The following is a 122458-nucleotide window of genomic DNA, read 5'->3' as shown; positions in this document are numbered from 1 at the left end:
TCTATAACAAATAAGTAGGCATCAGTTTCCCACAATTAGATCTCTTATTATAACATTAACTAATTAATCACCCATGTGATGCATGGGATGTTATCTTTAAAACTTCTTCTAATGATTAGACGGTGAAAAATATTGACATATTAAGTAGTTAGATGCTTAAAACAATAATAAGACATAATTAATATGTAAATGATTAATATTTAAGGACAGGAAAAAAAAATCATGGTAATGGCACATTAGATACATTTTAAACGCTTATCTGGTGATGGGTAATTTGTAATACACATTGTGTATGAATATAACCACTTGTTACATTAAATAAAGAGTCAACAAATTAAAAAGTACAATATCTCAATGAACATTGTAATAAAATGTCATTTAGAATGGTGATTTTTGTCTCCACGTCATTATTTTTTACAATTGTTCTATCTCCTGCAAAAATAACCACTGCGCAAAACCATTAAGCTGGCTATTCATATCAGAAGAATTTATTGGCAATTTTTAGTTAGAGTCATCAATTTACAATCCTTCCATATATAGGATAAATTAATGGATACAAAAATGATGTCATCTCACCTACCTTTAGGTATCACTCGAAATTTTTGATTAAAATCCTCACCAAAAACTATAACATTGCCACCAAATGGCATGTCAACCACAAAAGCATTTTGAAATTTTAAGATATCCTTCAGTGTTTTGTCAAGTGCTTCAAAGCAATATTTGCTTGCCATAGGTGCCTCATCCCATATTATCAATAGCTGTGAACTATCAACTCTACAAGACGACTACCGTGTTTTACATTACAAACTAAATCTTCGTTAATTGCAAGAAGTATACAAATTTGAGAGTGTGCAACCAGGTAGTAATAGTTAAGCTATTCCACTTGATACAACATTTAGAATAATTCTACAACTTAATCTTGGAGAAATTGACAGTGCTCCAAATATAGGTTTTACTAATGTCACTATAATTATACCAAAAAAAAATACCACCATTCCTAACATCAACCAAGCCCACAATAGCAGCATATATATATTATATTGTTCAAGTGTTAGTGATTCCAATGACTCAGGTAATTCATTAGCAAGCATAACCTTAGCATGGTTCAGCTAATCGCAAATCAACCTGTTACCTGACAAATCTACCCTTGAAATCTCAAGAAATGGCATTTCTTCATAATCCTCAAGGCTCCAGCCATTAGACTACAACAACTTCTCAATTTCAAAAAGGACATGATTGCGCAATTTAGCTTCCGAGAGGCTCAACCCCTTTAAAAAAAAGGATATATAAGTAATAGTAAAAAATAAATTATTAATTCAATAATTAAATGAATAGATCAATAATTAATAGATGCATAAGTATTTAAAAAACAATCATGTGCTTGTTTTAACATACCAATCAACAATTGCATATTTCAGTCAATGTGATATAAAATTATCTTGATGTTCTGTGATTCTTTTTTAAGAATATTTATCATTTATTAAGTATATTATCTTAAACTTGAAAATTGGGCAATCAATGTTGATTACTCGTTAAAAAATTCTAAAGTCCAAATTTAAATATCTCATTTTAATGTATAATGCTTGTTTTTTCCTCTTTATTAGTTAATAAATTTGTGTACACATTTATTAGGTTATCAACTTAGAATTGAGGCCAATATTTAGTCAGGATGCATACTATATTTTTAATCAATATTCTTATATAAATTTCCTAAAAGCTCAGAGAAAGAATCTGTCAACTTTAACAAAGAAATATATTATATGAAGTTAGTATTTGAAAATAATGTGTACACCAATATTATAAGGTTTCCCTTACTAATCCACAATTAACCTCACAAAATCAAGGTAATCATAGAAATAACCTAAATGGGATCCCAAGTTTTTAAAATTTAAAATGCTATAAAATTATTTTAAAAAAATAAAATCAGAGCAAAACATGTATATGAAGCATGAACATCATACAAGACAAGATAAAATCAAATTAGGATCAAAGTAGCAAAAACTAATTTTGGCACAATTACACTACAACATAAATAGTAAAAACTGTGACAGTAACAAGCTGTTATGGCAAATTTTCTAATCGAACTTCCAACGAGCACCAAATCTCTATTCAACGTCCAATTAAGGTGATCTAGGTGTTTATATAAAGCTTTTTTTAAGTTCTAGCTAATGGCACTGATTTCAAATTCAAATTATTTTTCAATCAAAAATTGAACACCAAAATGTAAACTCACTCATTTATGTTTTCAAAACACAACTAGGTGTCCAAAACTCAATCTAAGTGCTAAAAGCCCACACCAATCCTTAGACCACACTCGTAGACTTAGAACAACATATGTAACATACCACAACAACCAAATATCACATATTTTACAATTTCAACCCTCAACCTCTTGATTTAAGAAATAACAGGGAGAGATATTTTGACTTCAGAACTCAATATAACCCAATACTACCATACATATAGTCAAATTTATATTGTATTAGTATTTTAACCTTGTTCATATATCTCAATTAAAAAGATACCACACGCACTAAGTCTAAAATACACATTTTAATACTTAATATTCAATAATGTAAGTAATAACAAAATATGATCATCCTAATTGGAAATATCAATTAATTACATATATGTAACTAAAATTACGAGAGGCCTACATTAGGAAACTGAGTTTCCAAGCCTCTAGTACTTTTCCTTTAACTTGCTCAAAACTAATGCCTGTAAAATATTAAATAGAGGAATAAGTACAACCACTCAGTAACTAAATTTTACCTAATCTATACAGTTGCATATCAATTAAAAACAGATGCAATTGGCAATAAACACACATATAAAGTATGTATGATAACGTATAGCTCTGGTCACAACAATAACAACCATTTGACTGGGCTTCAAACATATAATTATATATATATATATATCAATAATGCATAACCTGGAATCACAATAATACCAACAATAGGCCCCTAATCATACTAAACCACAATACTAACAATCATGTGGTCGAGATTAGATGTATGATCATATACCAACTTTATACCCTCCTAATTACCTCCAACATAAAACTGGTGACTATTTGGTGGTTACGTCCTTCACGGACTAACCTAGCCTTCCACTTGTGAAGAACTATCGGGTCCCGGTCAACTTACTCACTTATGTAATTTAGTTTTCTCCAATATTAACAACCATATAGTGTCATATCCCTAATCTAGCCTCCTCATAACCAGTAGAGGTTAGTTAGGTTCGAGTCCCTCATTGAATAAGTAGGACAATCCCAAATTAACCACGGGATAAGAGTTAACTCCCGATTTCAATGGTTGATGCCAAGGTAAGTTCTCAATTTTAACTTTCACTGTCAATACCACATGAATTTATCAATATATTCCTCTCCCTATGTGAACTCTCGTCAATGATCATGCTATACACAGATGATGCATATTATGCAAATGTGACCAAAATCACAATCTCATGTTATGTCCATATCAATTTCTCACTCTCAGTAAACTCCATAACTAATATATATATATATATGCAATATCATAGTCAAATGGTATCATTACTTCACACATATGTATCACGCACAAAACTCTTCATTTTTCAAAAGCCATTTTATGTATAACACCACATATTGTCAGAATTGCAAAATGGCATCATTGCTTCACACATATGTATCATGCACAAAACTCTTCATTTTTCAAAAGCCATTTCATGTATAATACTAAACATTGTTAAAATTGCATCAATAACTTTCTACATATCAAACAAGTTTCAAATCATAAATTTCAACAAGTACTTAATTAATATACAACTATATAAATAAGGTTTCTTCCGGTTACTCAAACTTTTGAGAGATCAAAGGTTACTCCTCAATCATAACTTGCTTTTCAAGCTAAATTCAAGTTCATCGATGCATTATGAGGTTAGTCTACAATTACATTAGCACCCATCACTAATAATTATTAAAATCACTACTTTCAACATCTAATTTCATACTTTAGTAACTAAATTTCTCAACTACAAGATCAACCACACATCCAATGAGTTTCTTAATTCCCATTAACTTCATTTAGCACTCAACAACTTAAATAATCTTTAATATATCATCCAATAATCTAAAATCATCATCAATGTCACAATTTACTAACTTTTAATTCTCAAATTTCAACACTTTAATAACCCAAAGCTCTCAACTATTGAGTGTAATTATCCCATTAGGTTCATTAGCTCTCATTAGCTCTAACTAACACTAACACAATTATTAATTAATATCAATGGCAGCCACCTACCTCAAGCACCATTATTTATGGCATTTCAATGCATAAATTCGTCCATAATTGAGAGCCCACTCTTATGGACGCATAAAACCTCTATCTCTAAATTTAGATAACTCAAACAACTCCCATTAACTCCATTTAAGTCAATGGATTCAGACCTCAAGCTCCCAAGGTCTAAAAATTATCTTCTAACTACAAGCTTTAACTTAAAAATGGTGTAGAGAGGAAAACAAATGATAGGGGAGGTTTATCTTAGTGATTAAAAACTCTAAATCTTCTCAAAACACCAGCAAAATTATGCCCTAGCAGAGAAGATCACGAGCCCCTTTGTTGTCCTCTTTTTTTTCTATTTTTTGCACACACAAATGCTCTTTTTAAGTCAGATTTTTGACATTTATGTTGTAGCATAAATGCATTATGCTATATCATAACGTGTAGTTAGTCAAATTTTGATTCTCTCTCTTCAATTTAAGCTCAAGTTGCCCAATTCATTTTCAAACCCAATCTAATGACTAAAATCAAACCCAATAGATCTATTAGCCATCTCTAACCATCCTCAAACTCATTTATACTTAATTTTATAAATTTACCCTTCATTAGCTTAATTAATCAAGGAGATAATTTTTAAGATGTTACAAATATCATGATATATCACTACATTTTAATTAATTTTTGTGCCAATAAAATATCAAAATTGATTAAACCATCATATATTGTTTTGGTCCAATGTCAAATAATCATTACTTTTTCTAAAACATAATTCCTTGAATTAGTGCCAATTGCCACCTATTGGGATGTATTTCCTTTGTTTTTCTTGTATTTAATAGTTACATTAAATCTGGGTACCATATGTGTATATTTATTTAGATTTTGGGTGAATTTTTAGTCAAGGTGTAGAGTTTATTTTTGTACTAATATGCTTATTTAATTCTCCAAAAAGATTAGAGAAGAATCTAGTAAAATAAATAATGTTCTTGAAAATTTTTGAATGGTAACATAATAAATTGGTTTAATTTGATAGTGGTTTATATTTTGCCATTGACATTTTTCCAAAGGTGAAATTTTATCAATTACATGTGACAATTGAATTTATTTGATGTGTATCCAAATTCATGTCACATTACAAATACAAGTTGACCCCTAGTGTTAATTGACATTGATTACCCTTCAATTTATGAATATATTTTGATGACAATAATTGTGAACTATAAATTAATGACCTAATCAAATAGTGTTAAATTAATTGGTTTGGATGTGCATCTTTGTAATCTCTTGCACTAAATATCCTTGTTTCATTTATTTGTTTCTTTGTCATTTGTAATCAACGCACCAATTGCCATGACTTCATTGGGAAATTACCACGTATAAACTTAACAATTTGCAATGTCAACTTTAAATTAATGATCATATTAATTATTGTTAATTGATATGGTGTGGATCCAAATTTTTTTAATATGATCTCTTGCACTTAAAATACTGATTTTAGTGATAAATTCCTTTATCATATGTGGATATGCACTAATTAATATATCATATATTTTTTAGTTAATTGTAGATTTAAATCAATTATCTTTACGTCATTATAGCTATTTCCCCTGTCAACGTTGAATATATTAAGTCTATGTTTGGTATATTAATTTGGTAGTTTATTAAGTATATAATTGGTTGATAGATATTTTGGATACTTGTTATTTATTAAATATATTATCTTAATCTCTTGGCATTTATAGTGCCAAAATTCCAGTGTCCACCCCCAAAATTCTTATTTTAAGAAATATTTATCATTTATTAAATATATTATCTTAAACTTTGAAATTGGGCAATTAATGTTCATTACCTGTTAAAAAATTCTAGAGTTTGAATTTAAATTTCTTATTTTAAGGTATAATGCATTTTTTTTCTATTTATAAGTTAATAAATCTGCATTCACATTTATTAGGTTACCAATTTAGATTTGGGGTCAATATTTATTTACGAAGCACACTATATTTTTAATCAATATTCTTATATAAATTTCCTAAAATCTTGGAGAAGAATCTATCAAATTTAAATGATGCCCAAGAAAATTTTTAGTTGGTGACTTAATTAGAAAACTCTAATTAATAATTATATTTATTAATATTATTATTAGATATTAGACTTTGAAAACAGTATTCAATCATTTATACAATTTTCTTTAAAAAGTTACACAAATAGAATGTGATTAGGCACAAAAACCGTGTCCCCATTTAGTAGGTTGTGAGTTTAGGAAGTCCTTCTATTGATTTATCTTGACAACATAATCCCTTGCACTAATTAATATATCATACAGTTTTTGGTTAATTATAGATTTAATCAATTATCTTTATGTCATTGTAGCTATTTCCTTGGTGAACATTGAACACATTAAATTTATATTTGATATATTAATTTAGAAGTTTATTAAGCACATAATTGATTGATAGATATTTTGGATATTTATTATTCATTAAATATACTATCTTAATCTCATAAAATTTGCTATTTATAGTACTAAAAGTCTAGCATTATTTATTAAATATATCATCTTAAACTTTAAAATTGGGAAATTAATGTCGATTACTTGTTAAAAAATTCTAGAGTCCGAATTTAAATTTCTTATGTTAAGGTATAATGCATGTTTTTTTTTTCCTATTTATTAGTTAATAAATCTACATACACATTTATTAGGTTATTAATTTAGATTTGGGGTCAATATTTAGAAACGGTGCACACTATATTTTTAAGGTTAAAGTATACTTTTAATCTTTTAACTTTATATAAATTTTTAATTTGGTCATTTAATTTTGTAATGTATTTTTTTAGTCTTTTAACTATAATATTATTAATTTTAAATGATTATTTTTATGTCAATCATTATTATTTTAAAAAAAATTAAACTTAATATATTAATATTTGATAATGCTTTATTAATAGTCGAAAGTTCAATGTAAAATTTTATTAGAATAAAACTAATAATGTTAGAATTAAAGGACTAAAACTATACTTTATAAAGTTAAGGAAAGTAAAATAAAATATTATATAAAATTAAATGATTAAATGTATACTTTAACCTATTTTAAATTAATATTCTTATATAAATCTCCTAAATTTGGAGAAGAATCTTTCAAATTTAATAGAGAAACATATTATAAGAAATTAGTTTTCTGAAAATAATGTGCACACTAATATCATAATATATCACTACATTTTAATAATCTTTTATAGCAACATAATATCAAAACCAATTAAACTATCATATCTTATTTTGTTTAATTGTCAACTTAATCATTATTTTTTCTAAAACATAATTCCTAAATTAGTGCCAATTTCCACCTGTTGGGATCTGTTTACTTTGTTTTTTTTTTTTTTGTATTTAATATTAATAGTTATACTAAATCTGAGTACACATATAGGCATATTTATTTAGATTTTGGGTGAATATTTAATCAAGGTGTAGACTTTATATTTTTATTAATATTCTTATTTAATTCTCCTAAAAGATGAGAGAAGAATTTGGTAAAGTAAATAATGTCCTTGAAAATCTTTGAGTGGTAACATACTAAATGGGTATAATTTGACAATAGTATTTATCTACCATTAGCATTTCATCAACTTAATTTTAAGAATTATTGGAGGAATCATTAAACCGAATATTTGACCAAAATGTCATGAAATGATATCTAAAAACACTTGATAAAGAACTAAATCAACTGAGAGACATACGACAATAGTGAGATGATGCACTACTACCAAGACTATCTTCAAGTAAATGTTTACAACGGCAAGCACACTTGAAGTAGTCTATATTAAGGTGGTCAAAATTTCATAACACACGAATTACATTGTGGTAATTCCTAAAAACAACCATGTCTAAAAAGTAAAATAAGTAATCAATATGTGATTAATTAAATTAATTAAAGAATAATTAAATTAGTTCAAACGTTACACAGAAAATCACCTCTAATCTTGCCAAGAAGGGCAAATTGCAAAACAATAATGACATGACTCTTGTCTTCAATGGACTTGTACTTATTATATGCCCACTATGCAGTAAACTCACGAAAGATGCAATTGAATGAATTCCTACTTGCAAACAAGATCAAAACACATTTAGTAACCTTTCACAACAACAACAACAACATCATATGCAAATTTTGAACATGAAACAAAGGAAATTAAAAAGCACAACTCACCAGTCATTGATTATTGTAAATATGAACTCATCAACATAATAGCCACAATACTTGATCTATTGATGCTCACCAATTCTTGATACGAATCAAAAACATCTGGATGAAAAATTTTTAATTATTATATTAACATAAATAACAGAATTGAAATATCAAATAGAAGAATATAGATGCGATATTATTGCTCATAAGTGTAGCTTGAATCACTGGCATGACAGTAACATTCAATAGAAGTTTAAAGATTAATGATGGTGTAGGAATGTCCTTACTACACAACTAAAAGGCAATATCTTCTTGGCATTAAAGCTGATACTCGATTGATATGGAGTTGAACACTTGCTGTACAAGAAAATTTATAAAAGAATATGTAAACTCTTCACACCAGGTGTGGGAAAACCTCAAAGTGTGATAGAAAATTAAATGAATAATGAATAATCTAAAATAAAGAATATTGACCACACATGAGACACAAATAGAGAATAGAATTGGAGAAAAAAGAATCATACGTTGGCATCACACACGATGACTTAAAGCTTCCAATTATCGTAGTTGATTTTGAACCTTCTACAAAGCCTCGTACATCCTCGCAACATGCAATTTGATAGGTTGGGAGCAGTGACCTTGCTATAATCACTTGAATGGAGCTCGCGTAACGTGCATATAAGGTGAGAGGATGTTTCATATAGAGTATATTCAACTTAATTTAAAATAAATTCACCTCCTCATTTTGTGTTGACCTTACAATTTATTGCAAATTGTTTATTGTCCATCAAATATTTGAGCAATCAATTCAAATAACATATACAAATATAAATATATATAATTAATACACAAATAATTCGACACATAAAGACAAAAGGTGAATTTGATTGATTGCTTTTGACTGACCATCACCACAAATCCCCAGCAATAGTGATTATATTTCCATTGGTTGACGCATTTAAATCACCACAAATTAATCCCTACATTAAGGACTATATTTCCATCAATCTCATGATGTGCAATCAGGAATTTGTTTCGTCCCATCCCCACGCCAAATTTGTTTGAGGTTTACACTAGAGGTGACATGTGTTGGCTTGGGAGAATTTTATGGACTTGACGTGGCTGCACCATATGCTGACAAATGTGCTTTTGAATCCTGATTTTATATATTTATATATATAGATAGATTAGATTTTTTGTGTCATGAGGAACCAGAAGCTGCTTCTACTGTTAGGAATTTCATTGCCTGAAGTGAGGGAGAATTAGGAGAAAAAATGTTCTTCAATGTCACTAATTGGCGACCCATAAAGAATAGTCTCCAATTTTTTGTCATATGAGAATTTTATGTCACTTGATCTAATCAACAGCTAATATTAACTCAAATTCACAGAATTTTAGGCAACAAATTTTAGAAGATTTTGATCCTAGTTAGCGTAGTAATGAGGAATCTCTACGATCCATCTACTTAGCAGTGTGTTACACTTCAATTGGGAACATGTACAAGATCAACAAGAGATGGCAAGAAAAATTCTCGTTAAATGTTCATTTGACTAGCATTCAACCAATTTTATTACCTGCACAATGCAGTGACAAAAATAAAAATTAAAAAAATCAGTTTATAAAATATTTTTATATTTTTATGTAATATTATAATAATAATTTTATAATATATTAAATCTCAAGTGTTCAAATTTTGATCCAATAATATGGACCGGAAGAGGAGAGGAAGGGAAGCGGAACCTGTATGACCATGGAAAAGGTGGCTTCCGAAGGTGGAGATAACTCCGACCATATGATTCAGAGAAACATAACACATATGAAGATCGCTGCCCATGATTTCAATCTTTCATTCTTTAAGTAAAACATGGCATACAAAGCGACCTTATATTTTTGCACAGGATCGGGTTTCTTCACTCCAAGCATGGACTGATGGTGAGTTCGCCAGGAGATGAAGAAAATAGACCGGAAGTTGAGGAAGAAAGACATCAAATTTGCGTCACTGAATTAAGGTAGACGACAGCAACAGCAGCATGGAAAGCAGCTCCAATGGGAAGAGCGTCCTCGTCAATCCCAAAGAAAGGAGAATGGAGAGGCAGCCCTGTGTTGAGGGTGTGATTGTACGTTCCAATTTCGAAGAAAGAGGCTGCCATTTTCTGAGAGTAAAAGCTGAAGTCTTCTGCTGCCATGATCATCGGAGAGACTTTCACATTTGGCTTGCCCAGCAAAGCTTCTCCCACCATCTTTACCTGCTCGTACAGAGCATTGTCGTTTATGGTTGGAGGATAAGGCCTCATTGTCTCCTCCATGAAGTCCACCCTAGCCGAGCATCCCTTCATCACTGCTACTTGCATCTCTATCACCTGTAAGTATACGCGTCGTTCTGCCTTCTTAACTGTCCAATATCCACCCACACACACACGTGTATATGCGATTGCATAAAATGGAAAATAACATGGGATATATATACCTCCTGAATTCTTCGTTGAATGTAGGATTGTTGTTCTGAAGTGAACGTTCGACAAGTTCCTCCAAATTGGACCTCCTCAGGAATTACGTTATCTGCCACTCCACCCTTGATGAATCCAACCGATATCACCTATAACAGTATTCAAATGAGCCGACAATAAACTTTAGTCTTAATTTAACAACAGGATTCTGCTATTACGTACCATGACAACTTGCCAGTTGGTAGCAGCCTGGTTATCAAGAATCTGATCTATTACAATTATAAATATAAACATTTGGAAGGATCCAAACTATTGAGCAGTCAAATTGGAAGACGGATATTATGTATGGTACCTTGGCTTCTAACGGGTCAATTTCTCGTGAAACAATAAATTGGAGAGCAAGTATAGCCATAGAAGCTGCTAGTATAGGGTCTCCTCCTAGTTGGGCTTGAATTGTGACTAGAAATCTGGAAGAGGCAGCCATAATAGGGCCAGGTCGGGAAGCGACGGTGCCAGTTGGTATTCGTGGAGAAACATGCAAGGCAAAAATAGCTTGGACGTTATGGAGGGCACTGTCTTTTAGAACCTGATATGCCCCTCCTTTGCCCTCTTCTGCTGGCTGGAACACCAGTTTAACTGTGCCCTTCCAAAATAAAACAAAAATGCCCTCGAGGCTAGAGTATTCATACTTTTTTATGCTTCACATTGATATGCATACATACATACATATATATATATATATATATAGGTGGAGGAAAGTGCTTATATGAATACATACCTTCAATTGGTGTCGCCTGCTATGGAGTAATTTTGCAGCTCCTAGTAGCATTGTCACATGAGCATCGTGGCCACATGCATGCATTTTGCCTTTGTTTCGGCTCTTGTGATCCCATTCTACCATTTCCTTCCCAATCATAATTCATTCCAGTAAATCATTTGGTCAATTTCTTTTCTTATTCCTAATAAACTGGTAACATACGAGAGAAATTACAAGGTTCAAATTAGATTTCAATAGTTCTCAGATTATCAAATAAATGACAGGGGATAAATAGGTTTGAAATAGATTCGCCTTGTAACAATGAGATGTTTTGATGTCAGATAAACCAGCTGCAAGAACTATCAATTTCTTAGAACTCAATTTCCTAGGCTTGAGGCCTCTAATTCCCCATCCTCTAATGATCAAAAGAAAAGAAAAAAGAACAGTTGGAGGTTGGGGCATTAGAGACCCCCAAAAAGCCCAATTTCCTTCAACATTTAGCACCATTAACAGATTGAGTGCCCCTTCTAATCATACAAGACTCACGAAAATATATGATGCAATGTGAGATAAGATTCTTTTATCCCATTTCTTTTCCCCTCCCTGTTGTTGAGAAGGAAAGTTTCCGAGCGCATGGAGGTAGACAGCCATTTAAACTATGAAAAAATATTATGAAGGTTTTCAATATAAAAGTAAAAATGATAAGGAAGCGCCGTGTTAAAAAAATATGAAGTTAATTAAAACGAGAAATAGAACAGAAGGGGGACAACCTGAATAGGAAGCGCGTCCATGTCTGCCCTAAGAGCAACCCAGGGATGTGCGCCGGAACCAATGGAAGCGACGATGCCGGTGGTGGCGATCGGCCATGAATATTGGACGCCGAGTGAATCGAGCTCCGATCTAATGAGTTGGCTCGTCTGAAATTCCTGAAAGGCGAGCTCCGGATATTCATGGATTCTCCTTCGTATCCGTCGCAACCAGTTTAAGAAAGTAGGCTCCTTCGCCGACTCTAACAACTCCTCGGTAAGGTGCTGAGTTTGGCTCGTTATTGCTGAAGCTGAGCACAGCAGCACCAGCGCCAGCAACCACATTCTCAATAATCCCATGTCAGTGTGACTTTCCTTCCGTTTTCCTTTTTAAAATTAGGCCAAAATACCCATAAACTCTTGTTGTATTGCATTTAACTTTCCTCATATTTAATAGGTTAAAAATCATACCCTCAACTTGCATATTTTGACATTTAACCCCTTACCGCTAAAATGACTATTAGAATTAATGGGATGTGTTCCGCATCGTACTATTAATGATTGTTGAGGATACATAGGTCTTTATATGCATGTCGTTTTGTGTGGTGGTGTTAGTTAGTTAAGCCATTTATTGTCTATTTCAATTTGTTATATATATATACACACACACACATGTTGTATCAGGTTATTTCAATAATGAAAAAGTATTTTTCAATAAGTCAAATAGTATTGTAATGTTTACATAGGCCTTATCAAGTGATCCACCTATTATCAACATGGTATCATGAGCAAGGTTTGTGTGGCCCTTGAAAATAAAGAATTCTAATTGGTTCTTTTTTCAAGAATTGAGCCTGAGTCTTCCGTCCAAGCTTTGTTTTCTTCCAAGACCTTGTACTCAAGTCTATAAAAATTAGACCAGGTAACTAAGAAATCGAATCCACAAGCCTTAAAAATTTTGCAGATTCAAAAGGCCATTTGACATATACAAAACGAATAGAATCGAGTGGTGTATTGCTGAAGTCTCACGAAAGTTTTTTGAAATCATCTTTTTCATTATGTATTTCCTTTGATTATGCCCTAATCCTTCTCATCGTTTGTCACTGATTCATCCTTTTCTTTCCATCGATTATGGAAAACTTCTCAACCACTGTGGATCCAACTATGGCTGAAGATAAGAACAGGGGGAGCATCATTGATTTCATTCCTTGCCTTTACCTGCATCCCTCAGACACACAAGCCGCGTCTCTTGTTCCTCACATCCTTACTGGACTAAAAAACTACACGATTTAGAGCAAATCCATGAAGATTGCATTACTTGGCAAGAATAAGGTAAGCTTTATTGACGGCACTTACACAAAGGAATCAAAAGAACCATTGCTTCGTCCACAATGGGAATGATGTTATGCTGTGTTTTTGTCCTAGCTGCTGAACTCGGTGTTAAAGGATCTGGCAAATGAACTCGCATAGGCATAAAACGCCTTTTATGTGTACACATATCTGAAAGAGAGGTTTGATAAGGTCACTGGATCAAGAATCTTTGCCATACACCGTGAGATCAATTGCCTCGTTTAGGGTTCTATATCTGTCTTAGCCTACTATATGAAGTTGAAAGAATTATGGGAAGAACAATCAACATTAATCGCCATTCCAACCTGTAAATGTGATGTTTCTAAGGCCTATGCTGATTTAGTCTTGCAATATCGTCTCCTGCAATTTCTTATGGAGCTCAGTGAGTCGTATGGCCAAGCAAGAAGTCAGATTCTTCTCATGTCTCCCCTTCCCTCTGTAAACCAAGCTTATAATATGATTGTGAAAGACAAGACTCAAAGAACTATTGCTGGATCAAGCAAGATGTCTCTAATTGAAGGAAGTGTCATGGCTATAGGAAGAGGACAATGATATGAAAGGGATTACGGACGTAGTAACTCATCATTAGAGTGTTTCCATTGTCATAAATGTGGACACCTTAGGGAGAGTTGCTACAAGATAATTGGGTTTCTAGATATTTTCAAGGAAATAAGAACAAATGCTCTCAAGAGAACAGATCAAGTCAAGTGAAAAATGAAGCTGCTAATGGGGCTAATAAAACAGAACAGATTATGGTGCCTACCTTTACTCAAGAATAGTATGAGCAGATACTTCAAATGCTGAAAAAGGACTCAGAGCCTACTGTTCATGCACTTACCAACACAAATTTACAAAACTTTTATGGTTTAAAATTTAGAATACATTAGATTTTAGATTCTAATGCCACCACTCACATGGTGAGTTGTAATAACCCAAGAATTGAAGTAAAATTAAATATATAAATTTGTGTTTTAATAGTAATAATATTAGTCTTCGAAATATTTATCACTAGAAGGGCTGTTATTGTAGTGGAAGATGGCATAAATCTTAGGTAACAGGTCTTGTTTTCAAATATGATGAAGGCAAGGGAATTTCATTTTCTTGCTTTTTGTTTGTAAAATTACTAAATTGCCCCTCATCAATTTGATAAAAAATTTACACTCTCTTATTGGATTTTTCAAGAAGATCTGAGAGAAAGAAAAGAAGCTTTAACCCAGCCATTCTTCAATCCTCTGCTACGCCTTTACCTTCGTCCCCTTCGTGGCCAACCGTCATCAACATAGGTGCCGCTGCTCTGTCCACCGCTGACCAACCAGCTCGTGGCTTCTGTTTTGTTTCCTTTCCTTGTTCTAGATCGGTACGCCATTTTCCCCTGCTTCTTGTTGCTAGTCGTTCTTCTTCATTAGTTACTATTGGGCTTGTCTGTTCATCATTATTGCTGCTAGAGACACCATCGCTACTAGAGTCACCATCGTCCACCACTGTAAGGGATTCCATTAAGGTTAGGGACTCTCCTTTTGTTTTCATATTACTGTTGACCTGTGCCTCCCTGTCTCTGCATCATTACAGTGCTCATGGTTAGCCATAAAAGCTTGAATCACTCCCTCACCCCTCTTTAATTGTTAGGTGAGTGAATCTTGCCTCCTCCTTTCTTTAGTCTGATCCTGGGTATAGATGTGTTAATGAATAAGGTTCAAATTTTTTTGTTCCTCTCCTTTCTTTGCTGCCGTAGGAGTATGAAAAAAAAGTGATAAATTAAGTTTACTTCAATTTATAAGTTAGTTAATTGTTGTTGGTTGCTATTGATTAAGTTGGATAAGAGTTTGATCCTTTCCCTGAGCTTGACAGTGGCTTGTATGGAGGTATATATATATATATATATATATAATAATTAAAAAATTTGATGAATTAAAGTGTTGAATAAAAAGGAAGATTAATATTGGTTTGAGGATTAAGGCCTGTGAGGTATTTGAAAAAAAATGTTTAAGTGTGAGTTTGGACATATGATGGCAAGATATGTGCAGTACATATATTGTTGTTGATTAAACAATTATTAGAAGACAATTAATCTCTTTAGTGGATGTTGGGAAGTTTGATTAGTTCAAATTATTGTTATAGAAAAACTTTTAGAAAAGGGAATTAGAGCGAAAGAGGGATAGTATATGTTTGAACATGGATACACTTGAGGTATTTGTAAAAAGGCTTAAGAGAGACTAGATTCTAATTAGGTTATTAACTATGACTAAATACTAGAAAAAAATATTTATGTGTAGATTATGGTCTCAAGACATTCTAAAATTGTTGTACTTAACTACTAGTTGAGTTAACTTTGGAAGGGAATTTGTGTGAGATGAGTAAAGGTCATTAACTAATTTTATATATATAGTTTTATAGGGTGTTGAGATGAGGAGCAACTTTTTAGAAGTTTAAAAAAAAACTGGGGGGGGACTTTGGATTTTGGAAGCTTGACAGGTAAGTGGATAGCGTCTCAACTGATATTTCATTAAAATCTTCTTTATTCAAATATTATGTTTTTATGCAAAGTCTTTTTATGACAACAATGTGCTTATGAGATATTTTGTTGATTAAATTACTTGATTTCATGAAATTATTTTATCAGAATTGATCATTTTAGTTTATCAGTAGATACAAGTTTGAATTCTAATTGTGAGATTTCAATTTGAAAATTATTGAATTGTTATGGAAAAATGATTCATGCTAGTTCGACATTGAAAAGAAAAATTTGATTGAATGGCGATCAATTTCTCACATGTTTGAAAATAGTTTTAAAAAGGAACTTTATACAAAGCACTGGTTGCTAACGGCAGTTTCGTTAGCCCTTGGCACACCATGGTATACCTAACTAGTAGGGTGTTTATAGGAGATGCTAGCCTCGTTCGATGGCCAACGCATGTGAAATGGAGGGATGGTTATTTGTGAGCATCGTACTCACGTTTGTTTTCGTGGCTTTGAGCCATGTTTGGTTAGTATTACCCTCGTGGATTGTGTGTTCACATTTGTTTCGTGGCTTTAACTGTGTTTGGTTACTTACCCTCATGGACTGTGTGTCCACGTTTGTCTTCATGGCACAAGCCGCATTTGGATTATTTATCCTCGTAGACTATATATCCACGTTTGTTAATTGTTCTGATAACTCTTTATAATTATGAATTTGATTACTTGGTGATTTTGTATCTTGTTGGATTTAATTAGTAATTTATCTAATATTTATTTATTTTATTTATTTGCTTCTTTGAAAGCAAGTGATAGTGACATTTGATTTGAAATTAAATGGTTTAAGATTTTATTTAAAGTTATATTAAATTTCTTTTATTTCAAAATTTATTAAAATATTTTTTATTAAAAATCGTTATCTGTTTAACTTACATAATTGCTTTAAATTTCTCTTATTTTATGTTCAATTATTTATTATTGGGACGTTATTCATTGAAAAATTATTTTAGTCTCAAATAGCACAATTGACGCTATATGTCTTGCCTACTAATGATGGATGTTTGCGAAACAGAATGAAGACTTGTTCTGTAAATATGTCTTATTGATGTAAATATGGAATCTATGTATTATGTGATGAGATATATGACTAGGGGCTCCACATAATTTATAATTAGAGTCTTTAGTTTATTATACATTTTGTCTACTGGTTGGGAGGAGCCGAGCTTCTGATGGATATAATGTTCAAGAAAAATTTTTGTGATACAGAATTTTTGGGAGATTTTATTTACAGATGAGGTTCTGTCAAAATTTTTACAAAATGTTGAAATAATTATTATAATGATTTGTATTAATAGTATTAAAATGTCAGTGTAAAACTGAGTACATTTTAATTAAATGAAGTAAACCTTAAATTTGTGGCTTACGGAATGTATGATATGGTTCACATCCTGTGCCGGTTACCCCTATTTTTAGGGAGTGACATGAGTGATTTGAAATATCTAAATTTTTATGAGAAATATGCTGGTCCTGTTAAAAACATTAAGATTCTTAATGGTTAAAGAGTTCCAATCACTCATGTAGGAACTACATTATTAGGAAAAATAAAATTAAGGAATGCCTTGCATGCTCTTGAGTTGTGTTTTAATCTAATATCTATCCCGAGGCTAACAAAAGAAGAGAATTGTATGGTTGCTTTCTATCCTCATATATGTTTGGTGCAGGACCTTCAGGATGGCACAATGAAAGCGATTGGTAAATTGTTGGAAGGGTTATACATTTTGACAATTAACACACTTACTGTTAATGCTATTAAAAATAATGTAAGGAGTGAATTCAGTGATAAATGGTTGTGCCACTATAGGTTAGGCCATCTTTTTTTTTCCTGTTATAAAAGATGGTGTTTATATGAATAACAAGATTTGTGAGATATGTATTCAATCTAAGCAAACAAAGTTCCCTTTTACCTGCGAGTTAAAGAGTGCCAGGGGGCATTCTGTTGGTCATGAAAGGCCATACCAGCCTAGGTCATGCATTCATGCATTTTAAATGGCTAAATTATATACTATGTTAAATTTATTATTCGTTTATTTGATTATGGCTTACTTTGTAATAATCAATGTAGATTTCACTGTTACTGAGACTGTGGTTGTCTCACCCCTTTCTTTTCAATATTCTAGGTCCAGGCGAAGGATCCAGTGGTGGACGGGGAAAGGAGCAAAGCTAGGGGTTTGCTTGTGATTTGTAAAGAACTGCAACCCCTTTCTTTTGAGCAAATATATTGTAATGTATTTAAGATTAGGGTGCCAGTAGGATATGATTATGTATGTGTGTGTGAATATGTGTGGATTGTGTGCTTGTGTATGAATTTTTGTCTGTTTGCAGACTTGTGGCTAGGAAACTTGGTTATGGTGTGTGGTTTTGATGGATTTACTTAGTAGACCAAGTTTCTATTACAAGCAGATCTTTATTTTGATATATATGTGATTTTATAAGCAAATGCAAAGTGGTTGCATTGCAAATGTTGTGCTATGGGCAAACATACACCTTGGATAGAGAGAGTGGGTGCGTGGGCCCCACAAGGAGCTCTGAGCCAAGTGAAAATGTTTAGCATATGTATTTATATAAATACATGGTATTTGGATTGATTTGTGACCACTTTTATATGATTTGTGCATTTTGGGGGTCTAGGGTCCATTTTGGGAAATGGCACCCGGGTGGTCAAATTTTAATGTATAGAGGTTTTCCATCATTTGAATGTTCTATCAGGTGTTTTTAATCTTATTTGACGTGTCCAAAGTGTTCCCACAGGTTTGTGACCATTAGGATGAGATTTGGACAATTTTGAAAATGGTTTTTACCAAAAAGCTGCACTTTTGTATCAGGGTGTCCAAATCTTAATCCGACTGTTGGATTTCTCTAAAATTTGGGTCACAAGTAAAACCTTTTATAAGCTTCGTGTGAGCTTTGGAATCACGTCGATCAGATATTGGACGGAGAAACGACGCACTTCAGAATTTGGTCTGGAGGTGCTGTTATGACAGCATTAAATTGCTATCATGACAGCTACAGTGTTGATGTTGTAACCTGCATAAAATTCAATCCGTTCGTTAGATCTTTTCAAAATTTAATATGCTAATATTATTCTTTAAAAGTGACATGTGGGCTTTGGAATCACTCTGATCGGAGATCAGATGATGAAATGGTGCACTCCGGAAGTTGGTCCGGAAGTGTTGAGCTGTCATGACAGCAAAAATAACCAATTTTTTAACATGTCTAATTTTCAATCCAACCGTTAGATCTTTTTGAAATTTGGTATACTTACAGTACCCTTTGAATGTGACGTGTGAGCTTTAAAATCACTTCGATCGGAGTCGAATGACGAAACGGTGTCTCTCGGAAGTTGGCCCAAGAGGGCTGTCATGACAGCAATTTAATGCTGTCATGATAGCATCTTTTTATTTTACTTTCGTCTAGCTTGCTTCCGCGTGCTATAGGTAGAACCTATAAATTTTTTTTAAAGGCTTTAAATAGTTTGTTTCCTCAGTTGGTTTTATGATTAATTCCTTAACCACACTTAGTTTATTTGAATTGTGTGATTTTTGGATAACACTCGGGGCAAGTGTTACAATAGGAGACTCTTTAATCTCCTGGACAACTAAGAAGCAAGGAATTGTGTCAAAATCCTCAATAGAGGTAGAGTATAAGGCATTGAGTGTTGCTGTTTTAGAAATAATTTAGGTATTAGGATTAATGAAAGATTTAGGTATTTGCAATATTGAACCTGTTAAGGTGTTTTGTGATAATAGGACAGCCATAAACATAGCAAACAATCTTGTATTTCATGAGAGAATGAAATACATAGAAATTAATTGCCATTTTGTTATAGAATAACTACAACAGAAGCTAATCTCTCTGCATCATGTTCGTTTAAGGGATCAAGAAGCAGGTATCTTAACCAAAGCTTTAGGAAAGAAGCTCCATGATAGATTCCTCAACAAGTTGCAAACTGTTGATGTACATAGTTTGAACTTGAGGGGGAGTGTTGAGGATACATAGATCTTTATATGCATGTCATTTTGTGTGGTGGTGTTAGTTAGTTGAGCCACCTGTCATTTATTCCAATTTGTTTTGTATATATACATGTTGTATCAAGTTATTTCAATAATGCAAAAGTATTTTCTAGTAAGTCAAATAATGTTGTAATGTTTATACAGGCGGGATTAAGTGATCTACTTGTTCTCAAAATCATTTGAAATATGATGTATAATTTCTTATATTTTATTAACACATCCTCACCTAAAACTCAAAACTTAAAAAAAAAAGGTGGGACAATTTTGTGATTTTACTAATAACAATCCTTAATTCTCATAGCCTCCAATAACATTATCGTCTTGCTCTTTCTACATAAGTCTCTCGCAAGTCTTCCTTATATAGACTTTGCTTTGTTTGAGAATTCTCATCAAAATTGGTTAATCCAACTGGCAACAATGAGGAAAGCGTGAAGAGGCCAAGTTCACAAATCGACGAAGGAGGCCCAAACAAAATATTCAAATAGGAGCCAAGTGATTCTGAATTGGTCTAATAGCAATTATCCTCATCTTCTTCATTCCAAAATCCATTCTTTGTGTCCATCTCCATCATATTCTTCCTTTAAATCTGGATAGTGACGCTACTAATATTCTTAGAAATTTTACAAAATTATCTAGGAAAGCTGTTAGTTTTGAATAATGATAAATTAAACTAATTACCCAAAATTACATATCATCCGCCATGCATTATTTTTTACCAACATCTGCTAAGTAATTATAAATAATATGACATGGCATGTATTCTGTTAAATCTAATCACTTTAACAGCTTGGAGTTAAATGTCAAAATCTTTAAGTTAAGGATATGGTTTTAAAGTTTTTAAACATGAGGAAGATTGTATGCAATATGATTAAAGTTGAGGAGAGTCGTGGGTTTTTTGGCCTTAAAATTATAACAGTTAATGGAAAATCGGATGCATTCTACATCCACCTTTTTTTATAAATTAATTTTTTAATTTTTTAATTATTTATAATTCATCCTCTTGAGTATGACTCGTTGTGACTCAATTCATAAACTTTTAACTCATTTATAATTTAATCTTTCAAATTTTATTAGTTTTTCTTTTCATGCTAGCTTAAGTCCCACATTAAAGAATAAGGTGAAGGTATTTCTAAGTAAGATATGAGTATTTTTTTATTTATCTTATTTTATAAGGATAATTTTTTAAATAAAATTTAAAAAATAAGGATCAAATTATAAGTGAATCAAAAGTTTAAAAATTAAGTCGCAGTAAGTCATATATAAAAGATTGAATTATAACTGAATTAAAAATTAAATAATTAAAAAATTAATTTGTCTTTATTTTTTTAATTGGATTGGGCGGGCATTGTAACAGCCCTCTGGGTCACCCCGCCTCCCCGAGATCTTTTGCGACGCTAGACACTCTCCTCCCAGGCCCCACAACAAGGGCGACGCCACCCCTTACGGTAAGCATCAGGATACAAAGGCTTCCCCGCAGTAGTCTCAATGGTACCAGGTTCAGCTTCAACTTTGTTATGTAGGAGAGGTTAGAGGATCGAACCTGGGGAGGCTCCTCGCAAGGGAAATAATCCTGCACATTACTGCGGGGAAGCCTTTCGTCTCCTGATGCTCACCGTAAGAGGTGGGGTCGCCCTTGTTGTGGGGCCTGAGGGAAGATTGTCCAACACAGCAAAAGATCTTGAAAAGACGGGGTGAGCAGAGGGCTGTCACAGGCATGACTCACGAGACTTGTCAAGGGACAGGACTGAATTTATAAAAATAATAATCACCCATCGATAAGTTTCTCACACGGCTGAGATTTGATCTGACGATCATGTAAATTATGGAACAAATCAACTTTTATTGGACTCAGCCCACACCCTTCTGCCTACGCACATGCCAACGCCCGTAGGCACGTGGTCACAAGGCAACCGTTCTCAGCCCAAGAGAGCCCCAAAAAACATTGACTGGAGTGAGCCTCAAGCTTGCTCCAGGGCCTTTTTGAAATATTCAGAGCGTTTAGATGGCCCATCCCATTCATAAAGTCCACGAAAGGAATGTAAGTTGTTGACATTTGTTAGCTAAACTAGACTGCGCATTGGAAACTAGTAGTAATTACATTACATGTTAAATATCTATTATAGATGCATGATCTTATAGAAGCCGATTTTTTTTTATGGAAATCATAAAAATATTTTTATGACGGGAACGGAAATAGTTATAAGGAATTTTTATACTACTTGCGAAAATTGTATTTGCGTATTGGGTTAATATTATTTTTTATTTTTTATAATAAACTATTAATTCTTGTCGCTCCATCTGGATTGGAATTCCAAAGAGCATGTTCGGCTCCACACTGAATTGGTGTCAAGCTTTATGAAAATGCATAGCAAGTAAGAACCCCAGAAAATTTTGGAATAAGGGAAGTTTTAATTACATGCTCCCCCATCTCCATTATACGAACACTTTTAAGAATGATTTTTTAATTATCAATATAAAACACTTAGTGAGATATTAATTATATTTTTATAAAATTCTTTCTATTTAAATTAATTAAATGCGAGATATAATATAGTATAAATTTTAAAAAAATCATTTAAATGACTATAAAATTAAAATTTATTATATTTTCAAATAAAATTAACAATTTAATCACTTTTTTTTCATTCCAATGAAGTAACTAGAGCATTAGAGATATCTTATAACGGTGATTAGAAGGAACACGACAGAAATATATTACTTATATATAAAGTATTTTCCATAAACTTATTGCGTCTTTGAATATAAGGAATGTCATAATATTTTTTAATAATTAGGTAATTTGACTGTTATCTTAAAAATGAAGGTATTAATTGCTTGATTTATCATTGCAATTATAATATTAATTATGACATTATTAAAAATAAAATTAAAATATCATTGTAATTTTATATGATTTTAACTAAATAATAAGCTTTTATTTATATGTGAGATTTAATTAAAAATATTTTATATATAAATAGGAAGGGAATATTTCTATTCATAATTATAGGATAGAATTGTAAAGTCATGTTTGGTTTTAAATATAGAATAAATATATAATAATTATTTTTTTTATATTATCCTTCCTCAGTTGAATCAAATTGTTGGCAAACTTTTAATTGCTAGATGCAGTACACTTTTATTTGTAAATTCAAACATTTGTTCACGAGTTTAAAAATATTATTTAATATTGAAAACTATTGTTTAAGAACTGTGAAATTATCAACTTTATCCCGTAATTAAGACAAAAGAGGCTGACACTGTATATGAAATGGGCATACGCAGAACGAACACAGAAGTCGGTAAGGTGACAGATTGAACAGTGGAGTGATAGCGGATAAAGATAACAGGAACCCAAGATCTGCGCGGTGGAGTGGGTTGTGGGACAAGGCTGAAGACTTATGGCAGCATTGATATTTCCATCCGTCAGACCATAGAGCACGCTAACGTACTGCAAACCTCTATCTGCTCTGCATCAGTAAAAGAAATTGTTGAAATGCTACATCCTAAAAAAATATTTTTAAAAATACTACATCAGAAATTATTCATAAAAAAATGAGTTTAAAATTTTAAAAAACTTATTTTTGTCTAAAACAAATTTAAAATCAAAAATTATTTTTTTATTTTATTAAAAGTAAAATCGTTCAACATCGTTTTAAATGATTTCAATTTATTATTATTAATTTAACATTTTATTTTCAATCCTTCTTTCTTTATGCTGTGATCGTTTGGTCAAGTCTTCGGAACTTCTTAGGCCCAAATTTTGCTTTTTTTGTGGAAATAAAAATTCATGCACATTGACTATATAAAACGCTGAAAACGTTAAGACACAGTAGCAAAGTCAAAGTTAAATAGTGTAAATGAACACAGACTTTTTTCTATGATCAATTCTACCTTCTAAACATTATATTATACAATTAACATTCTAATAAAATTAAATTATAAAAATAAATTAAATTAACTAATTTTTTAAATATTTATAAATTAATTATCTAATTTTTATATTTAAGATTAAATGAAGTATTACTTATATATAATAATCTTTTTATGTGTATGTAATCTTTTTATATGTAATAAATCTTTTTATTAATAAATTAACTACAAACATGCATTTATATTATATAATCTATATGATATATTTGTGTGTTTGTTTGTTGTCTAACCCCTCTCCCTAAATAAAAAACATATAAGGATCTATCATGTTTGTAATATGTACATTTTTTTAGATATCAATTATTATAAAAATGTATAATTTTTTTTATATTTTTTATTTGATAAGTTTTTCCATTAATACTATAGATATATAATTTCACTTTTAAAATATTTCTATATTATTTATTTGATAAGGTTTTTCTATATTATTTATATTTGTTATAATTAATGGTATATATATATATATATAGTTTCATATATAGTTTTAAAGATATATTTGTTATGGTTAATATGATATGTAATTTATTATTTCATATTTTTATTGTAATAAAATTACATAAAAAATTAATTGGTATATATATTAAAAATAAATAAAAATATAGAAGATTGTATATTAATTTTAAAAATTTGACCCTCTTTACATTTATGCTGATTCTACCCCTAATTATTCTATGAAAATATTAACTATATTGCTACGTTTACAGTTAAGTAAAACTTAACATAATTTTACTCAAAAAATATTAACTTCAATAAAAAAGTTACAAAATATTAAAAAATGTACCTTAATCAAATAGAGAGTCAAGCTTTAGGCAAATAAAAAAGAAAGAAAATGTACTTTAAACTTTGATCACAACTCTAACACCAACAATCAGGACAAAGAAATGGAATGAAAAAAAACTTTAAAGTTTGAATAAGAAAAAAATGATAGAGCACGAGTAATGAAGTAGGCAGGAAATAAAGCAAGAATAAAATTTTAGAAATAAAATATTAAAATACTAGATAAATAAAAATAAATACTATTATATTCAATCTCACTAATGCATTAATGAAATGAAAACAATAAAAAATTACCTCACACTACCTGATTTCAACTTTATTGCTGCGTCTTTATGTTTTCAACCCTTTATATAGTCAATGTGATTTTCAGGTGAAAAGCAAAAGCTAGGGCCTGAGGGTTTTTGAAGATTTTGACAAAACGATCATAAGTTAAAAGAATATAAAGATTGAGAATAAAATGTTAAATCAATAATAATAAGATAAAATTGTTTAAGTAATGAATGATTTCACTTTTAATGTAAAAATTTTTTTTGACCCTAAAATGATTTCTTCAAAACCTCAAACTTGTTCTTATAAATAATTTCTAATATAATATTTTGAAAAATACTTCTCACATTACAGCATTTTGACAAATTCTTTTATTATGTGTAATATTCTGATAATAAAAAGCCCCACTGACCCTTGCCGCATCCACATTTGGTCATTCAATCAAATGGCACAAGGCCATCACAAAAATATTTCTTTAAATACTTCCTTTTCCTATTTGTAATTTTTAGAAGAAACTGATAGTGACACATGGCGAAATATTAATTATTTTTTAATATTAAGAGTTAATATATCATTTAAATTATAAATTATGTGTCTAAGGATAATTTGAAGTTTAAACTTTTAAAATGTATTTTCTAAATTTTAAATAATTAAAATTAAAATAATTTTAATTTTTTTAAATTGAGATATAATATATATTTTTTACCAAATTTTACTGTTTTTTGTTCCCACAACTTTAACTGTTTAAAATTTAAAATTTATCCTTTTATAAATTAATAATGTTAAAGCTTGGCAGGCGAAGAGTGCCGGGCCAAAATAAAAAATAAAAAATGGCGAGGGGTGATGGGGAAAGAAGGGAGTCCCACGCTGGAGGCGTCAGGGCTAAACAAGTGAATTTAATGCAGACACAGGCCTGGATGGATGTAACCATTTATTTCGTTACATTGATTACATTTGTCTGCATGCATGTTTTTTCACTGTTTATTTTAGCGCTGCGTAAAACTAATAAATTATACTTTGGGCTCGCTTTGCTTCCTTCTACTTTTGAGTTATCAGAACCAGGAAGCTAGAGTGTCGTTGAAATTTCATCTCATGGCCTGAATTGAACTCGATCTTGTCCCTTGAGCTTGCCGCTTAGTGCATGTTTTTTGCTTCCTTGTTTCATTCCACAAGGAATGGCCTTTTCTTTAGTCTGAGTATATAGGAAAAGTCGTCCATTGACCGAGTAGATAAACTCTACTTGATTTCTTGAATAGCTCGTGGAAAGACGTAAATGCCCTTTTTTTTTTTCAGGCGGAAATTCTACCGCGATGTGCAATCAAGTCTCACACCGCCCCACCTGTCAGGTAGGGAAAAAGCCTTCTTCAACATTCATCAATACTGTGCAATATATATATATGCATATATATATTCTTTTATTTTTGCCACCGTGCAATATATGTTTGATGTGCGCTGCAAAATAGTTTGCAAAAAATTTGACAATGTACAGAATTTAGCATACGTATAATTAATTTATTTTTACAATATATCAAACATGCGTTCCCTGTCCAAATTGCAAGACATTTTTTCAACTAATCTTGATTCAAAATACATGACATGTGATACCTTTTAAAATTATTTATTTAAAATTATCATCGTACTAATTAATATAGACATGAGAAATATCATAATCTACTTATTAAAAAAAAAGAATATCATACTCTATTAGGTCTGGAGAGCAATTATGTCCCTGAATGGGTCTTTCATGCAATTCTCCTTCTAGTCTATGCCCATGCCCTGGCAAATAGTATGACCATTATCCACGAGATGCTGTATTTTTTACATTTCTACTTTCATCTTGTTGTCAACGGGCCAGGTGGCAGTTGATGTTAGTTGCTAGGGTCTACATAAATATATACTCCACTCCTTTAGAAATATAAGATATTTTTTATAAAATTATATGTTTAAAGATATAAAATGTTTTAAAATTTTTTAATATATAATTAAATGAGTTTTTTAAAAATATTATTAATAAATAAACCGCTCGATTTCATATCTTTAAATGAGAAACCTTATGGAATAATGACAAATATGATAATATAATATTAATTTAAAAATAATTGCTTAACTTTATGGTAGCAATTTAATTTAAAATATTTTATATTTTTTAAAAGATAGAGTGGGATTCTTTTGATTACTTTGCAATTGATTGTTTACATGAGAAGCCAATTTTGGATTAGATGTGTTTTCTCCCAATGGCGCTGCATCGTCCCTGTCCTTCATTTACTTGACTGCTGATAGACGAACGTGAACAATTGCTATGGGTATATGACACGTCGTTATATCTCTTCATTTGGACACGATGGCACTCCTCCAGTCCTCCCATCCCTTTCCAGTTCATTTCTTTTTTCTTTTTAATTACAAATTGAAGCCAAAGCCCAAATAAAATCAAAAAATCATGTTTGGTCACCAAAATAAATGAAATAGGATAGATTGAAAAAATACAAACAAAAATAAATTAAATTACCATTCTCTCTATAATAAACATGATAAAACTCATTAAAATATATTACAAATATAGAAATCATCACACCCTTCAAAAATTTTATGAAACATAATTTCAAAACTAAATTATTATTTTTCTTTATAAATGTGCTCACATATCCCCTTTAATCATTTTATTTTTATTTTTATTTTTTTTATCTATTTCATTCTATTTCATTCTAATAATAAAACATGACCTGAGAGCCAGAGTCTCTGGAACAAGACAAACCTATCATATTTCAAGGCAACCGTCCCTTAGCAAGCTCATCTTGGAATTGACACACAATATCGTATAATGAACTTCATCATTATACCGCAATTAAACTAAACAATTATAATTTGACAAAGATTCATTTAAAGAAAACAAACTTTAAGTATGAGATTTCCAAAATAAAAATTTAAAAACATGATTAGATCATTTTTCAAAAAATCAAGGTATATTTCATGTGCAAAAATATAGGAAAAAAAGGACAGATGAGATGATAGAACTATCATTTTTGAAAAACTACACTAATTTGTCACAGCTAAAACTCCCACACTGCAACCAACTATATGTCGACACAATTATCATAGTAAATGTTACCTCCGCCACAGCCAATCTCACATTGACACTTGCTGTGGCTCATGGCATAAAGGCCTTCTCATCGCAATGAACTCCACAATATCAATGCAATGATGTAAGAGCATGAATATCGTTCCCTAATAATTGCAAGTGATTTAAATTCATGCATGAGCTATTCTAAAATTAATATTTTAGATTATAATAAGCAGTAAGGGTCATCAATCAGGTCAATACAATTATATGGATGATCAAGCAATTAAAAATGCCAAGGTTAAATGCTAGGTTTATGCAATTGAAATATGATCAAAACATGTACAAATCCCTAATGTTGGCAATATTATGCTTCTTTTGAATCTTTTCAAGCAAAAAATTAAATTTCTATTTTGTATTTCTACCTCTTATTGCAAAAGCCTCCAAATACCTCCCTAACTCATTCGTTTTCTAAAACCCACAAAGCTAAATCAATTCCTTCTATCTTTTCTCATTAACATTCTTTAAAAAAACATATCATAGTTTTCATTTGATTTTTTTTTTGCCCAAAATCTTCGGCAAACATATTTAGGCATTTTAAAACCACATTCAATTGCCTAGGTCCAGCTTCATAATACAATAAGAAGTCATCTGCAAAAACAAGATGATATATGGGTATTCTCACCTTGGCAGTTTTGATTTGATTCTACTCTTTCATCTTAACAACATTCATTATAATGTGTGATAATTTTTCCATCTCTAACACAAATAAATAAGGGGACCCCTTGTCTCACCCACTTTGGGGGAACAAAACAATCAAATTTCTCACCATTCCATAATATTTGAAAATATGCCATGTTAATGCAAGCATTAATAACACTGCACACCTTCCGCCAAACCAATCTCTAATAATACCGTCTTTAAAAACAATTAATTCATTTTGTCACATGCCTTCTCTAAAAAAAATTTGATTGCAACAAAACCATTGTTTCCACTCATCTCATTCATAATGTGAGCAGTCTCCTTCACCGCAATGATGTTTTCTCGGATACATCTTCTAGGTACAAAGCTAATCTGAAAAGGAGAAGTGACCTTTCTTATCAAGGGTTTTAATCTATCAACCAAAATTTTTGAGAGCACTTTGTATACAACATTACACAAAGAAATGGGCCTCAACTAATTACTAGTCTTTGGTTTCTCCACCTTTAGAATCATAACCAATAAAGTCTTATTTACTTCTATTACCATTCTCGAATCCTCCCACAAACTCTACCACATTACCTCTAACCACATTCCAATTACTATGATAAAATAAGGCAAGAAAACCATCCTTACTTGGTATCTTATAGGCCCTAATATTAAACAAAACCCTTTTTTAACTTCTTTAAACTCAAGATCCTTAGCCCCTCTAGCATTCTCTTACCAACTGCCCCTAACCATAAACCAAGCAACATCAGATCCTATCACTCATCTCTTACATGAACAATGTTTTAATAAGCCCTTAAATCACATTAATCATGTCATTCTCCTTATCAATCCACCTTCTCACTTCACTCTTTGATTTAAAATTTTAATCCGTCTTCTTCTATTTAGAGTCTTGAGATAATAATATTTAGTATTGTGACCACCATTACGCAATCACATACTTTTGGATTTTTGAAACCAACGTAGCTCTTCTTATTGCAGCAGATCAAGTAACTCCTTTTGCAAATCCCAATTTAATCCCTCTAAATACCCATTTCTATCATGACATAAACTCCTTTGAATTTTGTCTAGATAAGCCATTAATATGCTTGCTCTTTTCTTCATTTCACTGAAAACCTCCAAGTTCCATGATTGCCGTAAGGTTGCCTTTGTTAATCCAATACATAATCATGATCTCCTAAACAATCATAGGACTAACCCTAAACGGGTTACCCAATCATGGTTAACCATTTCCAAATCATTTTCCAAAAGCAAATATATTTGTTTTTCATATTGGGATCCCAAGTTTTCATAACTTCAAAATACTTAAATTTAGTTCCAATCAATTCAAGTCATAGTAGAAACAAATATGGAAGTATGAGATACTACTTGATATCAAAACCTATGAAAACTAACTGAAAACTTCAAGACTACTGAGTGGGATGCATCGCAGCTTGTGCACCCACGCTATGGCTTGCCCACCTCCGTGCCTCACATTATGGCACGCTGTGCATATTTAACAGTACTGTGTTATCAATTTGACAACACAAGGATGAATTTTTTATATGCCCCGTTTCTTTATTTGATATTTGATTGAGATAATTTAGGTATTTACAAAAATCTCTTTACATAAACTAGCTTATGACATAGATTTTACTCTCAAATAATTTTACACAAAGGAGTTGAGCACTCAACCATAATTTCAAAACTATTTCACATTTTTTCATAACATAAGGGTTCAAAATCCAATATGTAAAATCACCCTTATTACTCCACTATTAATCTCGAAATCATGGTAATTCTATGGCTAATCCAATTAAATTACCAAGTTTTACAATATTAAAAAAGATACAATCCCAATTTTTGTATTTAGAAAATGCTTAAATATTTTTAGTGAACTCCAGATAGAGTAAAATATTATTGCAGAAGTATGGGATACCAAAATGGTTTAAAACGTTGCATTTTAATTGAAAAAATAAAAGAGCCAAAATCAAAGGGTGCACCACAACATATGGTCAGCGTGCGGAAGCTCACTTTCTCATTGTGTAATGAGCCATGGCACATGACACAGGTTGACAGCAACAGCAGCAAACTTTTGACATGCCACAATTCTCATTCTGATATTCGATTGAAATGATCTAGGTATTTATAAAAAGCTATTTTTGAGATTTAACTAATAGCATGAGTTTTACTCTGAAAATATTTCACATAAGAGGGTTGGACTTTAAAACATTTTTTCACGCTTTTCTCAACCAAATGGTGTCCAAAACCCCACATATGTGGTAAAAGTTACCATTGACATCAAGACCACATTTAATAGATTCGAGACCATCCATACAACACACCACATGTATTTAATCACAACAATTTCTCATTTTCATTCTCCAACCCCTTTAACTTCAAAAATAGAAGGGGGTTTAGCTTTGCATAAATCACTTGACTCTGTATACAACATTATAATAATGTTTCTTACACTTGCAATGACATTTTGACATTATCTAAATCATTTAGTTACTTTTACAATACTGAGGGCTTAAAATATAACCATCTAATCATGCATAAAAACATAATGAAAGTGTAACAAAAGAATACAACAACAACAACAACAAGCCTTTATCCCATTAGGTGGGGTCGGCTATATGGATTGCAAGATGCCATTGTGCTCTATCGTTTATCAAGCTTTTAGGAATATTATTAATTAAGAGATCACGTTCGACAACTTCCAAGAGTGTTCTCTTAGGCCTTCCTCTACCTCTCTTAATCGGACTCAAAGTTATATGTTCCACTCTTCTTACTGGTGCCTCCCTTGGTCTTCTTTGTACATGCCCAAACCATCTCAACCGATTTTCTACCATTTTTTCCTCAATAGGTGTAACAAAAGAATGCAACCTTCAATTGACAATATCCTATCCATTACATAAAATAAATGAGTTTGGGAGACTTTACAGTAAGAATACACAAATTTTCAAGCCTTTGGAGCTTTTTTCCATTCACATCCAAATTAAAACTTGTAAAATATTAAGAGAAAATAGTAAGTATAACTACTCAATAATTAAGATATGTCTATCTTTAACAATATATTTTTTCTTTTTAATATTTAATGAAGGATAAAAAAAATATATAATAAAAATTTAATAACATGATTTATTAATAAGATCAAAGAAAAAATCTCCTTTATCTACTTTGTATATAAGACTGGAAAGAGTATCGTAGAGGCAACCTAGTCTTTTTATATTTTTTATTTGATTTTGAAGAAGATCAAATATATATTAATATTTAAAAGATAAAAGTCAATACAATTATATGCACGAAATCGTCCAACGGGGGGGAGCGTAGTTTATCGCGCACGGGTCTTCAGACTTTAGTTTGCTTGGAGGGAGGAAGAAGTTGGAAAAGCTAATATCCCTTGAGCTGAAATTTGGTTACTTGGAGGAGGCAATAAAATGGTCAGTTTATTTGGTGAAAACTTAGTAATATTTCCACGCATCTTCATACCTGTGACTTATTATGACATTCAACAGTAATCACTGCGGCACCTGTCTATGTCTATATAGACGCACACATTACATAGACACAAGAATATGGATAAATGCAAAGCTCTACTTGGCTGAAAAGATGAAATTAAGCAGGCAGTACAGAAAAAGAGGAGAGGAAAAAACTGCCACGCGGCACCCCCACACACACACTCCCTTTGCAATAAATTCTCGTGGCACCTGACCTAACAATCTAATTGTGTAATCTGGTGAACAGACTGGATACCCTCTCTGTCCTTTTCCTTTCCTTTCCCCCCGCCCGTCCTACCCCCACCCCCACCCTTAAATAATAAAATAAATTATTTAAATTTAATTAATTTTTATCAACAAATTCAATTATTTTATAAAATAATTATCATATATATTCTTTCAATTAAGTTGTTATATACAATTTTTTTCATATTTCTAATATTATTTTTAATTTTTAATTAATTAGTTAAAATAAATTTTGACACAACATTACTACACTCGTCTAATCTCTCTCCACCGTGAATATACTTAGCTTATTGTTAATAATATACTTAGAAAAATATTAATTGCTTCTTAGATTTTACGATATGGTTTATAAACAAGACTATAAAAAATTTCTAAAAGGTGGTCAGAAAAAGTATAACCTAGCCCTTCATTGATTATATGGTTGATGATGATCGTGAGGAAACCGATCTCAAACGCTCATATACCTAGCATACACCACTCAACTTCCTCTTGTCGCATTTATAGAGTAAAAAAAAAATTTTAATTTTATTTATGAGTTACATTATTAAATTTATTAAATTTTAAAATAAAGTTAATAAAATTTACTTTTTTTTATACTGATAAAACATTAAAAGTAATTTAGACTAGAAAAGTATATGATACTAATTATAAGGAAAAATTTTAAAAACCTATTTGGTCTATATCAAATATAGGACAAACATATAGTAATGAATTTATTTTTCAATATTATTGTATATACAGAGAGTTGTTGGCAAACTTTCAATTTACTGATATATTTTATTGTTGTCATTAATTTTCCTGAGTGACAAAATTAAAAAATAATACATTTTTAAAAAATAAAAAGATTAATTACCATATATTTTAATAAACGTGAAGTTGGTTAATTTTCATTTCTCCATGGATTGAGAGGGAGGGAGTATTATATACAACAGAAAGTTCAAACTTTAAAATTGGTCGCACTCTCCCTTCACCCAATAAAAATGGATCTGGTTTCAATGCTCAACAAGATGCTGACCACCAAGGTGCTTATCATTTAGGAAAGATCTGTGCCATGGATGATCCAAATTTTTTCAATTGCAATTTCAATTTCATATTTTATAAAAAAAAATTTATAAATTTTTTATAAATATATTTATCATCAATCTAAATAGGATTTATTCAACTTGAGACTCTGAGTGGTTCAATTTAATATTATAATTTTCATAAATTAGCTACCTAGATGTACTTTGGACAAGACAGGTTCAATATTAAATATTTTAATAAATATAAAATTAAAATTAAAATAAAATTATTAAATCTAGAATAAAAACTTAAAATTAAATTTTGACTGTACAGAGTACATCTAAATAATTAATTTATAAAAATTATAATATTACATTGAACTATCTAAATTAAATCAATACTGTTAAGAATGATGATTAATATATTTATCAAAAAAATTATAAAATTTTATTTTTATAAATATAAAATTAAAATTAATTGGCTGAATTTTTTTTTAGAGTTGGCTTCTCTCCTTTGAGACAATGTTGTTAAAATAAAAATTGGACCGGATGGTTCGACCGCCACCCGCTAAGTAAAACGGTTTGGTTCAACTAATTGAACCAATCTGACATTTAACCTGGGTTGACCCAGATTGAATCGACCAATTTTGAGAGAATCGGCTTTGACCTGAAAACCGAAGCCAGGTCAACCCGATTGAAAGCAAAAAAATTAAAAAAAGAGAAAATTAGGCTAAGTTGTTTAGATTTGTAACTTCTCTTTTCTAATCACTAATTCTCTCTTTTCTTCTCTTTTCTAATCTCTAATTTCCCATTCATGTCCCAAGCTCAATCTCTACTTTCTCTTACAATCTCTGCCTCCAGCTCTAGAGATCCAACCTTTGGCATTGAGACTAGAAGCTTGTGAGTTATGACATGACGGGGTGCCTCCAGCTCCAGCATTTTCCTTCAAGATCACAAGCTTATACTGACATGACTCTATCTCTAGGTCCAACGGTCCAAGCATCTAGCTTTTGGAATCAAGATCCCAAACACAATTGACAAATTAATATTTTATTTATATAGTTGCGCATATAAATATTAATTTTTATTTAATTTTTATGTTATCGGCTTGACCGCCAGTTTAACCGATTAGACCATGAAAACCGCGACTCGTTGCTCTTTCCAGTTCGATATCCAGTCCGAGTTTCAAAACATTATTTTGAGAAAAGCCCCTTCTGTCTCTCCTTTGAGGTAGAGGAAAATAAATTTAGACGGTGTAGATTTAATAATTATATTTTTATTTATATCTTTAAAATAAAAATATAAAATTTTTTAATAAATATATTTATCAATGTGGCAGTCCTAATTTAATATAATCTAAATTTAATATAAAAATTTAAATTAATTTTTTAAATATATTTTTGACAGTATAAATATATTTTGAACAGAACAGTAAATTTATTAAAAAATTTTAATATTAATTTTAGACCATTTATAGTAAATTTGAATTGTCAAATTAATAAATATATTTATTAATTTTTTTACAATTTTTATATATATTTTATTTTAAAAATATAAATAAAAAATAAAAAATATTAAATTTAGATCATACGGATTAAATTTAAATAATGTAGATTAAATTTATATCTCAAAGAAAGGTAGAGGAGACTTCTTTCGAAACGGAGAAGTGGAGTTCCTTTTTTATTTTTTATTTTTTTGGTGTTGAGCACGTGGTACCGAAACCAGATCCATATAAACCCCCTCTCGCCACTCGGCCTTCCCACGACAATTCCTCATTACCTAACTTTTTGAATGGACAAACAATCCTCCTCCATGGCTACCATTTCCAAAAGGTAACGCTTTTCGACCTTGGAACTTAATTTTAACGCTTTTCGATCTCGCCTCTTTCTAGTTCTTGCACACGATAGCCTGATCATATTCATGACCACCTGTCTCGCAGGCTCCAGGGAAAAGTGGCCATAATCACCGGAGGCGCTAGCGGCATTGGCGCCGCCACCACGAAACTATTTGTCCAAAACGGCGCCAAAGTCATTGTCGCTGACATCCAAGACGACCGCGGCCTGTCCCTCTGCAACGCGCTGGGCGCAAACGACACCGTCTCCTATGTTCACTGCGACGTCACGAGTGATTCCGACATCAAGAACGCGGTTGACACGGCAGTGACCAAGTACGGCAAGCTCGACATCATGTACAACAACGCCGGCATCCTGGGCGACTTTGATTTCACGATACAAGGTTCCAGCAACGAAACCTTCAAAAGGGTTTTCGAGGTCAACGTTTACGGAGCTTTCTTGGGGGCGAAGCACGCTGCAAGAGTCATGATGCCGGCAAAAGCAGGAGTCATTCTCTTCACGGCGAGCTTAGCTTCGGTGGTGGCCGGAGAGGCACCTCATGCCTACGCTGCGTCGAAGCACGCCATTGTGGGGCTCATGAAGAACCTGAGCGCGGAGCTAGGGCAGTACGGGATAAGAGTGAACTGCATCTCTCCCGGCGCCGTTTTGACACCGTTGGCGAGCAATACGCTGAAGATAGACAGCAGAGTGACGGAGAAAATGATGGGCATGGTGATGTCGAAGGGGATGGTTCTGATGGAGCCCGAAGAGGTAGGGAACGCGGCGCTTTATCTGAGCTGCGACGAGTCCAAGTCAGTGAACGGTCTGAACTTAGTGGTGGAAGGAGGAGCAAATAATGGAAAGGCCAATCTCTCACTTGCCTCGGGGGTGAAAGATCTGATGAAGCTTTTCTACAAGAAGTGATCATGTGTCTGGCAACCTTTTCTGCGGACATGGATTTGTTCCTCTCTATTTTAGGTTGGTTCCCTCTGGCTACGTACTTACATGTGCTAGCTCCATATATGGTACTTCAAACTGCGTCTCCTGATATATCATCCAGGAGCCCCTCATCATACTCCAAGTGTTTTGTTTTCCCCTGATAATACTCCCTCCGGCTCCGCTTTATATATAAAATATGTACGTGTCTGTGTATACAGTGGTAACTATTAATCTTTAAATCAAGTTTGGCTCCAGTTGTTTCCTTCCCCTTTATGTTATCATGAAAAACAGAAAGCAATAAAACTGTGGAACCATTTTATAGGAAGAACTACTCACTAATTTTATTCTGAAGCGAGGGAGTAAGTGGTGGCGGTTAAGTAATGTCCTTTCTATTATTAGGCTTGTAACGAATACTAGAGACTTACGGGCTTTGCGTGTGAAAATTGTTCTTTTCCCTCCCTTGATTAGGGATAACGTACGTGGATTAATCAGCTTAGGCAAAACAAAAATCAAATGAAACCCACGTTAAGGAAGCTTCCCAAATCTCAGTTAGGATGTTAAAAGCTCTTTAAAAATAAATAAAAAATGATGTTTGGGTAAAAAAATTTCTAATGGACTTGAGGACTAAACGTGACGTTGGCCGTGAAGCTACTTTTTTTGGCCTCTGACATTGTATTTGCGGTCAGTGGGGTATTGAATATTTAAAATGATAATTAATTTTTTTTGACCTTATCTCTCTCTTCCATATGTGCTTGCACAAACTAGACTCGGACACGTGCATGAGGATTAATGATTTGTTTTTTCATGATTTTTTAGGCTGTGTTTGGTAGAGGAATCACAAGTATGAAAAAGGAATTGAAGCTGAAATCATAAAACAATGATATTTGGTACATGTGAATTTAAATTTTCAAAAATCTTGATTCAAGCAAAAAAGATTGAATTGAATTCTTTGACGGGAGCTATGGAATTGGAGCAATTCTATAGAATTATATTTTTTTGAAGGCAATTTTATCCTTATATAAAAATAGAGGAGAGAACTATGCCCTTGTTCATTTGTGATTAATATCGAAAAAATTGAGCATGCAGACAGTCGTACAGTGAACAATTGAAAATGCTCAACTCGTGCTTTCATATATATATATATATATATATATGCCCAATTCAAAATGCCCAACTCAGACAATTTAAATTTTTATATATAAAAATTATCATGTGTGTGTGTGTTTATATAATTTAAATATTTATAATATTTCATTTAAAAATTATTTTACTTATTTTTAATATCCATCATCTATATAATATTTCATTTGTATATTAAATAGTATATGAGAAATTAAATCACAATATTAATATATTTTAATTTTGATTTTAATTTTTAGGGATATTTTTGTCTTTTAAGCATAATTTCATTTCCTGTCTTACATACCAAATAAAAATAATACAAGGATTTCATTTATTTTTTCTAACATACCAAACATATTTTTAAAATCCAATACTATTCTAATTCTGATTTCGATTCCAATTTTGATTCTATCAAAAACTATTTAGTCATACTAAACGGGGCCTTAGGTTCTCAACTCCCAAAATAAAAAAACAGAAGAAGAAAAATACATGAAAAACGTTTTCATTTACTGTTGGAGAAAAATACGTTGAAGAATACTGATATTAAATTATATTATTCTTAATTTAAATTTAAAATTTGCGAAAAACACGTGTAATAAAAATTCAATTGTATTATTTTTAATTTAATAATATTCAAATTTTTACTAATTTTATACTCAACGCATTTTATATTTGTATTTAAAAATTGTTAATTTTAAGTTTAATATTTATTAAAAATTATTAAATTTGTCACGAAAATATATATAAAAAGTTCATGTATTTTTTTATCATTATACATCTTAATTGATTTTTAAATTAAATTATTTAAATAAATTTCAGTTTATTCAACTAATTTTTTTTAAATATTCATGTTAAAGTCACTATTTTTTAACTTCAGTTTATTAATCTCAATTAATTTTAACTTTAATTATAAATATTTTAATGCAAACGCACACTTAATCAATGTTTAAATAGGCTTGCGTGCCCAGGCGTGGCCTAATGAAGGAGCAGGACCGTGGAAGTGGATTCTCTTCCCACTCGCTAATGATAATGCGTGCTCCATCATTAGTTACCTAGCTAAATCACGTATAGGAAGTAGCTATGAACAGTACTGGATGTACTCCCTTCCCTTATAAATTATAAAATATTTTTATATAAAATATTACATATTAATAAAGCTTATTAAATACATTTTATAATCTTATTTTTTTAAAATAAAAATATAAATTTTTAAAAATATCATTCATTTAATACTACATTGATAAAAAAATATTAAAAAAAATATATGAAAAAGATAATATTAAAAAAGTATCATTAATCAAATTTTATTTTTATCAAAGTGTCTTATATTTTAAAATGTTAAATTTTTTTTAAAACATCTTATAATTAAGAAATATTACTTTTATAATATTCAAGATTCCTGGTCCTTGCGTTGTCCTTTTTTGAGTTTTACCTTCTTCTATTGATTAGCTGGATTTGGCCAAAAAAAAAAAAAGATTAGCTGGATAACATTTAGCTAGGCCATTTAATGATATTTTTTTTTTCTTTTTAACCGTTGTGTATATTAAGTAAATGTCAATATAAATAATTAACTTGTTAGAAGTCACGTTAACATGATTAAATATCGTCTTATCAGGTTTTTTATAAAAGAATATTCAAATATAAATTATATTATAATAACTCACTTTCACATTAATTTTAATTTATAAATTGTGGTTTATGAAAATTTTAATTTTGCAAACGTTAATCCAGACAAGTTCTAAGAATTAGGACTATTCACATCGCCTGAAAAGCTAGGCCCCAGCCAAGTCATTCAGCCACAACAGGTCGACATTAGACAAGGATCCAACTGCGTTAATTCTTTCAAATGTTTTGTGAATAATAGTATTTTTTATTGAGAATTATTATAAACTATACTATTTTTATGATTTTTTTACATTTATTGTCAATGTGACTTTTTTTAATATCTTTCAAATTTTAAAATGTGTTTTTAACTTAATACCATCTAAAAATAATGACAGTTGTTGATTTTATGTAATTTTTAAGAAATTATTTTTGAACCTAATATTAATTTTATAAATTATATGTTTTAAAAATTAATGATTATATTTTTCCAAAAGAAATTTCAGGTCAAAAGGCCAACCTGTCCCAAATACTCGAGCATCAGGCTTGGGCAGCAGTGATGTTTGGGCCATGTCTGCATCAGCATTGACACGTCTCGGGCAATACCAAAGGATCGTGGGCCAATCTCTGGCCATCAATTTTCTTATTAATTGGGTTGATCGTGGATGCCAGAGTAGGTCGAAGTATTCAATATCCTGTAATGAGCCATAAAATGACATTCCAAAATTTTTCATGCCAAAAATTCGTTTTTCTTATACACTACTTCCTCCGCACCGTAATACAGGGCACTTTGTAAAGTTTTACTACTCCAAAGCATTGGGCGTCAGGTAGTTTTTGTAATGAAAAACATTTATGTGTTTAACTTTATATATTGTATACTTGCATTCAAGCAATTTAAAACAAGTAAATTTTAATATGTTAATAATATTAAAAATAAAAATTTATCATAGAGACATTTATGTAATGCATTAAAATTTTAATTATTGTTAAGGCGATTATATAGAATATTTAATGAAGATATAATTAAAAATAAATAATGTTTTAGTTGCAAGATTAAGGTTCTGCCTAACTATTTTGGAGAATTATAATTAGTTACCGATGTCGTGTATTGTGATCAAGATTTAGCATAATGTTAAGAAATTAAACAATTCCTCAATTGCTAAACGCTCCCTCCAGACCGAATTAATGGGCACAGCTGAAATTTATATTTAATCTCAAATATAGGACAAATTTGTATCAATTTTTTTCCAATATGATCTCTCTCTCTCTCTCTAAAAGATGATTCATTCATAGCACTATATATCTAATAAATCATTTCTCTCCCCTTCCTCCGCTTCTCGGACGAATGGAGGAGGATGGTTAAAAAAATGATCCTCCAAAATAAGTGTCTAAGTAAACTTAGCTAATGCATCTGTTTGACAAAAACTTTAGGCATGTAAATAATGTTTACAGACTAATTTCTTCCTAGAATCATTCAAGCCTCCTGTATAATATCCCAATAGAGGTGGTTTTGCGGGTAATCTCTTAAGATCATACTTATAGCATTGGCACAGTTTGAGATTACATTAACTCTCCTAATTTCAAGTTTCTAGTTATAATGCAATCCAATGATAATGGCTTTTACCTCTGTAATAGTTGGTGGTAATGATTCTACCTTTGAAAAAAAACCCAACATTTATCTTCCATTTTGTTGTCTAATAATTTCACCAATAGCACTTCCTCAATCCTGTAGGCAAGAGGCATCTGTTTCCAAAGTAAAAGACCTAGCATCCTGTTGGTAATGGTGGCTTCTTGGGCTACCACTCCCTCTTCACAATATCATGCTTCGCTTCAATACAATTTCTCTTTAACAGTGCCAATTAAGTTATAATTTATAGAGGCACTTTATTGCGTTAATTAAATTAAAAAAATAAAAATTTGAACTGTCATTTTTTTTATAAATTCAAAGATATTAATACTATAAAAAAGAGACAATAACATGAAATAAACCCATTGGAGAAGTTTTTGTCAACTAGGTCAAGATTCAAAAGAGAAAAGTTTCACATGGGTTGTTAGACATACAAGTCCAATCAGGAGGGTTCAACTTATACCTATCTTGATTGGCCTAATTTCGTATTGGTCATATCGGGACAAGACACGGGATTTTACAATATATTAATTATATTGATATAATTTATTTTTATATCTATCTTTTTAATAATTTTTATTTATATTATATGTCTTGCTTTATTTTAGAAAGAGTTACTAACTTTCATATTTCAACCAAAGGAAAGAAAAAGAATAATGACTTAATATTATTCTAGACTTGTCTATTATTGTTGCTTTTAGAGATCACTTGTAATTATTATCATAATGTGTTATGTCTCATATATAATAGACTTTAAATTAAGTTATACATTTGTAGTCGTGATTGATGTAATTCAACAACTGTTGTGACTTATATACAGGTGTTATTTTGGTTTTAAACTTAATAAGTTATGTGATTTAAAATTTTAATTAATGAATGTTATTATTTAGACTTTTGTCTCACATTGTCTGCTTTATTAGGACGGCGGGACGTCCTAATTTCATCTTAGTCCCGTTCCGATTCCTAATAAAATGGAGCATAGATAATTTTTTGGGATGAGATATGGGATAGGGGTGTCATGATCCTATCTCATCTCATGAACATCCTTAAGCCCAATTAAGATGTAAATGCTATACACATACAAGGATACAGTTTCATCATATATCAGATGAGCATTGCTCATCGTAAAATTGTGCCATTTCAATGCAACGATTTTTTGTTGTTGTTGTGAAAGCTCAAGTTATAATAAGATTGTTATTATTATTATTTTTATACAAATATTACCGTAATATTAAATAAATAAATTTAAATTATTAGTAATTGACTAAACAGCTTAAATATAAAAATTTACCTACATGGTTTAGAACCATATTGAAAAAATTAGGAAAAATGACCTAAGTAGTCTAGAATAAGAGTTAGATATAGCAAAATGAGCTAATTTCTCTCATAAAGTAATGAATAAAGGTTTAAATTATTGTTGAAATATGCACTTAGATTTAATATTGGATTGTTGAACAATATTCCTTTTAATAGGTGAATACTTGTGCATAACTAATACAATTTTTAAAAGTATAAAATATTTTAAATTACAGTTATGTACAGTGTAGGTCACATTTGAACTGTCAAGGTAAGCTTTTAACAGTTTAAATATAATATAATTATTTATTATTAATAATGATGACCACGGTGAGCACCGAAACTGCATCCATATATACACGGTTTGAAATTGTGATGCAGAGGGTGCCAAAAATAGAATTTCGATGCAGAGACTCATAGACAAGCCCAATAATTTGACCTCTTTATTATTCATTGCCAGCCCGCTAAGCCGGGGATTCAAAATCGAGAAAGTAAAGGGCCCATTCTAGCAATACCAAGCTAGCATGTTTTTGAGCCGAAAAGGTCTTGAAATTTAGGCGTGGGCCGATGTAGGTTTTTAATATATAGAAAAAACCCTAAGTTGTTGGTATATTTTGCACTCTGCGCCGTGGCTGGTCTTGCGCTAGTGGTTGTTCACCGTTATCGTCCGAGCGCCGCTCAAGGTCTCAGACGGAGTCACCATGGGACGCGTCCGCACCAAGACTGTCAAGAAGTCTTCGCGCCAGGTCATTGAGAAGTACTACTCTCGGATGACCTTGGATTTCCACACCAACAAGAAGATTCTTGAGGAGGTTGCTCTCATTCCCTCCAAGAGACTCCGCAACAAAATTGCCGGATTCTCGACTCATCTCATGAAGAGGATCCAGAAGGGACCCGTTCGTGGAATCTCTCTCAAGCTTCAGGAGGAGGAGCGTGAGCGTCGCATGGATTTCGTCCCCGACGTCTCCGCCATTAAGACCGATCAGATCGAGGTCGATAAGGAGACTCTAGACATGCTCGCTGCTTTTGGTATGAATGATATTCCGGGGCTCGTCCAAGTTGATCCCGTCCCTGTGCAGCAGACGACGGGATTCGGTCGTGGTTTTGGCGGAGCTAGGAGGTATTAGGTTTTGGCCTTCATCTTCGTGGTTTTGGGATTTGAGCTTGTCGTTAGTCGCTCATAATCATGTAACTGAAGTTTTACTTGTCATCCGGTGATTAAACTTGAACTTCTGTGTTAGAGATCACATATTATGGTTCTACTTTTTTTCTCCAATTTACTTAAATTAAAACTCGTCAAAATTTAGTCAATGCAATTGATTTTGTATGCTTCGTGTCGCGTACTCAAACGAATTAGTGACATGCCCCTAAATTTATATTCCTGTCCGCTAATGAGTTATCTATTTATGTTGGTTTCGAACTGGTTTTTAATTCAAAAGGAGGCCAAAGGATGCGCTTTTTCCTCACTGTGCAAGTTGTTCTAATTCCTTACCTTGGTTCAATTGAATTGTGAAGCTGTTATTTGTTGTACTTGAAATTTCAATTCTCTTCCATTATAAATTACGGTTGTGTATATTCCTCTCTGAAATTTACTACATTTGATGTGTTGAGATTTTTGATGCCATAAGCTTGGTATTGGACTGGAGCGACTAATAATATATAACGGAATCGAATGGTTAGCGGTATAATCGCGAGTCATCTGATTGCACGCCCCCAAACAAAAGATCATATTGTTCAAGAGTTTGGAAGGAACAAATTCTTAATGGAATAGACTGAGTTATATCCATACCTCATCTTTCAATTGCATCACATGATTGTGATATTTGATTGAACTGTATCACTTATTTTATTGTCTTCAATTCTCCAATTCAGGAAGAAATAGAATTGCTCTTTTGGATGGCATTGAGGGTTTTGTGGGTTTAATTACTTATCTTTTTAATTTAAATCTTTATGAAAATAAGTTCTGCTAAGGTCCTTACTCTCACTCACCTTAAATCTTGCTTCCAAAGCTATATTATATTTGATTGAGTGTTGTAGAAATTTATGGCAAAAAGGCTCTTTAGTGTTTGAAATAGCATCAACGTTGTAAACCACATACGTTTTATGGCAAAAAGGGTTTTGTGTTACTTCCCAATTTTTAATTAACATATTGCTTTTCCTTAATTTTTAAATTCGAACTCAACTTGTACTGTTGTCAGTTAATTTAGTTAGTTTTAATTTGAGCTTAACTTTCTCGTGTCTCATTTTAATCCTTCAATCACATTTGATCGTGACTCTCTTTTAATATGATTTTAATTTGAATTATATTTTTATCCTTTAATTTAATTTTCTTCTTCTTTAATTGATTGTTTAAAAGAAATGCAAATGTTTGATTTTTTTTTCCTTTAATATTAGTGAGCCATATAACACTTATATTAAATATTCTGTCACAATCCAAAATTTGAGTTGTGACCTGTTAAGCTAATTTCTTCTATTTAATCTAGCAAGCTTGAACAAACTATAGTATAAAAATAAGACACAATTATTATTTATTTGAATTTTCATTATTTATTATAAACTCAATTATCAAAGCAGAAAAACATCTCAAATTAGCAAACATGTGAATGGAGCAAACAAAACATCACACATTGATTTTAACACCCTCATAATAGTTATGACGCGATGAACAAGATAGATTGATTCTTACATTACACTCCATATGTCATTGAAGTATGGTAAAGCATCACAAATACATTTACCAAATGCCTCATTTGGGAAAGAAAAAAATAATAATAAAGGAATGACAATGAGCGCATAAATAACAAAGTGCACGAAAGGAAAAAAAAAAAAAAAGACCCACAAGAGTGTTTTGCAAATGGATTTCAATGAGATAAAAAAAAGCCAATATTCATAAAATATATTTTTCGTGTTAAGAAGGAGGAAACAAAATTCACCAATACTTAATAAGACAATCATATAACAATCATTAATACCTAATCTTTCACCGTCAAAACATTACATTACATCATCAATTATGTCAGACAAACAAAAGATTCAGTCATAATAATCATTATAGACAATCACGTTATTGAACATTCAATTACAATAGTATTTTAATCAACCCCGATCTCCAACCTTAGTGGGAAATAATCGTCCCATCTACAGCATAGTACTTGTACTTATCTTCAATGTATAACAATGGGGAATAATCGTCCAACCAATGTATTATATAATATCTACATGACATATAATTCATGATGAGGAATAATTGTCTCACCTACTAGCGAACACACACCACTTGATCAAATAAATTAAATAAGAAAAGGGAATAGAGTGAAAAAAAAAAACAATGGAAAGCATGAATAGTAGAATAGATAATTTCTTTTCTAAAGAAAATAATTAAATTTAATTTTGAAAACATAACAATTAAAATTTGTTACAAAAAGAAAGGTACAAGAAATATAATAATGTGGTAGTAGTTGCCATGTCAATACTAATAGTAGTCATTATCTTCTCCACCATACAATCATAACTCAATATCAAATCAAGGAACAATAGTTTTCAACAAACAGAATAAAATCCAAAATAATATTAAGCAACATAATTTTCGGATTTGCTTCCCAACTAGAGCATACAGATAAAAAAAAACAAATAATTGAGTAGTTCAATTTTGAAAGGATAGAAAGATGAAAACAAATGATATCACCTTGCTATTCATGCCCAAGTGTCAAAAGCTTACAACCTCTCCCAGTCTAGACTCAATATGACCTGTACAACACCCCACATCATTCACAATAGTCACCTACCATGATTTCAACACTCAACCTCTTGATTTTAAAAACATAAGGGGAAGTCAATTTCATATAGATCATCATATAATTCTTCACATTTTTTACTTGCACTAGTATTTTTACCTTTTATAGATATCACAATCATCAAATAGACAACATAAGGTCCAAAATACAACATTAAACTTAAAATGAATAGTGCAAGTAAGTACAAAAGAATGCTCTCCTAGTTGGCATTATTAATTTAGAATACGCATAATAAACACAACTCATTCAGTCACAATACTAACAATCATACAATTTAAATATCATAACATGCAAGGGTCATAATGCTAACAACTATATGCCCTTAATATGACATGTAAGGCTGTAATAATAACAACCACATGGCCATGATTTGATATGCTTTATTAATGCCATCCTTATATCTTCCTGATACTTTTGACATGAAATCGTTGACTATTTCACTCAACGGGATTCGTTCATGTATTTAGACTACCCAAGCATTTCAATTGTGAGGAGTTGCTTGGCTAAGGCTACTATACTCACTTGTGAATAACAATTTTTCCTAAATCTCACACTATGAGATGTCATACCCTCAGCTAGCTTCCTCGTTGAATAAGTGAAAATTAGTTAGGTTTGAGTCCCTATACTTGTATTAGTATTTTGATCATATTAAAATTTAGAACATGCTTATACAATAACTTTAGGACCCAAGATATAACAATCAATTATGCAATACCCTTTAATGCAAGTGTAAACAAAATGCTTTCCTAATTAGAAAATATCAATAAAATTACATATTGAACAATAAATTTGAAAGGCTATACAGTAGGAATACTCAATTTCTAAGCCTCTAGAGCCTTTCCCTTATCTTTTCTTGAGCTAGAGCCTGTAATAGTTTAAGAGAGAGGGGTAAGTACAACCACTCATTAACCAAGGTATACCTATTCTATGTAATTGCATATTAATTGACATTTAATAATATATAAAAGTTCAAGAATCTATCTACATAATCACATATATCGAATGACACATATATACAAATTATCACATTTCTCAAAGTCACATCACATCACACATTGTCACAATATAAACAACTGTGGAAAATGGTTAAACACAGTAATCACGATTTGCCACAAACTTAGCAACCAGGTGACATGTTGGATAACATGCATGATCAACTACAACCTCATATCCTCCTCATAACTTTCGATTGAAATCGTGGGCTATAAATCAAGCAGTGCCTTGTCCTTATGAATGGATTACTTAAACTCACCAATTGTGAAAAGTAACCTGACTAAAGGTTACTACACTTACTCTTAAACTATAGTTTTTCCCATTTTTAAATCCTCAGGGTGTCATAAATCCTAAGCTAATCTTTTTGACAAATAGGTAAAGATAGCTAGGTTCGAGTTCCTCGACAAACAAGAGGACAATCCCTTAATAAACAATGGCATAAAAGCCATTCTTCAATTTCAGTGATAAGCAGTTATTACTTTGTGGATTTTATCTACTATTCTCTTTAGATGAACTTTCGCCAATATGATTATATAATAATTTATGCTTACATATTTTGACATATTCACATGTATAGTAGCAAACTTATTGTTTTCATATAATAATAGGCTACCTCATGTGAGCATCACATGTTTTCCACATTCTATCATCACATATACATATACTTATCACTTCATGCTCATTCTTTAACAAATTCAACTCATTCATTCACAACATATCATCACATCTAAATGCATATAACCTCCTATTAACAAATCAAAATCATAAACTTTACATAACTATCATATCCCAAGTAGGTAACAAAAATCACATTGGCACTTTCTCAAGATTCACATGTTAAAATCATGAAATTCTATGATTCATGCCAAATATATCATTTTAAAAATTTAAATCAATTAAAAAATAACTACATATAAATATTTCCCTTAATGACCTCAAATCTTTAAGTGACTAAATGTTTACCCCTCAAATAAATGCTTCCAAATTTGCTCTCAAGCTAAAATAGTACACGAGAAAATTAATTAACTCCACAATCATCAATATCACCATTTACACAATTTAAACTCTTTATTCTAATACTTCAAATATCGTAAATTCCTTGTCTCTAGCATTTAGGCTTATCTATCAGGTTTATTAACTTCCCTTAACTCATATTGACTTCGTTAAATATTCTACACGCTGTTCATAATCCTTAACAACCTCTAAACATCACATTTAGTACCTTAACTTCGGACATAAATGCTCCTCAACCACAAAAAACATGTACAACCATAAATCCTAGATTCAAATAACTTAAACAACTCCTATTAATTCTATTTAAATCAATGAGTTTGAACTTATAACCTTTATGGACTAAAAATCTCTTTTCCAGCACAAAGCCTAACTCAAAAACTCTCAAATGAAGAAAGGAAAGGAAGAAAGGAGCTTAAGAAACTTACCTTTAGTGTTTTCTAGCTCTAAATTACTTGAAATGCTCCAAGACTTCAAGCCTTAACATTGCCGACTCAAGCTCTCAACATTCTCCCCACTCTATCTTTTATTTCTCATAAAAAATCACACTTTAATTTCACTAAAATGTGAACTATGTGCCCCAACATGTGGCATAGAGAGCTTCCCCACATGATTTTGGCCTATTGCATCACAACATATGATACATACACTGTGGTATCTGGCATAAAGTTACTCTTTCTTGTTTTTCTCCTTTTTTGAGGTTCAGGTGACCCTAACTTCACTCCAGACCTAAACATAAGGCTGAAATCACAATCCAATACATTTATTAGCCCTCTTTAATCATACATCACACTAATTTACTAAAGTATCCTTATTTAGCTTAGTTAATCAGAGTTAAATTTTTTGGATGTTACATTTAATATCTCCACTCCTTTCCGTAAGTGAACTTTTACATTATATGATCATGCATTGCAACACAATGCTTACTTATAACATATGCATGTACTCATCAAATTCTTGGCATACAATTTCTTAAACGGTGGATTCATAGCATGCATTTTTCAAGCATCAAACTTTCTCACATTAAATTCTATACATACCGTTATGCACTTTTCACAATAACAACATTTTTCTCATTTTAATTCCCATTACACCACCACCATCATGATAATTCATTTTTCTCATGCATCTTCTCATGGTCATGCTCAAACCAAACATTCATTAAATTTTTCACAAACAAAATCATTTTACCAAGGCTTAAATTGTTAATTTATGCCACAATTGCATTTTTATACATGTTTAAAGCATACTCTTGTTTTATAAAATGAGTTATCATTATCTATAACTAATTAACAAACAAATGCATAACTAAATTTTTTTCAATTACTCTAATTCTTTAAGAGGTTAAAGATTTGCCCCTCAATACAATCATTTTCAAAGCTCTTCTCAATCTTGAATGGTGTCGATAGGTGATTAATTGTAAACACTTAAAATCATTAATATCTCTATTAATGAATTTACACTCATTTGCTCAACACTTTAAAACTCCCAAAATCTCAATCTCCTACATATAATCCCACTCATAGAGTTTATTAACTTTTTTTAACTCTCATTAACTTCATTAAACTCTTAACCTATCATTAATGGCATTAAAACTTTGCCAACCACCACATTTAATGTGGACTTACCAACATTAATGTTTATCAACCACCAAAAATGCATCAACTCATTTGTCTAAAATTTAAACAACTTAAATAACTTCCATTAATTTTATTTAAGTCAATAAGTTTGAACCCATAGCTCTATACATTTGAAAATTACTTCTCCAACTCAAACCCTAACCCAAAATTTGAAAAAAAAATTGGAAGAGGGAGGAGAGTTGATGCTTAGTATATTTACCTAAGATGTTAGATAGTTCCAAAATGCCTTTAATCTTTCAAGTTTACAAGTCCTAGTAGAGCTCCTCGTGCACCTTTCATTTTCTCCTTTTTTCATATATTTTTTTAAGCTGATATGTGTTCTAACTTATTAGAATTTTTGGCCATATGTTGCTGTGTGTGGCATAGAGGGCTCTCCTTTTCAAGTAATTAGTCCACGTGCCACATCATGTGAGAACAATTCCTTTATAATTGTGACCCTTACGCTGTGGCATACAATGCCTATGCCGCAGCTGTAGTATGTGACATAGAACCACCTTTTTATGGTTGACTTGATTTCACTCCGGATCCAATCTTAGAACTACAACCATAACCCAATTCTTTCATTAGCCCTCTCTGACCATACAACATATTTATTTACTTAATTATCATTATTTAACTTAATTTATCAAAAGTTAAGTTTTAGGATATTACAAATGTCTCATCCATACCACCTTATGTAGGTATAAAACATCAATAAAGCTATCTTCAAGAAATTATTAATTTTAATATAATTTAAGTTTCATTTAAGCTCTTATACCTTCCTAAATAAATTTCTTACTCTCAAATTAACCATATGAATAGTTTTATGTGTCAAGTATTACTTAACATTAAACAGATTTACTAGTTATCAGATTAGTATCCTATAAACTTTGTATTACGTCCTGCTTTAGAGAGATTATTGAAGAGGAAAAATTTTAGAAAATAATGATGAAGAAATAAGGTGAAATAGAATTATCTAGTGAAAGATAGAGATCCCACTATGAAACTTGGTCCTGGTAGATGATATTGAGTTTAGCAAAAGATGAAGAGGCATCGACAGATAGTGGGAGAGGGTGAGGGTGTGATCTGACAATAAATTTGCAGATATATGCTTATGTAAACTCTGACTAAAATTATATACATGGCCCGAAGCTTCTCTCTAATTTTTTTTAGAATTTGTTTTTATTAAAATATTATCAAATCTTCATATACTTGCCTTATTTATTTTAAAATTACTAAATTCTATCCTAATCTCATTTAATTAATTAATTATTTTAATGATTTTATTTTTGTTTTGATTTTTTAAGGTGTGAAAAAATTTACTTGATTTGATTTTAAAATTTAAATTTCAAAATATCTTAAGAATATTTATCTAATATTTGCTTGATTAAACAGTTAAATATTTTTTTCTTAGATTCAACTATAAGGATAAATTTATTAAGGTCATAGTTTTCCCCTTTTAATTGTATCTATTATTCTTAATCTACAAATACCATACACATATATTTTTTTTTGTACTGCATGTGTTCCCTCCTTAAAAAAATTCAGTCCCCAAATTTCTAATGGCACCTTACGCGAGATTGAAATATGTAACTTAATTTTGAGTTTTTGACACATGACTTTTTTTTAAATTTTTAAAATTCCTAATTTTTTTTAATAATGATTGATTTTGTTATTTTTACTTTTAAAGATCATTACTTTTGCTTCCTAATCCTTGACTTGTTAAAAAAATTTGGTCCCTGAATTTCTAATGGCACCTTACACGAGATTGAAATATGCAAATTAATTTTGAGTTTTTGACATATAACTTTGTTAACTTCTTAAAATTCCTAATTTTTTTAAATAATGGTTGATTTTGTTATTTTCACTAAAAAAAGATCATTAATTTTGCTTCCTAATCCTTGACTTGTTTACCTATCATGACTTAATGTATCTTGTCATAAGAAGGATAGCCATCCAATTGGATAGTACCTGTTGAAACTTATGGGAAAGATAAGTGTTTTAAGGCTAATATATAGTTATTAGCAAAATAAAAAAATGCTTTTTTTAAGGGGCTAATGAATGAATTGCTTCTCTTTTTTTGATGAAATAAACAAAACAAAGGGTTCTATACCCTTAAATCAGCAAAAAGAACATCAAAAATAATCCCAAGGGGATTAGTAAAGATTATTACACCATTTCCTCGATTGAGAGCCTCCTTTGCAAGTTTATCGACTACGTTATTTGCTTCACAATTGCACCAACTTCATACAGCACTCCAATACCTAGAACGCATACTCTGAATCTCAAAGAGCAGATCCCAATCAGGATGTTGATCCAAGCAATCAACTCTCATAGCTTTAATATCCTCTAGACAATCTGTCTCCACCATAACCTTCCTCTAGGTAGAAGCCCAAGCTCTTTTAAGTGCTTAGAGAATACCCCATAGTTTAGCTTGTAGATTGCTTCTATGACCAATATGATACATGAAGCCCCTAAGGTTTATTCTCATATGGTCAAGAGCAATTCTACCACACCCTGCGATTTCCCTATTACCCCCATATGCTCCATCAACATTAAACTTGACCACCCCAATATCTGGAGCACGCTATCCTTCAAAGCCACTGCAAATATGCTTCAAGCTCAAATTTAGATGAGACCATTTTGCCATAGCTTGAACTTGTGAAATAATAGACAGGACCCTATTCTCCTTTTGTTGAAAGACTCTAACGTTTTAGGTAATCTAGAGTTGTCTACACATCAGGGCAGCCTACACATTAGAGCAAACTATATATCCCAACGCACACCTTTAACTTCAATTCTTCTAGATAAATTCTAATTGATCTAATCCACGTGGTCGTCATATGCCCTGAAAATTGCCTTCATCTCCATTTAAACAAGCCTCTCCCAACATTCCACAGTCACTGACAGTCTCTTAGCATGTGAATAATATTTTTAGTATAATGAGTACAACGATCACAAACCTCATCTGTTGGAGTCCCTTTAGACACACATAACGAGTTTGTCATTAGCCTTCCTTTCACACACAGCCAAAGAAACATTTGATTATGTCATAGTATTGGAGCCTTCCAAACACATCTTCACAAGTCCTTTTGTGCTATATCACTATTCGGGCAAAGATTCAGATAGGCTGACTTAGTAGTGAATAACCCATTATTTGACCACTTCCATCTTGGTTTATCATCCTCATCTTTTATAGAAATCCTATAAATCTTATTAAGAACATTTAATGGAAGATACTCTTCAAACTTTGCACCATTCCATCCATCAGATGTTGAAAAATATTTATCAACCATTTCTTCACATATCTCATCAGGAATAGGATGTGTAACATACTTCAACAATGGATCATGGTGGGGAAGCCAACAATCCTTCCAAAAATGAATTGTAAAACCAGGCCCCAACTGCCAAGCTACACCCTTTAGGGTATTTTCCTAGACGTCTTTGATACCATGCCATGCATTAGAGCCATTTTTATAAGATTCAACTTTAAGCACCACATCATCACCACAACTATATTTTTCCCTCATGAATTTAACCCATAAAGTGTCTCTTCAGTTTATCAATTCCCGACCGAGTTTCATCATGAAAGCCCTTTTCTTATACTAAGCTCTCCTCGTACCTAGACCACCATCCTCCTTCCTTTGGCACACATCTTCCCATGCCACTAAATGCACTTTCTTCTTTGAGTCCGCTGCACCCCATATAAACCTGCGACATTTTTTTATCAATTTCATTACAAGTATGAATAGGCAAATGAATTGCTTATCTAATCCCTTCAAATCCACACTGGTAGATATGGTAAACCTATGGAAAATACAAAATGCATAGCATGGCCCTTGCAAATCCAAGAATGAAAATACACAAATTCTGAAGTAGACTGGGGTTCGCGAAGGAGACCTTCACCTTAGGTTTGAAGGTTATCATCAGCAAAGGATATAAAAAGATGAAGGAGAAGATGCACGATGGTAGCGAAGAGTGATCTAGCAAAGATTGGTGAAGGAGAAGACACATGATAACCTTCACCTTTGGTTTGAAGGTTCTCGGTGGAATGACTTTAGATAGTTCACTTCACTATTCCATTCTTATTATTCTTCTCTTCTATTCTTTCTTGATATTATTTTTCTCTTTTGTTTAAATTAATCAATTTTTTCTGCTTTCATATTCGCTCCGCACACTTAAGACTTATAGCTCTTAAACTATATTCCATGGACATTATACTAGCGATTACTAACATATAAATTTTCCCTAAGCAGCAAATTTTATACTGTTCTTCCAATTAATAGATTATTTCATGGATGATGATTAGATGCTGATTTAGTTAACATGAAAGAAAGATACTCATTATAAAATAAAGCAACTTTCACAAGTCAATGTATCCAAGTTTTTATGGTCAAGAGATATTTCCCTGCACATGTGATGAATCTGTAGCTTCTTTTTACTGCTATTATATGATTACTTGATTTGTCTGTGTTTTTTGTCTCAAAAACAGAGTTAAAAAGAGAGACACATACTGTTTTAAAATAATTAGGGATAGACTTAGTGCCATAAACAAGAAAGTCAAGGTATTTTAAAATTCCTAATAATACTTGAGATGAACACAATTGTGTTTATATTGAAAAGATGTGAGCTGTGAATTTTGATGGCGTTTTTATACATATTACTCAGTGATTGAATCTTATCCAATGATGACAAGAAACAATAATTCAATACCTTAATATAATCTAATCATGAACCCATATGATGCTACTGACATTCATGACAAACGTGAACCACAAAGAAGCCAAACAAACGCTCAAACTAAAAAAATAAAAATAAAAGATGGTTCTATATAGTTCTGCTAGACATGCAGAGAAGCCAAAAGTTCTGTTTAATATAATAACACTACTTTATGGAACCAGTTTCAAAACCCATTCCTATTCAATTTATTTAAAATGATGTTAAGAATTTTGATCGAAGCATGCCGCACAATATGTTCATCACTGTATGAAGTGAGAAATTACTCTTCAATTTCTTTTACATACTACAACTAACACTGAAGGTTGAGACTTACTTCAGGGGAAGTGGTGTTTATTGCTGCTTGGAGCAACATCTCAGTTTGGTATGTATGCATCCTTTTTTTCATAATGACATTATTACTTGGAGTACTGCATTTACTAATTCACAATCACACTCCTCTCGCTGCATCTCCAATGATCCCGTCGCAAAACCTTCACGTTTGCAGAAATCTTCAAGCTACAAAAGCGGCTGGTCATTTTGTATTCGCCACAGGTTCTTCAATCCATGCTCGTGCTTGGGAGCGGAGTGAGAAATTTTTGTTGAGAGGTGAAAATGATAAAGTATATATAATAATTAAAAAAATTAATATAATATATATATATATATATATAACAGATATAATATAAATATTTTAATATATATATATATTTTTTAAATTTTGTTCATCGATTTTTTATGTATAAAAATCATTATTTAATATACCTATGATAAATGTTTTTAGCAATTTTTTTCTCAATATAAATTATCATTAAATTGGCGAAAATTTTATCATCCCTATAAGCATTAAATGATTTAAATACATAATTAGAATCTTAAGTTCTATTTAATGTAATAAACTTTATTACTTATTTATTGAATTTATTATTTAATTCTTTCAATTAATAATTGTAGTAAATAAATATATCAACACATTAATAATTTTCAATTATCATAAAATATTTATGTCAATGAGATCAAATTATATTAGAGTAAAACTCATTCATATAATAAATTTTAATAGTTTGATTATTTAAAAAATAATTTATTTTAGAAGAACATCTTCACCAAACCTCTTCACTTTTAGATAAGTAGTTTTATGATAGATACCAAGTACATAATATTTAATATATTTTGAAATTTTTGTTGCAATGTTTAATAACTTTTGTTAATAATAATTCTCATAATTTCTTTTATTAAATGTAAAATAAAAGTAAAATAAAATGACACTAATTTTTTAAGAGCATGTATACCATTATCTTATTGAAAATAAATAAATTCTATGGCAACCATATCTTCAAACTATTAAAATAGTTGCTCTATATATATGTAAAAGGTTATATCTAGAATTGAAATGAGAATTTCATCCAACGTTTCATAACTTTTATAATGTACTAACTTATCAGAGCTGAAAATATTTAACCTCTATATTTTATTAAAAAAAAAATTGGCTATGGCCCTTGTTGGTTTCCTCCTCACTCCACCTCTGCTCGTGCTCTGTTTTTTTTTTTTTTGCCCAATCTTTGCTCATCTTGAAATTTCAAGGATTCAATTTAAACTATTGGGACGAAGACCAAGTTCAACTAAAATTATAAGAATTAAAATTTTATTTTTTCCTTATTTTTTCAACAACCTCACTGCTTCATTTATATTTTTAAAAAATAATATATTAAAATTTCAAATATTATCATTAAGATACGTTTATATATATATATATATATATATGTGATATTTAATAAGAGTATAATTAAAAATATACAATATTAGAGTTGTGAGGTTAAGGTTTTTCCAAACTATTTTGGAGAATCATTATCAATATCTTATATTACAGTTAAGATTTAGTATAATATTAAGAAATCAAACACGTCCTCAGCCGCTAAATGCTGCTTCCAATCCTAATTATTGGGTGTAGTTTTAAAGTTATATTTGATCTCAAATATAGGACCAATTTGTATCAGATATTTTTAAAATACCATTTCTCTTTAATGGCGCCAAGTTATAATTTATATACACGCTTTATTGTGTTCATTAAATTTAATAAAATAAAATTAGAAAGTCAGATATTTTTTTGAATAAATTTAAAGAAATTAACGAACATCTACAGTAAAAAAGGGACAGCATTATTGCGTAAACCCAATGGAGAAGTTGCTGTCAACCAGATCGGGATCAAAAAGAGAGAAATTTCAAATGGCTTGCAGGTAATATAAGCCCAGCCAAGATGAAAATGCTGAACCTGTACTTAAACACAGCATGAAATTGTGAAGCAGAGGCTCATAGCTAAGCCCAATAATCAGACCTCTGTTATAATTACTTGCCAGCTAAGCCGAGGATTCAAAATGGAAGAAAGTTGTATTAAAAAAATGAGAGAATAACAAGTAAGGACTGTAGAAAAACATTAATATTAAATTAAAAATTTTAATACTGAAACATGATATAAAGAGTATTGGAACTTGAGAACATTCTAGAGAATCAATTGTAACCGTAGGATAGATTTAATCTCCACCGTCCATTGAGGAGGTGGGAACATTCTAGATCAAAGGAGAGGCCTATAAATACCTCACCCCTTCTCATTTGTAAATCATCCTTGAGTTCTCAAAGCAATAGAACTCTCACATTCTTCAAACTCTTTCTACTCTCCTTTGCCTTTGAGCTTTCCCTTTCCTCTACTTAACCAAGCATCCTCCTTTCATAAAAGTTCTAATATGACATTGATGTTTTTATAAGATTTTTCTTGTCATTTTCTTCAAAAAAAAATTGAAGAAAGTTTGACATAAAGGGCCCATTTTAGCAATATCAGGCTAGCATGTATTTGGGCCAAAAAGGCCTTGAAATTTAGGCGTCGGCTGATGTGGATCTCATGACAGGCCGGGCTCTTGTAGGTTTTTACTGCATAGAAAAAACCTAGGTTGTTGGTATATTTTGCACTCTGCGCCGTGGCTGGTCTTGCGCTAGTGGTTGTTCACCGTTATCGTCCGAGCGCCGCTCAAGGTCTCAGACGGAGTCACCATGGGACGCGTCCGCACCAAGACTGTCAAGAAGTCTTCGCGCCAGGTCATTGAGAAGTACTACTCTCGGATGACCTTGGATTTCCACACCAACAAGAAGATTCTTGAGGAGGTTGCTCTCATTCCCTCCAAGAGACTCCGCAACAAAATTGCCGGATTCTCGACTCATCTCATGAAGAGGATCCAGAAGGGACCCGTTCGTGGAATCTCTCTCAAGCTTCAGGAGGAGGAGCGTGAGCGTCGCATGGATTTCGTCCCCGACGTCTCCGCCATTAAGACCGATCAGATCGAGGTCGATAAGGAGACTCTAGACATGCTCGCTGCTTTTGGTATGAATGATATTCCGGGGCTCGTCCAAGTTGATCCCGTCCCTGTGCAGCAGACGACGGGATTCGGTCGTGGTTTTGGCGGAGCTAGGAGGTATTAGGTTTTGGCCTTCATCTTCGTGGTTTTGGGATTTGAGCTTGTCGTTAGTCGCTCATAATCATGTAACTGAAGTTTTACTTGTCATCCGGTGATTAAACTTGAACTTCTGTGTTAGAGATCACATATTATGGTTCTACTTTTTTTCTCCAATTTACTTAAATTAAAACTCGTCAAAATTTAGTCAATGCAATTGATTTTGTATGCTTCGTGTCGCGTACTCAAACGAATTAGTGACATGCCCCTAAATTTATATTCCTGTCCGCTAATGAGTTATCTATTTATGTTGGTTTCGAACTGGTTCTTAATTCTATGTTTTTGATAGTAGGTTTTAATTCAGAAATTATGATTGCGTATATTCCTCTGTGAAATTTACTGCATTTGATATGTTGAGATTTTTGATGCCATATGCTTGAGGCTGATTTTTTCTTATAATCCATATCTCATCTTTCAATTGTATGACATGATTATCGTATTTGATTGAACTGTATCACTTATTTTGTTGTCTTCAATTCTCCAATTTAGGAAGATATAAAATTGCTCTTTTGGATGGCATTGATGGTCTTGTGCGTCATTTCTTATCAATTTAATTACTTCTCTTTAATTACGAAAATAAGTTTAACTTAGCTGCCTACTCTTGGGGGTTGGTAATAGGTGAAAGCTAGACTTTGGTTAACTAAATCTGAGTTTATATTACAAACGTCGAGCCTGGTCTTTCATAGGCTCAAGCTTGAGTTTGCGGCTTGGCCTGAAGTTTTTTAAAATCCTACATCATATGTGCCTTTTAAAAATGTTTTTGAATTCAGGTTCCAAAGTTTTTAAGTAAGCTTTCGAGCTTACCAAATTCTATATTTTTATGCAAGTTTCAAAGTACATATATTTTAAGTTTCAAATAGGGTTAAAGTCTATTTAAAAACTATGTTTAATTAAAATAAATAAAACCTATAATAAATTTAAATAAAACATATTTTAAAGAGTTATCCCATGTTTGTTGCCGAAATCACAAAAATTAAATTTAAGGGTAGGAGAATTAAATGAAACTAATTATCTTTAAGATAAAAAACTTACAAGATAAAATTTAAATGCAATATAGTATATAAATATATAAATTATATAAATTTAAATATAATATAAGTATTTAAAATTTATAAATATACCTAAATAGGTTAAGTCTGCAATCTAGGCTCGGCTTTAAAAATTCAAGCCTGCCTTGTTTAAATGTGTAAAGTTCTAAACAGGCTTGATTTGTTTATAAATAGTTTAGGTTAGGCCACATCGAGACTAGTCTAGGTTGCCTAAGTTTTGTAGAGATTCATTCCAAAAGCCGCCTGGAGTGTTTAAAATAGCATCAGAGTTGTAAACCATAGATACACCTGTTTTGTGTGTGTGTGTGTGTGTGTGTGTGTTATTTTTTAATTTTAACTCAAATTATACTGTACCCAGTTAATTTAGTTGGTTTTAATTTGAGCTTAACTGTTTCATGTCTCATTTTCATCCTTCAATTGCATATGATCATGTCTCTTTTTATTTAATATGATTTGAATTATATTTTTATCCTTTAATTTAATTTTTGTCTGCTTTAATTGGTTATTTTTCAATAAAAGCAGGCAAATGTTTGATATTCTTTAATATTCTTCAGCCACCTAACACTTTTTTTAAACATTTTAATTGGATTGTATTAAGAGAAAGACTCATACAAGTTAACACATACTCTCTTCGTTTAAAGATGTGAGGTATTTTTTAAGAAGTTGGATATTCAAAAATATAAGTCATTTTTAGTTTTTTGATGTATAATTATCATCTTTTTTTAAAATTTTTTTTATTAATAATGACTTTATATTTATTGTATGGTGTTTAATAAGAGTAAATATAAAGGGATAAAGTTAATTAAAAAATAGATAGTTATTTTATTAAGGATGAGATTTAATTAAAAATGTATTACATTTAAAAGAAATTAAATTATAACCCACATGAAAAGGGAATGCAACAAAATGATATTCACTTTAAATTATAATATAAATCATTATGAATTAATTTATATTCTAAAAAAATTGGATAAAATTTTTATTTTTTAAAAGTTTTTATACTTTTTTAATTATGTCATTGAATGTAATAATTATAACATTTCACTTATCTAAAATATTATTATTAATTGTTTAATAAAATAAGAATGTGATTGAAAAAATATATACAACATTTATTTAATATTTAATATTTTAAATTAAATAAAATTTTTAAAAAATAATTTATATTGTGATTTGAAAAGAAAAAAATTATATAAATAATCAAGAAAATAGTGATATTGTATACTCTTGACAGAATCATCCGTCCGTTTGGGGTTCCCAACTTGAATTTAAAGTTGTCAGAATTAAACATGGTTCTCAAGTACCGAATGATTTGTCATAAAGAGTGGGTCCGGAAGATAAAATAGAACCAAAAATCTTTTCCGAGTTGTTTTGGGGAAAAAAAAGAAAATAAAGCGATAAAATATTAAAATCAAGTGATTAAATTGAAACAAAGATTAAGGTAAAATATAAAAGATTAAGTGTATAGTTCAGCGTAATCTAGAGTACTATTTTACATATTAAAAAAAAACGATTACCCTCTACGAAGCGCTCACTGGTCAATAACTGCTACTGATATTGAGTTCTGGAGGTGGAGCATAACCCAGAAAACAAAAGGGCAACATGGATGTGCCTAAGATTTTCAAGAAAGCAATCCCGGGAGTTCATTGCTACTTAGTAGGAGTTTTGACAGAGCCATTCATCCAAAGGCCACACGACGAGATAAAGGAGATAGATTCGAGAATGTAGGGTCTATTTCATTCGCTGGAATTCGCAAGGCCTACCATATTGAGCATATGCCTATCTTCCTTGTGTCTGTCGAGTACAGTACCCTTGACGGCTTCATTCCTGCCCTGGATTCCTGCTTGGGCTGCACTTGTCACTCCCCAGCACTCTATTACTTCAGGTGATATACGGCTACTCTTGGAGAGGCAAGGACTCCCAAATGTGGAACATGAAAACGTATGCCCCTGATCAAAATTCGCCGACAAAAATAAACCAAAGTGATTAACCCGTCCGCCAAATCCAATTCCATTTGGGATGTCCTCTGAAGTGAAGTTCACAGCACACTGCAAAATAAAAACAGAGTGAATACGAGATCACTGCCATGCTCCCTATTTGCAAACTAGAGTTATATCACAAATTTCATATAATGATTAAATCCTCTTGAACTTCACACATTCAACCCCAATTCAAAAAGGAAACACTATTCGGTCAGCAAAATTATGACTCCAGCTCAGTGACAGATGAGGCAACAAGATAGTTCAACTTCTCCAGTGCCGAGTGCAAATCCCAGGCCCATCCCCCAAAAGAGGATAGTTACCCATTGAAGATTATTGTTTGCTCCAGTAGGTCTATATATAGAGGCCTTTGGAGTTAGCTGGAACAGGCAACATTTCATGTCTCCATAAAATTCAGCATGCCGCTCCCATGGTTGGGAAGCATATCCTCCATAAACACAACCTTCTTTATCCTTGATAATCAACATAGTAGGGCCTTCGTGATTTCTGCGTTCAATTTCAGAGTTAAGCTCCAATCCTTTCTAGAGTAGGTGCAATACGTAAATTTAATTATCATATAGCTTCAAGCAAATAGAAAGTATCTATCAAGCAGATCATCGTGGCTTTATTGCTCATAATACTTAGTAACTGATGTGTCATGCATGGTGCTTCCTTACGGTTCCAGACTGTACTGTGGTTAATAAGGGCCAATAATTCCAATCTCCTCTTGGTCTAATTCATGCAATTTATTTCATTACAAACCCATCATCTTGACAATGCAACATGCCCTTTTCTTTTACTACATAGCAACACAAGAATCTGACATCACTCATCAATAAAGTCTAAAGGCAAGATAATATGCTTACGAAATGTTGCCCAGGAATGTGTTAAAACTAAGACCATTCAAAGCACTATGATACAAAAGCTTCCATGCTTCCACTTCTTGCTGAGAAAGTGCTCCTCCAATATGCCACGCATACTCCTTTCTCAAAAGAAGAATGTCTGAATCGATGCCATCCGAATGCAATAGATGAGGAACTTGAGAACCCGGTCTTCCTAAGGAAGAAAAGCCAAAAATAAGAATAATAAAATATATCTGTAGCATTCTTCTAGATTTCCTCAAGACTAATCCAATAGCTTTTCATCTAGAATAAGGTAAAGTGATAACAATAGCATCATTGAATAAGAACAAATTACCTGAATCAGGTGGCATCAACAAGCTGCCAAGAAGCTTTCTCACAGATGGGATATGAGTACACCAACTTCTGAAATCTTCAAAAGACATAAACTCCTCAGTGCATCCTTCTTCATACTTTGAGAAAGTTGCAGCATTCAAAAATATGTTGACAGTGTCCCGATGTGAACTTGATCTAACTTCAGAATCTTCAATGCTCAACAGGTTGTGAAAAATTGCTATTAGAACAGATTCCAAATCAGACCTGCATGCTTAATGTGTCATATGCATCAAAACAATGAAAAGGGTAAATAAAGAAATCCAAAGAAAAAAGAAAGTGGGCAAGCAATTCCACAACAGCATTGGATATAATCAATATTGATAGAAAGATTACACTCCAACATTTAAAATCTACTGTCCTCCAATAAAATCTACACGGCTATACCAGAGAATATCAAGCCGGGTACTGATGTCAATGAAGCACAACTCTCAAGTCATGTAACTGAAACACATATATCGAAACCGAAGGAAAGAGAATTCCCGTTTCATTTAGCATCTAAAGATGATACTCCAGACTATATAAGAGTGCTAGTGACTGGAATTACTTTTCCATAAAGAGTAAGCAACAACAAATTATAAATAAGCAACCATATAGACACAATTAGTCTTGTACACAAAGTGTGCCATTGTACGATCGGACTTGTATTTAAGAGGTTGAGACCAAGAGGTTGCAGGTGAGTATCGCTATACCTCCCTAGAATATTATTTCCAGATACATCTAGTAAGCGAAAGATGAATTCATCAATTTCATCTTTTGTTCCTTTCTCATAAGCAGCCTGCAACACCAAAAATGAAACAAAACAGGGATATGACGCAATTATAGCAACAAAACATGATGATTATTGCCACAAAAACTTACTTTAGCAATAACAAGATCTTCGAAGGCTAGTTTTTTGTCCCCACGCTGCTGAGTAACCAAATAAAACATCCTCTCCCCAAGAAGGTCATCGAGTCCAAAATATGACTGTGACAGAAAATAGAATTTTCTGGGGTCGAAAGGGCAACGCTTGATTGATGATCAAGATAAGTATTTATTGCGGGGCACAAAACTGAACCTGAAAGACGGAGAGAGAGACATAGTCGCCGTTGCTCTGCGATTGAACTGCCAGAGACTTGAACAGAGTCCTTAAATCTTCAAGTTCCTTTTGAGTGAAAGCTCTGAAATAATTGTCCCAAAATATTGCGAGCAAGTTGATTTCTGAGAAATCTGAGTGTGTGAAAAGAAAGAGAGAGAAACCTGGATGCGGAAGCATATCGAGGATCAGAGGGAGGAGGTGACTGAGCGTTGCCCATGGATTGCTTTGCCTCGAACGCCTTGCTCCCCTGAATCTCCTAAGATCTCGCTGGAGGATTTCCAGTTTCTGAAAGTTTCGGCAACACGTCCTTCGTTTTCGTGGCATTTGCCTGGAGCCCCCGAAGTTTCTGAAATTTCTCAAGAAATATTAAAATGGAAAAAACAAAAATTTGAGAACTGTGGATTGGTGGAAAGAAAAGAAAAACCTCAATATGGAAGAAAACAGAATAGGAAGCCGGGGAGGAAAAAAAATTCTAAAATCGGAATGAGAGAGATCGTGCTACTGTTCTTCCCCTTATGCTTCAACTTGTTTGCTTCCCAAAACAAATTATTCAGTGCATTATCAGACCCGCGTCTAATCAACCTATTATGTTGTGTTTTAATTAATAAAGAAGGACAAAAATATATGATTTTGAATTTTGATTCAAATTAAAATTTATTTTAAATTATGATATAATTTTTTTATAATTTTAAATTTTTTTTACACTTTATTTATTTAAAATTTTAATTATTTTAAATATTTTATTCTTTTTATATTTTTACTATTAATGCCTTATAGTATTTATATGTTTTATCAACTAAAAAGTGAGAATGAAATTTTTAATTTTTAATTTTCATTTTGAATGTTGAACTTTTTTTATTTAAAATTTTTTAAATTATAAAAATAAAAATTTTAAATATATAAATTTTAAATGTAAAATTTTAAATCTAAAACTTAAATATGTAATCCAAATATTATTTTATGAAATTCATGCACTGAGGTAATTCTCTCTCCATTCCAAAAGATAAAACTGAAAAGGCCGCGTTATACTCAAAACTTGATTATTTCATCACCTTCATTTGATTTTAAAGTACAAGGATTTTAATAGTTAATTTAAGTTAGTAGAAATTAAAAAAATATATAATTAATTAATTTAAAAAATTTAATTTAATTATTATTATTATTATTAAAAAAAATAAGAAAAGGTATGAGAAAGAGGAAGGAAAGAAAGAAGAAAAAGAGACCAGCTTTCGGCGCGTCCGCATGCAATGATCATACATATAAAATAATAATAAAAAAAAGAGGAGGAGGAATGGAGCTTTCGGCGTAAGTGTGATGTACATAGATATATAAAAAGAAGGAAAGGAAAGCAAAAAAGAAATATAGGACCCACGTGTTTTTTTTTTAAAAAAAAACAACAAATGTCCTCTTCCCTTACATTTTTCTTCTCTTCTCACTTCTCTTCCGCGCACAAACAAAGCAAGCGACTGTGAGCAAGTTCATCGACGTAGCGTGTTTAAGTTTTAAAGGTGAGATTTCCTAATAGGATAATTAGGGTGAGATTTCAAGCTTTTCAAGATTAAATAAGTGTTTTAAAAAATTTTTCTTATTCATCTAGCTCCTTTAGTTTCTGATTTTGTGATAGTGAAAAATTTAAGATTTGAAAGAGGGATGAATTTATGTTGAATAAATATAGTTTTTGAGGTTGTTAGTAGTATAATAAATGTTCTAGAGTATAAATTTGTTGATGATCTTTGAATTTATGGCTTATGGATCAAATCATAGACTAAATTTTTTTTATCTGAAAATATATGTTGATTTATTGAGGTTTAGATGATTATTTGGGATGAGAAATGAATTATTATGGCTATAAGATTATGATTCTAAGCTAGAGACTCAATTTTTAATTTTTAAATATTTTAGGTGCGAATTTATGAAATAAAAAGAAAATTTTGATGATAGAAATTAGTTTAGAAGTTGATTTTTAGATTATTAATGTTTATTGATAATTAAAAGAGGAGTTAAAAATTTTACTTAATAGTATTAACTCTAGATTTGTATTAAGATTGAGATTAGGAATTATGTTATATTTTTAATTTTATTATTAAAATTATTTTATTAGTTTCAAAAATTGAAACTAATATTTATAAATCATATGTTATTTGTAGATTGTATTATTGGTGAAGATTGTGGTGGGAGAGAGATTGTAAAGAATAATTTATTTAAAAAGCCACAAGGTAACCATGCTTTTAATTTGTGATTAGTGTTACTTCATGTTAATTGGGTGATTATTGAGAAAATTATAAATTTTATAATATTGTATAATTGTGCAATATTATTATGAATTTGTTTGATTATTGTGGGAGGTGTTGGGAGACTTGCTATTGTTGTTATATTTATATGTCACATGGTACGCCCCTATTGGAACTCAATAGGTGGTTTGTAAGGGCTCAGGCTAATCTACCTTTGGCCGGGTAATTTAGTACCGAGTGAGGGTTACGGCTCGAGGTTAATGGAGGGATATAATGATGGTTGTTTATGTATATTGTAATATTTCTTATATTTTGTTGGAATTATATTATTTTTAATTCTCATTTAGTAAGCACACACTTAACTGTTTGTATACACTATCATAAAATTGGTTTTGGTTACTGGGACTTTTGAGTCTCATTATGTGGTTAATAATTTTCAGGAGAAGAGCCACGAGTGACATGTAGAGGAGTCCCAGAGGCTTAGTGGCATAGATCCACTGTCTCTTTTGGGTATTTGATTTATGATTTATAATGTGTTATATTACCAATATTAGGGCTTTTTGTTTATTGACAATTATATGAATATATAAATGTAATCATGCCTTTCAAACTATTTCTATTTTTGGTATACTTTGGATGGCTGTAATTTTAATATTTGATTTACTTTGAATTAGTTAAAATGGCATGATTATGAGGCCAAATAACTGGCTTGTGTTGAAAATTTACTAAATTGTTTATTTTACTTGTTGGGAGTATAAGGATAGACAAATGTGATTTAGTTTACTTGTTAAGAGTATAAGGATAGACAAATGTGATTTAGCCTAGTGGCATGTGGGAGGTGAAAATTTATCTGAAATGTTATATTGTGTGAGTTGAAGCCAATTATAAAATATTTTATATTAAAATTATTGATATAAAAATATGTGGGTGGCTGTAACCCAATTATGATTGAGTTAAAGTATTTAAAAAAAAAATTTTGATGTGTTATATTCCTACTCCATTGTATAACGCAATGTCACAACCTATATTTAAATAGAAAAAAATCTGTAAAGTTGTGAAGTCTTTGGAGACCTGCATAATGAAAAAAATTTCAAAATTTTCAAGAAAAATTCAATATGTTTTAGAATGTTTCAGAAGCATTTAGAACAATTTAGAAATATCTAAAAGCTTATAAAAAGTTCTAGAAACTTATAAAGAAATGTGGAGATATCTAAAATATTTTAAGATATTTTAAAATATTCTACATATATCTTGAAGCTCAGTCTTTAAAAACATCCTTATAAATATTTAGATATTTATTGTATATATTTTTATAAAATATTTTAGATGATAAATATAAACTGTAGGATTGGATTAATCTCTCCACCGTAAAGTAAAAAAACTCTAGGATAAGGGAAAAGTTTATAAATATCCCCATTTATAAACAACAAACAAAGCAAGCAAAGTTTTAAATTTTCAAGTTCTCTCATTCAAGTTTTCTTTTCTTTCGTATTCAAGTTTCTAATTTTTTGCCTACATTTGAGGATTCAATTGATTTAATTAGAATTAAAAAGTTGATCACGCTAAGGCCGGTTCAAAAATAAAGAAGTTTTAAGGCTGTGACAATAGGCACTGTATGGTTAAAAAAAAATAAAAAATCCGTCCATTTTCTTTTGCCAGTTTGCCTTTCTTTAGATCCTGATGGTCCTCACCTCACTCCTCAGACATTACAATTTTTTCTTCTTTGAAAGTAGCAAGCCGATAATTAGCTTTACTGTCATGAATAACAGAAGAGTACTTTTCATACGAGCATACTCAATCAAGCTTGTTGAGGTTACCTAATTACAGTGCTGTTCATTCTCCATCAAAGGAAGTAAGGAACAACTGTCAGGGCCTTGATCAATGATTTAGATCAGGGTCTTCGTGAAGAGTTGCAACATTACATGCTCTAGTTTTCAGCTTTTTTGCCGCTTGGTGGATGGAAAAGAGCAATTATGTTAGTGGTTAGCAGTTAGCAGGGTCTTTTAAGGACAAGCAAAAGCATGTGAGGCTGCAAACCTTTATTAAAGTGCCTTCAATTTAAATCAAATGCAGTACGTAATTCTCATGGAAAGCTCCTTCCTTCATTTCTCAAATTCCTCTCCCATACTAATTGATTATCATTAATGGCGTTACCTTCTTTTCCCTCTTCAACCATAAGCAATTGATCATCTGGGTTGCTCATTATCAGCCACCACTATCTTGCAATGAAAATGTTGCAGTAACGTGTGGGGCTGTGGGCATTGTCTACTAGTAATTCACAGGGCATGAGATATTTTCCTGCGGCGTCCATCGTATTGGTCAATACTCAGTGCATCGATGTCAATATATCATCATCAATATATGTTATAAAAGTTTAGATCCACACTATTATAATGTTATTTCAATGTTACTGATATCATTTTTTTATTATCTATTAGCATTCATTTATCAGAAGCAATTATATTTGAATTATTATCATGTTGGATACTAAATATGAATATTTCTTCTACAAAAAATTTAAACATTAGTTCGTATGTTGTGAGCGACTAGCTTTTTTCACAATACCCAATTCTCGTTTCCTCATATTATTTTCTGTTTATGGTCATCTTTGTGCGTCCATTACTCCATTCATGCTTAAACGGGCCCACATGCAAACTGATGGTTCCTACGTTTTACCCATTCAGCTGGGCTTTAGTCCAGTTTTGACAAGGTTTTGCTATTCGCAGAAGTAACGTCAATGTTAATTAAGCCGAACTAATTGGTTGTCACCGCAAAAAAAGTTAATTAAGCTAATTAAAAAATTTGTGGCAAGTCCAACTATATTTACAACTTATAAATACTACCATAAATCATTTTACAAATGTTGTACAATACACATAGAACCCACCTAGTTTTTTTTTATAACCCTATGTATGAGGAAGGATGAGTTAGGTTAGATACTGATGGTTTCGTTAATTCTATTGGTGCAGCTTCTTGTGGTGGTCTCATATGAAACAAACAAGAAAATTGGATTAAAGACTTCTTCAAATATCTTAGATATTATCCAAGTACAACTATTGAACTTATGGGTATCCTGGAAAGACTTAATATCTGCTGGGCTAAAAAGTTTAACAAAATCAATGTCTACTCTGATTCAACTGAAGCTCTATCGTTAATTCACAATGAGTTCTCTATCAATCACTCTCTTTTTGTTACTATCAATGATATTAACAATCTCATTATGTGAGATTGGAATGTTATCTTTGATCACGTTTTCAGAGAAGCGAACACTTGCGCTGATTAGTTGACCCACCAAGCCTCTACCGATAATTTCAATGTATTTATTTTTAACATTGCGCCCCTTGGTTGTAGGGATTTTTTGTACGCTGACATGACTCAATATGTTAGGTAGTACGGTCTTTTCATGATCTCCCATTAAAAAAAAGATGAAAAATTTAACTAAAATCAAAATTTTTTCAATGAAAAATTGAAAAAGTAACATTGCTAGTGATAAAAAATGGGGAGAGTGAAACCGCTAACTTCAAATTGGAGGGAAAAAAATTCCATTTTCATTTTGTATTTTATTTCTCTTGACCTGCAAATGATGATATAGGCCGGATCAGATGCTTCCATGTGATGTGATTGATCTAATTATTAAACTACGACGGAACTTACATGATCTGCATATAGTGCAAAATACATGTTTTAATACATGTGCTCCTCACAAAACGGCGTTAATTCAATGTGCTAAGAACCTGGAAACGACATCAAGGGAGCAATATAATTAATTATGTGGCCTAATTAGATTTCTACAACACAGCGTGATAATATTTGCGAAACGGGGAGACTCTATTCAAGTGTCACGTGAAAGGGTGGATCCTGGGATGAGGTAAATCTCGCTGGTGCTTGCCTTACAGTGTTTAATGAAGGCATTGAAGGATTTCTGGTTGAGAAGTGCAACTTGATTTTATGCATAAAATAATGGGGGTTGCTTTACTTCAACAGATCCGCGAATTGAAGTCCATCAATTTAATTCATGTGGTTTCTGTTATTACAATCCCCATCAAACCAAAAAAAAAAAACAGAAGAACCATGGGTGGTTAACTGGTTATGGTGTGTCGTTAATAGTGCTGTATCTGGTGTTGGTGAGTTTGGTCTGCACAAAAAATAGATCCTTTGTTAGCGTAGGACTGTTTCACTCAGACTAATTAATAAGCTACTAGTACTGTATAATTTATGGCTTTGGATCTGCTTGATTAAATTGTTCACAATACCTCTGCGTAAATGCTGCAGCGTTCAGTGCATAGTGGTTGAAATCTTTCTGAACACTGTCATTTCAACAATAATGCATTTTAATTTCTTAACAAGTTTAAATCAAATGTGTGTGTTGATAAATTTGCTGAAGATATGGTGAGATATTTATCGATTTCCATCCGTTTTGTTTTGTTTTTGCGGGGGAATTGAATACCACTTGTCTTTGAAATTTGAATGCTGGACTGGGCATTAATGTTTTACATCGAGTTTGCGATATTTCAGAAATCTCCAAAAGACAACGAAGAGAATTTAATTTCCTGGAGGTTGATAGATCCAGAAAAGCTGGGTCAACCATTCATATAATAACAGCCCAAAATCAAGTCAAATTTCGAAGCCTTTAGATGTGTCAAGAAAATAAACTCTTCCCCAGCCGTCCATCTCTCACTTTAAATATTGCTGGTCAAATAATCCTCTGCCAAAATGCAAGTATGATTTCATGTTAATGTAGTTGTTTTTTTTTTTTTTTTGTGAATCGAGATTTATTCAGCACTCCTAACTGAGTTGGAAGATAACGTCTAGTTACTAGTCACATACTCCACATGAGAATTAAAGACGCACACAGTGACACAGACAGGGACTTTTCTTTAAAGCAAAATGAATTCGTTGCTCGTCCATCTCCAAAGTACGATGTCACTGCAAATTCATATAAAAAGCTGTTACTGTCCGCAATATTGCCTCTTACCACTGGCTTCTTCTTGTTACCTTTGCTGATACAAATGTGTGAGGACATAGTTTCTGTGCGAATAAAAAAAAGCTCTTGCTTTTCTTTCGCTGTGAAATTAATAAAAGCAGAGTGGTGGTATTGTTTGCGTTACTGTAATAATATCTATTTCATTTTCACTTGCTTGTGTTACCCTTGGATCCATAATTTTCTGGAAAAACGGGAGCAGTAGCGACTGTGTTTGCCTTGAAAGCCCCATATTCTCATTAATGAATTGGCCGATATATTATTATTACGTGCTTATCCAAATTTCAAACAAGATAGCATAGTTGATTCTAGCTCCTGCAGTTCTGGTGGTTCTCATTAAAGATTCAACTCATTACAGGCAAAGCAGCTTAATATTTACTATGAAATTAACCAAAATGATCAGTTATAGGTTAATGCAATTATCCCTCATATTAGTACTATTACCAAGGAACTTATGTGTCAGCAGGAGATATTAATTCACAGCTCTATTTTCTGCCCAAGATTACTAAGAAAAGGAAGGGAAAAAATCACCAGAGCAGGATTTGAGTCTCTGTTTATGCCAAGTTTTGAATTAAGAAAATCTAATCAAAACAAACATGAAGTCAATTATGCTAACGCACGCAAAATGTCTATACCGAGTAAATAGCCGTATGAATCTGCGGAAAATGGAATGAAGATGGCTGGCAGTGCCATTAATTTATTCTTGAACGCAAAACAGGGGAAGGAGGGAATTATAAAATATTAAAATTAAATATGATTAAAGTCAACCATTTCAATTTATGTGATAAATATAGATGCCAGCTCGTTGAGCAGATATGTATTAAAAAAACCATAAAAGAAGCAAATGGTAGATGGAATAATGGAAGGGAACCGCTACTTTTTTGAAAGGTTGGTGGTACTTTGATTTATGAATATTGATCGTTCATCTGCGATGGTTCAAGTGAAGATAGATATATAGATAGATATTGTCCTTATTTGTCACCCATGACCATGAGATACAGTTGTCTATTTATAGTAAGCCGCAACACATCATTTAAAGCAAGTTCCATGAACATATGCCACGTTGACCCTGAACTTCCTCGTATGGAAATAGAAGCTGTTTCTCTGCACTTGGTCTCTCTCACTCAACTCTCACCCCACCTCTTACAATTTCCTTCACCCAGGGTTTTGGTTAGTAAATATACTTAAAAAGGCCTGCATCTTGCTTTGCAGGCGAGGGCGAAAACCTTTAGAATGTTAAAATGACAGTAGTAAATTCAGAAGGGTTCCATCATTTAGAGACTGAAGCTCCAATCCATTGTTTGTTTCCTGTATATGAGGAAGCCTCGGAGGTGGAGTCTAGTAAATATTCCATTTCCATAGCGTCCTGTTGTGGCTGCCCCTACTCTTACATTGACAAATCATGAAAAAGGATTCAGGGTATAAGAAGCACACCAACGTTTTATAAAGAATCAATACATATAATATAATGGTCCCCGTAATGAAACACGAGGAGTCATGTGATGTCTGTTGAACAGTGGACAAATCCTTGTACTGCGTAAAGCAACTCAGAACAGTCAAATGAGACAGTGAGAAATCCGTTCACTCCCATTAGGAGCATACCTTGAAGAGTCAGAGGAAAGGGTGCTACCTGCTATCTGATGAGAGCCAGCCATTTCTGTTAACATGTGGTAATTTAAGAAAATGGACATGTCATGCTTAGTTTATTCTTACTTCAAACTACAGTTGAAAAACGTTAGCTAGGCAAGGTTTTCCATGGTGAGTTGCAGGAGTATCGGAAAGGAATGATGGGTTATTGATAGTATTAAATTTGTTGGGTGGGGTTGAGATTTTAAATGAGGGTTTAGGTTCTCGTGTGTGATGGATTGGTGTGAGACTCTTTAAACACCGACTGCCCCAGGCAATGAATGAAGAAAAGCCATTTGCCTGCACTTCGTAATTGCATTATTTACTCCAAATTTCCCCTTCCTGCATACTTCTTGGGATTTTTCCAGCAATTAATTCTTTTCCTGCCCTCAATTTACACTATCTTCCACCCAATAACTTCAATTCAATTCCATCTCTCTCTCTCTCTACGCTATTCTCTCCACCTCTCTCCCACAATTTAATTAAGCTTTAATTCACCTCCCCTCATTTTCCTTGTATAAAATGGCCTCCAATGTTCAGATCATCCCCACAAAACACATCATATTGGTGTTGCCGGATCTTGATACTATTCTTCCAGCTTTTCCATTCTCTTTCTGAGGTCCATCCCCACATCACCAGGTTCCCACCTAATCAATTCCAATCCTCTCCCTTCGGAATCGTTTGTTTTGTGTTTTTCCATTGCATTGGCCATTGAGTTTTCGATCTGACATTTCTTTCCATTTTTCCTCGAAGCAGGTGACGCGGCGCAAACCATGAGTCGCAGAAACGGAAGCGGTCCAAAGCTTGACTTGAAGCTGAACCTATCACCACCGAGAGCTGACCGGAGACTGGAGTCTCCCAGCAGATCGGCCACGGCGTCTCCGTCGTCCCCGCCGAGCTCCTGCTTGTCGTCGGAGCTCAACCAAGAAGAGAACGGTCAGAGATACTCGAACAGCCCCGAAGCGACGTCGATGGTGTTGGTGGGATGCCCTCGCTGTCTCATGTACGTGATGCTGTGCGAGGACGATCCCAAGTGCCCCAAGTGCAAGAGCACCGTTTTGCTGGATTTCCTCCATGACACCAACAACCCCACCGGAAGGAGGAACTAGAATAGCATTCCCCTGTTTCCCTTTATGCAATTTCTCGTATGCTGCTAGGACATATTAGCTTTTTAATCCTAGGAATCTCTCTGTTAAAGTTTCCTTTTCTCTTTTGCTCTTCTATAATATTTTTCCCTTCCGAGAGTAGTGCTATGTGCGCTCCACTTTTGCCATATCTTTCCACTATTTCAAGTGGGGTCAAAACAGGGGATTCAAAGAGGGTGAGAGAAAGTGGAGCGTGAATAGCACTATTCTTTCTAATCATATATACAGAAACAAACAAGTTAGGGGGGTTTCTCAGAATGCTAATTGCGGATATCTATGTGTATGTGACTATCTATCTTCTGGGTTCAGGTTTTTCTGCTTCGCTGGCTGCAACAATGTAATTACGGCTACAATGAATCTGTTTCCCTTGAATATCTGAATCCCTTCTTTTGCTATTGCTTTCAAGTTCTAACCACCGTAAAACTTAAAATGGCAGCGCCGAAAAAGTTACCGTTTAACGCCATGCTGGAACTGGTAGATCCTTTGTACCAACTCATAGTGGCTGTTAAAATGGTTTTCAATGGAAGGCCCACTCGCGGGTAGGCCGATCTGCTTCTTCCACATGATTAATATGTTCATGAATCAATCTCGTGAACTACTACCACCCACGTTCATCAACAGTATTCAAACATTCACATTTACTTGTCTCGATATCATTACTTAATTTATTATCGTTGCCCCGGGGGGGTGTTTATAGCAGTGAAGTCAACAATGACTCATTTCCACCTCAGCATGCTAGCCATCGCTCTATTTGCACACGGTAGTTCAGGTCTGGATTCCGTGGCGGCAAGTATAATCGAACATTCATCAACCATACCTACAACTCCAATAGTAACCCTTATCTGACACTATCAAAAAAATTAAATTTTTATAAAAAATTGAATGATTATCTTTAATTATATTTATAAAGAAGTAAATAAATGTGCTGATCTTTTAACCTATCAGCTTTCATATAATATTTTTATAATTTTTAATGTTCCGCCACATAAATGTAAAAATTTTATGATTTTATATATAACTAGATCTTGATCTTTTTACACAATTTTATCATGGCTTTGTGATAATATATATATATATATATATATATAATCGGACATCTGAGACAGAGAATCAACATCCTCAGCTTAGAGTGAAAAGGTTGAGTTTGTCGCAGTAACAAGTGGACAAAGCGAGAATTAGCAACAATTTTGTATGAGCGTGGAAACAAGAATGAGTGAAAGGTGTGTGGTGAAATACATAGAGGTTGCTAGTTCGGAGAGGAAGGAAAAGGGGGTACGGATTTAAGGAAGGGAAGAGAGAGTTGGGTTGTGGTAGTTCCGAGCATTGAAAAGAAAGGAGGAGATCGTATTAAGAACATTAAAAACTGAATAAATGCAAGAGTAATTGAGACAGTTGAGAATAATGAAGGAGAAGCTCTTGCGTCAGATGATAAATGCTGGAAGAAATGCATTCAAGAATTTTTTATAAAAATTATTCACACACAAAAACTAACGGCAAATTATTATTTGAGGGAAAATAAAAAAAATTATCATTCTTTTTATTTAAAAATATAAAGTATTTTTAATTAAATCTCATCTTTTGAAGTAGTTATTTACTTTACAATTAACTCTATCTTTTTATTTATTCCTATTAAATACTCTATAATAAATATAAAGTCATTATCAATAGGGGTACTTTAAAAAAAAATAATTACATTTTGAAAGACTAAAAATAATTTACATTTTTTATCATTTAACTCTTTAATTTTTTTTTATATTTTTGTTAAGAGATAGTATTCTTTAACAACAAACAATTTTATATTAATTTTTGTTTATAGATAATTTTTTTTAAGAGGTCATTAGATGTGATTTTTTCCCCGCGCATTTTATTTCCTTTCCTCTTTTTAGCCCATCCGCTCTTTTTGCCTCCTCCTTTCTTTCACGTACCTAATTTCTCTCTTTAAAATGCTCCCCTGTGTGCACGCCTTCCCTCCATCTCCTGCTCCCTACTTTTTGCTCGCTTCAATCTTGAATATAAGATCTAATCCACAGATTTATTTTAATCTTAAATATAAGATCTCCATATTCTTTGTTAATATCATTTAATATTAAATAAAATATTCTGACTTCCTTTCTGTTTTATATTAATTACAAATACTTCCTTTTTATTCTTAAAACACATATAAACCTTTTTTAATATAAATAATTACAAATCATTAGTTGACTATTAAGTCATATGTATTGAATCAAATTATCTCTATTTAAATATAAATATTATTAAAACATCACTTAAAATATTCAAAAAAGTTCATGTGTATATTTTTTATTTTTTTAATTATATTTCAAATCTTTTAATTTTGTAAACATATTTATATAGTAATTGTTAAAACAATTCAAACACATAGTTAAAAATTTAATGAAATAAAATTTTAGATTATTTATTTAAATATTGACATATTTAATTATTTAAATTTTTTAAATTTGGGAAGGAGGGTAGACAATTAGATCATAAAGGCAAATTAATAATCTTAAAATTTTAACATAATTACAAATAAAAAATTAAGTATTTTAAAAAGTTTAACAAAATATTCCTAACCATATTAAAAATTGAATTTAATTGCAACTATTCAAAATAGAGAGGAGATCTCTTTAATTTTATCAAAATATAAGGAGATCACCGTATTTTCTCTTTAATCTTTTTATAATATCATCCTAATTAATTCTTTAATTTTTTTCTTTCTTTCTTTCTCCAACACATTTAATTAAAGAAGGTTATTTAAAAGGAAGCAATGCACATTATTTTCATATTAATAATAAATAATCCATTTAGTCAATTTTCATATTTTTGTGAATACTATTTATTTAATGATATTATTTTTGATTGAGTGTTTTTCATAAACTATATTATTATGATCATGTTAATATTTTTTATTGTTATATTTTTTGATCTCTTTCAAAATTTAAAATTTGTTTTAGGAGAATTTTATTTAAAGACCTAGGAAGAAATATATTTTCTAGTAGGTTTCAAAAGATTTCAAACCCTTAATTCAATCCTCAGGAATTAAATTAAAAAAAAGTTGAATGTAAAAAAGATAAAAATACTTTTAGTTTAAATATTTTAAAAAAAACTACTAGCCACCATTGTTATAGCACTACCGATGGTGACAGGAGCCTCATTAGTGATGGCAACCACTGTACTTTTATTGTTGGAGCTTTAGCTAACAGTTGAACCACCATTGATTGTGATTGGAGAATTATAAAGAATTAATTTCTTCAAAAATGGCCAAGATGGGTATAAAACTCAAAATCCCTTAGTTTATCAAAAAATTTTAAACCACCAAGCCACTTAATACATTCAATCATATAATACATAAAATTATATATATAATAAACTTTATGTCCAAACCACTTGATTATTACATTACTTGTTAATCGTGTAATTTTACTTGTCAATACCTTAACAGAACTTATTAATTACTTAACTTTTCTTGTTAACACCATGACTCCTACAGTAGAATTAAATTACTTATTAATCGCATAACTATACTTGTTAATCCCTTAACAAAACTTGTCAATTACTTAAGTTTTCCTTGTTAAGTCATGACTCTCACAACAAAGCTACATTACTTGTTAATCACATAACTGTAGTTGTTAATATTTTAACAGGACTTGTTAATCACTTAAATTTATTTGTCAAATCCATGACTCCTTCAATTGAACTGCATTACTTGTTAATCATGTAACTTTACTTGTTAATTATGTAACAATACTTGTCAATTGTGCAGCTTAACTTGTTAACTATGTAACTTTACTTATTAATTCTGTGACTCCCTCAAAATTATTTGTATAATAAATTTTATTTTCAAACCTCTTAAGTATTATGATAAGAAGTATACTTGTTAAAGGCCTAATATAGCTTGTCATTTCTTCAATTTTAACTGTTAATATTGTATTTGTTTTTTAGGGCATTGCTCTCTTTCTCTCTATATGTGCGCGCGTGCGCGTGCGCTTATATAATTGACTATCTAGTTTGATGAATATTGATAAGGGAGACTCGACTGTCGTTGCTTTCGTTATTTGACAAATTCAATTTTTTATGTAAATTATATATTCATTTAACAAGTGATAATAGATAATTAACAAGTATTGTTGAAGAATTAACAAGTAAAGTTATGCAATTAACAAGCAATTAACAGTTAAACAAATCTTATTATGGTATTAACAAGTCAAGTTATATAATTAACAAGTATTGTTGCGTAATTAACAAGTAAAGTTACATGATTAATAAGTAATGCAGTTCAGTTGGAGGAGTCATGGATTTGACAAATAAATTCAAGTAATTAATAAGTCTTGTTAAGGTATTAACAACTACAATTATGCAATTAACAAGTAATGTAGCTCTATTGTGAGAGTCACAAACTTAACAAGGAGAGTTAGGTAATTGACAAGTCCTGTTAAAGTATTAACAAGTATAATTATGTGCTTAACAAGTAATTTAATTCTGTTACAGGAGTCATGGGGTTAACAAGGAAAGTTAAGTGATGAACAAGTCTTATTAAGATACTAATAAGTAAAGTTACACAATTAATAAGTAACACAATAATTAAGTGGTTTGAAAACAAGATTTATTATATATATAACTTTATGCATTATATGATTAAATGGGGTTGAGTGGTTTGGTGCTCCAAAACCTTTTGGTAAACAAAGAGGTCTTGGATTCTACACATATTTTGGCCACCTTTAAAAAAATTAATTCTCCATAATTCTTCAACCACCACCGACGATGGTCCAACTGGCCACCTGAGCTTTGGCAAAAGAGGTCTAGTGGCTACCATCGCCAACGAAGCTCTAGTCATTGATAGTGGTGCTCTGGTAATGGTGGTTGGTGGTTTTTTTTTTTTTAATATTTGAATTGAGGGTATTTTTATGTTTTTTACATTTAACTTATTTTCAATTTAATCTACAAGGATTGAACTAAGGTTTTAGAATCTTTTAAGACACATCAGAAAATATGTTTCTTCCCAAATCCTTAAATGAAATTCTCCCATTTATTTTTAACTTAATTCAATTTCTTCCTCTTTGCCTTCCTTAACTCCATGTCTCTATCAATGCGTCAACCTATCCTCATATTATATAAGATTCATTAAAAACTTTAAAAATTAAAAAAATTAGTTAAGAGTCATTTTTATTCTTAAATTATATATAAAATGTCACAAATGACCACAAACTCAACTCTAAATTAATTGAACATCCATTATCATCTTGATGTTAAAAATACTTACTCTTTCCGTTCAAAAATATAAGGCATTTTTAAATCAATCTTACTTTTTAATAAAGTATTTACTTACTTTTAAACTAACCATATTTTTTCATATTTACCTCCATTAAACACCCTATAATAAATATAAAATCATTCATCAATAGAAACACTTTTGAAAAAAAATAACAATTATACTTTAAAAGATTAAAAATGTCTTATATTTTTAAACATTCAATTCTTCAAAAAATCATTTGCATTTTTGAACGAAACGAGTAACATTCATTAATCATCAGTAAATGTCACTATGATTTTTTAATATCTTTTATCAAGTTAAATGTTATTTTTTCTCTCAACTTTCATTCAAAGGTCATTTTTGTCCATCAATCCAAATATTTTATAATAAAAATATTAAAAAATAATATGAGGACTATTAATGGTAATAAAACAGCAATGTCATAACAAAGAGAATTTTTAAAATTAAAGAATGAAACCAACCTATCATTGGGTTTAAAATTATTTATGACATTTTCTATTCAGTTTAAAGAGACAAATGACCACCCATTTAAAAAGTATCATGGGATTTTTGTTTTTTTTTTTTTTTGGAGGATGATAACTCTAAACTAAGTCCAGCAATATTCAAATGCGATCCCTGTGGACACCAAATAGTTGTGTTAAAAGATAGCGACACTATTTTCTATATTTTCATGCTACGTTTAAATATAAGGGATTTAAATTGAAACTTTGGCCAAATCCACCATAATAACATCAAATGACATTACATATATATATATATATTTTTTTTTCTTCATCTAAATTTTTCAGCAACATTCCATAAAAGTTGGATTTTCCAACAATATTTAAAACAATCAATCGCCAACCCCACCTAGGGAATAATACCCGTTGTTGTTGTTGTAGTATTTAAAACAATCAATCAACCAATTACGACAAAGTAAAAGATCTGTGCTCTCAATTTGTACAAGATATACAAACATGGAGCTGAGCCCTACTTCTGATTTTTGTGGATCAACCCTTGACTACAACCAAAAAAATCAGATTTACCACGAAATCAACTTTGTCCTTCCAGCTAAGACGACTCTCCAACAAGGAGGTAATCCGATCAACATAACAAATGAAGGACTAGGTTCATGTCAACTACTTGGAATACAAATAATTTAATAAGTAAGGACATCTCATAACGCATTTCATCACTAAAATAATTAACGAGTGTAAAATAAATTAATATCGAACCACAACTAGTTTTCTCAAATCACAACTCAATAATTTAGATTTATAAAGCACTTAAAATACGCATACATAGATACAGGTAACAGATGTACAAAGCAGATATCCAAGACTTGTATAACCATGCTCATAATTAACAAATAGAAACTAAAAGAATACTCGAGTCCAAGCATTTACAGTTCCGTGCCTCTCAAGCATAATCCACAAAATAGGATCACATTTCAGACTCATAAGGATGTGAAAATTGAACATAATTACTTCATATACTTCAGAAAATAAGACAAGGTAGTCTTGCACTAGAGCCTACAGTGCTACCCAATCATTCAGGAGTTTAAACCAATCCTTTCCATTCATAACGAGCTCGCATATAGCATCTTCGCAATTCAAGACAGCGATAAACAAAATAATAGAACAACACACTAAAAGACATGCAACCAACATCTGTAAGCAAGCACCACCAAACAATTCATATCATTCCACATTCGCTGCTCACAATCTTCCCTCAACATAATCTAATTTAAAAATCACACTCTTAGCTTATAATTCCAACAAGCATAAAGACTAACTTCCTAACTCTCATATGCTAATATAGGATTAAAGTATCTCATAGGCTGAAGTCCAATCAAAGTTACAACCGTTATGAGTAGCAACCGAGTACCAAGTAAAATTATAACTCTTCTTTTCTTTGTAAAATTCTGTCAAAATTCAAACATTTGATTGCCTCTCGTGTAACAATCATTAACAATCATGATACAAGCATTCTAGCATTCAAATCCTTCTTTTCCACAGTCCACACACATATTCATAAATCCAGCTCCGTCAACTAGAAACAATAATTCACCAACAGCAAAAAAAAAAATCCCCATTTTCTCAATTCATTAACGTTCTTTGGGGGGAAAAAAGGAGAAGGGAGGACGTGAATTTCAGTTGCAGTGGAAGGGATCAACCAGAAAATAAGTGATGGAATTACCTATTAATTTGAATCACGGATGCTTTCAGTATCGACTAGCAACAATTTCAAACTCCTTATATAAACTGAAGAAGCTTATCCAAGGAGCACAAAAGCAAAGGGCAACAGCAAGATGAGCGATGCACCTGTAGAAGCCTGAAGCCAACAGAGGACCAGCAGCAGGCCATTGGAATACAGCGAGGAAGGAGATACAAAGGTCAAAGAATCAGCTACACGCACACGAAGACGAACAAATCTTCTAGTAGTGTCAAACAAGGGATCAAACGTTCAGTCTTATGAGAAGCTCTGCACAATACTTCCGCTAGTCCCCAGCTTCACATTTACTACAAGTTCTACCAATTTAAATGTTCAAAACAGCCTAATTATTCTTTGTTTCCACTCAATATTTATTCTTAAATTGAATTTATTTATTCACTCATTCATTCATGCATTACCAGATAAAATATTAGAAAAACTAATCATTTGATCCCTGTAGTTTTGACTCAGTTGTAATTCAATCTCTGAACTTTGACTCATTATAACTCGATCATTATAATTTTGACTAGTTGTAGTTCAATCCTTGAACTTTAACTTGCTACAACTTAATTCTTATTGTTTTAACTATTTAAAATATTGATCCTTATATTTTAAAAATAAAATTCTAAAAATTTAAAATTATGTTGGCATTTAGGGACTCATTTTTTAAATTACTATAATTTTTAATTTGATAAAGATTATAAAGATTAAGATTTTAAAATAATTTTAATCTTTCTAATTTTATTTTGTAAAACATAAGGACTAATATTTAAATAGTTAAAATTATAAGGACTGAATTGCAATAAGTCAAAATTTAAGGACTGAATTATAATTGAATTAAAAGTTTAAAACTACAAGGACCAAATTATTAATTTTACATAAAACTTGTACTTGCCTTGAAATTCTCGGATCATTACAATAATGATAAATATAATGTGCAATTGAATACGTCAGGCTGACATTCTCTTGGAAAGAGAAGGGAAAATGTGGGAAGAAAAAGGCAACAGAAATTTGGAAAAAGAAGGGAAAATGTGAGAAGAAAAAGGCAATAGCAATTAACAGTTCTTTTCAAGCGTTGGCATGACTTCAACATGATTAAGGATCATATCATAATGAAGTTCTTAATTTTGTCAGCAAGCACAAATCTTTCCCTATGTGTGATAATTGATTGGTCAAGTTAAAATACTAATCCCTGAATCGAGTGATTCCAGCTACCATCCATGATAGACATAAAAGACAGACCTAAATTTACTGCATTCAGAGGACTATCATTGTCCCAGATTACACAATATGTACACGATGATGATGATTGTTAAACTAATACAACCAACATTGTAATGTTAAATGTGATGCAGTTAAGAAATGAAAGCTCCACTGCCTCCTTCTTTGAGCAACCAAAAAACGAACATAACAGATGTAAACACAAACATTTCAATGCACTGGCATTTTTATATATGTCATATATTTTTTTTAAGATACTGATTCTGAGGACTACAAGTATGTATAGCAATACGGATTACATTATGATTTGCATAATTACCTACCTGGCTACCTGCGCAAAATTCTTGCTAAACCTTTTTAAGGAATTCAAATCTAAACACCAGATAGTGCCCAGCAAGAGCAAACATAAAATACTGCGATTCCATGCAGACAAGTCCACTAAAGGGGCATTACTGGTGACAGGCAGCATTATTGTGAGTTCCCCAGGATGAACTCTCCCCACCCACTGCTACTTCTAACATACTTATCAATAATACCAAATTCTTGATTTTGAGCAACTCGCCTTGCATAGTTCTCAACTGAAATTGGTCCCTTCTTCAGCCTGCGGTAATAAATGATATGCCAGGGCCACAACCGAGCAGAACCAAATAAGTCATCCACTGCTAAATTTTCTTCATCATCTTTGGGATGTTCCAGGCCATAGTGCTTAAAAACCATGCGTATCTCCTCAGAGGATATTGCTGCTGAAGAAGTGACATTGGCATGAGTTTCTGAAGCTGGTTTCTCAACTCCTGGAGGCATATAATCCATAACCAACAATCCAGGATGCTCGAAGCTCTCTGTCTGCTTCATCTCTGAAGACAAATTCTCAGCATCTAGTGTATCCTTATCCGGCAGTGCTTTGGTGAAACTTGTTCCTTTGTCAGACATGCCAAAGAGAGTATCACTTTCATTATCGTCCTCTTGTGCAATTTGGTCCTTTCCCATGTCATCCACAATGTTGGCATATAATGCATCATTACCATTGACAGCAATAGTATCTTTGGATTTATCATTCTCTGATTCCAAATTTCTGCCAATCTGTTGTCCCTGTCCAACCAAATTATCCATGGATTTGGGAGCAGTAGCATCCAAAGTTGAGCCTTTTGAATTCAGATGAATTTTATTTGAAGATGATGGTAGAGGCCGACCAAGTGATACAGATAGAGATGAGGGGGTGCTTGACCTTCTAAAATTTGGGCTTCTGTCCATAGAATCATAAGATTTTGAAGGCCTTAAATTTGGGGACGAGGAATGAGCACTAGAAGAAGCTGTTCTTGATCTAGAATAGCTATGGGACCTTTGCAAAGACTTGGAAGATTGAGAAATTGAGTTCACAAGAGAAGCAGTATGATCCGAATGCAAAGAGATTGACCTTCTTGCTTTCTTTCCATGAGATCTTCTAGGAGATCCAATTTCCTTCCCACTACGCTTTCTTCCTTCATACTCATTTCTTTGAGACTGCTCAATATCCTTTGCTGTAGGGGAGAATTTATTTTCTGGTGTCTGGTAGTGACGTGAACGAGACAACCTACTCTCATTCTTCTGGTGCTTCATTAATGAAGTATCTCCACCTGACTGCAGCTTCACCAGAGAACAGATCCAAATTTATTGGAATCATCTTCAAACCTACGTTTCCAATTTATTTTATCAGCTTGCCCATCATCCCACCTGCTGTATTTTCTGCGGGATAAACTGTTTTTAGGACAGTTACGCATTTTGTGACCTGTATCACCACATCTATAACAAGTTTGCCCATACACTCGGTGACGTGGATGGTTGGAAGTCTCATCACCAATCCTTGCTCTACCCCCATTTTTATGGGAGTTTTCTGCAGGAGAATCACTAGCGTAACCTAAGTGGTGATTTTCATTCTCATGCTTCTTGTCATAACCATGATAAGGTTCATATTGATCAAAATCAACAGCATTTTCATTCCCATTGTCAATTGATGAGTCATGAATCGACTCACCCCACCTACCATTGTCCTCAAAGTTATGACAGGCTCCTGCTCCATCATCTGAAAAGCCTTGCCTGTAATCTTTTTCTTCCCCATCAAAATCTTTAAAATCATCATGATGATAATCCCTCTCTCCACTAGGCATGTCAACTGAGTTATTCCTTACATCATTACCAATTTTGAAATTCCTCCATCCATTTAAATTCATTTTCCTTCTTGCAATGCCTGCTATATCAGAATTCCTCACTCGTTGCATTTCATAATTTCGACCACTCCTAGCAAACCTTTGAAACGATTTGGGTTGTTTCTTTGACCACGTGAGAGTTAGCTGCTCCCCACATATATTTCTGCCTTGCAGTGCTATCAAAGCTTTCTCTGCATCTGGAGGGAAGTCATATACCACAAAACCATAGCCTTCTCCTTTCAGCCGAACGTTACAATGTCCAAATCTACAGAAGACACGCTCAAGCTCATCTCTTCGAGTGCGCGCAGATAGATTACCGATGTGAAGAGACATCTACAAAATTACCCACAGAAATATTAATTTAGGGAAAGGGATATGCTTGATATGAGAAATGTCTAAGAATAACAAAAATAAGGAAACTTCAAAGTTAAGAACATCTTTAACATGGCAGAAGAGGTTTTACAGTTGCTTGTGTGACAGCATAATTTGCTGCTAAAGCAGGTAATAGTAGTCATACCTATATTAAACAATTCATCTCATTATTATCAGAAAGAATTCAAAAATTCAAGAAAAATCGCTAGTCAAATCTCATCCAACTTAGATTCATTTATAATTTATTGTCTTCCCACACTTGCTAGCCACACTTGGACAGAGAAAAAGGATCGCCAAATAGTGTGTCAACAACTGCATATTTTTCAACAAGTCAGCAAATTGGTACTATATAAATGACATTGCATGCTTATAATGTGTCAACAACACTAGTAAAAACTAAAGAGTCAGATTAAATGCGTGGAAGTCCATTAAATAGCCGAAATCCCTTATCTTAACCCCCAAAAAAAAAAAAATCCCCCAGAGTATAGTCTGATTGAACTAAGCGAAGCATGAAACACCCTTTACACTAACATCTAAGTTACAGTTGCAAGAGGAGCTGCTGCATCAGATGTGTTTCTCCGATTCTCTACAAATTACAAGCGATAGAATAAATAATAAGCGCAAGATTAATAACAGAGGGAATGAGAACAGAAATACTGAGCTCAGTGGAAACGATATCCTGTGCCCCTTTTATTTTGAAACAACAAAATGGAATCGTGTGAAGAAACGCCCGTTTATTTCGTAAAATGAGCGAATTTACAACAGCAAGCATTATCACGCTAGGAGGACTCGGCTGCTTGGATTGTACTGGATGACCGAATTTACCCATGTAAAAAGTAACAACCGTTGAAAGGGGTTGGGGAGGGGATTTTATCAAACACGTCAACGCATGAACAAAAAAGAATCAGGAATACAATCAGAAACCCTAAATATAGGTCGCAACGGTAATGAATAAGCTTCAGTCGATGCAGTAATTACCAGGACGTAGTCGATCCTTCTCTCGCCACTCGGCAGGAATGGTCGCCGCCCTCTAACTGTCGATGAGATGGCAAGTTGGATGCTGATTTGGAATCGCCTCAGGCGAACACTGGACAGTGGATGTACAAGGAAGGAAGCTCAAGGAGTTAAGCTGTCGCGGGTTTAGAGGAAGGTGAAAAGCCAAGAAAAACAGATGCAGCCGGCGCTACTCGTGGAAGTGGAAAGAACCAGAGGTCTCACAAATACCAACCCCAGTCCTCACGCCACAACATTTGCTTCGCTCTAGAGGTGGCCGCATCAGGTTGTAAGTCACGTGCCAGGTATTGACCCTAACTTTTTTGGGCCATAACCCTGACTCGATATCGAATTATCTAATAAATTTAATATGAAAATAATGTATAATTTTAATGAGAGAACGTATGATTTTAATAATTTATTGAAAAGAAAATCATAACAAAATTTCTCAAATTGTATAAATAATAATTTAATTTTTTTAAAATATTATAATTTCATTAAAGTCTATAACAATTTTTTTATTAAAAATTTTAAAATAAAATAATTATTTTATCATTATCAAAAATAATAAGTCCCAGTCATAACTTTTACTTAAAAAATAATAACGTTTGTTTTATTAATCACGATAGTTGAATAGAAAATCATAACATGTATAATTTTTGTTATTAAAAACAAACTTTGATTATAACTTTTGCCTAAAAAAAATAATTTTTGTTATTGAAAATAAACTTTTCTTATAACTTTTGCCTAAAAAACAATAATTTTTATCTTGTGAATCATAAAAAATTAACAAAAAATTATAATTTATTAAGTATAATTTTTGTTACTGAAAAACAAGCTTGCAAAACAACAAACTCTAATTACAATTTTTATTCAAAAAATAATAACTTTTATTTAAAGAATTATAAAAATTGAATAAAAATTTACAACATGCATATCAATAAGGGTAAAATAATTTTTTTAATTTAAAATTTATTGATATAAAATTTCTTAAATATTTCAGTAAAATTATAATATTTTAAAAAACTAGATTGTCATTTATATAATTCAAAAATTTTATTATTATTTTTCTTTTCAATAATTCAATTAAAAATATTTTATAAATTATAATACTAAGCGGAGGGATCACATTTATATTTACATTAATAATGTGTATATCGACTCAATAAGAAAACAAACTTTACATTTACATTAATAATATGTCCATCGAATGGTTAAGAAAACAAACTGCTAGTGCCTTAGACAATGGGCCAAGGGCCAAGGTGGGCCGGTCATTGAAGTCCACTCATACTTTGAAATTCCAATTATTACCCGTTTACTGGTGAAAACCCCCTTACCCTTGTCTTCTTTCATTCCCATAATTGCCGTCGTAGCTTTTCTCCAGCCAGATTCTCCTTCGCTCAAACTCGACCTCCTCTCATATCTCTACTCTATCCTACAAGGAATTCTGATAGTTTGATCAGATCCACGACACCCACAGCAGTGAAAATATCTGCTAGGTATCTATGACGCTTGGCTCATCAGGATCTAGTGTAGTGGGTGAGTTGCAGACCTGAGATCTTGTTCTTACCTGCTTTTTATCCTTATCAGCCTTTTTTCCTTTCTTGTTTCTTTTAAATTATTTATTCGGTAGATGAATTCTGTTTTTCCCTTGTTGCCGCTGACCGTAAACACAGTTATTTTTGTTTTCATGTTTTCTGAATTTCTCTCCGCCCTCCCCATTTATCCATGTCCGTCCTCGTTCAGTTTTCCCCATTTTTCTTTGCACCACGATCATGTAAATAACGTGTAATTTTTATTTGATAACCGCAGTCTTCAGTCTAGTTTACTATGGCTGGTGAATTTTGCAAAAATCTTGGTTTGTATTTTATGGATACACCAATTACCAGTTCCTTGCCTGGCTATATGCGGCAATGATGCACAGCCATTTCTCAAGACTTTTTGACATTGCACTTAAATGGTTCTGGATGTTCCTCTGGACTGTATATCTTCTGGTTTAGACTGTATGCGCCAGTTTGACGTTATGTAACCATCACTTGCTGAGGTTATGGCACGGTACTGATGGGTTGAAGTAATGGCCACTGCTTGGCTCTGCCCATTCCCCAGCACTATGCGCTGAAACGTAAAATTAGAAAGACAATCTTGTTTGTATCCTCTCGAGGCGTTGAGCTCCCTCTAACACCGGGAAAACAAGAAAGAAAGAAAGGCAATCCTGTTCAAAATCTCTCCAGATCTAGCTTTAGCCAATCGTCTCGCTCTCCTTTCTTTTAGTAAATTAAGGCACTGGAAATGTTCTTTATTCTTATTTTCTTATCCTTGCAAATATTTAATCGATGAAAAGTCACCGGATCACCTGGAGTATATATTTTATCACCTCTCATGGGATTTGTTGGCAACGAATTCTTTGGTCCGATATTTATGCAAGTCTTGTGGAGTTGGAAAAAAAGGTCGCATATACTGGTTAAGGGTGATCATCTATCATAGGTATCAGAAAATATATTCTGAAATAAATTATGCATACCATTGAACATTATTGGTTTTTGTGCTATCAAACCACTTGGAGGGGCCTTTTTGTGTTAAATTTTGTAGAAAGGGTTGAATACACCAATTTCCTTGTCATCATTGAAATTGGTCATGGTAACATGCATCTAATCTTAAGTTTGGCAGTGGTCGTACGTGTGAAAATATGATTATATGATTTCTAGCCACATGTTTAAGTTTGTGTTGTTAAATGCATGCCATCTCAATGCAGTACCAAGAAATTTCAGATTGCTGGAGGAACTGGAACGGGGAGAAAAAGGTATTGGAGATGGCACAGTGAGCTATGGAATGGATGACGGTGATGACATTTACATGCGCTCTTGGACTGGCACCATTATTGGTCCTCATAATGTAAACATTTCTGTCACACCGTTTATATTTATTTTTATTTATGAGTTTGTAAAGTCTGATATTTTTTTATTTAAACAATTAAGCATTCATGCAGTGACTGATTTATTTATCACCACCAGCTCATGCGAAAAATTCTGCATTCTAGAAAAGCGTTCCTAATTTCATGGACATGTATTGTGTGCTTCGTTGCACATACTTTTAATCTGCGCATAAGTTTAACTTTCTAGTTACTGTGTCAGTTTCAAGAGTTGGATTAGATGGACTTGTGTATAAACTAATGCATACACACACACACAGTACATGTGGTTCACCGTTGGTAAGTTTATGCACCCAAGAATCTTGGCCAATATAGCTCACTGCTACAAGATTTCACCTCTAGCATTCATGATATTGACTGGAAGTAAACTGCAGTTGGTGAGTTTATGCACTTCTATAATTATATTTTGCTTTCAATAGAAGCGCTTTTGGCTTCATAGCATGAAGCTGAAGCTGTCATCTATAGATGGCCATTCTTTTGTCCGTTGAAATCTTTGGCAATGTAGCATCTTTGCACCAGCTATGAACAAATCTGGAGTTTGGATAATTGTCCTTCCTTTGTATAAGTATGGGCTTGCTATATATTTTCTGTGTTTTATTTGTAATTAAGATGCTGAGTGTTTTTCTCTCTCTTTCAGACCGTACATGAAGGAAGAATTTATCAATTGAAGCTCTTCTGTGATAAAGATTATCCAGAGAAGCCCCCAAGTGTTCGATTTCATTCTCGTATCAATATGACTTGTGTTAATCATGAAACTGGAGTGGTATTAGTTTTATATATTCATTTTTTATGCTTTTTGCTCATATATTTTAAGCAGGCACATGCTTTGGTGTAACCACCATTCATTTTGCAAACTTGATAACAAATTACCTGGGCGCCAAGATTTTAAGACGTGCAATTGAATCAGGTTGAACCAAAGAAATTTGGTCTTCTGGCAAATTGGCAACGAGAGTACACCATGGAGGATATACTGACCCAGTTGAAGAAGGAAATGGCAGCTCAACATAACCGGAAGCTGGTGCAACCTCCAGAAGGTACCTACTTTTAATCGTACAGATCAGATCGTGTTGCATTTGCAATATGCAATATATAGTGTGTAATGCTTTGTCCAGAAACATGTAGGGGAATCCCCTAAAGATCTTTATCTCACCGTGGCTCCAGATTTGTTCTCTCTTAATTTATCAACTGTGTTCAAGGATGCTGTTTGATTTATGGGATATTATCGGTGTCAAATATTTAAAGGCGCCTGCTTAGGTTTTAATCACTTATCATTGTTTACGCGCTTCTAGTCTGTCTCTTTCTAGACCCGGTCTGAGTGTTCATTACTTTGATGAGATCTAAACCATTCAGATTTTAATCCAAACCATCCAGATTTAAATTATTATTATATATTATATTTTTGAAATAAATTTCTAAAAATTATAAATAATTTTAATAATTTTTTTATTTTTAATATGGTTTATATTTAATTTGTAGTATCTAATTTAATATTAAAATTTTTGTAATTGATATATATTAACTATTTATATGTATTTTGCACAATTTAGATTTAATCTAATGTTAATTTAGATTGTGTAGAGTATATCTGGCTAGTATATAGTAATTATAAAAGTTTTGATTTTAAATTAGATTTTTCAAATTAAATTTAGACTACATTAAAAATAAAAAACTTATTAAAATTATTTTTAAATTTTTATTTTAATAAATATATAATAATATTTGGATGGTTTAAATTTTATCATAGTGTTGAGCACCAAACTCGTCTCTTTCTTTCTTCCATGTTTGCTTGCATTCTGCATTCAAAGTGAGTTGGAGCTAAAAGGAAAATGACCTTAGCCGTTTGGGCGTGTACATTGGGATTGGGCTTTTATTTTCCTGATAGGTTTTAGATTAAGTTTTATTTTATTTTATTTTATTTTATTTTATTTTTTCCCAGAGAGGAAGTGTATGAATTAAATTCCGCAAGTAAATGGTATGACATGACATGATTGTCCCTTCCACCCATTCTCGGTCTCTCGGCTCCCCGGGCTTCCTATTATTCAGTTTCTGAGATTGAAAGTGTATATTTTTCATAAGTCATTTTTATCAATTTAATCAATATTAATATAAAAAATATATATAAAAAGTAAAAATATATAAAATTTTAAATATGTCTCTATAACAAATTTAAAAAGTAATATCATATTTTTTTCATGAAGAGTAATTATAAAAATGCTTTTAAAATATTATTTAAAAAATTGCACCATAATTTATAAAGAAAACTAAATAAACATTTTAGAATGTAATTTATAAAAGAAAACTAAATAAACATTTTAGAATGTAATTTATAAATGGAATAAGAGTAAGTACTTATTAAAAATTAGACTTATATTATTGGAGAAGACTAAAATGCCTACAAATAATATGCAGATGTCCTTGTAGATGCTCAAATGATTTTCAAAGATGAATTATGATTAACTGCATGTTTGATTTTTTATTTATCAAATGTTGGCTTGTCAAAAGTTTATTTGACAAAAATTAATATAGTGAATGTGAAGAATTATAACAAAATTTATGTTTGACTATATTTTTTTAAAAAAGTTATTTTGATAAACTAATAGTTGTTTGGATTGTGTTAGTAAAATATGTTTTTTAATGTAAAATTATTAAATAAGATATTGATTTATAATAATTTATAATTTTTATTATACCAATGTAATATATTTGAAATGTTTGAAAAATGTGATAAAATTTTAAATATATAAGATTGATATTTTAAATAATAAAATTAAAAAAATATAAAGCTTCATATATTGAAAAATTAAATAATAAATAATTCAACCACTCCCTACGGTAAATACAGGATATTTTATTATTAAGACATATTTGATTTATAAGACATATTTTAAATGTAATTTTTGATTTAAAATATATGATATTTGTAATAATTAAATCACTTTTTTAATTTCATCCCTTTTTAATTAAGGTGAAGGTATTTAATATAGTTTTATTATTATTCAAAATCAAGAATAAAAATGACGGTATATCTTACTTTTTAATAATATAAAAAAAGATTAACTTTTCTTACAATACATAAAATGGTTAAAAGTGTCTTATAATAAAGATAGGAGGAAGTACATTAATATTGAAAATTATATGATTCAAAAAAAAAAATATATATATATACTCCTTTCATTAAAAAATGTAAGACATTTTTTAAAAATTTAAATATTCAAAAATGTAAAATATTTTTAATTTTTTGATGTATAATTATTATTTTTTTCAAAAGTACTGTTATGAATGAATGATTTTATATTTATTGTAGCGTATTTAATAGGTAAATATAAAAAAATAGGGTTAGTTTAAAAATAAGTGACAACTTTATTGAGGGTGAAATTCGACTAAAAATGCCTTATATTTTTTAACGGAGAAATATATGATAATTTTTATAAAAAAAGTTTAACCAACTAGACAAAACCTTCATTATTATTTAAATGATGATTATATTTTTAATGAATTAACAATATTTTGTAAATAAAAGAATAATAGATTAAAGGGGTAATATGGTTAAATAACATTTCACTTTTTAAATCCACTTTTCAAATCCTTTCCTAAGTTATTTTGCTAAATCCACATCCAACCCACTTTAAAAGGTACTTTCAAAAAGCACATTTTTCTAACCATGTGGTATTCAAATAGCTTTTAACATTTCATGTTAGAATGTGCTTTCTAGATGCCAAATGTAATTTACCTGAATAAACACTAAACCTTAAAGCTTAATACTCTTTTACTCCTATTTATAGGTATTAAAAAAAATATTTTTTCTGATTCTATTTATAAAATATTTCAAATATTATTATGTCTATTTTTACTTTTTTTTGTCTCTATTAAATATTGAGAATGGTTACTAGATGACAAAGTATTTTATTTTTCAAATGTATATACTTAATAAGGGTAAAGTTAAAAATTTGTTGAATTTTTAAACGGTTAATAAAATTTAAATTTTTTTTTGATGAAAATAATATAAGTAACTTATGAATAAAATATGCTTATAGGATGATGTAATTAATGTAGGTGGGTTTGTTAGATGTAAGTACCATCGTGTTTTATGTGCACTCTGTCAATAATCCCGGGTCAGCAGAAATGTGAACTCTTTTTCATCTTTTAACGCCAATCAAAGTATAAAAGTGAGAAATAAGATGAATTGCTTTGTTAAAACTAGAAGGAAAAGAAGACACACGAGAAAATCACGAGGTAAAGGAGATTCAATTCCAATTATTTTAACATTTAGGAGGTAGAAAAATATTCTCAGAGTAAAAAGTTAAATGATAATATGTACTTTAAACTATAAATTTAAAAATGATTTGCTTTGTAAACTCATATTTACTGCATTTTAAATTCTGAATAATTAAATTTTGGATAATGTAACCCTATGGTTTGGTTCAATAAATTCTCTCTCCCTCGCTCCCCTCCCTTCGTTTCTCTCTCTTCTCACTCTGCTTGGTTGCTTCTTCTTTTCAAAAGTAGTGGAGATAATATGCAGAACAAGCTGGGTGAAGCTAGAGAAGAACAAGCAGAAGCAGTGCTATTGTTCAAGAATAATAGACAACGTTCTGAAAGTGCACAACACTCGAAAAAATGCAAGCTTGATTCGAAGAGTATATATAGAGAGAGTGCAAAGATAAGAGCTAGCGAGCTCCAGAAGAAGCACCCTCGTTGCCTGGTTGATGGCAACGAGCTTCTTCACTTCTGCGCCACCTCCCTCTCTTGCTCTCTTGGGTTCAGCACCAACAGCCTTTGCGTTTTTTAGAGTGGCTCCGTCTGCAGAATCATCATAAACGGCTTCTTTATGAAGGAGGAGGTGAACATTAACGGCAACGAGATCAGGATATTCATGGCGTTGACTGAGTGGAAGAGCACTGGAGAATGTGAAGGAGATAATTGAGCTTCAGAGTGGGTTTGATTCTTTGGCTGGCAAACTAGGGGGTTATGAGCTTTATTTGCTAAATCCTTCTTCTCTTCCTCCTTGTTTTTGTTATCATTTGTAAATCTTAAGACTAGCTTCTTTGAGATATTTAGAATGTTGAATTAGTGTGAGTGTTATGTGTTAAATCAAATCTACGCAGTGGCAACAGAGGTCGGCGACTTCATTCTAGATCTACAACTTTTCAGATCGACGAGGGGAAGGAGATGGGGGAGATATAGAGCTTGTTTGTTTTTTGTTTTTAAAAATAAAAAAAATTACAAATTTATTTGAATAAGTTTTTTTTATTTAATTGTTTTAAAACTATTTTCATTCTTTCTTTTTAAAAACTAAAAAAATAGAGACTACTTCAAGTTATTTTCTTTTTATTTTTCTTATTTTTAAATATACTACATTTGGTTATTGAAAATTATAATTATCTTAATTAATTTTTATTATTAATCATCATCATTAACTGTTTATAACTATCACTATCAATTCTCTTTTTAATTTTAAAATTATTTTTAAATTGATATAACTAAATAAATTTTCATTTCATTTTGTTTTTTTTTAAAATTTTAAAAACTATATTATAAAATATTATTTAAAAACAAGAAATGAAAAACCAAACAGGCCCATAATTTTAGGTCCACATATAAGCAGTCATTTGTTCAAAATTGACATTAGAGGTTGGATTGTTTTAAGTTTTAATTGTTTTGATTTAAAATGTATCAAATATGATTTTAGAATTTAAATTATCCTTGACCCTATAATTTAGGGTCCACATTGTCATGTGACCTTAAAATAAATGAGAAATGCATTTATCTTATATTTTTATATATATTTCTCATTATTTTAAAAATAATTCATGTACGAAATCCATCCTTTGCACATGTTCATAAATAAAGATGCACAAAATATATGCCAAGTTGATTGCGAGTTATTCTTCCTGTTTATGATTATAAATACAAATAATATGAGAAGAGTGTATTCAAAATTTAAATTTTTCAAAAAAAAAAACTTAAATGTATACATCTTATATATACAGATTAATCATATAAGTTAAGTTTTATGTTTAATAAAATAAATATATACTATCTTGTAGATATATTTTAAAATTGCAACTAACTTGTTTTTAAATCGCATTATTAAATTGGTCATTTTGTATTTATCACGTGTAAATTAAACATTAGAAATACATCTTCAATTATTATTTAGTTAGGAGTCGTTTAAAAAAATAAAATTTAATAAAGAACGCCATAAGGGTATGAGACGCAGGTCAAACTTAGCACTGGCTTGCGGTTTGCCCAGCCTCCTAGGAAAAAAAAAAAAAAAAAACACACACACACACACACAAATTGATCGCCTCTGTGTCAAACATATTTTGAAAGTTTAACTATCAAATATCAATCGACTTTAGTTCGTTATAGCGCCGTGATAAATAGTTTATAATTTCTAATGGGGACAATCACAACAAAAGACGTCTGGAGCATTTTATTTATAGAAAATAATTAAATGATTCCAAACTCATTCTATAGAATTAAGGAATTAAAATATAATTAAATTTTAGTTTAAAAAGATAAAATCACCTTTTATTTAAAAAAAATTATCGTACTATCACTGGTTGTCGGAGCTCCGGCACCAATTACCAAACTAGCAAGGGAGACAAATTATTATTATTTTTTTAAGTGATTGAGGGTGTTTGAATTCAAGTCTTTCTTGGCCACCAAAAAAAAAGTTAGTCACTAGGTTAGTAATTTCTTTTAATTATATAATACAAATTTTTATATGTATAACTTTGTTTTCACTTTCGATGCCAATACTTATTAAGAGTTTAATGATTATTTGTCATTTTATAAATAGTGATTTATTAAATTACAAATGGGACTTGTTAAAAAATTTAACATGCACTGATTTTTATAAATGTTTACTTGTTTTTATTACTAAAAGCTTACATGTTAAAAGCTTATATAAATTTGTTATTTTACTAAAATTTACTTGTCAAATTATTAAGAGAAAATTTTAAAATTAGAAATGGGACTTATTATTGTACAAATAATTACTTGTTAAATTAACAATGAAGACTTGTTAAATAAATTTAATATAAAGTAATTTTTATAAATGTTTACTTGTTTTTATTACCAAAAACTTATACGTCAAAAGCTTATAAGAATTTTATTATTTTATTAAAATTTACTTATCAAGTTATTAAGAAAATTTTTTAAAACTAACAGAGAGACTTGTCATTTCACAAGTGATTACTTGTCAAATTAACAATTGAAATTTGTTAAATAAATTTAATATGGAGTAGTTTTTATAAATATTTATTTGTTGTTATTGTCAAAAACTTATATGAATTTATTATTTTAGTAAAATTTACATGTTAAATTATTAAGTGAAATTTTCAAAGCCAATAACAGAATTTATCATTTTACAAATAGTTACTTGTTAAATTATCAATAGAGACTTATTTGTTAAATTATCAAGAGAAATTTTTAAAGTTAGCAATGAGATTGTCATTTTACAAATGGTTACTTATTAAATTATCAATAATAAATTGTGAAAGAAATTTAATATGAAATGACTTTTATAAATATTTATTTGTTGTTATTACTAAAATTTTATATGTCAAAAGCTTACGTAAACTTGTTATTTGATTAAAGTTTACTTGTCATTTTATTAAGAGAAATTTTCAAATCTAATAAAGGAACTTGTTATTCTACAAATAATTACTTATTAAATTACTAATAAGGACTTGTTTATTAAATTATTAAGAGAAGTTTTTAAAATTAGTAACAAGACTTGTTATTTTACAAATGAGTATTTGTTAAATTATCAATGGGAACATTTCATTACTGGTAATAAAAATAAATCTTGGCATTTACAATAAGACTTGTCATTTCACAAATGATTATTTGTTAAATTTTTTAACAAGTTTTATTAGTAATTTAACAAGTAGTCATTTACAACATGACAAGCGATCATAAAACTTCTAATAAATCTTGACATGAAAAATAAAAACAAAATTATATATATATATATATATATATATATGTACTATATATGTGAAAGGAATTGTTTGTCCAGTGACTAAATATCCTTTAAGTGGTCAAGGGGTTGTGGATTCAAAACCCTCCAGCTATCCTAAAAAAATTTAATTTGTTTGCCCACCAATCTAGCAAGGAAGATTCGGCCATGGGTGCTGAAACTCCAACTATTGGTGGTAGTGAGAGAATTTTAAAAAAATGAGGAATAATATTATTTTTTTATACTAAAATTTAATTATATTTTAATCTCTTGATCTTGTAGAGTGAATTCAAAATCATATGGTCACTTTTTGTAAATAAAATGCTTCAGAAGTCTTTCACTGTAATTTCCCTTTCTAATACGTTGTATTTAATTAAATTTTCATTTTTTGTGTCGAATATGACTCAAAATAGCTTTTCTGTTTTGTAAATTCCACAGTAAGGTGACGGCCAACGGGTCATCTCGCAGTTTTAAACTAACTGGCCGGCAAAATAATAAAAAATGTTTTTTTACCCAAAAAAAAATCTAATTTATAAAAAAAATAGATATTGTAACATTCTGTCAAGTTTGTTTCAAGTATGGACTTAATCTCTTAAATTTGATTTTTTATAGTTATTTTAATTATCAATTTAGTCCTTATTATTTTAAAAAAATATAGCATTATTAAAATTTATTGACATTAATAACAAAATATTAATGTCAATCATATAAATTGATGAAAAAAGCATAATTATTTAAGTACAAAACAAACTCTAATTTTTTTAAAAAAATAGTAAAACCATATTATAAGAGATTATATTGGTAAAAATTAATTAATTTGAAAGTTAATTTGTTTTCATTAAATTTCATATGCATGTTAAGTTATCAATATATTTTATAATTACTTCCTCCATTAAAAAATGTAAAGTATTTTTTTAAGAAGTTAGATGTTAAAAAATATAAAACATTTTTAATCTTTTGAGATGTAATCACTATCATTTTTTCAAGTTTTATTCCACCAAGTTTTATAAAAAAATACATGGATAATGCAACTTTTATTCCACCAAGTTTGTTTCAATTATAACTTTAGTCTTTCAAGTTTAATTTTTAACAATTTAATTTTTTAAGTTTATTTTGATTATCAATTTAGTTCTAATTATTTAAAAGGGGGGCAGCATTATTACATTTATTGACATTGGTAGTAGAATATTGATGTCAGTCACATAAATTAGTTAAAAAAAGTATAATTATTTAAGTGAAAAACAAACTCTAAATTTTTTTAAAAAATAATATAGTAAATAAAATTATAAGGGATTATATAAAAAAATTAGTTAATTTTTAAAGTTAATTTGTTTTCATTAAATTATATGTACATGTTAGATCATCAATATATTTTACATATTAGTTTAAGAGTTAATTTATATTTTAAAACTTAAAGGACTCATGATAATTTAAAAAAATATAAGAAGATAAATCAATAAAAATTAAACTTGAGGAACTAAATTAATAATTAAAACAAATTTGGTAAATTAAAATTTTCATTATCCAAAATATCAATTACTTATCATTGAATTTAAATAAAAATATGATAACATTTTCTATATTTTATCTAATCATCATTCTATATAAATTAACTTGAGGCCTAATTTTTTTTTTTGCTCATACTTGAAGCACATCATTACATTAATTTTTTGTTTTCAAACCATAATCTACTTTCACATATAAATAATATAATAATTAATTTTATACTTTATACATTTGGAGAATATGAATAAAAACTTGTTTTATATATTCTTGCACAAATTATTTCATGATTTATTACCATGTGTTAACAATAAATATATATTATAATATTTTTATCTAAACTGTATTATTATCTCCAAATAAATTTTATTATATATTTAACACCTATTATTTTTTATCAAAAATTTTATATTCACCTTCAATGTAGATCCTATATGATCGTTTAAAATATAAAAATATTATTATTTTTTACTCTTTGCCTCAAATGTTAACATTTACAAACGTAGGTTTCATGTCAACATTTTTTTAATGATAGATTTCACATCCACTTTTTTTTTACCACAAGTACTACAACTATATATATTATTTTAACAAAATCATCCATTGACTAATTTTTTAAAAATTAAAATTTTTAAATTAATTAATAATTTAAAATTATAAGTCCTACATCTACTTTTTTACCATTAATAATTTCTTTATATATCTAACACCTATTATTTTTGTTGAAAATCTTATATACATTGTTAATTTTTACTAATCCTATATGATCTTTTAAAATATAAAAATCTTATTATTTTTTATATCTTGTCTAAATTTTTAAAATTCATAAATGTAGGTTCTACACTCACAATTTTTAATGGTAAGCCTCACACCCACTTTTTATTATTGGTCTACAACTCTATATTTTTTTAAACAAAATCATTCATTAACTAAATTGAGAGAGAGAGAGAGAGAGAGAGAGAGAGAGAGGATTCAAATGCTTAACAATGTATATTGATATATATTAATGTTTTGGTATAGTAATGTCTATTAATTTAACATATTATTCAGTTGTAAATTTATCTATAATGAGTTTAGTAAGGTGAAAATAAATGAGGAAATATCTTTATCCAAAAATAAAAGAAATATAATAATTCTTTAAGAACGATTGCGCGTTAGGCCATGATCGGTCAAATAAACTGGACAGTTAAATCACATTCAACAATATATGATTTGGCAGTACAGCCTTTCGGCCAATCACTTGAGGTTTTTCTGCTTTTTTTTAATTAAGCAATGATTTTATTAAGATTATTGGTATATCATTGATGAGGATGTTTGCATGCTTGTGAAAAGAATTTTTCACAAATCCTGCTAGCATTGAAGAAGTTAATGATACTCCTTTGGTATTAATTACTAAGGTAGAGGTTCCAGAGATGATTAAAGACTTTAGATCCATCTCTCTTTGCAAAGTTAGTTATAAAATTTTGCCTAAAGTTCTCAACTGAAGGCTTAAGCCTATCATGGACAAGCTGGTTGGTCAGCATTAATGAAGTTTCATCACAGGAAGGCAGAGTGGTGATGATATAATCATTGTTCAAAAAGTCATGCACACCATGAAGTTCACTAAGAAAAAGAAATGAATGATGGTGGTTAAAGTTGATATCGAGGACACTCATGATAGGGTGGAATGGACATTCATCAATGACACTGTGAAGCTTATTAGTTTACCCCCAGCTCCTCAACATGCATTTATGGCACGTATTCAAAGTTCTTCACTTTAAGTGCCGTGGAATGATTGTCCTATTGAAAAATTCAAACCGACTAAAGGCATTAGGCAAGGGGACCCTATTCCCCCTATGTTTTCACATTATGTATGGAAAGACTGAACCATTTTATCCTTGCCATAGTAGCAAATGACCTGTGGATATTAATTCAGCTTTCTGCAGGAGGTCCTAAAATCTCTCACCTTTTCTTTGTGAATGATTTGATCCTCTTTGGTGAAGCAACTACCGACCAAGTAGATGCCCTTTTATCTTGTTTGGATCTTTGTTGCAATGTCTCTGATCATAGTATGAACAAAGCAAAAACGAAGGTTTGTTTTTCCAATAATATTAATTTCTCTTGAAGCTATGCACTAGGTAGAAGAATGGGTGCGGGACTTACCACTGATCTTGGAAAATATTTGGATATACCACTCATACATAAGAGAGCTTCCCATCTTTTGTTTGCACCAGTTCTGGAAAAAATAAAGAAAAAGTTATCTAATTGGGGAGGCCAATTTCTCAATTTTATAGGAAGAACTACTTTGATTAAAGCAATCTTATCTGTGATTCCTTCTTATCATATATAGTCTATGATCCTTCCTAAGCAGCTTTTAAGCAGCTTTTAGACAACTTCAAAAAATTAAGTTGCAAATTCTTATGGGAGGAAGATGATGAGACCAAAAGGTTCACCTTGTCTCTTGGGAGTATGTTGCAAGAAATAAAAAAGGAGGATTGGGGGTGTCAAAGCCTTGAGAAGACAAAATTTGAGAAGACAAAATGAAGTCTTTGTGTTGAAACTTTATTAGAACCTGACTAGAAATAAAGATGTGTCACGAGTAAAAGTGCTGAGATTTAAGTACAAATATGGTGAAGAAAGCGTTCTAAATATGACTAAGAGACGTAACTCTTCTTTTTGTTGGAAAGGTATATGTGAAGTTTGGAAAAAAAAATCAAGGAAGGGTAGGGAAAAAAGTGGGCAATAGGAGATCAACTAACTTCTAGTTTGAAAATTGGTCTATAATGAATGTTCCTTTTATTGAGCTTCTGGTGGGTAGAGAAGGTCTATTTGATAAAAATGAAAGAGTGTCAGGCTATGTTTGATATATTTGCTAGGACATTTAGGTGAATAGGTACAAAAAAGCTTTCGATGCTGGATAACCTTACTCTCCCAGTAGGGTAATATATAGCTACTTTCGAGCTTGCTTAGATATGGATCTTATGAACATTACTCCATTCCTATCCCATGAGATCAAGCATACTTCACCTTAAGTAGTTAGGAGGGAAGGAGTGGTAAGGCATGAGGTGGATGGTTCTGTTCTTTCAAATAATAGTGGTGGCTGTGGATGGGCTTTATGGGATGTGAACAATTCATGGCTAAGTGGATTTAGTAGTAAATTGATTAATGTGTCGCTTGCGATTGCAAAATTCTTTGTCATCAACACGGGGCTTTAATGGTGTTGGGACAAAGGTTTACGCATAGTGGATATACATTGTGATTGTTTGCAAGTGTTCATGGTTGAATAATAAATATTAGGCATGGTATCGCGAGGTGTGCTAGAGACATAGTCTCAAAGGGATAGAAGCAATGTCGTGAAAACCGGATTGGATTGGGCGATCCGATCGCCACCCGTTAAACAAAACGGTCTGGTTTAACCAATTAAACCAATCTGACCTTTGACCCGGGTTGCCCTGGATTGAACCGACCGGTTTTGAGAGAACCGGCTTTGACTCGGAGACCGGACTCGGGTCAACCAAGTTTAAAGCTAAAAAATAAAAAAAAGAAATTTAGGCTGAGTTGCTTAGATTCACAATTTCTCTTCTTTAATCACTAATTCTCTCTTTTCTTCTATTCTCTAATTTCTAATCTCTCCTTCATGGCCGAAACTCAATCTCTAACTTCTCCTCCAATATCTGCCTCCAACTCTAAAGATCCAACCTTTAGCATCGAGATCGAAAACTTGTAAGTCATGACATGACGGCATGCCACCAGCTCCAATATTTTCCTTTAAGATCACAAGCTTGTACTAACATGCCTTTGCCTCTAGCTCTAACAATCCAAGTATCTAGCTTTTGGAGTCGAGATCCCAAGCACCATTGACAAATTAATGTTTTATTTATATAATTGTGCATATAAATTTTATTTTTTATTTAATTTTTATATCACCGGTTCGACCGCCGGTCTAACCGGTTAGACCATAAAAACCGTGACCCATTGCTCTTTCCGGTTTGATGTTCGATCTGAGTTTTAAAACATTGGATAGAAGAACCTGACTTCTAATCAAACACATGAAACTCAGGTTTTGTTACCACAATTGTCCCAGTGAACCCTACAACAGATACCTCAGCTGGCATCAGATCACGCTCCTCTCGCCCCATCTTGACTATCATGCGGGCTGACAGAATATTCACCACCGAGCCATTGTCCATAAGGAACCTAGTCATTAGCCTTTTGTCAAAATATACCTTGATGTACAAAGTAGATGCAAAAAAGCAGAGATGCATTAATTAAAGAAAAAGGCTAGCGGGCTATGCCAACCGTACAATAAAAAATAACTAAAACTACATGATAAAAAGAAAAATAAAGTAACAGACATAGAGTCTGAGATTGATAGTTTCTTAATATTAATAATGTCCTTGTTGATAGAGAGCTCCTCTATTTATAGATGATCTTAGCTTGGCTACACCCCATGATCGTCAGTTTCCTTAAATTTAGGAAGCACTTTCTCTATCATAACCACTCATCATGGGTAGAGTGTGGATGTTTTTAACTTAGTGTTTAAGGCTCATAAATATTTTCTTTAATTATTTTAAAGTTAATTAAGTTGAGTTGGGTCAGGGTCTCTAAATTCATAATTTAGGTGTAAATAGGAAGTTATTGGGATGATTACCAAAGGTGTGACAAGTTGCATGCCTTTAATGATATCTTTGAGGATGTTAGGCTTTTATACCATAGTAATTGAAGCTTATCTATTAATCTCATATAGAGAGAGTTGAATTTATATATAGACTACTTGACTATACTTTTTTATAGGTTAGAGGTCAATTTTGTTTCTTTGATTATCAACCACCTCTAATTCAAGAGGCAGTAAATGATGAAAGCAACCATTTAGGTAGCTCTTATTGATTGTAATCTCCTCTTGATTTGTTCGCTCCTTTTTAATAAATAAAAAAAGGCCAAGACTATTAAAGGTATTTTATATTAAAAAAACTTAAGATTTTAATTTTTCACTCCACCCTCATTGATAAAAAATATTTTTTAGCGGGGTTGTCGAAATACTTTTAAAATTTAAATTAATAAGTGTTCATTCCATATAAAATAATAACTCAACAAATTATTCAGATTTTGACAGCAATCAATTCATGATTGATAATAATATATTCAAAATTTAACAATATTAAAAATTGACAATACAAACTTAATAGAATAAGTATTCATCATGCATAAATAACAAACCATTCAGATTTTAAAAATAATTAATTCGTAATTGACAACAACGTATTTAAAATTTAACAAGATTAAAAAATTAACAATACATATTTAATGGAACAAGTGTTTGCCTTGCTTAAATAAGTTATTTGAGTTTTGATAACAACTAATTTATAATTAACAACATCACATTCATAATTAATAAGATTGAAAAACTGACAATACAAGTTTAATGAAACATTTGTTTGCCTCACATAAACAACAAGTCATTCAATATTGGCAACAATTAATTCATAATCGATAATTACACATTTAAATTTTAACAAGATTGAAAAATTGAGTTAATTTAATAGGTGTTCACTCTATGTAAATAACAAGCAATCTAAATTTGATTAAAATTAATTCTAATTGACAATAATACATTCACACATTGAGAGCTAATTCTTATTTAGTTGTCTATCTTTCATTAAGAGGAATAATTAAGTCATTTTTTTATCAAAATTTATTTTGAGTGTTTCTTTGAACAAAAAAATTTATTTGAAATGAAAGATTAAAGAGATATAGTAAAAAATTAAAATTTTAAAATTTTTATTTGATATAAAAATACTTCTAACAGCCCTCAATTGATATTTTTCCCTTTATTCTTTGTGTGAAGTTATGTCCATATAGTCTATGCATACGGCTCTTCTTCGTGATCAAACCCTAAACGAATTCTTCGGGCCAATCTAGTTTCGTTTTTGCTTGGGACTTATATATTAGGCTGGTAATTCTTTTGCCCTGGGCAGTATAGCTCTGTTTCAGATTTGCTTGTTGTGGAAAGCTCCGAAGCCATGCCCCACTCCGACTCGCCCCCGTCGCCTCAAAGATCTGTCATAGTACGGTCAGTATGGTCCGCCAATCTGGAATCCGAGTTTCAATTGATTCGATCAATAATCGATTCATACCCTTTGATTTCCATGGACACCGAGTTTCCAGGCGTCGTCGTCCGTCCCGACACTGGTGATCCCAATGTCCGACATCGGAACCCCACCGCTCACTTCGCTGTCCTCAAAGCTAACGTTGATCGTTTGCACTTGATCCAGATCGGTCTCACTCTTTCTGATGATAGCGGCAACCTTCCCAATCTAGGCACTGGCGAACTGTACATCTGGGAGTTTAATTTCAGAGATTTTGATGTGGCTCGCGATGCTCACGCTCACGATTCCATTGAGTTGTTGAGGCGCCAGGGAATAGATTTCGAGAAGAACAGAGAGCTGGGGATCGACTCAGTACAATTCGCCGAGTTAATGATGTCCTCGGGACTCGTGTGCAATGAAGATGTGAGCTGGGTGACATTTCACAGTGCGTATGACTTCGGATACTTAGTCAAGATGCTGACTCAACGGCCATTGCCGACTGAGTTGGACGACTTCCTTCGTCTTGTGAGGGTGTTTTTCGGGGACAGGGTTTTTGATGTGAAGCACTTGATGAAGTTCTGTTCCAACCTCCATGGTGGATTAGACCGAATTTGCAAGTCCCTGAGCGTGGAAAGAATCACAGGAAAAAGTCATCAGGCTGGTTCAGATAGCTTGCTGACTTTACATGCATTTCAGAAGATCAGGGAGGTTCATTTTGGCAAGGATGATGAGCTAATCAAATATGCCGGCGTCTTATATGGTCTAGAGGTTTTTTGATATTCCATGAAATCTATTGCTTGTAGATTTCTTCCCCCACCCCTCTTTCTTAATATCAAGTAAAATTTGTACACATTTGGCTTATCAATGTGATTCGGAAATATTAATTCTTTTGAATCTATGCCCGTGCATATGATCTTTTTTACTTCATATGTCTCGTTACTAATGATTTGTTTGTTCTCTTAGTTATATTAGAGACAAGTATGTATTATGTGGATACTGTAAAATGAATTAATGACATTAACGAACAAGCAATGAATTCACTGATGGTGAGTTGATCCATGCGTTTGATTTGTACTTGATAAGGTAAAATTGTTTGAGCTAAGTTAGATAAGTGCAGTTTGCTTCTGCTGGTCTTCTGGATTATCTTGGTGTTCTTAGAACGTCAACATGGTGCTTCTAGTTCACACTTATTTGTTCATTATTAAAATGTGAATCTGTTTTTTGTCACGCAGCAAAGGAAAAGATATTGTGCCTTTTATTGGCTTCAGTTTGTTTTCCATCTTCCCAAGCAGAATAACATGTCCTGATAGGGGTACTTGAATGACTTTTACGCAAGAATGGCATGGTGCATTGAAGTGGCATAGCTGGGTCGTAGATTCAGTTTCATCTAAATGTTATCAACGTGTCTGCTAATTTATGTTGATTCTCGTATAAAGTATATTTGAATGACTTGTTAACTGTGCCCAGAAAAATGCTTAGCCGAAGAGGATAGCTTGTTGAGTGACATTTTTGTTGTTGACTTAATAATGTTATGGGCATTGTCTCATGTCTCAAGTATCTTTGTCGATGAATTATGAATATAGTGTGTCAAACTCAAGCACAGAAATGTAGTTAAATGCTTTGATTCCTTTAATATTGTTGCCATCAGCATTTTCTCAAAAATTGTGTCAGTTTATGGAATCATTTAAACTAAGCTTTGAAAAGGATGGGAAAAAAAGCAAAGCAAAAATTGAAGTGATGAATGTTGGGACTAGATTCTTGTCCCTCTCTAAGAATTATTCTTATGTGCTATTTTTTGTTGTTGTTGTTGTTGTTGTTGTTGAAAGAATTCTTATCATGTGCTATTAATCCCGGTAACATTGATTCTTATAAAATGATCTGTTGATTTTTTTTTTTTTTGGGGAGCTCTTATTGAGTTAAACTAGATAAAAAGGATTGGCCGTAGAATAGGTGATTATTCACACTTTTAAAAGATATGCTGGCTAGTACTGTATTCAAGGTTCTGATAGTGAAATTTCAATCACATCTCCGAGCTCTTGCTTCTAAAAGGATATATCATGATATCAAATGTTGCTGCTATTCTCATTTTCATCAAAGTCTGTAGCATTAGGTCAAATATAGACATAGTTAGCTGTACTCTTTTTATTTTTCAATTGCTGTTTCATGATACTTCAAAGAACCTATTTTCTGATATACATGCTAACTCTAATAACCGCAATTCATATCCTGTGGTGGATAACTGTAGCTGAATAAACATTGATAGTGTATATACAATGACTATTATGACAATCTAATCCCTACAGTGTCCTGGCTGCTTTATGATTTTCATTATGGTTTTGCTTTCTTCACTTTATGAAATCTGTATTGTAAGACCAGTGGTCCAAGTTTTGCTTTGTTGGTGGATGAGAATGGTTGGGTTCAGGTGGTTTGGAATGTGTGCTTGTTTGTCAATTGAAATGCTTCACCAGGTAGAGGACAAAATAATGTTCTGTGTGATATTAAATCTCAAGGAGATTAAATAAAGACTTCTGCTTGGCACGTTATATGGACGAGTCCATGTTCAATCTTCCATAAGTTATGAATAGCTTTTCCATATCCTGATTTCCTTCATTATGGGGCCTGTTTAGCCATGATGCAACTCTTTTATCTCCATTTTAAAAGTGCTGCGACAAAGAAGCAGTTTATCATTTGGCCAAATCTTCTAACAATGAATCTTAGCAATGTTATTGTCTTATTGATGTTTTAGGGTTGCTAACCTTTTATTATAGTGATCTGACAGCACAAAGTTGTGATCTAACACGATTTTTCTTTAGCATTCCTATACTTCAAGTGTCATAAGTTTCATATTTGTTGTTGTTGTTGTTGTTGTTATTTTTTGCCTTTTAATAGCTGCTAACTATTAAGATTTTGTTAGGATTGTACTTTGTTTTCAGTCAATGTATGCTCATGGTTAGGTGGGATACCCTGTTAAAAAGAAAAGGAAAAATTTGGTTGTTGCTTTGGGTGATTTGCACCAATTGATTACAGAAAGGGCTTTTGAAAGCTGGTAGAGGTTATTTTTGGAACTCATGTGTCCTCTTTTTAAGTCCAGTCAGAACCCGTTAATCACCTCAATAACTTTCAAATAATGTTGCGAGATGGCTTTACCTCTGTTCTTTAATATGGAGCGGATAGTTGTGATTTTATTTGGTTGTTCGGTTTCACAAGTAATTCCTTGTAGCAACTATTTAGATGTGATTCTATGGAATATTGGGATATATTTATCATTTGCCTTTCTAATTTTAGGAGTTCAAGAGATGTTGGTTTTTTAAAGCTCGATTTAAGGTTTTGGATTTGAAAAGAGATTTAGCGAGCGAACTTATTTATGCTGACTGCTTATTTTGATTCCCCTTCCTAAATTATTTTTCCAGCAAAGCTATTCTATTCTATATTATAGCAGAAGTTCAGAATTCAGAAGAGTATGGGATTTCATGAATTTATTCACGATTGTTCGTTGGTTTGTTTTGAATTTGAGGACGAGGTAAAAGGGTCTTTGCTTGCTTTTTGTCTGATTATTTGTAGTCCTTTAAATAGTAGCATCATTTAGTTGTTCAAAGTTTCTCCTTGGATCGCTTGCGATCATCATTGATCAGTATAACTTAAATCCTAAATCGAATATTCTTTCATTGATGTGCATCAAATATTCTTAATCAGATTTATTCTTTCATCCTATACTGGTTGGTGCTATAAAGCTTAAGCGGATCTTCACCTCGAGGTAACCTTCTATCCTGAGAATTAGAATCGCTGCGGATAGCTAGCCTTTGCCTGTATAATAAAAGTTCCAGGTGTTTCAGTAATCTGAATAAATTAAAGCTTAAAGAAGTTGGTGCTTGACATTCACAAAAACAAGTCACCGAGATTCTTGTCCGGTTCCTGCGTCTGTAGTATTGTAGTAGTAATGCTAACGTACGCCTCAATTATTTATTCTTGGACTAAATATTTAGATAATTATCTCGAATGCAATAGAATGCAGAGGATCATAGTTTCGAAGTCAATTAGTGTACCTGGTTGATAGAGAGCCTCACAAGTTCTGGAAGGGTATTATTAATGGACTAGCTCCCCTTACATGAAATTATGAACTGGAGGAGCCTTGTGTCTCTATGTATATCTTTGTATATTAGCCTTGGAACTTGGTTAAACTTGGCTGCGAAGATATGTTTCACTTTGATTGCAAACTAGCAAGCACGTACGTGTTCCATAAGCCCAAGAGTGAAATATTATTCACGAGAAGGACCGTAGGATATTTTCTTTCAATGTGAGTCGAAGTGTTAAGTGGCAATAGGGACTTATGTAGCAACCTCCAAGGACGCGTGGATCCATGCAGGTGGACGGGGTCCACCTTTTGATTCCCTCTTGTTGCATTTAGATTGGCATACTCCGTCCCGTCCTGTGTCAGAACTCAGAAGAGAAGCTGGGGAATATTTTGTGGTCTCTGACTCTGGTGGAGAAGGATTGGTTTAATCCTGAAATAGCCTAGACAAGTGGATAAAGGAAAGTTTTGCATGATGTTGGCTTCGGGACTAATGGGTCCTCCTCTGAGGTGACATTTTAAGGATCCACGTGAATTTCACACGTGCAGTGTCAGATTTGGTGACTTGCTTCTTTCTCAGGTAGCCTTCGGTGACCAACAAGCTGTATTGCGGTTTATGGCATTCTGGAATTCGTCATTCTGGGCAAGGCACAGTTATGATGTAAGGTGTTTCTTTTGCGGCCTGAGTAATTGGATATGTCGCTGGATTTTTCTTTCAACCTTTCATGCCTCCAGGGGATACTTGCTCTGAGATAGCAGGCTTTGATGCATGGTAAGACTCTGATTTCTTTCTTCAGCATCTGATGATTCCATTACTGTGTTGCAAAAATATATCAATGAGAATGTCACATCTGTGGTAATTGAAAAAGAGGCGAGAATCTCAACCCTACAAAAGGTTTTTGGCGGTCGAGGAGAATTCATCCCTGTAAATTTGGGTTTTGTTGTAAGGTGATTGCCTGGTTGGCAGCTAGCAGTGATTAGATTTATTTTCTGTGGTGTCCAGTTGGCTATTTTGGGATGGCCTGTTTCTGCCATAGTCCCAGCAATGGACCACCTCCACTTCAAGCACCTGATTAGAGCTGGTTCAACCTGCCAACCCACAAAAAATTGGTGGGTTAAGTTGTAAAAAACAAATTTATTTAGATGCAGGGGCGGTTTTAACTCATCCTGCATAATTTGAACTTACAAGCTAACTCATTTTAAAATAAAAAAATAGATAAAGAATTCCACACCTTAAATTGTTGATGAATTATTTATTATAATAGAATTTAATCTTATATAATACATGTTGGGGTATGACTGTTTGTTAAAAAGGTTTGTGATTTTTTATTGTTGAAAATTTAATATAATTGTGAAATAATTTTCAAATATGCCATGATTAAATTGAAAAAAATAATGAAGCAAGGAGTATAGGACGCTTAATCCCAAATAAAAAAAAAAAGAAATCCAATAACCAAAGGCCAAAAAAGCGTCAACTATTTCAGACTTCATTTTTTTGGCCAAATATTTCAGACCTTGTTTTTTAAGAAAGAATAAATAAAAAAAAGAAAAATCACCAGAATGGGGGAGCACAGCCATTTAGTTTTATATCCCGCCTTTTTCTTGGCTGTCAAACAAATTCACATATAATTTAAATTTGTCTTGTATTTTTTTATTGATTTAGAAATAATTTTATTACTATTTAGATAGTTCATTTCTGAAAGAAAATATTTTTTTTTAATAAAAAAAGTAAAAAAGATGAATTTGTAATTTTTAAAATTAAAAAAATATTATTAAAAATATATTTTATTGGCAGATTAGCAAAAATTCAACCCACTAGGGATGCAGATTATGCTAGCTCCTTGTCTAACTGCAATCTATTGTGAGTCAACCTATAACTTGTGAGTTAGCTCATATTATTAACTTTACACCTGACTCCACTTGCCTATTTTCTTGAGATAAAATTGGTAATTTGAACAAGGTAGACTTGTTCGTGATTGTGATCAAGCTTATTTGAGCCATCCTAGATAATTTGAATACCCAAAAAAGTCTAGATCTTTGTTTAGTTTTATAATACTACAAATCAATTTATGTCTTAAAAAAATCAAGTCTTCAAGTATATTCTTGTTTTTTAAATTTCATTAACTAATATATCTTTAATTAATTCTACCTTAAAAAATATTTTTATCTATTTTAGTTTAGTAATTAATTTTATCAATTTTAGCAATTACAGAGGTGCAGATTGGCATGGTTAGCTTATATTTTTTGTCGTGTATGTAAGGCTCAGTTTTATTCCCCCTCCAAAAAAAAGGAAATGCAAGTATATCATAAAATCCTTTTGTGAATTTTAAAAATTTGATATTTAAATATATTTATTTGTGTCAAAAATGTGTTCAAGGAACCCAAAACCATTGAAATGATCAATGACACTTTCCTCACTCTTATCCTTAAAATTGATCATCCCATCTCTGTGAAAGATTTTCGTCCTATTTCTCCTTGTAATGTGAGTTACAAAATCATCACAAAATTCTTTTAAATGTCTTCATGCTTGTATGAACCATCTTATTAGCGAAAACCAATGCTTTTTATTCAAGGGCATCAAAGCAGTGACAATAATATTATTGCTCAAGAGGTCATCCATACCATGAGAAAAAAGATAAGTAAAAAAAAAATATTTATGGCTCTTAGATTGATCTTGAAAAGGCCTTTGATAGATTGTCCTGGAATTTCATTGATGATACTCTCGAATTTATTGGTATAAACAGACACTTTAGAGACTTGATCCAAGCTACCATTTCTACTTCTCGTATGCATGTCCCCTGGAATGGTGAATCTACTAAGGAGTTCAAACCTTCTTGTGGCATTCGACAGGGGGATCCTCTTTCTCCATATCTCTTTGTCCTTTGTATTGAATGTTTAAATTACTGCATTAACAATAGCATTGAAAAAAATGAGTGGAGACCAATTAAATAACAATTAATGGTCCTCTTATTTCTCACTTATTCTTTGCCGATGAGCTTTTTGCTTTTTGCAAAATGCTCCTTTATGTAAGCTGTTATCATCTAACAATGTCTTTTTGAATTCTGCAATGCCTCGAGACAAAAGATGAACACTAAAAAATCAAAACTTTTTGTTTGAGAAATGTCCATATTAACAGTGCTACACAGATTGGTGGTGAATTAGGGATTTCTCTTACTGGTAATCTTAGAAAATACTTGGGATCCCTATTATACATGAAAAGGTGTTCAACATCACTTTTGCACCTCTTCTTGATAAGACGAACTCTCGCTTGGTTGACCGGAGGAGTAGATATCTAGACATGGAAGGGAAATATGCTCTTTCAGCTCTTCCCAGCTATATTAGCAAACTATACTCTTACCTGATAATATTTTGTCTGAATTGGAGAAAATCTCTAGAAACTTTCTCCAGGATTCATTTGATAGAAATAAAAAATCTCATCTCTTGTCCTAGGATAGAATTACTAATGGAAAGAAAGACGGAGGACTCGATACTAAAAAATTAACAACCAAAAGATTACCTTTATCATGAAACTTTGTTAGGGCCTTATCAACAAGCCTAATTGTCTCTGAGTTTGTACTTTACATGACAAGTATAAATGTGATAAGCCTAAGATTTTGATGGTTGTCAAACTAAACAAATGCTCTTATACTTGGAATAGTATCTATAAAGTTTAGGATAAATTCATACTTCATGTAGGTTGAAAAGTTAGTAAAGGAAATCAAATAACTTTTTCGTATGACAAATGGTCTTCACTTCCTGACCCTTTTGTAAAGCATGCTTTTCCTAATGCCGACTCTATTCTTCATGCTAAGGTCTCTGATTTTTGCAAAAAGACAGAAGGATGGAATTTTGATCTTTTAAGTTGTTATCCTAATTCTGATGTGATTAAACGTATCTCTATTGTTCAACCTCCTAATCATCAGGGTTAGGAAGACGTCTTTTTTTGGCAACCTTCCTTAGATGGCAATTTCTCAATAAATCTGCTTATAAGGCTATGGAGTCTCACAAGGATCTGCATCATTCTGATTTATGGAGTAAGATTTGGAAATGGCCAACATGTGAAAAAATAAAATACTTTCTTATGGAATGCTGCTTTAAATCGTCTCCAACTCAATCTCATTCATACAACTAGGAATACTACATAGCAATGTAACCTATCCTTTTAGTTGTAACTTTCTTGACTCTTCAATCCATATTCTTCGTGCTTGTGGGCAAAGGGGTAAAGAGGTTTGGAAAAGACTAGTCAACCATACTAAGTTTAACACCTTATTTTTCTCTTAATGTGTAGGATTGGATTACCTAAAATGCAAGGGTTGAAGCAGGAAGCTTAAAGACTAGAACACCTTTGCAGAGACTTTTAGCACAAGCTTGCTAAAACATTTGAAAAAATAGATGCAAAAAGTTATATTCAAAAGGAGATATAAAATGGACAGTCCTTCTCTAGCACCTAACAAATAAACAATGACATGTAGCTCCTATCCAAAGCCTTCTGTTTGAACAGAATAGATATTAGTAGTAAGGCTAAATGGAACCCACTAGAACATGGATGAGATTAGGCTCGACACTGACAGTTCAGTGAACACGAATGAAGTGGCAGCTTGCGAAGGGCATTATCAGAGACAACAAAGGGAAATTGGATTAATGAATTTTCAAACATCTTGATTATCAACCAAGCACTCTAGCCGACTTATGGAGAATCCTTGAGGGTCTCAATCTCTACCAGAATATGAAATTAACCTAAATCAATATCCACATTGATCTCATAGAAGCATTGTCACTTATCAATAAAGGATACCATGAAAACCACTATTATCAGGCATCGGTTAAAAAGATCAAAGATTTCAATAATGTGAGACTGGATTGTTACCTTTGATTATGTCTATAGAGAGAAGCGAATAGATGTGCTAAACCTATTAGCCCATGTGTCGATGCAGGACACTTTCAACATTACGATTTTGGGTTTTCCTTTGATAAGAATGTTAATAATTTTTATAGTTTTAGAGATGAGATAACGCTAGATTACATTCTTTTGCACGGCTTTGTCGTGGCCTTATATTAAAAAAAAATGGCCAAAGATAACTTCAACAGTTACGAAAGACAGACCAAATTGGCTTGAGGTTGAAAAACTCCCTCAAGTAGTTAATGACCGGCTTTTTTAACACCTATATACTATAAAACAGTAAAAAAAATATGCACTGTGAGAAAAAATATATCAGACGCCATTTAAACTAGGAATGAATTTATATTCATTAAAAAAAACTCGTTGAGGTAAAGCACAATTTTACAAGTAGAAATTATTTTTTAATGAAAGTAAAATTATTTACGTAGTGAAGAAGTTCATCCTTTTCTAATCGTCGAGACATAATATTTTTTTATTCTATTTTCTCTTAGCTGTTATCTCATCACCCTTTTTACCTCTCAAATAGAAATGTAGGAGAGTAGAGCTTCTAGATTTTAGTTAACCTCATTACATGTCCAGTCTGGCCATTATCATCACCTATTTTCACCTTTTTCAATCCTACTCAATTTGAGTCTTATTATATGCCACTTTCATCATCAATCCTTTTTTAATTCACCTACTCTAACTTAATTCAAATCATTCCTATTTTTGCTTGATGATCCCACGCTATTCTCGATGGAATAGTGGCCTTATATTAAAAAAAATTGGCCAAAGATAACTTCAACAGTTACGAAAGACAGACCAAATTGGCTTGAGGTTTGAAAAACTCCCTCAAGTAGTTAATGACCGGCTTTTTAACCTATATACTATATAAACAGTAAAAAAAATATGCACTGTGAGAAAAATATATCAGACGCCATTTAAACTAGGAATGAATTTATATTCATTAAAAAAAACTCGTTGAGGTAAAGCACAATTTTACAAGTAGAAATTATTTTTTAATGAAAGTGAAATTATTTACTTAGTGAAATAAGTTCATCCTTTTCTAATCGTCGAGACATAATATTTTTTATTCTATTTTCTCTTAGCTGTTATCATCACCCATTTTTACCTCTCAAATAGAAATGTAGGAGAGTAAGAGCTTCTAGATTTTAGTTAACCTCATTACATGTCAGTCTGGCCATTATCATCACCTATTTTCACCTTTTTCAATCCTACTCAATTTGAGTCTTATTATATGCCACTTTCATCATCATCATCCTTTTTTAATTCACCTACTCTAAACTTAATTCAAATCATTCCTATTTTTGCTTGATGATCCCACGCTATTCTCGATGGAATACAACACTTTTACTTTTTTAAATTAAAGCTAAATAGTGCGAGATTATTAAATAAAGACACGAACAATTCAAATACTCTGACTTGTAATGAGATTAACTGAAATTTTAAGACTCTTGCCTCCCCTACATTTTCACTTCCAATGAGTGGTTGGATAGACAAGTAACCATCACGTTGATTGAGGTAGTCTTTCTCAAGAATTTATGGATAAAGCAACTTATTCTTGACAGAGCAAGTTAAGGAGAAAGTAGAATAAAGAATATTATGTCTTGTCAGTTAGTAAAAATTACACTCATTCACTAAATGAACGACTTCATTATTTATTAAAAATAATGTATGATGTAAAATTATTCTTGATTTAAATGGATTGTTGATAAATATAAACTCATTTTTAATTTGAATGATTTTTAATATAGTATTTAAATAAATATTTTTTTATAATACAGCATGTAGATAACTGTTTTAACTAGCATACAGGATAAAAAGTCATTAGTGTGAGGTTAATTACCTTGATAAGATGTGAATACTGTAACTTGTTTTCATATATTTTATTGACTTGTGAATAATGCATTTTTTTTTTATAAATATTGTATACACACACTCACAAATCTGCTTTACTTTTTTGAATTAAGAAAGAAAACGAGAGATATAGTGCTGAATCTTTCTCCAAGGGGTTAGATTTGAAAATGAAAATTGCGGATATCATAGGGTTTTTAATTTTTTTTATCTTCATTTTGATCCAAGTATGGTATGAGTATGAGGATGACTGACAGTCAATTTTAGTGTCAGCGACTGAACTCTCAAGGGGTCCAAATCCGCTGTGAGGACCGCTCCGTGAGGCACGTGAAGGGCTTAGGGCTCCATCTTAATTTGTTACACTTGAATCGTTTTTGAGTGTATCGACGATAATGACCCATTTGCCACTAACCAGCCTCTTTTTGAATCCCTCACTTTCCCTCCTGAGTTTTTGCTGAGAATCAATTTCAAGTCACTGTGGCTATGGAAACCAAAATCCATATTTTGTTAAGATTACATTTTCCCCCGGAACCATGTGAGCCATGCCATTTTTTGGGGGGGGGGGGGCCCTGGGAGATTCCATCCACTTCGACAAACCTTTCAAATGTTGATATTCAGCCCCTGAAAAATATGGTGCGGCTTTCTATAACTATTTAATTTTTAATCCAACAAAAATTTCCTTTTGTCTTTTTTGCCACTCTCCCGGAGACATATTATATGCTACATGTATTTTAGTTCTAGTGCGTCCTTCCTTTTTATTTATTTTTTTTGGGCCAGGGTTCTTGTAGTTGTGCCTCTTCCACCCATGAGCAATCTCCTTTCCCTCTCCCAATTTTTTAATAGGAAGGAAAAAGGCCAAAAACAGGACTATTGTTATTTTTTAAGGATAAACTCGATGCATAGTGCAATTTAAAACAAAGGAGCTTTTGTTAAAAAAAAATTAAAAAAAGGGGCTAAATTGAAAAAACTACTTACCCTATTTTTAAAATATAAAGTATTTTAAATAAATTTTACTTTCATAATAAACAAATATTTTTTAAAATTAACATGAATTTTTTATATTTATCTTCAATAGAATGTTTTATCTAAAAATAAATATAAATAATTTAGTTAATAGAAATATGTTTTTAAAAAATAATAATTATATTTAAAAGATTTTAAATATCTAACCTTTAAATTTTTTTTATATTTTTAAATTGAGAGAGTAAAACACAAGGAAAAACAAAATAACTTTGCTAAAATTTGATTTCCGAATGGCCTGTCAGTATCATGAAAGACGAAAGACTTGAGACTTACACGACACTCTTGGCCTTAACGGAGTCTAAAGCTTGAAAACAATCGAGCGAGTGCGAGGTTTGCTTCTGTCTGTAGAAGATGAGGACAAAATCCGAGCCCATCCCTCCACGGTTTACAATTTTTGACTAATCAGGCATCTTGTCATTGTTAGTTTATTTTTAATGCTATGATGTTTACGTTACTATTTCTTCAGAGGTGACCCTATTGGGGAGGGACATTTGATCCATGACTTAAGGTCGATTGTTTTCACCAATTAGAAAAAAACCCTGTCCTCATCCACATGTGGTGTGTGATCGTTGCAATAACCAGTGGGCAACCAATTCCTTAAATAAATTTAACGTTAAATTTATTGTTGATGGAATCTGTCGTAACATCTCGCTGGACGCAAATATTTTTATGGCAAGTTATTATTTGCGGTCTTCATGTTGCCCGGTTCAATTGGAAAGCGACCGAATCTTTCTCGAAAATGAATTTCACAGTCAGATACTGAGATTGCATAATTATAATATTCTCAAACATGGTTCTGGGATTTTAATCTTCGATTCACAAGAATATTTAAGTTGAGCTTGAAGTCATTCAAATTTGGACGGTGGAGATTGAAGATGATGCAAGAAACGGTATAATATGTTATTCAAGGGTTATCCGCACCGAACGACTGACTGCATTTAATTGCAAAGCCACCACTTTGCAGAAAATAATAAAGTAGAAAGTTTTCCCCCATAAATAACCTTCTAAACTTTTGTATATATTTAAAAAAAAAAGATTGTCCACTTTCACAAGAAAAAAATACGTGTATTTATTATGATCTGTCTAACAAGTAACAACTTGAATACTACTAGAGATCAACTTTTTATAATTGAACTGAACTTAATGAATTCTTGTTGACTCCAACATCAATATATTCTACGAGTTCAAAAAATTATATTCTTTTGATCTTATCCCAAATAAACTTTTGACTGGAAAAAAAATTCTAAATAAAAGGAATATACCTTTTTTAGAGTCTACGGATTTATTTGATTTTTTAAAAAAATTTTCAAGTGACCCAGAATTGAGTTTTTTTTTTTTTTTTGGTGGGCTAAAATTTCCCTCAATTTTGAGAGCCAAGATGCACTACTGAGACTGAAATTGAAGTTATCCCAGCAGCGCCTGCAGCTATCAAGGTCGACCCACCACTGCTTTAAAATCTCTCTCTCTCTCTCTCTCTCTCTCTCTCGATCGACAGCCATATCTGATTCTCCCATTAATGCTCTCCATGGAGTAACAAAGTTACTTCGCTCCTCTCTGGACCTCCGAAAATATTCACACTTTTGAACCATAGACATACATGGCAAGAAAATGAAGCTCATCCCCTCTCTTTTCAAAACCTTAGAGCCTTCCTGGTCTTGGCCTTCTTGTCACCATCCCAGAACCGTCTCCTTCCGAGGCTCCTCCTCCGACTTCTTCAAAAACCATCAACTCCGCCTCCTACCTCGACCTCCCGGACCAATCTCTCTGCGCCACCTCTCACGACGCCCCGATCCCGTCGAGACCATGATTCGCTCCCGCCTCAGATCATCAGACCGTCTGTTCTTCGAGCCTGACCACACCAGCTCCATTTTGGAGGCCAAATCGGCGCCAACCTTGACTTTCAAAGACACCCTGGTACTCTCCATGGACTCCCAGGATCCTTTCGTCGATTTTCGCAAGTCCATGGAGGAGATGGTGGAGGCTCACGCCATTAAAGACTGGGACAGCCTCGAGGAGCTCTTGTGCTGGTATCTGAGGGTCAACGCTAAAAACCAATCACGGCTATGTCGTGGGTGCTTTCGTTGATTTATTGCTCGCTCTGTCCTTGTCCTCGAATCTTCTCCCTTTCTTCTGCTTCTTCTCACTCTCCCTCTTCTCCTCTCTCTTTGTATACTATTCTTCTCCCTCTTCATCTTTTACTACTCCTTGTGCTTCGTGCTTGGAAACCGAGGAGGAAGATGTTCAGGTGAAGCGGGAGATTAAACGTGAAGATGAGGTCTCCTTGTCTTCAAATGTTTGAATATTAATTTAATGCTCAGAGAGTCGTATGTACACTTGTTTACATGACAATGAATTTTGATCCGCGCCCTTCATATCTCCCCTTTGCGTCTGTTGTTCATACGGGTGAGTCACGGCTATGGCGAAAATGTCGAGATGAAATTAAATCAGGCTTAATCATTATTATTTTTTACATATCTTTACCTTGTTTTAATTTGATTGTATTTCAATTTTCAATTTACTGTTTCCAACTCCCACACTACAAATTACCAGCGCTTAAAAGAACCTAGTTAATTGAGTGAGAGACAAAAATAACAGTTGAGTGATGACCCTTTCTAATCCTTGTCAGCAGATGGAAAGAGACTTTTTTTAGGGGGTTTATTATGGTAATTATTTGAAGATATTACATGTAGACAATATAAAATGGGGAAAGCATAAACTCTTGTCATTCTGAGGGGATCAAAAGCGAATGAAGTCAAATCCAGAAGCTTCAAGTTGACAGTCGCGTCCTAATTCTCAAAACGAGAACAAAAGTGGGAGTGTGGAGGCATGACGTTTTTCGCAATCAATAAACGTACTATTTGTGACCAAGTGAAGAAAGTAAAAGAGAGAGCGTCGAGCGATGGTTAGGTAAGCCTTTGCTTCAACGGCATTCATTATTAATGACATACAGAGTTCCACGAGAAGGTAACTTCATTACGCAATTCTGCGACTTCATTTACTGATTCCGGGACAGTCGATCCAACGCAACCCCACGTACAGTCGCAGTAATCCCGTTAGATACTTTCCACGTGAGATGACACAGATCGTAGCCGTTCATTTTGAATTCGCCAATCTTTTTTAAAAAGGATGCGTACAAATCCAGCGCAGAATTCTGGCCTAGTTCAGCTGAACTCACCTGCAACAAGCAGCAGCATTATTATCCATGTATCATGAAATATATAAAAAGTGTGTGTGTGTGTGGACTTTGTTTGAAAACATTGTCTGTACGTGGGGGTTTTTTGGAAGGTAATTCGTGGTTTCGAGAATCTGATGTAGTCGCCTGTTAAGATTCAGGAAGAGTACAAAATACTGTGATTCATACTTCACTAATGGCTAGAATGATTGAATATAGAGAGGAAGGCTGTGGATTTGAAATTTTCATATCTTTGTTATTTCTTCCCTCCCTCCCTCCCTGTGCGTGCGTGTGTGTGTAAATTGTTAACCTGGAAGGACATCGAAGGAGCCTACCGCTACCTGATAGCACAAAAGATATTATATCTTTGTCATTCATTTTCAATTATCAGAAAAAACAAAAGAAGGGAGGGCGGTAGGGGGGACATATTCTTGAAAGAGTTCACAGAATGTCACCACCAACATTGAAACAGAATGGTCCCTTGAGGAATACATGGCTAAATCCCACCATTTGCATTCCCTCCCCACTCTCTCTTAATATGGAAAAACAAAAACATGAATGGCCCTCCCCACTTAATTCATATCCGTTTTTGAAACCAGATCGTTATCACCGTTAGATTTCAAATGTCTATTTCTTCATAATGAGCTCTATTCTGAATGGAACTCCTACACTGATGATCAAGGGGAAAATAAATGAAGTCTGCTGTGCTGTGTCTTATAGGAAATCGGATAATTAATGTTAATCTTCACAAGAGTCACAACCTAGAGAGCTAGGTTGCGAGGTCTAGAAGAGAAGTCCTTTATTACTCTTGCCCCTTTTTTATTGTCCCTATACCTGTCCCCGAAGACGAACATGATGGGCTTTGACATTAAATTTGAATGAACATGCCGTTCTGGGATTGACAAGAAGTCTGGAACACGTAACACATTTTAATGAAGGCGACGAAATTTGTAAAATATTTATTAATTTATTAATGAGTTAAATTAAATATCGGTGAACGCTCATAAATCAAGACTTTGTCTGCACAGATTCAGTCCCTAAGATTCCGGCCTAACTGCGAAGGTTCTAAACCCAGTGATTATATACGATTGTTTAGGTTCCATAAGCACGGACAGCAATGCATATATATAAATAGGCTGTGGAGCTTTAGAGTACAGGAGCTTCTATTATCCTGCGGGAAGGCAGGTAGACGTTTTTCTACGTCACAGTGTCTATATATTTAATGGAATGAAATCATCGTAGTGATTGTGTGAAGTTAGGGCATTCACGTACACATTGGGTGTGAATGAATAAAATATGTATCAAAGTTGATGATGAATATATGCCATGAGATTTGATTCGCCATATATTTTGGCGAGAGTGGATTCAGCTACAAACAAAAGTGTGAACGGAAATGCCAAAAAAAGTGTCTATGTATGGATTACATATAACCATCAAATGTTTGTTCAGTAATGAGCTATAGAGACCCCTTCGGCCAAAAAAGTAATGAGCTATAGAGACCCAACATTCATAAAAAAAAGGGTCCTGGGATGGACGAACTCATCCACTCCTATCAATATTCCCATTATTTATTTATTTGCATTTAGTCTATAAGTTCTTATAAATATTTCATAATCCCATAATTATCATTTGAGTTCAGGTCTGTATAATATAATGGAATGTCTGATCAAAAGAAAGTAAGATGGGGGGAAGAACGAGGAGGAAATCAAAGGAAACAAATATATCTGGTATGTCATAGAATGAAAAATGATCTGATGAGTGAATTTATATATATTTGGCTGAATGAAACGAAAAATAAGGTTATGAGAAGAAAGCAGTAACGGTAACATAGTATAGCACCCCTACCTAAAAGAAGAAAAGGATTGCGCTTGGTGCATTGCCTGAATGGCAAAGTGATCCTCTTATACTGGGAGGTGGAGGGTTCAATCCCCCGCCGGCCAAGTTTAACCTTCCTTTCAATTTAAAATAAGAAAAGCATTATTTTTAATTATTTTTAATAATGATATACTCTCTTCATCTCTCTATATAGGTTGTTTTTTAGAAATTTATTTTATTCCTAAATATAATGGATGTCATAATATTTTTGAGTAATTAATTTTTTATTATCTTAAAAAAAGAGAAGAGATATTAATTGTATGTTTTATCCATCATCATGATAATATTAATTGATATTATTAGAGGTAAAATTAGAAAATTATTATGATTTAATGTTATTTCAGTTAAATAACAAACTTTTATTAGTTTTGATACAAAATGTTTTATTAGTATGTGTGATTCAATTAAAAATATCTTATATATAGGACCAGTAAGTTATTAATACTTACATACTAATTATTAATAATATGCAGTAATAACTATCTTTATTAATGATAAACTAATAAAATAGTTAATTATGAGGGATTTAAATTCTCTGAATTTGATAGTGGTAAATTTATATTCCCTTCATTCAAAAATGTAAGCATTTTTAAAGAATTTGATGTTAAAAAATGTAAAAAAAATTTTAATTTTTTGAGTTGTAATCTTTGTCTTTTTTTTTTTCAAAAGTGCTCCTATAACTTTATGTTTACTGTAGGGTGTTTAATAAGGGTAAATATAAAAAATAGAGTTAATTTAAAAGCAGGCAACTACTTTATTGAAGGGTGAGATTTGAATAAAAATATCTCATATTTTTTAATAGAGAGAGTATAAAGTTTTTCATTTTAAGAATAAGAAAGAAGCTTTATTTTGTAAAAATAATAAAATAAGCACAAATATTAAAAAATTATACAAATTCATTAATCTCAATTTCAACGAATTTAAAATCCAATTATCAGCATTACAATAGCATTGATTCCTGGAACAGATTTTCATTTCCAATCCCTCGTCAGCTTCCAGCCCCTCTCCTGACCACTTTCATTGGTCCCTCATCAGTTCAATACCTGTTTCATTCCACATGGACGTGGAAGGAACAATGCGAGATTTTTACTTGCGGGGTGAAAAACAGTCGCCGATTCAGGTGAGGATGAAGAAGGTACGCAAGCCTCACTGCCACAGATATTGGCAAGGCACAAGATTCAAAATTCTGAACTGCAGGTATAATTTGCCATCCGTGGGATGGCCAGATTGGACAAGTTAACCCTATTGGAAGCCATAGGAACAAACAAAAAGGTAAAAGCTATCTTAGATTAGCATCTTTTAAGATATTGATTCTCATGAAGAAGTTGCTCATGTTCAAGTTTTTTTTTTTTTGAAACTTTGATGAGATGGAGTCCTGTGCTTCAACCTTTTCAGCCTCCAGACTTAGTTTTTTGGTGTCATCGTACTCCATCATACAGACTTTTTCTTTGTCATTATCTACCACTAAACGGTAAACTCTCCCACGACCTGTCAATTTTCTAATCATGTAAAAGAAAAGTTCTTGATTTTATGCCAGTCATCTTTCTTGTCATCTTGTGTTACTTCTCTCCCCTCGGAAAATTGTATAAACTATTTGTAAACAGTACAAGAACTCACATTTCAGAGACCCTGGCATGGGCTTACATTGCATACCGGCCCAGATGGTGTCGATAAAATTAGGCTCTATGATTTGATATAAACTAAAGATAATAATAAACTCCTGAAACTAATTTGAACGGCCGTTTTTCTTTTAATAA

General features: G+C 31.9%; 10 protein-coding genes and 1 pseudogene across 13 annotated transcripts; 7 read left to right on the top strand and 4 right to left on the bottom strand.

Annotated features, from left to right (window-relative positions):
* Positions 1-10206: 10206 nt before the first annotated feature.
* On the bottom strand, positions 10207-12800 carry LOC129304473 (IAA-amino acid hydrolase ILR1-like 9). Of its 2 annotated transcripts, XM_054944143.1 has the most exons (6): positions 12421-12800; positions 11672-11797; positions 11246-11536; positions 11116-11142; positions 10914-11042; positions 10207-10806 (listed from the first exon to the last, which is right to left on the bottom strand). In XM_054944143.1, the coding sequence occupies exons 1-6, from the start codon at positions 12754-12756 to the stop codon at positions 10432-10434; spliced, it is 1284 nt and encodes a 427-aa protein (XP_054800118.1). In that variant the 5' UTR covers positions 12757-12800; the 3' UTR covers positions 10207-10431. The 2 variants fall into 2 exon arrangements, with proteins under 2 accessions (XP_054800118.1, XP_054800119.1); XM_054944144.1 differs by lacking the exon at positions 11116-11142 and having other exon boundaries at positions 12421-12798.
* A 22648-nt stretch (positions 12801-35448) lies between these two features.
* LOC129307109 (short chain aldehyde dehydrogenase 1-like) lies at positions 35449-36758 on the top strand. The gene is made up of 2 exons (XM_054947977.1): positions 35449-35565; positions 35673-36758. Exons 1-2 carry the CDS (start codon positions 35525-35527, stop codon positions 36487-36489), a joined length of 858 nt encoding a protein of 285 aa, XP_054803952.1. The 5' UTR covers positions 35449-35524; the 3' UTR covers positions 36490-36758.
* A 6005-nt stretch (positions 36759-42763) lies between these two features.
* On the top strand, positions 42764-43480 carry LOC129307483 (40S ribosomal protein S17-like). Its single transcript, XM_054948462.1, has one exon. It carries the CDS (start codon positions 42853-42855, stop codon positions 43276-43278), a length of 426 nt encoding a protein of 141 aa, XP_054804437.1. The 5' UTR covers positions 42764-42852; the 3' UTR covers positions 43279-43480.
* A 13761-nt stretch (positions 43481-57241) lies between these two features.
* LOC129307482 (40S ribosomal protein S17-like) lies at positions 57242-57957 on the top strand. Its single transcript, XM_054948461.1, has one exon. The coding sequence runs from the start codon at positions 57330-57332 to the stop codon at positions 57753-57755; it is 426 nt and encodes a 141-aa protein (XP_054804436.1). The 5' UTR covers positions 57242-57329; the 3' UTR covers positions 57756-57957.
* A 2303-nt stretch (positions 57958-60260) lies between these two features.
* Positions 60261-63685, bottom strand: LOC129306517 (uncharacterized). Of its 2 annotated transcripts, XM_054947155.1 has the most exons (9): positions 63550-63685; positions 63287-63471; positions 63105-63207; positions 62909-63013; positions 62740-62825; positions 62013-62254; positions 61682-61871; positions 61139-61322; positions 60261-60884 (listed from the first exon to the last, which is right to left on the bottom strand). In XM_054947155.1, the coding sequence occupies exons 2-9, from the start codon at positions 63340-63342 to the stop codon at positions 60573-60575; spliced, it is 1278 nt and encodes a 425-aa protein (XP_054803130.1). In that variant the 5' UTR covers positions 63343-63471; positions 63550-63685; the 3' UTR covers positions 60261-60572. The 2 variants fall into 2 exon arrangements, with proteins under 2 accessions (XP_054803130.1, XP_054803129.1); XM_054947154.1 differs by lacking the exon at positions 61139-61322 and having other exon boundaries at positions 60744-60884.
* An 8531-nt stretch (positions 63686-72216) lies between these two features.
* Positions 72217-73502, top strand: LOC129307255 (protein GL2-INTERACTING REPRESSOR 1-like). 2 transcript variants are annotated; one of them, XM_054948160.1, is made up of 2 exons: positions 72217-72602; positions 72717-73502. In XM_054948160.1, the coding sequence occupies exon 2, from the start codon at positions 72737-72739 to the stop codon at positions 73070-73072; it is 336 nt and encodes a 111-aa protein (XP_054804135.1). In that variant the 5' UTR covers positions 72217-72602; positions 72717-72736; the 3' UTR covers positions 73073-73502. The 2 variants fall into 2 exon arrangements, with proteins under 2 accessions (XP_054804135.1, XP_054804134.1); XM_054948159.1 differs by having other exon boundaries at positions 72223-72602; positions 72720-73502.
* An 8484-nt stretch (positions 73503-81986) lies between these two features.
* Positions 81987-85605, bottom strand: LOC129307356 (uncharacterized). The gene is made up of 2 exons (XM_054948292.1): positions 85328-85605; positions 81987-84310 (listed from the first exon to the last, which is right to left on the bottom strand). The coding sequence occupies exon 2, from the start codon at positions 83388-83390 to the stop codon at positions 82263-82265; it is 1128 nt and encodes a 375-aa protein (XP_054804267.1). The 5' UTR covers positions 83391-84310; positions 85328-85605; the 3' UTR covers positions 81987-82262.
* LOC129305605 (uncharacterized) lies at positions 83420-85625 on the bottom strand. The gene is made up of 3 exons (XM_054945592.1): positions 85537-85625; positions 85328-85436; positions 83420-84310 (listed from the first exon to the last, which is right to left on the bottom strand). Exons 1-3 carry the CDS (start codon positions 85623-85625, stop codon positions 83420-83422), a joined length of 1089 nt encoding a protein of 362 aa, XP_054801567.1.
* A 1063-nt stretch (positions 85626-86688) lies between these two features.
* On the top strand, positions 86689-89535 carry LOC129304721 (ubiquitin-conjugating enzyme E2 variant 1D). Its single transcript, XM_054944482.1, has 4 exons — positions 86689-86881; positions 88095-88234; positions 88909-89034; positions 89179-89535. Exons 1-4 carry the CDS (start codon positions 86848-86850, stop codon positions 89317-89319), a joined length of 441 nt encoding a protein of 146 aa, XP_054800457.1. The 5' UTR covers positions 86689-86847; the 3' UTR covers positions 89320-89535.
* Positions 89536-103573: 14038 nt separating this feature from the next.
* LOC129306939 (probable CCR4-associated factor 1 homolog 11) lies at positions 103574-104716 on the top strand. The gene has a single exon (XM_054947762.1). The coding sequence runs from the start codon at positions 103743-103745 to the stop codon at positions 104583-104585; it is 843 nt and encodes a 280-aa protein (XP_054803737.1). The 5' UTR covers positions 103574-103742; the 3' UTR covers positions 104586-104716.
* Positions 104717-117037: 12321 nt separating this feature from the next.
* On the top strand, positions 117038-118128 carry LOC129307495 (transcription repressor OFP15-like; annotated as a pseudogene).
* The last annotated feature ends 4330 nt before the right edge of the window (positions 118129-122458 follow it).

This window comes from Prosopis cineraria, unplaced genomic scaffold (assembly GCF_029017545.1).
Source record: "Prosopis cineraria cultivar Desert tree isolate PC_DT_omini unplaced genomic scaffold, ASM2901754v1 PC3, whole genome shotgun sequence".
Taxonomy (NCBI): domain Eukaryota; kingdom Viridiplantae; phylum Streptophyta; class Magnoliopsida; order Fabales; family Fabaceae; genus Prosopis; species Prosopis cineraria.
Note: the sequence above shows the minus strand (reverse complement) of the source record. Positions and strands in the feature narration are given on the sequence as shown.

Bases quoted from the DNA above. Each gene is read 5' to 3' on its own strand.
- LOC129307255 (XM_054948160.1), top strand. From the start codon at position 72,737: ATGAGTCGCAGAAACGGAAGCGGTCCAAAGCTTGACTTGAAGCTGAAC.
- LOC129305605 (XM_054945592.1), bottom strand. From the start codon at position 85,625: ATGCGGCCACCTCTAGAGCGAAGCAAATGTTGTGGCGTGAGGACTGGG. The intron at 85,437-85,536 runs GTAGCGCCGGCT...TCCACTGTCCAG, and splicing joins GGTTCTTTCCACTTCCACGA to TGTTCGCCTGAGGCGATTCC. The intron at 84,311-85,327 runs GTAATTACTGCA...GTAATTTTGTAG, and splicing joins GAAGGATCGACTACGTCCTG to ATGTCTCTTCACATCGGTAA.
- LOC129307483 (XM_054948462.1), top strand. From the start codon at position 42,853: ATGGGACGCGTCCGCACCAAGACTGTCAAGAAGTCTTCGCGCCAGGTC.
- LOC129306939 (XM_054947762.1), top strand. From the start codon at position 103,743: ATGCCCCACTCCGACTCGCCCCCGTCGCCTCAAAGATCTGTCATAGTA.
- LOC129304473 (XM_054944143.1), bottom strand. From the start codon at position 12,756: ATGGGATTATTGAGAATGTGGTTGCTGGCGCTGGTGCTGCTGTGCTCA. The intron at 11,537-11,671 runs GTATGTATTCAT...TTATTTTGGAAG, and splicing joins GCAGGCGACACCAATTGAAG to GGCACAGTTAAACTGGTGTT. The intron at 10,807-10,913 runs GTATATATATCC...GTATACTTACAG, and splicing joins TTCAACGAAGAATTCAGGAG to GTGATAGAGATGCAAGTAGC.
- LOC129307109 (XM_054947977.1), top strand. From the start codon at position 35,525: ATGGACAAACAATCCTCCTCCATGGCTACCATTTCCAAAAG. The intron at 35,566-35,672 runs GTAACGCTTTTC...CCTGTCTCGCAG, and splicing joins ATGGCTACCATTTCCAAAAG to GCTCCAGGGAAAAGTGGCCA.
- LOC129307356 (XM_054948292.1), bottom strand. From the start codon at position 83,390: ATGAAGCACCAGAAGAATGAGAGTAGGTTGTCTCGTTCACGTCACTAC.
- LOC129304721 (XM_054944482.1), top strand. From the start codon at position 86,848: ATGACGCTTGGCTCATCAGGATCTAGTGTAGTGG. The intron at 86,882-88,094 runs GTGAGTTGCAGA...ATCTCAATGCAG, and splicing joins ATCAGGATCTAGTGTAGTGG to TACCAAGAAATTTCAGATTG. The intron at 88,235-88,908 runs GTAAACATTTCT...TCTCTCTTTCAG, and splicing joins CCATTATTGGTCCTCATAAT to ACCGTACATGAAGGAAGAAT.
- LOC129307482 (XM_054948461.1), top strand. From the start codon at position 57,330: ATGGGACGCGTCCGCACCAAGACTGTCAAGAAGTCTTCGCGCCAGGTC.
- LOC129306517 (XM_054947155.1), bottom strand. From the start codon at position 63,342: ATGGGCAACGCTCAGTCACCTCCTCCCTCTGATCCTCGATATGCTTCC. The intron at 63,208-63,286 runs GTTTCTCTCTCT...CAATTATTTCAG, and splicing joins CGATATGCTTCCGCATCCAG to AGCTTTCACTCAAAAGGAAC. The intron at 61,872-62,012 runs GTAATTTGTTCT...TTTCTTCCTTAG, and splicing joins GTTGATGCCACCTGATTCAG to GAAGACCGGGTTCTCAAGTT.